The sequence below is a fragment of the Vicia villosa genome, linkage group LG5 (assembly GCF_029867415.1).
Source record: "Vicia villosa cultivar HV-30 ecotype Madison, WI linkage group LG5, Vvil1.0, whole genome shotgun sequence".
Taxonomy (NCBI): domain Eukaryota; kingdom Viridiplantae; phylum Streptophyta; class Magnoliopsida; order Fabales; family Fabaceae; genus Vicia; species Vicia villosa.
Genome location: NC_081184.1, coordinates 144556083 through 144694198, shown reverse-complemented (window position 1 = coordinate 144694198; position 138116 = coordinate 144556083). Strand labels below are relative to the sequence as shown.

At 32.4% G+C, this 138116-nt stretch overlaps 11 protein-coding genes across 13 annotated transcripts; 6 read left to right on the top strand and 5 right to left on the bottom strand.

Moving 5' to 3' along the window:
• Nucleotides 1-1293: 1293 nt before the first annotated feature.
• LOC131605662 (uncharacterized) lies at nt 1294-1995 on the top strand. The gene has a single exon (XM_058877995.1). The coding sequence runs from the start codon at nt 1294-1296 to the stop codon at nt 1993-1995; it is 702 nt and encodes a 233-aa protein (XP_058733978.1).
• Nucleotides 1996-17442: 15447 nt separating this feature from the next.
• Nucleotides 17443-24420, bottom strand: LOC131602945 (putative clathrin assembly protein At2g01600). Its single transcript, XM_058875172.1, has 15 exons — nt 24153-24420; nt 23992-24061; nt 23781-23878; nt 22371-22509; nt 22110-22237; nt 20711-20803; nt 20482-20532; nt 19594-19659; nt 19445-19510; nt 19272-19352; nt 19090-19170; nt 18787-18963; nt 18631-18712; nt 18411-18532; nt 17443-18028 (listed from the first exon to the last, which is right to left on the bottom strand). Exons 1-15 carry the CDS (start codon nt 24240-24242, stop codon nt 17678-17680), a joined length of 1695 nt encoding a protein of 564 aa, XP_058731155.1. The 5' UTR covers nt 24243-24420; the 3' UTR covers nt 17443-17677.
• Nucleotides 24421-27984: 3564 nt separating this feature from the next.
• Nucleotides 27985-28543, bottom strand: LOC131605661 (uncharacterized). Its single transcript, XM_058877994.1, has 2 exons — nt 28414-28543; nt 27985-28304 (listed from the first exon to the last, which is right to left on the bottom strand). The coding sequence occupies exons 1-2, from the start codon at nt 28541-28543 to the stop codon at nt 27985-27987; spliced, it is 450 nt and encodes a 149-aa protein (XP_058733977.1).
• Nucleotides 28544-38947: 10404 nt separating this feature from the next.
• On the top strand, nt 38948-40131 carry LOC131607657 (NAD(P)H-quinone oxidoreductase subunit L, chloroplastic). The gene is made up of 4 exons (XM_058879635.1): nt 38948-39280; nt 39365-39481; nt 39557-39651; nt 39737-40131. The coding sequence occupies exons 1-4, from the start codon at nt 39050-39052 to the stop codon at nt 39882-39884; spliced, it is 591 nt and encodes a 196-aa protein (XP_058735618.1). The 5' UTR covers nt 38948-39049; the 3' UTR covers nt 39885-40131.
• Nucleotides 40132-46680: 6549 nt separating this feature from the next.
• LOC131602944 (uncharacterized) lies at nt 46681-51986 on the bottom strand. Its single transcript, XM_058875171.1, has 10 exons — nt 51340-51986; nt 51042-51179; nt 49955-50143; nt 48612-48749; nt 48349-48467; nt 48129-48258; nt 47910-48039; nt 47728-47807; nt 47425-47559; nt 46681-47261 (listed from the first exon to the last, which is right to left on the bottom strand). Exons 1-10 carry the CDS (start codon nt 51802-51804, stop codon nt 47040-47042), a joined length of 1746 nt encoding a protein of 581 aa, XP_058731154.1. The 5' UTR covers nt 51805-51986; the 3' UTR covers nt 46681-47039.
• A 10320-nt stretch (nt 51987-62306) lies between these two features.
• Nucleotides 62307-65346, top strand: LOC131607656 (protein BCCIP homolog). 2 transcript variants are annotated; one of them, XM_058879633.1, is made up of 9 exons: nt 62307-62464; nt 62624-62854; nt 62994-63218; nt 63571-63783; nt 63897-63962; nt 64105-64194; nt 64268-64324; nt 64883-64994; nt 65098-65346. In XM_058879633.1, the coding sequence occupies exons 2-8, from the start codon at nt 62642-62644 to the stop codon at nt 64979-64981; spliced, it is 963 nt and encodes a 320-aa protein (XP_058735616.1). In that variant the 5' UTR covers nt 62307-62464; nt 62624-62641; the 3' UTR covers nt 64982-64994; nt 65098-65346. The 2 variants fall into 2 exon arrangements, with proteins under 2 accessions (XP_058735616.1, XP_058735617.1); XM_058879634.1 differs by having other exon boundaries at nt 62309-62464; nt 62632-62854.
• A 1346-nt stretch (nt 65347-66692) lies between these two features.
• LOC131605660 (histone H4-like) lies at nt 66693-69132 on the top strand. The gene is made up of 4 exons (XM_058877992.1): nt 66693-66727; nt 66873-66891; nt 67229-67336; nt 68550-69132. Exons 1-4 carry the CDS (start codon nt 66693-66695, stop codon nt 68973-68975), a joined length of 588 nt encoding a protein of 195 aa, XP_058733975.1. The 3' UTR covers nt 68976-69132.
• Nucleotides 69133-78487: 9355 nt separating this feature from the next.
• LOC131602943 (putative ubiquitin-conjugating enzyme E2 38) lies at nt 78488-82448 on the top strand. The gene is made up of 6 exons (XM_058875170.1): nt 78488-78660; nt 79414-79908; nt 79994-80057; nt 80401-80540; nt 80620-80931; nt 81894-82448. Exons 1-6 carry the CDS (start codon nt 78601-78603, stop codon nt 82230-82232), a joined length of 1410 nt encoding a protein of 469 aa, XP_058731153.1. The 5' UTR covers nt 78488-78600; the 3' UTR covers nt 82233-82448.
• Nucleotides 82449-86343: 3895 nt separating this feature from the next.
• LOC131602942 (uncharacterized) lies at nt 86344-89353 on the bottom strand. The gene is made up of 4 exons (XM_058875169.1): nt 89212-89353; nt 87456-87550; nt 87114-87174; nt 86344-86722 (listed from the first exon to the last, which is right to left on the bottom strand). Exons 1-4 carry the CDS (start codon nt 89295-89297, stop codon nt 86704-86706), a joined length of 261 nt encoding a protein of 86 aa, XP_058731152.1. The 5' UTR covers nt 89298-89353; the 3' UTR covers nt 86344-86703.
• A 4650-nt stretch (nt 89354-94003) lies between these two features.
• LOC131607655 (VQ motif-containing protein 31) lies at nt 94004-96012 on the top strand. 2 transcript variants are annotated; one of them, XM_058879632.1, is made up of 3 exons: nt 94004-94241; nt 94330-94362; nt 95283-96012. In XM_058879632.1, the coding sequence occupies exon 3, from the start codon at nt 95296-95298 to the stop codon at nt 95863-95865; it is 570 nt and encodes a 189-aa protein (XP_058735615.1). In that variant the 5' UTR covers nt 94004-94241; nt 94330-94362; nt 95283-95295; the 3' UTR covers nt 95866-96012. The 2 variants fall into 2 exon arrangements, with proteins under 2 accessions (XP_058735615.1, XP_058735614.1); XM_058879631.1 differs by having other exon boundaries at nt 94228-94362; nt 95283-96010.
• Nucleotides 96013-112204: 16192 nt separating this feature from the next.
• Nucleotides 112205-116048, bottom strand: LOC131602941 (calcium-dependent protein kinase SK5). The gene is made up of 7 exons (XM_058875168.1): nt 115361-116048; nt 114047-114190; nt 113776-113928; nt 113533-113648; nt 112833-113000; nt 112517-112741; nt 112205-112435 (listed from the first exon to the last, which is right to left on the bottom strand). Exons 1-7 carry the CDS (start codon nt 115905-115907, stop codon nt 112283-112285), a joined length of 1506 nt encoding a protein of 501 aa, XP_058731151.1. The 5' UTR covers nt 115908-116048; the 3' UTR covers nt 112205-112282.
• Nucleotides 116049-138116: the final 22068 nt, after the last annotated feature.

The following is a 138116-nucleotide window of genomic DNA, read 5'->3' as shown; positions in this document are numbered from 1 at the left end:
AAGTTTTTGTGTCTAGTTTGGCCCTACTAGAGTTGTTATAATTGAGGGGAGATACCTCCCACACTCACATATAATTAACCTATATTGGGTTGCTAATATCATCATTATTTAGTATACATATGCCAGCTCAAAAGAGATTAAAGAGAAATGTCGATGATCATGATGATGATATTTGAATACAAAAAGCATCTTAACATTCAAAAGTTACAAAATTTTCGATTCAAATTATGGTTTATTGTGCCGGAAAATAAGATGGTACCATTAGGTTTTTCTCCACTCACATGAGAAATAAGACTTCTATGCATTATAAAAAAACATAAATTACAAGTTGTATACAAGACACATAATTTACATTTAGAAGGAAAAAAATCAAGTGACATACACGAAAAATATGATTTTATAATTTAATTTAATTTTATATTTTTTATGAAGCATGCTAATTGTATGCGTCACATGTAACTTGCACTTCAATTTTTTTTCCTAAGCATACAAGTCATGTTTGGTGTATACGACTTGTAAATGTTATTTATTTATAAATTATAAACGTTATATATATATATATATATATATATATATATATATATATATATATATATATTCAGTATTTATTCTCTTTCAATTGTAACAGTCCAACGACTCTTTTTCTATTACTGGGTTAAGCCCACTTGTACTATGGCTATTATAAATAAGCCCTTATGTATGACCTGAGAAACCAATGGAATAATATACAGTTTTTCATTCAATATTTTTCTTTCCCATGATCCGCTGCCAAGTGTTAACATGGTATCAGAAGAAGTGAGATTCCTCTGATCTTTTTCAACCTTTCTCTTTTTTTCACGTGTCTTCACACCCTTATCTTCTTTGTTATCGCTGATTTTTTTCCCCTTCATTCCTTTGCTCTTGTTCCCGTTCTTTTCTTTCTTTCGTGCCATCTTCTTCTCTTCCTTGTCGTTTCTTGCGTTTTTTCTTCTTCTTCTTTTCTGTTACTCCATGGAATCCGATGGAGATTCATCCACTCCGAAACACTCTCCAATCAAAACTCCAAAGAACAACAATGGAGTCCCAACCAGAACCTACCAAACTGACATGCTCGATCCTTTCTTTATGCGCCCCAGTGATAACCCAGGTTTATCCCTTGTTTCTCCTGTTCTCAACAACAACAATTTTCATTCTTGGTCACGAGCCATCAAACTCGCTCTACGTTCGAAGAACAAGCTAGGTTTTATCGATGGCACTCTTCCTCGTCCCAAATCTTCAGACTCCAAATACCTCGCATGGGATCGATGAAACAACATGGTAATGGCATGGCTCACCAACTCAATTGATAAAGAAATCTCTGAAAGTGTGTTATGGATGGATTCGGCAAAGGAGATCTGGGATGAACTCCATGAACGCTATCATCAAGGTGATATCTTTCGTATTTCAAATCTTCAAGAAGAAATTTATGCACATAAACAAGGTGACCAAACCATTACACGGTATTTCACCACTCTAAAGAAACTATGGCAAGAATTTGACAATTTTCGCCCCATTCCCAGTTGTATCTGTGAACCTGTGTGCCACTGCTCCCTATCTTCCACCATTAAGACCTACCGCGATAACGATTACGTTATCCGTTTTCTCAAGGGGCTCAATGACTGCTACGCACAAGTTCGTGCTCAAATCATGCTCATGGATCTGCTACCTTCCGTTAACAAAGTCTTCTCCCTCCTAATTCAACAAGAACGACAAACCATTCAACCGCTAGGAAAAGACAAACTCCTTGCTTACATCAACAAATCCAATCAAAAAGGACCCTCATCTGACCAAACCTCCAAGAGTTCAGCATACCAGCAATCTAAAGGAGTCAAGATCTGCTCTTACTGCAACAAGCCAGGTCACACTATCGAAGTTTGCTTCAAAAAGAACGGTCTTCCCCCATATTTGAAGAAACCACATATTGCTCAAGTTTTGACAGAAGACTCCACAGCTGACAAACCAGATGACACGGATTAATGCTCTAATCAGTCCGTTCTGACAGCTGATCAACAACGTGCTCTTCTTGCCCTTCTTCAACAAAATGATTCTTCCAACTCTAATACAGTGCAACACCTTCAAACTTCACACTCTGGTATGATCCCTATCATTCTATCTAATACTAAAATAGGATTTTCTGACTGGTTATTAGATACGGGTGCCACAGATCATGTATGCCACTCCTTGTCCATGTTTAAAACCATAAATACTATTTCTCCCATAAACATTAAACTCCCTAATGGAGCTATTGTCACTACTAACAAATCTGGTTCTGTTTATTTTTCTGATGTTTTGCACATACACGATATTCTCTATATTCCTACCTTCTTTACTAATATCATTTCTGTCTCCAAGCTATGCCAGTCTTTAGATTGCACTCTTACTTTCACATCCACTGCTTGCATCATACAGGGGAACCTTACCCTAATGAAGATTGGTGCAGCTAGGATCCACCAAGGCCTTTACTCACTGATATTACCTGCTGCACACACCTCTATTCCCCAATATGATGTTCCCCATCCCCATATCAACATGTTAGATAGTTTTACTCTTTGGCATAACAGGCTTGGCCACCCATGTTTTGACACTCTGAAACATATCAATAAAATCATACCTTTACATAAATTGCCTAAATCTGATATTCCTTGTGATGCTTGTTTTCATGCTAAACAAAAACGAAATCCGTTTCCTGATAGCTATACTAGCAGTAGCAAATGTTTTGATCTTGTCCACATGGACATTTGGGGTCCCATCTCCACTATTTCCTTACTTTGACACAAATATTTCTTAACTGTCATTGATGACTATAGTAGATTCTGCTGGATTTTTCTAATGAAAAATAAATCTGAAACTTCCTTTTTAATACAATCCTTTATTAAAAAAATTCAAACCCAATTTCAATGCACCATTAAGACCTTAAGGTCTGACAATGGGCCTGAATTTCTCTTAAAACATTATTATGCCTCTCAAGGGATTCAACATCAGACTTCTTGTGTCTATACACCCCAGTAAAATGGGATTGTTGAAAGGAAACATCAACATCTCCTTGGGGTCACTCGTGCTATCCCGTTTCAATCACACACACCCAATATTTTTTTGTCTTATGCTCTTTCTTATGTTGTTCATATAATAAACAGATTACCTAGTAAACTTCTTAAATATGACTGCCCTTATAAATTACTTTACAATGTTATTCCTGATTATATGCACATGAAAATTTTTGGTTCTCTTGTTTATGCCTGTACCAAACCCGTTTCTAGAAGCAAACTAGATTCTAGATCCAGAAAATGTGTTTTTCTTGGATTTCAAAATGGTGTAAAAGGTTGCCTCCTATATGACTTAAAGAACAAAAACATTTTCATCTCTCGTGATGTGATCCACTTTGAAAACATCTTTCCTTTCACTACCCTTCAAAGCACTGAATCCAATTCACCTCAACCTATTTACCATTCTCCAAATACTGCTCACACTGACTACATAATAACAACCCCTAATACCTCATATATTCCCTCACCAACAAACCATTTCCCTACTGACAATGTTGTCCAAACTCCACCATCCCTTCAACCTCAATCTAATGCCACCACCTCTCCACCACCCTTACCTCCTCCACCTACTACAATAAGACAATCTTCTAGACCCTCTAAACCTCCCTCTTACCTTAGAGATTATCATTGTGCTCTTCTAATAGGTACTCCTTTTTCCAACTCTCATCTACAATCAGGTAATACTCCTTACCCTATATCTCATTTCATTGACTATACTAAATTATCACCATCTCACCGTATTTTTAATTTAAATATCTCCACTGTGACTGAACCAACCACATATGCCACTGCCATTCTTGACCCAAACTGGCAGCAAGCCATACAAAAAGAGTTACAGTCCTTAAAAGACACTAAGACTTGGGTTCTTACTCCTCTTCCACACAACAAAAAGGCTATCGGTTATAAGTGGATATTTAAACACAAATACAACCCTAATGGCACAATTGAGAGGTACAAAGCCCGCCTCGTTGCCAAAGGATTCAACCAAACCGAAGGATTAGATTATCTTGAAACCTTTAGTCCTGTCATTAAAATGACAACTATTAGGATTTTATTATCTATTGCCTCTTCCCTTAAATGGAATGTTCATCAACTTGACATAAATGCTGCTTTTTTACATGGTGATTTAACAGAAGAAGTTTACATGAAATGTCCTCCAGGTTTACCAGCTGCTAAGAACATGGTCTGCAAGTTAACAAAGTCCATTTATGGACTTAAACAAGCTAGCAGACAGTGGAATCATAAACTGACCACATCCTTAGTAAACCTTGGCTTCACTCAATCAAAAGCTGACTATTCATTATTTACATACAAATCTGCCACTAACTTCACTGTTGTACTTGCATATGTAGATGATTTAATACTTGCAGGAACGAGCCTACGACATATTTCGCAAATTAAACAGGCCCTTCATCACCAATTCAGCATTAAAGACTTGGGATATCTCCGTTATTTTCTTGGATTCGAGATTGCTCGTTCCTCGAAAGGGATCACTCTCTGCCAACGGAAGTACTGCCTAGACCTGCTGGAATGTACAAGCTTGTTAGGGGCCAAACCAGCCTCCACACCAATGGATCCTTCCCACAAACTTGACAGCCCCAATGATCCCCTACTACACGACCCAACTCAATTTAGAGTCCTCATTGGTAAGCTTCTCTACCTCACTCACTCACGGCCTGACATTGTTTATTCTGTTTGCAGACTGAGCCAACACATGGCTGCTCCAAAGGAATGCCACCTGCAGGCTGCACACAGAATCATCAGATATCTGAAAAATGCTCCCTTCATGGGACTGTTTTTTAGTTCCAAGTCATCTCTCATTATCACAGGCTTCACGGATTCAGATTGGGGGGCTTGTCCACTAACCAGAAGATCCACAACAGGCTTCACATTCTTCCTCGGCGACAACCTCATCAGCTGGAAATCAAAGAAACAACTCGTCGTATCACGCTCATCATCAGAGGCAGAATATCGCGCCTTGGCCAACACATCTTGTGAAGCTCAATGGCTTCTCTTTCTCCTCCATGATTTCTCCATCCCTCATCCATCACCAATCAACATATATTGCGACAACCAAAGCGCCATCCACATAGCAACCAATCTCGTTTTCCACGAACGAACCAAGCATATCGAAATGGACTGTCACCTCGTCCGCGACAAAATTCAAGCCAAAACCATCCACCTCATGCCTATCAATTCTGAGAACCAAGTTGCCGACTTATTCACCAAACCTCTTCACTCGGGCATCTTTCAATCTCTGTTATCAAAACTAGGAATGTTGAACATACATTCCAGTTTTAGGGGGGGTGTTAAATAATAATATATTCAGTATTTATATTCTCTTTCAATTGTAACAGCCCAACGACTCTTTTTCTATTACTGGGTTAAGCCCACTTGTACTATGGCTATTATAAATAAGCCCTTATGTATGACCTGAGAAACCAATGGAATAATATACAGTTTTTCATTCAATATTTTTCTTTCCCATGATCCGCTGCCAAGTGTTAACAATTTTTTATACTCTTTTAACTTGTTGTAAAAATTTATTAAAAAAAAACTCGTTTATGGTGAAGTTGAATTCACGGTGAATTATGGTTATTGAAAGTTTTCGAAGTGGTAAAATAAAGATTAACTTACAAGAATATCACTCTAATGCTTGACTTAGTAAGAAAGTGAACATATCTCTCGGATTAACTTATGAAGCAACCTTATCAACCACAATCTCATTTAAATCAATCATGGCTCTAATGAAGGGAAAATAGATTTCAATTTTATTTTTTCTCTCATGATACATTTGATAATTAACATAATGAGTTTCACTTTGACTATCACAATGTATCTTCACACATATTTGAATAATTTCAAACAAGGTAAACACAACACTCGACAAAGATTTTTTAGTATCCACATTTCCCGCAAAGTTAGAATCCACATGTCCCCCAAAGATTCTTTATCTTAAGCTTTCAAAGCAACATTCAATCGGTTAACACAATTCAACCCTCTTCCCTTTTTGTTTTTTTTTTTTGTTTTTTTCTCACACCTTCTGTTGGTAACAGAACTCTGGTCTCTTATTTAAACATTTAAATGTGTAAGGATAAGAGATATTTTAAATAAAATTGGTTAGAAGTTTAAATAATAACAATGAAGAAACCGACACTTCTTACTTACTGAATTTTATATGTTTGATGGAAAAAGACTAGAGTACTAAAAAGTCATGTAAGGCTATTAGTAACAAAAATACGGTTTTGTCCTCTTTGGTGAAACAAGGAGAAATAAAATTTATGAAATAAAGTTGTTTGACCTAGAAAAATAAGAGGTGAATGTTTTAGGTCAGTGAACAAAGAGCAATGGTTCTGGCGTGAACAATTAGGACATTATAGCTTGAGATTAATCTCTAAGAAGAACAATCTTATGCTCGTAAGGGGAAGGCCTAATCTAATATATCAACCAGATGCTCTTTATGAGCTATGTTAAAAGGAAAATTTGTGAAAAATCCTTTCATTCTAAAAAAAATTAATTTCTCTTCTTGACCACTAGAGCTCTTATATATTGATTTGTTTAGGTCAGTTAAAATTGCATTAATTAATGGTAAAAAAATTATTGATTATTTATATTCAATGAATATAGCGGACTGACATGGATAAAATTTCAAAGACACGAGGATGGGTCTCATTTCGTGTTCACAATGTTCTAAAAACAAGTACAAGTTGAAAAATACTTACAAATAGTAACTACTAGAAGTGATAATGGTGGAGAATTTGAAAACAAGCCTTATGAAAAAAAATTGTGAAAAAATTAACTTTCCCATAATATCTAATGTCACAGAAATCCACACAAAAATGGAGTTGTGAAAATAAAAAATAGATCTCCCAAAGATATGGCTAGAACCATCATCAATGAGAAAAATGTTGCATAACACTTATGAGAAAAATTAATGTTTGGAAAATTACAGTTGTAATCCTTAATTAAGTGCCAGCCATAAATCTCACTAAAAAAGAAAAGCATTTAGGGCACAGGAAATTACGGGCATAACACCCAATGACGAGCTGCCCATATTTTCTCAGGTTTTTGGGTTTTTTAAGGCTGGGATTACGTCCGTAACTACCAATTACAGGTAGGTCGTATTTTCCTCTATATTTTTTGTTGTAGTTTGATCTTTTTTTGTCCTTTGTTTTGGTTTCAAAGTTAGTTGGTTTGTCATTAATTTATATTCTCATTCCTTTAATTCTCTGCCTATTTGGGCTATGATTACATACACCTCTTTGTGTATATTGGTGATCTCCTTTATTTTCCTACAAAAAATACGGAAAAAATTAAATAAAAAATACTATGGATTTTCTCCCACGCAACGCTTGTTTAGAGTCGTTTCCTCAACTTTACTTCTGTGAATCCCTCAAGGGGGTTCTTTTCACCAATCACATAATTCTTTAGTCTCTTTCTATTCACCATGAACGGACCAATGGATTTTCTCTATACCTCAACCGCTCCATACTACGTCATCTTCTTTACTTTGAAGGGTGAAGACAACCGTGAGTGCAATTTTCCAGGAAATAATTTCATAACTGAATTGAATAGGAAGACAAGTTTCCCTCTTTGAAATTCCATTTTAGGATTCGCTTGTCATTTCATCTCTTGGTCCTTTAAAATTGTTTTGTGATGAAATGGGATCCATTATCGCTTAAGACCAATCTCGGTACCCTAAACCTTGGGAATATTATCTATTTGAACAGCTTGATAACTACTTATGTATTATTTGTAGGAGAGGAAATAGCCTTAATCCATTTTGAAACATACTTGACCGCTATATGTATATATTATTCTCGAAATGAGGAAGAAAAGGGTTCTATGAAGTAAAATATCCATATATCAGATATCTTTGCCTATAAGATGTTATTCAATTCCATCTCACTCCTTTTAGAAATATTTCTAGTGTGTTGGCACTAGTCACACTTCTCAATAAACAAGTGCACATCTTTAAATAGTTTTGGCCAGTAAAGGCCGGCTTAAAGGATTTTTGAAATTCTCTTAGATGTACTTGCATGTCCACCATAAGTAGAAGCGTGATAGTGGGTTATGACGCTTTCTAGTTCTTCTTTATGGACATACCTCTAGAATATTCTGTAAGCACCTCTATTAAAAAGCAGAAGTTTTTTCCAATAATAGTGTTTAATTTGTAAAAAGAACATTTTCTTTTGATGATAGCTTATATTTGAAGGTAAGACTCTACCTACAAGGTAGTTGACAAAATCAGCGTACCAAGGCATTTCATTATGAATTAGCGCGAACAATTTGTCGTTTGGAAAAGTCATATAAGGTCAACTTTTCCTTCTTTATATCAATATATATATATAGTTCACAACCATACTTTTGTACCCTTCTTATCCCTAATCTCTAGATAAAACTTCTATTAACGAATTAGACTAGGTTTAGCATCTTTCATACTCAGAAGATACTTAATGATCGCATGATCGATGTAGAAATTTATCATCACTAAAATAAATAACGCTTTTCATGAAGAAAATTTCACGTCATCCAGAAAAAAATCGAGATTTTTTTTCAAGGCGCGCCATATATATTTATATATAATAACAACTTGTTACCTCAATTTTTATAAAAACCAAGGTTATATACCATTCAAGACATGCTTTGAATCCCAACTAATGTAATTTATGTTTTTATTTGTTAACAACTATAAAATAAATGATTTAACCCTTCGGGTTTTTATAAAACACTCTGTCATACCACAAAATTTGCCCTCATATATTTGCAAATGTTATTTTATTTTGAATAATTGACATAGCATAGTTGGTAAGGATTTGAGGTTAAAAGGTACAAGAGGGAGAGGTCCCGGGCTCGAATCCCACTTCTAACATTTTCCCTTTTACTTGCTTTTTAATTTTAGTCCTAACTTTATTTCCATTTATTCAAAAATCACAAAAATTGCATTTTTTTATCATTTTAATTTTAATTTTCGTACTAATTAAATAGACATTTTTTAAAGTAGTCAATTTTTACTTTTATGTATTTTTTAGTCAAAAAATTATCAAAAATCATAAAATATTAAAAAAAATCAAAAATAGTATTTTTTTTCATCATTTAATTATTATTTTCGTATTTGTTTATTAGGCATTTTTAAATTATTATTTTTTTCATTAAAATCTTTATTTTTACTAATTTTAGTCCAAAAATCATTAAAAAAAATATTTGCAAAGATTTTGTTCATATTTTTTAATATTGCATAATTGTATAGTTTAGGAAAGAATCAACATAATTAGTTAAATATTTCAGAAATCAAAATCAAATTATATTTGGTTTAGAGTTATGATTTATTAATTAATTGATTGATTCTTTTACTAACCTAATTTTATGTATAAATAGCACTAGGTTCTACACTTTGAAAGGACCAACAACTTTCTAGCTCTCATTCTAACAATTATCAACAATTCTCATCCTCTCCCAACCAACTATTTTCTAAAATTTTCTCCATCAACAATTTTCTAAAGATCAACAATTTTCACAAACCTTGTCACAAACCTTTTCAACTTTTTTTATATCTTTTCAAAAGCTTTCAATATCTCTTATTTTGACCAATGATGACACCTGAGGCACAAACCCTGTCACAAACCTTTTCAACTTTTTTTATATCTTTTCAAAAGCTTTCAATATCTCTTATTTTGGCCAATGATGACACCTGAGGCCTTCCTTTTTTCAAAAGATTTGACTATATTCAAGAAGACTTCGGTTTGTGGTTTTTGGCCAATGATAACACTTGAGGCCACCTTTTATCAAAATTACTATGTTTTTTTTTACCTCCTCTTTATTTTTTGAAACACTTTCTTTCAACCCTTTTTAAAAACCTCTTTCAAATACTTTGTCTAGAATTACAATATTTTTGGCCAATGATGATACCTGAGGCCTGCTTTTTTAAAAATCATTGTTTTGGCCATTGTTAGTACGTTTTAGTTTAAATTTATGTTTTTACAATCATAATTTTTTTTTAAAATCCTTGGGGATTTTTGCCCTTTTAGCCCTGATGTAACTTTCTGAACCTTTCTTTATTTCTTAGTGAAATTATAGATTATATGAGGTCAAACCCTTTTTATAATATTTTTATTATTATAACTATTATCATTACTAAACTTTTTTTTATTATAATTATTATTATTATTAGTAATATTTTTGTTAATTGCTTCTATTATTATTTTTATTATTATTATTATATTTTTATTATATTATTATTATTACTATTATTATTCTTATTCTTATTATTATCCTATTTTTGCAGGTACTTTCTTTGGCTAAAGAGGAGCGGTGCAGGAATATGAGTTTACCATTGTTAGGGCATAAAGCTTTTGCCTCTTCGAAAATCCCATTGGCATCCCATGGACCTCCAGCCACACCATATCGTTTATTGTTTTATTATTTAAATTTTCACTAAAACCTTAATCTTTTTTTCTCAAACCATAAAATTCATGTTATTTTCATAAATCACTCTAAAATATTTTTTTATAAAATTAATTAATTTTTTTATTTAAATTAATAATTTGGAGTAATATTTATTTTTAGGTTTAAATAATTAATTTTTTAAATTTAGGTTAATTCAACAATAACATTTTTAGACTTAGGTTAATTTAATCAAATTAGGATTTTTAGGTTAATTTATTTTTAGGTTTTCTAACCCTGATTTTATTTTTTGGCTAACTATTTTTCATCATGACTATTAATCACTGTTTTCCCTAACCCTTTTAATTTTTGATCTGTTACCTTATAATTGTTGAGGTTTTTTATGCGCGAATTCTTTCCTCACCCCATACTCTGTGATTGTCAAATGCCTTCTGTTAAATATTTTGCCCCTTTTAATTTTGTCTTTTATTTCTGCCTTTTTATTTTATTATCTGCCTTTATTTCAATTATTTAATTTTGTCTTTTATTTCTGCCTTTTTATTTTATTATCTGCCTTTATTTCAATTATTTAATTTTCTGTCTTTTAAATATTAGAAAATATGTATAGGTCGCAGTAAGTTTTCTTGTAGGTTTTATTTCCTGCCTTTATTTTTCTGCCCTACAGGTGTTTATTGTAATAGCGTAGGAACTTTTAATTCTGCCTTTATTTTAGTTGCGTGCTTAGTAATCTTAGGGAGTGCAAGCCTTGTTAAAATGAATTAGCCCACTTATCTACAAGATAAATATCTGAATTTAACCACATGATTGTGTCACACACACACCTTTAGGGTAACCCTTCTTATGCTGTCTGTTTCCTTTTAATTACGATTCTAAAATAGTCAAGTCCCTCGAATACGAGGATACCTAAACAAAACAAATGTTACTCTCAGTTCATCATCATAAGATCATAGTCCCTTCGAAGTTGCCTTAACAGTAAATGATCTTGTCCCTCGATGTTGCCTCGGTAATGATAATTGTCCCAATTGCTAAGGTATCCTCGTCGGTTGCCTAAAGATTAAATGATTGTTCTATCCTTCCCTGAGACTACCTACCCTCTATATGGTAGGGACAGTTTTATGGCGAACGATAATTTCTGATGACCCTTAACATCCAATGAAAGGACTTCATACCCTCTCATGGTATGGATAGCCTTTTCAAACCGAAAAGCTAAAAGAATAATTTTTCTAACTTAGGATAAGTGCTCCTGATTGCTTACTCTTTTCAAATTCAAAACTCTTTTTCCCATTCATTTTCAAATACTTTCAAAAACAAGGTTACGCTTATTTACAAGCTAAAGTCCTTAACAAAGTTTTTCAATTCACACACGACACTTTTCAAACAATTCAAACAAACAAGTGAGCTAAGCAATTAAGAGCCCATGGATAATCATGGATACAAATAGGGGTGGCAAAACGGGCCGCCTGCTCCGCCCGCCGCCCGCACCGCCTTAAGCCCACCAAAAAACGAGTGGGGCGGGCATGCCCGCCAAGTGAAATGGGCACAAAAATCATGCCCGCCCCGCCAAAATGGCGGGTTGGCGGACGGCAGGCTTGCCCGCCTATTTTTATTTATTTATTTATTTCATTTTTTTAATAGATTAATAGGTTTTTTTTTACATTTTAATTAAATTTTTCACTTATTTTTTTAAACAATTTTTTAATTAAATTTTTCACTTATTTTTTAAAACAATTTTTTATAAAAACAACTTTTTAATAAATTTTACTTAAAAAAATATTACATATATTTATAAATAAATATATAAAATAAACCATCATTACTAGAATTTACTAAAAAAGAGGAAATTTTGGAGGAGTGGCGGGCGGCGGGTATTGACTGGGCGGACTATGGCGGGCGGCGGGTTTTGGCGGGACAAACTTTGGCGAACGGCCGACCTAAAATCCCAACCCAATCCGCAATTTTTTGGCGGGTGCGCGGGCCAATGCCCGTTTTGCCACCCCTAGTTGTAACCCATAATTACGGAAAAATAGTAATTTTTTTTGGACTCAATAGAAATCCCCTTCATGAGAAAATTAAGGCCATAACACTTTAAGGTGCTTGAAATATAGCCAAAATAGAGAAATTTAATAGCAAAATGAACAAAACAAGAAAAACAAAAAAAAAAAACTATTAGATATACTTAGTTAAAAACAATTAAAAAACTGTTGATCATGAGAGAACTTGACGTAATTCTAAATTTAGAGGATTAACCAAGATAAATTTTGAATATTATACTCTATTCCTTTATCCGGTTTATTAATTTAAATTTCAATTAAAACAACAAAAGGTAGTCCTCAAAATAAGTCTTTAATACCAAAAAATTTCTTATTTTATTTTTTAAAAAAAGTGGATTTTTAAACTAAACGAGAGCCGAAAAAACATCAATGTCTCATAATTAGAATTTAGAACACATGACACGCTTTACAATATTTGATGAAATGAATTTAATTAAAAAACAATGAATTAGAATTTATAATATTATGCAAGGGATTAGGTTAATATCGGTCCACTAATTGTTAAAAGTCTAGTTTGTGGGACAAATAAAAGCATTATTGAAAATTTCAAACTTGGCAACTTTCCGCTCAAATTAAAGTGCATTTGTTTGAATGGCTTGCGTGGGTAGAAAGACATCAACCAACAAAATTTAAATCATAAGTTATTAATAATATTAAATTAATGTAAAAGTTTTTTTTCCTTAATCTTTCACATTAATCATACAAAAAGATCTTTCCATTTCTAATGATAACTATAATTAAAACCTTATTCTAAGCTATATCATCAAAATAGAGTCTTTTAATTAAATTTTACGTCTGCTTTTTATTGTTGGGGAGAAGGTGGGTTGCAGAAATATAATTTTAATAAAATACATGGTACAGTGTAAGTGCTTTAATTAGTATTTAATATATATGATAAATCATAATGTCCTTGTCCTATTATATAGATGAGATAAACATGTGTGTTGTGTTGGTTAGAATGTCAAAATCTATGATTCAACAAGAATGAAGAAACTATGGGTTTCGCCCTCTTTATTAGAAGGAAAAAAAAACGAAGAAAAATATTTTTTGAAGAAAAATATTTTTTAAAGAAAAAGTTAATTAATAAATAAAATTGATCATATTTAATTTTACTATAAAAAATAGTTTTATATTTAGCCCCTCAAATATGTAGAAAATGACACGAATTAAGATTTGGAATTATTTAGTATTAAAAAAAAGTGTAACTTGTTTTACAAAGGATTTAAAGATGGTTTGGTAGTTGCAATGAATAGTGAAAGAATGAAGTGATAAGAAGATCAAATATTTGATCTTCACCCAACATTAGACCTAATAATATTAATGTTTGATTGATTATGCCTTTGAAAAAAATACTAACATTTACCATTTTAAAAAATCTTAGTTTTTAAAAATTATTTTTATTAAGTAATATAAAAAAGAAAATCAAATTAATTTAAAAAGAGAGAATAATAAATTATTGATTAGAAAGCATCCTAAATAATTAGAAAAGCAAAATTTCGTTCTCTAATCGATTAGAACTTATGTCTTATAGATTAATAAGCAAATTCATTGCATAATCGATTAGAAATTCTTTTAATCAATTAGAAAGCAAACCTAATTAAATTGTTTTCATATTTGATACTCTAATCGATTAGCATTAGCTAATTGATTAGTTAGTGCTAATCGGTTAGAGAGCGACGTCAATCCATGTTTTTTTTCTTTTTTAAATCAAAATTTTCTCCTATATAAATGAGCATGTACATTCTTTCAATCGAAATTTTTTGTTCTGATTTACTATGCATCTTTCTCAATCATTCTCCGCATAGAAAGTCTTTATATACACAAATTATTATCTTAGTTATGAGAGAGCAAAAAGCTTAAAGTAAGAGATGGATAATTTATTGTTTTGATCTGATTTTGATGTAATTGTAATTCAAAAGTTTAGTTCTTTTGTAACGTTGTACGTGATATAAATAATTTAAATTGAATCTATGTAAAAATTTGGTATAAGGAGGTTGTGAGCCGAATCCGGTGTAAAAATTTAAAGTTCACTACTACGAAAATCACATATGACTATGGTTGAAAAAATAATTTCATCACTGTTGGAGGTCTGTGGTACCGAATAGTGTGATAATACTGTCTTACTTTCCACCACGGGTTAGTGTCCATTCTAAAAAATAGGATAACACGCCACATTTCATCACAATTATTTTGTTCAAACATAGTGAAAAGTAGAATGGTCATGGATTCAATATCCAACGATGGTATTTTGACATTTAAAATGGCACATCACTACATCCAACCAAGTTATTGAATTCCTAAATGACAATATATGAAAAATAAATAGATAAATACTTTTACTCTTATTCAATTATTGATGTTTAACATCTTTAAACGAAAAATACTTTAATTTAATATATTTGTCTTTTATTTATATTTTAATTTTGTTTAGGAGTCCGGTGAGCGAGACTTAGAAGTGTCAATGAGCCAAACGTTGTAGATCTAAGAGACTTTGACGTCACATATTCGTCTAAAATCTTAAAGTAATGGAGTATGCGTCACCTCTCTTATAAATCCAACATTTCCTCTATTTTTAGTCGATGTGGGACTTTAACACTTTTTCACTTGAAAATCCAACAATCTCCCTCACAAATGTGAGTCACCTACATCACTAATTTTGATTCATACTATGATTCACTTTCGCTCCACCACCGAGGGAACCTAACTATGATACTATTTGTTAGGAAGTCAAACATTATGGATCCAAAAAACATTGACGTCATATATTCATTTTAAATTTAAGGCAATAGAAGTACTGATCACCTCTTTTATAAACCTAACATTTTCTTCTTTTTCTAATTGATATGAGATTTTAGTCCTCTCACACTTGAAAACTCGATAATTTTTTATGTTAATGTTATTTTGAATCTTTCGTAAAATTGTATATAACTTTTATGAATTTGTATTATGATTGTTTAAATTGTACAAGTCGCCCTTTTTTAATATTTTTAGAATGATGTGACATTTAGTGCAAATTTAAAAACAATTTTGAATATTGTAAAATAATTATTAAAGTAAGGCTGTAAGTGTAAAAAAAATAATTAATGAAAGCAAAATAGTTTTAAAAAATAAAGAAATGAAAAATTTCTAACATTTTTTTATGTTAAAAATAAAAATAACCTCACTTGTCAAATGAAAAGCAAGTTTGATTATTTAAACTAGAAACAATCCACCTAATATTTCAAATCATAATGAAATGTTCACATAGAGGAAGAACCTGTAACAACCAATATACAATGAAACCTTAATTGGAATTTTTTATATATTTATTTTCTTTAGATTCATTTATTTTTTATTTTGGCCATAGAGTATTATGGAATTATATGATGTCGACATAATGTCTATACAATATTTCGAAGAATGAAAAGACATTCAATAGAAATGAAGACTTCCTTCAGCAATGTGCCATGTATTTCTAATTTGATTTGATATTAACTTAACTTTTTTAAAACATAGATGGAGAATAAAGTCACATCATTTAGAATTAGATGGGACAAAATTGTCAAAACCAAATGAAAATATATAGTCGGTTTTCAATTTTTTGATGAAGGCAAAATATAGGTGTTCAATGAAAATATGCATACACACGAAAAACATAATTTAGTTGATGTCTTTCTAAAATACAAACTGGACTTTTAAACCAATATGTCATTTTTCCTTGTGTGCTAAGCCACACTGCAAAAATCAAATTCGCCAATAGAAATAAAAGCTGAATTCTTTGAAAGACATGTGGTAGAAGCTAATACGAGATTAGCAGTAATAGCAGATCACACTTACATGATGGATGACATTTGGCTGGGTAAGTCATCTCGATATGGAGACTGTTTTTCTGATGAAAATTTATCCGATCGGAATATGTCCCCCTCTCATGAATCCATTTTCAAAGACTAAATGGACAGGTGTCCATTAAAGATCACAATAAATGGACAAGTGTCCTTCAAAAATCTCTAACATATTCATGAATAGTAACTTTTGTCTTTTTGTGTAATAAGACTACAATAATGTAATCCATAAAGGATAAGTGTGTCGTAAAATGCATTCATTTAATTTAGATGGCAGTATTCATTTAATTTAGAATGTCATGTTTGTGAATAGTGTTGTTTTTGTTCTATTTGCCCCTCTTTGACTATAAAAGGAGAACTCTTGTAACATATTTTCATGAAGCAATCACCAATAAATTCTCTTGTGTGCTTAAAAACAAACATGTTTTAAAAATCTCTTCTTTCTCCCTCAAAGCTTTAGTTATTGTATTCATATCATAATTCTTCCGTAGATGGAAGTATGCTCTACACCTGTCTCTTAATGAGGATCTTGTGTATTAGAAAAGACCATTGATCCATACTACGGTCTTTGCTGTTATGGAAGTTCAGTTTTAATTGTTAGTCTTTGTTATGCCTATGGTTGACTTTAGACGAAACAGTTAAGGCTGGGTTTCATGATATGTAAGGCTCCCGAACAGTATGCACTCGAAAAGTTACACAAGTTACACTCACTCATAACTTCATTTCAATTATATATTTTTTTAAATCGACGTTGAATTAAAACATAATATCAAATAATTCATACCTACAAAATTTTAGATTAATCTATTATGTAGATAATGGGTGTAATTTGATCTTAGGATTTTATATATTTATTAAATTAAACCGTGTTTTTTATTTGCAACAGTAATCAGGGTAGAACGTTGCATTTTTATATTTTAGTACGCCATAGCCCTTCCTCCATGTCTATAGTATAAAAAGTCAAAACTGACACACTCTGAGTCCATGACAGTGTTCGAGTGCTCTTATAGAATCTGAACCATTGACAATGACAATTTAATATTACCATGTAAAACCAACAAAGCAGAAATAAAAAATTATCTGTACATTCACACAATATAAACATGTGTTAAATCATAAAATGATGATATTTAAAGAAAGCGATCCCACCATTATGCATGTATCATAAAAGATGAAATACATCTTTGATTTTACAAGGCACCTTCCATTCCCAAATATGGGTATCTAGCAACAGATGAGTAAACTCGTGTAACAACAATTTACTCACTTCTAAATTTACAACAAAAAAAAACAACTGCATTAAATACATGACATTTCCAAAAAGGGGCATCCTTATTTCTTACAGCAAGCCTGTGCTTCCAAATGGATTGTTATTCTGAGGGTGAGAAACGGGATTTGCATGAAAAGCCCCAAATCCTGAATCAGCAAAGGGATTTGCTGGGTCCATCAACATATGTTGCTGCTGATGAGGCTGAGGCGGAAACTGTTGATAGGGACCAAATGGATTTGCTTGCTGTTGCATTGCTGCCATTTGGACTGCGGCCGGGGGAGCGACGCTGCTTGATACAGCAAATGGATCATGAACTTCAAATGGATTTGGAGCTGGTGCTCCATAAACGGGTTGCTGTGCAGCTCTATACGCTCCTTCATCATATAAGCTGTTAAGAGTGAGAGAGTCCAGTCCACCAGCCTGATATTCCATGGCAAAAAAATAGAATGATAAACAAAGCTGAAGCTATAATCAATCACTAGACAATCTACACTTATATTTGTCAGACATGGTGATATTAACACGTAGACCCTTTTGGTATCAGAAAAAGAAACTGTTCACAGATCAAATGACTTGAAAAAAGAAAGATTCGGGAAAAAGTTTATGCATGCAATATCCCAGAATCTTGTGCATTATGAACTTATGCCATCAAATAGTTTCTAGAACAATGTAATATTTGTTGTTTATGCATGCCACAATAAATTAATATTTGCCAGCATAAAAATATTTTACTATAGAAATCATATGGTGCAGTAATTTATGATTATAAGAACGATCTATAAAGGTTGCATGAAGGTCCTACCAATTGTCTATCATTGACTGAAGAAATATCTGTACTTGGAGTGCTAACCAGGGCAAGCTCCCATCCAGTAGGGTCAAAATTTTTTGTTTGGGCAGCACTAGAGTTAAAAGCTGATGCAGTGCCTATATTCACAACAGTCATATTTCATTGGTGATAAAAACAATCCATTAAACCTTGTTAAGTAGCAAAGTTTGTGAAGAAAACTAAAAACAAAGCTCACCATTTTCAGTGGAGACTATGGCAAGCGCCAGAGCATTTCTTTCCTCTATGGATGATGCATTAGGTTCCGGGTCATTCAATCCCTACATTAAGGAAATGAATTAGATAAGTCCTAAAAAAATATTAACTGTGGATATGTATGGATCAAGTAATTTACCAGCAAGTCTCCAGTGTCAAAATTATTGTGAGATGGTGGTGGAGGAGGAGGAGCAGGCTCAGAATTGGGGACAACAACATTATTATCAATAGGTTCAGGTTCTGATGGCATCTGTTCTTCAGACTCTTTGGTGTATTCAATAGCAAGAACTTCGTCTGGTCTGTAAGTCAACTGAAGCTGTTGATACAGACAAACAAATTACTGGTGTAGAAGTCAAATTTAAAATTAATACTCCAAGGGAAAGTGTATATTGATTTCTAGGAAGCAATGTTCTATGTAGAACACAATAAATGATGTACTAACCATTGGCTCGCTTGGAACTGAAACCACTCGGGGTGCCTCCTTAATGTACTCTTCCATAGTTGTAAGAAAAGATTGTGGGGGCTAAAAGGAAAAACAATAGAGCAATGGGAACTCTATAATAAAAATGAAATAGGAGGAACTCGGTAAATCAACGCATGAAACTGAAATAACTACAAACTTACCTCTCTTAAGACAGGAAACTGAAAATTCCTAGCAAGTTCCAATCCTTTGCAAACCTCGTAGAAATCAGAAAGGCTTGCTGCCTGGCAATAATTTAGGTATTTTACAAGTACTGTGACATTAAAAATGTAAGAGCCTAGTGGTTAACCGAAAGAGATAAGAAAGAAATTATCACCTGTTGTCCCGCGCGTTTATAGGCTTCAAGGGCTTTAATAGCTTCATGTCTTGGCATCTCAAAAAACTACAGGGAAATTCACTTTCCAACATAAAACATCTTTTATTTCAACTTAATTTCATCACATAGATAAGGATCAGTCAATTTACCTTGTCAACAAGATTGATAATGCCATCATTAATAGCACAATAAATCTTAAAGCTCTCTTTCAGTACCTAGAATGAGCCAAAGCCAGATCAATAACAAAAAAAAAAGTGATTAAGATGCATCTAACTACAACAAATTTTAAAATTATATACCTCTGATACAAGTTATACTAGTTAATATTTACAAATGCAACATATAGATATGTATTGGAAAAACCAAGATAACTCGGGTCACCCTTATATAGAGTGGCACCCTTCACCTTACAAGTCGGTTATGTAAGGATGAGTTAGGTCAAACTCTAATTCTATCATGGCATCACGAGCCTATCGATCCAGGCCACCCACCGTTTATATGCGCACCAAGCCTAATAATGTTGGGCGCAAGGGGGTATATAGGAAAAACCAAGATAATTCGGGCCACCCTATATAGAGTGGCACCCCTCACCTTACAAGCCAGTTATGTAAGGATGAGTTAGGCAAAACTCTAATTCTATCAATATGAAACTTAAAATGCCTCATTAATCAAAAAGGTGATCATAACCTCAACACCAAATTCATAACTTAAGCAAGGGAAGGGATCATCTAACTTCTCTCCCTATCCTAAACAGATTTTTAGATGGAAATATCTAGAAACCAATAATATGGAGGATATTTGTAGTCCCACATAAACGGAAAAATGTATATAAATGGTCACTGGTTCGACGTCTAGTCCAGTTTCTAAAACATTGATTGGAAGATAAACTAATAAAGTTTCAGTCAAACACGGAATCCCCTAATACTCCTGCCACACCTATATACATGTATATGTATACTCTCACCAATCTATCTGTAATTTCAGAATGACTATCCTAATACAAAAGTGTCTTTAGATAAACAGACTAGAAGACATACCAGAGCCAGCGCATATTGTATCACATAATTGCTAACAGCTGCTCCTTCTGGCTGTAGAATGCATAGCATAACATACGATCAGTTTCTTTCTGTCATCTACAATAAAATACTCAAAAAGAAAGTGGTAGTACAAAATAAAATTTATATAACCAAATTGATGTGTACAGTACTGATCAGATTATAAACAGTAAACAAAGATAATAAATAGCCCCATGTTACACATTATTACCCGACAGCCAACAAGTCGATATAGTAGCTGTTGCAAAGCAGGCAACTGCTCCAATAGCTCCTCGCTATCTAAATCCCTGGTCTTGCTGTGTCCCTGCTTAAAAACAAAATAAACATCAAGACTTTTTGAAAACGAAAAATAGTACTCCCTCCATTTTTATTACAAGTGACCTTAGAAAAATAAACCATACTAAATTATAAGTCGTTTTCCAATACCTATGAATCATTAATGTAACTCTTCCAACTATACCCTTAATTATTCATTATTCTCTTCTTTCCATTATTTTAATTTATCTTTTCCATACCATTAATAAAGACTAATTTCTCTTTTTTATACAACAATAACTATAACTATATTTCTTAATGTGTTAAATGGTCAAAACGACTTATGCCAAAAAAAAGAGTTAGTAAACAATAAGGAAGCAACATGCAACCAAAATGAAGATAGACAATAACCCACAGTTAATCATTTAGAAACTTTTAAGAGTGTCAATTAGCAATGCTGACCAATTTAAATAAGAAATATAGCCCTTTCCAATAATGTTAAATAAAAGTATCAAGTGTAATTTCTTCCTTGGTTCCTACCTAATCAATTTATTTCCTACAGTACCTACAAACACAGTTATACCAGTCTTACTCCTACCAGTAACTGGTGAAATTTTGAATTGAAGAGTTCAAGTTAAATCCATAGATTTAGATCACTAAATGATTTTAACTTTTTTCTATAATTTCAAAAGTATTTAAAAATATGTTAGCTATTAGAGCGTCAGATCACCATGGCGGGAGGAGTGACCCAACTTATTATTTTTGTTGCATATAGAGACCAAATTACAAATTATAAATTCTAATGGGGTCCTTTCAGGACTTCTCTGGGGTGAAAGAAAAAGTCAAAAAAAAAATTTGAAGGGAGAAAAAAGACTATCAAGTCGTTTACAGTATTGATAAGTATAACACCATTACACTAAAGAAGATACAAAAAACTTGCACACATCCCATACCAACAGACACACACAAAGGGCTGTCTTCCTGCTAAAACAATTAAATGGGGAAAGATATGCAAAATGTTCACCATGATGCCTAACATGTGAAGGACCATTTAAACAGTTATAGTTGATCATCTAAATAATTAATATTCAAAAAGTAAGCAGAGTACTGTGCAAAAATTGTCAAAAGGAGTTCATTGTAAGATGGAAGGGAAAAAACAGGATGTGCAAATAGATAATTGAAACGCCAACATTTTCACTAGAAATTGGATGAGTGAAGCCATGGGAGGGGCAAATGTAGTACTCAACTTAGGCTTAGTATTCATTTTCGTACAGCCACTCTTCAATTCACAAAAAACAATATCATATATGCTACATACTGGAAACTAGACCTACAGTAACTGGTTATTGAATTACCTTTTCCTGTCCTTGGGAAGCTTTGGGCAGACGCTCAGCTTCAATATCATACTTAAGAATCCGAAAGCATTCGAGTCTTTCTTCCAAAAATAATGCATAGGTACGTACCCAGGCAGAACAATCCCAGGCTGCAAGCAAATAAAATCATTCAAGCAGACAAACTATACATGTTAATTTAAAGAATAACTGTTGAAAACCCCAAATTGAGCCCAAGTAACAGTAAAAAACAACTTATAAAGATTATAAGGCCAAAAAATTAACCGATTGGACTAGAATCATCCTTAAAATTTGAAAGTTGGAGAATCCGTCCCCTCTGTGAGAAATTCACAATTTCCTCTCTAAGAGTTGGATCTCCCTCCCTTAGTAACCTATGGATGACTATCAGTGTTTTTAATGCCACCTGCAAACAATACAAAGGAAGGCTGGACATTAAACAACGCTTGATCCTCTAATATATTATATTTGAGGGGAAAAAACAGAAGATGAAAGCACCATAACAAGTTTGAAATTAGTAAATTAAAATACAATGCATACATTTAACAGAATGAGAATGCAACAAAAATGCGGCTTTTTTTAATAGTAAGATGAACTGGAATTATCAAATAAGTGGACGATCCACTAAACATCCTTCATCAAAACTGGTCTGAATCCTTGATACAGAATTCCTTCCACCATTTGGTGTCATCTAGGCCAAATGTTACCAATAACTATATTTTGTCGCTCTGAAACTAAATTTATAGAAGTTTAATATACTAATTACCACAACAACTATATTTGGCGATAAACAATATGGTATGTTTCAAAGGCTCAAATTAAGTTGCCCAAATGACACAACTAAGGTCTATCATAATACATTCAATTAAAAACTACGTGTTGCAGCCATATGTTCTTTTATGTGATTTAGATTTAACAGAGATACATGCCTACATATACTTAAATATTTTAGTACGGCCACTAAAAAGCGTATTAAAGCTATCACAAACCAAATGCTCAGAAAAAAAGCCTAAATTGCAAACTACCTACTTGTAAATCAAAAAACTATCAAACTCACATTCATCTAATAATACAATATCTACATGTCTAACACTAATTTACATTGAATTTGATAGTAAGAAACTATTCTTTGAAATGAAATGCCACAAACCCAACATATCACTGCATCAAGTTAAAAAGTGAATTTTAGAAAACATAGTGCCTGTATACTTCAAGTGTTTCCTATTTTCATTTTCACTGATAGAATAAACATCGGAGACGGCCTTATGGAAGTTTCTGAAAATTTATATTAAAAATAGACTGAATTTCATTTTCATTGACAAAATAAACATTGGAAACCGCATTATGGAAGTTTCTGATCATTTATTTTTAAAATACATTGATTATTTATGAAAATTATTAAAAAATTCAAGTTAATTGTTTTCCGTGTTTTCGCAAATGCACTCTCTCTAGTTAACTTTCATCCTCTCTCTATCACATTCAGAAATGAAAATCCATAATCAAATGCCGGTTCAGCCACCATAACACACATTCAAAGTAAAATAAACAATGAAATTCCAAAATATTGTTAGAATTAGAAAATAAACAACCCTAAGATTCCCATTCATTTGAAACAAGAAATGTAGAAAATCAAATCAAACTGTAAGATGCAATTGATCACATAATTAAAGTAAGTACCGTCCAATTTCGCGTCTTGGCAAGGCGTCGAGAAAGTGCGTGAATGCAATAAGCAACATCAGCCCTAGGTCGAACAGCAGAAGTTGCAAACAGAATTTCTACCAAAAAAAAAAAACAGAAATCAAATTTCACGATCCATTAATCACAAAAATCTCAAAATCCAATACATAGAATTCGGATCTGAAAAATAAGAATCCCAAGAATCACTCACTTCTTAGGTGTCTCTCTTTGGGTGGAACCTCAACGTGATTAGTGGCTTTGACTATAGCAACATCCAAATCCTAATAATAGAAATCAATTTCAAATCAAAAACTGATTTCATCCATTGATTCAATCATCAAAATACAAAAAAAGAATCAAAAAAATTGGTACCGCGTAATCGCTATTGACGTGGGCGAGACCAACTTTGGTAGTGTCTTTGATGGCGCCGTAAGCTCTTCGCCATGACTGAAGAGTACCCATTGGAGCGACGATCTCTCGGAATTTTCGCTTTCTCTCTCTACACGGTGTTTGGTTGCGATTAAGAGAGAGAAAGTGGAGTTTCTTTGATTTGATCAACCCAACAATAACTGAATTCAATTTTCAGATACCCTTTCCTTTTACTTTAGCAACGCTGTGCGTGCTCCATCATCATTACAATTTTTTTTTTCTCATTTTTCTTTAAAATTAATAAAAGTTTCTAATTATTTCCAAAATTAAATATATTTTATTACAATGATTGTTTATTTGTTTTAGGTATGTAAAATGTAATCTTTTGAATCTATTATCTATTATTAATATATAAAAACAAAAGTACCTGGAAATTACACTAAAAGCCTTCTGAAAAAACTACTAAAACTTTTCTTATTCCATGGATAGAAAAGACTTTTAACAAAATAACTCAATATTATTGATTTGACATTAATTACGGGTGATGTGTCACCCTCTTAATTTTTGTTGGTATTTTATATTTATTTTTATTTTCTAAAATATATATTACAAAACCCTATTAGCTATTAAATGTTAATGTTGCTATTAAATGTTAATGTTCAATACATATACTTTTTCCATGATTTTGATCAACCGTTCTTACGTTCTTCGTTGAAAACATAAAATCCTCTTTTACCGAAAAATACAATAACTTTTGGTCTTCCAAATTTCTATACATTTCTTAGGTTATATATCTACTACTAAACCAATGAAAATCCACTCTTCACTCCATTTTTTTTCAGGTTCTCATTCTTCTGCCTATCTGTTTTACAAGATGTACAATTTTTATTTTTGGTTTTGATTTTGATTTAAAAAAAAGTGAATTTTGTTTTGTTCTTGCAGCCAAAAGCAACTGTATCACTTCTTCATATCTGAAAATCTGTTTTTTGTTGCTGCAATTTTTTTGTAATTCCAAAATTGAATTTGTTCCCTCTTCCATCTCTTCGCGTGACTCACTAATGAGTTCTTTGTTTTTTTTTTCAATTTTAATCTATTGGTTGTTCGTTTTACAATTTTTTTTTCTAAATCTATTGATTTTGTTATTTGTTTTAGGGTTTGAAGCTCTAAACTCCCAAAATTGGAGAGAGAAAGGTGAAGGATGGGAAACTCCCAAAATTGGAGAGAGAAAGGTGAAGGATGGGAAACTCCCAAAATTGGAGATTATTTTGGAGATTTTCTCTACGCGAGTTTTATTGGGGTGAATGGGATAATTGGATTATAGTTTTTTCTAATTTTTTTATTTGTGTTTTTATTTTTTATTATTTTAATTCCTAAAATGTAGGCTGAAGTACGAGTTTTTATTATAATTGGATTTGCTATATTTTCAGATCATTGAGGTGACAAGCTACTATAAGGCTACTATGAGTAGGATAATTATCAGAAATTGCAGTTTGTCTATAATCTGCGATCTGCGGTTTCATTTCTTCTATCACAGCTGAGAACATTTTGAGGTTTATGAAATTATAATTTTTTTATTTGTTTATTTTGAGGTTTATGAAATTATAATTTTTGATTTGGTTTTTTGGCATTTAGTTGTTGATTAGAAGGAAGTTCCATTCTCAAACACTACTACAACGAACCAATAAATCCTACAAACAAATGCACTACAATGAACCGATAAATCCTACAAACAAATGCACTACAATAAATCCTACAAACAAATGCACTACAATAAATCCTACAAACAAATGCACTACAATGAACCGATAAATCCTACCAACAAATGCATTTGTAGATAATATCATAATATATTGTCTATTCTTATGCTGTGTTGTACTTGTAATATCATAATATATCACTATATTGTCTACTCCTATGCAGTGTTAATCAATTTATTTTATTTTATTTCTCATTAATGAATTGTGGTAGTAATAAATACATAAAATCAAAATTAATAAATATAGTTTACATAAATAATAGTTTACCAAATATAACTTTTAGAGTGAAGACCCATTTTGGTCCCTCACGAGTCAAATTAGTCCCTCACAAAAAAATTGACCCAACTTAATCCCTTACAAAATTTAACCGGATCATATTAGTCCTTCTGCTAATATTTTTCTCAAATCGGTTTTTTCCTACTTCTAAACTGGTTCTTTTCATACTTTTAAACCATGACTGGACTGACACGTTGGATTTTTTTTATTTTTTATTTTTTAAATACTAAATTAATTTTTATTTTTAATTTCATTTTTAAACAGTTATCAACGAATAATATCAAAAAAGCCAAAATTATTTTTTATAAAATAATTTTTAAATAAGTAATTTTCATGATTTCTACTAATATTAACATATTTTATACATAAATTTTTACCTATGAGGTCTCAAATCCAAGTCCCTTCAAGTTAAATGATTTTCACTTTACAACTAGACAAATCAATTTCTATCGTTAATAAAGTGACTGTCATTTACAACTAAAAAAAATCAATTTCTATTATTAGTAAAGTGACTATTATTTACAACAAGACAAATCAATTTCTATTGTTAGTAAAGTGATTATCATTTACAACTAGATAAATCAATTTCTATTGTTAATAAAGTGATTATCATTTACAACTAGACAAATCAATTTCTACGGTTAGTAAAGTGACTATCAAGAACAACTAGACAAATCAATTTCTATTATTAGTAAAGTGACTATCATTTACAAATAGACAAATCAATTTCTATTTTATTAAATTGAATGTCATTTAATCTGAAGAGACTTAGGTTCGAGACCATATTGATACAAAATTTGTATTTTTTATTTTAAATTTTTTTCAGTTACCTGCGAATTTGGTGTTACCTGTGGATTTATCTGCGAATTCACCTGCGGAAATATTTAATGATTGTTCTACAGGTAACACCAAATCTGCGGGTAAATCCGCATGTAATTGGATTTTTTTTTTTTAAAAAGGAAGTGTCATCCCATATGGCGACTACGTGGAAAAAACACCAAACATGGTTGGTTGGGTAATTTTTTTGAAATATTAACTCGTTTGGTATTTTATTTTTAAAACTTGGTTATTTTAAAAAAATCTTCATAATAAATATATATTGTGAGACAGAGAGAGTATTAGTTAAACAATTTTCCACCGTATGTATATTATAAATAATCAATAATAATAATAATAATAATTGTTATTCCATAAAATTCGTATAAACTACTATTAATTTACTTGTCTAATGTTATATTTAGCCTAATCTACATGCCACCCCCCCCCCCTCAGTTATACATGTCACTCTCCTAAGGGGTACGTTTTTACGACACAACACTTATAAAATACCGGATTTTTTAAATTTTCTGGTTCCATATCGGACATTTCATAAGGGTACCGGATATTTGGTTGGATTTACCATTTACTGCACCTGATGATCCTTGCCGGAAATTTGGAATTTCTGGTACCAGATATTTGAAAGATCTGTTACGTTACGTATCACCAATTAATGTTAATACCCAAAGTTGAGAATATCCGGTACTAGAAAATATACCAGATATTTCAAATTTCTGGTGTGTCTGCAGTCTAAAAAATACCATAAATTTACGGATAGTTCAAATTTTCAGTAATAGTGAAACTTAATTTTTTTTTCTAAAATTTGAATAACATATAATAAATGTCGGTAAAATAATGAACCGTCTGAATATGTAAATAGAATAAAATTCATACATATCATTACTCAATCACAACAGTTTTTGCATCTTTAGAACTTTTCCCAAACAATTCTTCCTACGTCTGAACCGACCCGCATATGCTGATTCCTAAGATTTTGCATCATTAGAACAATTCTTCCTCCAATGAGCAGTGACAGGAGGCAGTGGACAATCGGGTCTCAACTTTATCTGAACCCAATGATTACGGTTGACAAAACCAACAGCAATGATGGCATGTCGACTCGTGTATGAGGGTGGAGCTATGAGAAGCGGGAAAAATGTTGTGTTCATTGCCATGGAAAGAGAAACAAATACAACACTGTATCTAGAAGCAATAGAGTAACCCATATCCGGGATTGACATCCATTTCTCCATATCCTGATCACCCAAGTGTGTTACGACTAATGAACTACTAACATCAGAGACAGCTTCATAGAACAACTTGGAAAACAAATATGCGTATTGCTGAATTTGAGTATTTAACTGTCTCTAAATATCATAACATGCATCTTCCCCATCCTAATGCAGATGAAATACAACGGTAACCATAATTTCCATCTGATTCAACATCAACAATGTCATTGATGTATGGATGAAAGAAAGAAGGAAACTGAGACAAGTACTTCTCTTTTGCAGATTTGGTAGAAGGTTGCTTACCAATCGGCATGGATGATGATTGACTCCCACTAGGTTGTGTGCATGATCACTTCGTAGTCTGAATCCCTTGCGAAGCATCGGCATATTTCCACTGACTTAGATCACGATGAACATCACTTTCTTCCCCTTTTCTACTCTTCTTAACTCCTCTCTTTGGTATGTATTTCACCGGTGGTGGATACATTGAAGATGTGCTTGGATAGACAATACCACAAATTTTTTCTTCAACGCTTTTTACCCCACAATATCCATAGTACTGAATTGTCGCTTCAACTCTTCGCACTCCTCTTCTAAATCCCACTTGCTCTCGTCAGGACTCATATTCTGAAATTTTCAATTTTGTCCAAAACACATGAATAGATTCCAAAGGTATAGGTATGTCTAGAATCTGGTAACCGGCGAGCTGACACGCACACGGTAACTCATGTGTATTTCTAATGTAACAACCACACCTCTGCTTGCTCGCATCAACAAATTTGACTCTTTCTAGTTCCTTTCCAATGATTTGTATACACTTCCTTAAAATAAAATTGTGCAATTTAGAATAAAATAGAGTGTTATACCGATGCTCAATATTGACGATACTTTTTTGAAACGACACTCTTATGGAACCTAGCTGCAACTTCAACATTGTGTTCACAACCTCCCATCTTGCACATAAATCACCACGACTTGTCGTCAACACGTTTTTCAGTCTCTAATGTGCAGACTCCACCCTAAAAATCATAGACACACACATTAAATAAACGACTCATAGATTAACATAAATAACTTCCTGTTAGAAGAATATACATGTTTGTTGTTGTGTTCCTTAAATAAGTGACTTTGTTAGTCCACGCAGCAACAAATCTTTCTTTATATGGTGTTAACCATGATTCTTTCACATACTTGACAAATGATGGAATATCACCACATACACTATCGAAGTGGTTGAGATGTACATCAAATCCATATTCTGTATTTGAATACATCATGTTGTTCCATTGATCTATGACATGTTATTGTCTTTCTGATTTGACATACTCTTTACACTTCATGCTAACGTTTTTTGAAATATGAGAAGTACACAGTAGATGAGATGAATTTTGATACACAAATTCAATGGCATTCATTAATGCAAGTTTCCAGTCTGTCACCATGATATGGTAGCAACCTCATAATAGAACAACTCCTTGAGCCTCTATAGAGCCCATGTGAAGTTCTCCTCCATTTCGTATGCCATATATGCAAAAGCAACTGAAAACGTCAATTTAGTTGATGTAACACCAACAATCTCAAGCAGTGGTAGCCAGTACCTGCACGATTAAAAAAAGCATTCAAAAATCTCAACATATTTTTAATGGGAGAAATTAATATTAATATTCTTACCTATTTGTCTTGTACGTGAAATAAAAAATCATCACTAGAGGAAACAGAGTCAACAACTTGACAGAGTCAGAGTGTGTCCAGAAGATATCAGCCACAATACCTGAATTCTCCTTATTTCTATACCAATGTATTTATCTTGGTGAATAAGGCTTAATAACATTTGCATCTCTGTCAGTGCACCCCTCTTGCCCAATCTGTATTTTGATCTAGCTCGGTAATCTGGGTAATACTCGTGAGGTTTTTTGGGTCTTTGTCTCTCAAAGTAGACGTGATGTACCTTGGTGCTATATTGTATTTCGTCATGTCATTCACAAATTTGCTTTCATCATCTTTTAGACGGTCCAAGATGTTATGACCTAACATATCCTTATCTAGTATATGATTATGCATCCCATATTTAACCATCACTTTCCAACCAGTACCACTTAGAACAGATCTCAGTCTAAATGGGCATCTAAGCTTCATAGTATAATTGCCATCAGAAGCGGCCGCAACTTCATTTTTCTTTTTGTAGTTTCCTCCTTTGTCACAGCCTATAATCAATTAATCCATTAGCAGAATCGGACCGGATTGTAACAACAACAACACCATAACTTCTTCTAATAGCATGTGCCCATTCTAGAACCTTATCCTGTGATTCAAAAATTTGATAATCACAAAAACGTACAATTACATGACTGCATCCATTTATAAAAAACAAAACAAAAAGAGTATGAAGTGAGGTAAGCATATCGTATCTGTCACGAAGTATTGCGTCAGATCACTGCAAGAATCAGTAGAAAAAGCTGAAGCTGTCGGATCAGGACCTCAAAGATATAAAACTTCATCTGCCATATCAGAAATTTTAGATTTTAACGAAATTTTTGGTAGATACCGGAAGTTTGGAAATTCTGGTATTGGGTTAAATACCTGAAATTTGTGAAATTTCTGGTATGGGGGAATGAGTTCCGCAAAAGTACCAGAACTTTTAAAATTTCCGGTAAATCACACCGGAAATTTGAAATTTTCGGTTACTGGATACCAGAAATTTCGTAAAATCAAATAATTTTTGGTATCGCACAAAAACGGGTATCAGATATTTGCTAAAGGGTATCGAAAATTTATTTTAACTAACTAATATCCCACAGTAAATATTTTTTTAAAAATGATAAAAAAAATTGAGTTAATATTATCAGGGGTATTTTGAGAATACAACAAATTAGGGGGTGGCAGGTATAAAAAAGGGGGTGTCATGTAGATTTCTCATGTTATTTAGCTTATTTGAAAGGTAAAGTATAAAATATGGACTTTAGAAGTAAATTTAGAGTTGATTGATAATGGTTACTTTTTAAAATTTTGAAGATATTTTTAAGTTAAAAGTTAGTAAAATATACCTCCTTACGCCTAACATTTTTTTGGAGTTTGGTATGTGGATATAAATGGTGGGCGGCCTATAGTTCGATTGAGAGACTCTGATACCATATTAGAGTTTAACTTAACTCATTCATACAAAACCAGCTTGTTATAAGGTAATAAGTGTCACTCTATATAAACTCTTTTTAATGATCTATCTCTAACCAATGTGGAATTTATTGAGAAAATTCTAAAGTCTCACATTGGTCCTCACCTTACTAGCCAATTTTATAAGGATGTGTTAGATCAAAATATAATATGGTATTAGAGCAATTATTGGGAAAATCCCAAATTCCGTATTGGTTGGAGATAGGGCATTGTAATAGTTTATACAGAGTGACACTCCTCACCTTACAAGTCAATTTTGTAAGGATGAGTTATACCTAACTCTAATATGTTATCAGAGCCTATCAATTGGACCTTGTATTGTCCACCATTTAAATTCATTCACCAAGTCCAAAAGAGTGTTAGGCGTGAGCGGTGTATTAGAAAAATCTCAAGTTTCATATTGTTTAGAAATAGAGCATTGAAGGAGTTTATATTGAATGACACTCTTGCCTTACAAGTCGATTTTGTAAAGATAAGTTAGGTCAAACTCTATGTGAGAATCAATGTGGAACTTAGAATCTTCCTAATATTATGAATATTTCCAATTAATTTGTTTAATGCAATGAAGTAAGCATTTGATACTTAAATGTTTCAAGATCGATGAATACATATGTCCTTCACGAGAAGTGGATGCATTCTACATTTGAAGTAGATGCATTCTGAATCCAATTTTTTTTGTCTCTGAATTTACTATCAAAGTTTATATATGCATCATTGAACTTTTTTTTAGATAAATAAGGAAAAAATACCTTATTAATGTATTCAACTTTAATATTAGTTTTACATATTATGAGTTGGAATAATTAGTGGAAAAAGAATCGAAGTATGGTTACCAAGTGAATTAAGTAATTTGTACTACAAATATTCACATGCAATGCAGAGTTACTTGTAAATAGGTTCTAGAATATAGTCTGCCTTCAGGTACGGACTTCCCTCTCGTGAATTGCCAGCTGGTGCTGTTGGGCAACAATCACGCTCTATCTATTTGTAAAGTTGCAGGATTAACTTTTACAGGTCATCTTCTAAAGAAAACATTGACACTAACAAATGTCCTAAAAATTCACTAATTAGTAGAGACTAGTCACTAGAGAATGCAAAAGGAATAAAATTATGAGATCTAAAACTCAACCTCTCATAATCCAATAGCAACAAAAAAAGAAAGTTTTTGTCATTGCAGACAGCTCGTATACCCTTTAATATGTTGCTGTAAGATAAGATAATATAAACCAAATATTAATGCCCCGCCAAATCAAAATCTTTGTGATGAAATATTTCAAATTAAAATGCACTGAGTCAACCATGACATTAAAATTTAGATAAATGATCGGATCATGAGGTAATTTGAATAATGTAGTGTTAAGAAAAATAATGGATTAAAGGAGAGATCCAAGTGATATTGGCCATAAAATTTATAATTAATGACGAGCAATGATAATGGTTATTGTTTTCTGTATAGTTTTTACTATTTTTTATTTATTTTTAGCTTTTATTTTTAATAAGTTAATATTTATGTTAATAAATAAATAATTTTATTATTTGTTTGTTCATAACATTTTGAAAAATAGAGGACAATGGTAAGGTTCTTAGGGGAGTTTGGATCTCTGGGTATTGAGGTGTTAAAAACAAGATTCATGAAGTGAAGTTAACGTAGATTTGAATCACGCCCTCAAGAAAACCAGAAGACACACTTGAACTGGTATTGGCACAAACTTAAAATATGATCTATAAGCCAATTAGAGAAGAATAAGTTCACCCCGACGACCTATCGAAATATCATTTTCAGACAAGCCAGATACACTTATTTGGTATGGCCTCCTCATTAATTGGTGATCCTATAAAAATGAACTTATTATGGGTTTCTCGTAAGACCCACACCATTGAAAGCCAAATCATGATATGTCATTCTCTAATCCTAGCCAAAATCCCTAAGGAAGAAAAAAAATCTTAAACAGAGATATAATATCCCCTGGTAAGACAACTATCCTCCCCTACCACAGAAATATATTATACCACAGGTTCGTAGACACATTACAAGTGACAAATAAGTGGGAGACCGACTCTAAAGACCTAACACATAACCTGTAAGAAATACCAACAAAATCTAGAATGACCCGCCTGATATGCATATTCTCTCTAGTTAGAATCTTATTGTTGTAACAGAGTGCCGTCAAGAACAAACCAAAAATATGAGAAAGATTGATCACATAATTCCTTAAACGCATCTTTGTTTTGATTCATGTGTCAAGTGCAGCATGAATGCATAATCCATTCCTTGCTCGAATCTCCGCTAGAAACCACAAAAACATCAGATGATTCATAATCATCTTAAACAATGGTTGCATTTCCATTGTCGTTGCTTTCGTCATAACTCTTCAACCTTTCAGGACACACTTTTCTGGTGTGACCTTCCTTCTTACAGTGATTACACCTAATAGCATGAGCAACACCACTATAAGACTTTTGTAGACCTTTACCCTTCTTTTTCTCAAACTCATTATCCTTCTTCGAGAACGTTTCTTTTATGGACAATCCTTCACCAATATATGATGGTATTTGATTCTTTCTTTCATTCAAATCTTTCGAGTACAAGGTTTATTGAACTTTTTCAAAGGTCAGTGACTCCCTTCCATACAAGAGGTTTTATTTGAAGAAAGCATGAGATATTGGTAAATCACACAGCAACAACAACAACACATGATCTTCATCATTGATGGTAACCTCAATATTCTCTAGATCAAGAATCAGCTTATTGAACATGTCTAGTTGTTCACTCTAGAATTTGTCTTCACTAATCTTGAATGAATACAAAGCCTGCTTCAGGTAGAGGCAATTAATCAACAATTTGGTCATGTACAAATATTCAAGTTTCGTCTACACACTTGTTGTCGTCTTCTCTTCAAAACTTTTTGGAGAACCTTATCACCAAGGCTCAATACGATGGTGTTGTGACCTTTCTCTATCATCGTCGTCTTCCCCTTCTCCGTTAGGGCAACATCCTGTGAATACAAGATCACACTCACAAAGATGTTTTTGATTCATGGCAAACTCAACAAGCATTCAAGCAACAAGGTACAAGCAGAAGAACTCAAAGAAAAGCAAGCCTTGGTCTCTCATAACAGAGCAGGTCGACCTACTATGCACACAGGTCGACTCAACACAAGCAAAATAAGAGGAACTCAGAAAATCAGTAGTTAGGTCGACCTACTCCCAACACAGGTCGACCTAAAATGAAGAAATTTACATATCATTCTGTCAGGTCGACCTACACAACAACTAGGTCGACCTAATCTGAGAAAAATTCCCCAAAACGCATCTGAAGTGGATTCTGGTCGACCTACTTCTTTGACAGGTCGACCTAACTGGGAACAAATGACATCCAAAAGATATGCAGCTCTGTTAGGTCGACCCAGCCCTAAATTAGGTCGACCTATCTGATCAAAACTGACTTCCAAAGGATATGCAGCTCTGTTAGGTCGACCCAGCCCTAAATTAGGTCGACCTATCTGATCAAAAAAATGCCAGAATTTTTGGTTCTCTCTGCATCAACTGAAAAGCTCTCATATATATTGTCCAAGGTTCAATTATTGCAAACGACACCAAAGACTGAAAGATACACAAAGGCTTCTCGTCTTCGTTCTTCGTCATCTCCAACACAATTACACATAATCATTCTTGCGTTGAGGGTTAGTGATCGAGTTCGATAACGTCCATGGAACGGAATTGAAGATTCCTAGTGGGTGAAGATTTGTGGGGTTTTTGGTGAATAAAATCCGAGGGTTTTGTCCTCCAAGATAGGTGTTTCTTGGGGTTTTTTATCAAGAGGTTTCATCGAGGATCCATCTGAGTGTGAAGATTGAAGAACAAGGGTTCAAGGCAATTCAAGACACTGCAGAAAAGGGATCAAGTGAAGCTTTTGGATCACCTTGATCTGGTTCAAGATTAAGGGGGAAGAAGATTCAAAGGATCGACAAATTCGGTTTATTGTTTATCGCTTTGCTTTCTTCTTTGTATAAACTGCTTTCAACATTAATGGAAGATTTCCCAATTTCAATTTGGAATTGGGGGCAGACGTAGTCGTAGCGAGGACGATCGACAAACTGCCTAAACAAATATCGTGTTCTTGTCGCTTTTACTTTTTCATTTACGTTCTGTTCATATTTGGTCATAATAGCAAATTGATCAACGATTCGAGTGTTAAGATTGTGAATTAAAAACTCATATAAACATCACAATCCATCACACATTGAATCACCATCAATTTGATCATTATCACCAAGTGTTTGTGTTTTTGCTTCTTTCACTATCACTGCATTGCAAACGTCGTTCATCATATAAGAAGTTAATTGATTTTCAATAGAGCGACGTATTGATTCTATAGTGTAGTCTCTTATCGTTTATCTCATGGTGGTTAGTGGTTTTAACACATATATAATCGTTTCAATAGTGGTTCGGAATAGACGCGAGTCCATTCAGAATCACTTCCGCTTAAAGTTCAATTAATTCTGCAAAACTGTGTAAGATCTATTCACCCCCCTCTAGATCCTAAGGCCAGCGTCTAACACATCCATCTTCTCTGATCCTTTTAGTGCTTTTAATAAACCCTGTTGAACAAGAAGGGTTTCCATCTTCAAGCGCCATAGGCTGAAATCATTCACTCCGGTGAATTTCTCAATCTTTTATTTGTTGACAACGTCTTCTTCTCCATGCTCACCGCACCAGTTTGTTGTAACGGAGTACCGTCAAGAACAAACCAAAACTACAAGAATGATTGAGTTTCTTGAACAAACAGAAGAAACCCTATTAGGTTTTCACAAAAGAGAGAGAAAGGGGAAGAAGAAGAAGAAGAAAATCATGATTGGCTATAACTGTTTTACTATTCACTTACTCAATAAGAGAACTAGTCTATTTATAGACTACTAAGCTAACTTAAACAATTAGGTTAAACAAACAGACCCAATTCGATATGCTAATAATCCTAGCATTTTGACTACTGCATGCTTGAGCGTACTTTGACTACAGCATGGAGGACTTCAACATCATCATGTGAACAAACTTTGAAAACATGCTTAATCTCTATTTAACCAAGGAAATATCCTTGTCGAGACTAGAGTTCGATCCAAAATCTCACACTTATCTTGGAATAGTTTTCAAGAAAAGACCACCACTTTCAAGGAAGACCAACTACACTAATTAGAAAGAAGAGTAAAGTTCAAACTATAGGGAAAGGTATAAAGTTAAGAATGAGACTAAAAAAGGTTGTGTAATAGGCTGAGGCGACAATATTGGCATTATTTTCCCCTAGAGACCAACACTAACAATCACTCTTCAGCGAGATGGTAACTCTCTAAAATGTAAGTATAAGGTCATCCACCAAATCTTGTTCATAGCCAAAGAGACGTCTTCTCCAATAAAAATTCTTGACCATGACCCCATTTTCCCATGTACCAATATTATCCACCTTACTTCCTTTTTGCTCATTGATCGGGAAAACTCTATTAAAAGTAATTTTAATAGGAGTGGGATTCATCCAAGGATCATCCCAAAAAGACATTTGCGAACTCGGTTGGTCAATGGTCAGTGAGTTTACTGGTTAACAATTTGGTTGACCCATGGGTGACTTAAGTGATTCACGGGTATTAGGTTTGATCGTTTTGATTCGTGGGTCCATTCAGTAATGTTAAAATATTATAAATATTTGGGTTAGTAGCACTTTTACCTCTAACATATAGATGACTTCTGATTTACCCCTGTGTATAAAAAAAATTCAAATTACACCCTTTCCGTTTGAAGATTTTGTTCTTATAGACCTTTTAAAAATTTGACCAAGCAAAAACACCTATGTGCCACGCCGATTGGGTATATTTTATTTTTTAAAAAATGTATTTACTATATTAAGTTGACATAGCATTACACGTTTTATTTTACTTTTATCTTAAATTATTTTAAATTCCACATATTTTTTATTTTTACTTTTAATTGTTTTAAATTTATACAATTATTAAACGATAAAGAATTAATAAACAAAATATAATTTTAGTCTCAACAAGATTTGAACCATGGAATTTTGTTTAATTTTCTCACATATTATGTATTTATTAACACATATATTATTCTTTTTGACATATTGATAGAAATCTTGATACATTTTGAGAGAATTTCACAAGATTATTGACAATTTTGAGAATATTGGTAAAGATTGATGATGAGGTCAAGACTTTACTAAAGCTCATTATTCAGATCATTTGAACACTTTAAGGATACCTTAATTTATGGTAGGGAGAATAATATTACTTTGGATGAAGACCAGACAACTGTGAGATCCAAAGAATTGTCAAAGGTGAAATATTTGAAGATTGTGGATAATGGGGAGGACTTTAGTGTCACAAGAGGAGAAACTGAGTATATAGGAATATATTAATCAAGAGGTTTGACAAGTTAAAGGTAAAATACTTTACTTGTTAGAAAACTGACCACTTCATGAGAGATTGTTCCAAGAGGATGGGCAAAGATAATTCTATTAGATTAAAGTTGGCTAAAATAAGGATAATTATGAGAGTAAGGTATCCTTTGAGACTTTGAAGTTAGAGAAAGGTGGAGTAGTTCTTCTTGGTGACAACAAGGCTTCCAAGGTTTATGGTGTTGGTGCAGTCAAATTTAAAATACTCGATGATAGTGAGTTTCTTCTTCACACTGTAAGGTATGTTCTAGAGCTCAAGTGAGATTTGTTGTCCATAAGTATGTTTGATGATCTAGCCTATTACACTAGAGTTGAACATGGGTTGTTGAAATTTTCGCGTGGAGAAATGAGCATAGTTAAAGGGACTAGAATATGTGACTTATATATTTTAGAAGATTGTTCATTCATCGTTAGCTAGTGAAGATTTTTATGATAAGAACAAACTATAATATTTAAGGTCAGGGTATAGTGAATGCCTGAAAACTTTTTCAAAACACTTTAATAAATTTTACATACAAAAATGGATAAAAAATACATGTTACTGCTGAAATCTTATTGAGTTTCAAAGTCGGTGCTAAAGTGATTTATTAGGTTGGTTCATCTACAAGAATAATATCTCTTTTTTATTTTAAAAAAATAAACACATAAGAAATATTAAAACCACTGAACATTCTTTTAAACATCCATTCAAATAAAACTTAGATAAATCTTACATTATAAAAAAAATAGATTTCACACAAGATTCGGATATATTTTATTAAATTAAAAGAAAATAAATATTATAGAGAATATTTAATAATAAAAATGAAAAAGGTGTTTTTAGCCCATCTCATAGAAACATTATAATCTATATTTGATTTCATAATTTATTTTATCTTTGACATCAATTTAAATTTAAATTCCTTTTTTAACATTTCAAATCTAAACATTATTTTTAGACTTATTGTTCAACTCAAACCATACAATACATCACATAAAGTTTTTAGTATTACTCTATTTCCAAACTTTTTTTTTATCAATCTCTACTTCCAAACTTGAATGAATGGACAATAAGCAATGGGAGTAGTGGTGGATGAGTCTCATTTCCACCTGTCATTATAAATTCTATCCTTCCCTCACTCACTCATTCCCATGGAAAACAAAACATGAAAAAGATAAGAAACCAATCTGAGAAAAAGCTCTAACCAAAAAATGAGCTGCTCCTTCAGCCTCCATGTTCCCAAAGCTCTACCTCCTCTTCCCTATTATTCATCATCACCTTCTCTCTTCATTGCTTCCAAACACAAACCATTCCACAACAACACTACCCCTCCTTCCAACCAATTGCAGATAGTAAAATGCAGCAGCCAAAAGCCAAATGATCATGTCACTCTAAAGAAACCAAACTTGGCACTGCCCATAGGAGCAGTACTCTTGGCCTTGGTGAGATTCAATCCTTGCTACTCTTTCAAATATATCGAGATTTTATATTGTGTTTCTAAATTTTGGTGATGATTATATAAACAGGCTGAGCATCCAGCAGCATCATTAGCAGTAACTGGAGCAAACAATCATCCACAAGAACTCTCATGGATTTTGATACAACTAGGGATTGTGTTCTTTTTCTACTTCCTAACTGCACCAGTAAGTTTTAATTAATTCCACACCTTATGAAGTTTGCACCAGTGAGAGCATAATAGCTGAATTATAATATTGCAGCCATTGATCTTGTTCTGGCTTTATAAAAGATGGTACAGAAGAAAGCTTGTTGAAATGTATTTCCAATTCATGTGTGTCTTCATTTTCTTCCCAGCGTAAGTGCTTTTTCTTTTATAAGTGATTATTAGTTAGTTAAAACAAGTTGCATGTGATTAATATTTGGTTTTGTTTGTAATGTAGGATCCTTGTTTGGGTACCGTTTCTAAACGTGAGGAAGTTTCCAAGGGATCCAGACATGCAGTATCCTTGGTCTGTACCTGAAGATCCTTCAAAGATAAGAACTGCATTCTATAAGTACCCTATTGCCGATCCTGAGGATTATGACTAGAGATGAAACTACCAAGAACAAATCATATGTATCATTTTATGCCTAAACTATACACTATTATTGATGAATAGGATTTGGTTATACCTTTTTTTGTGCTTTTGATCTTTGAATGGGTGTTCAGTTGTAATTTTTGTAAAAATTAAAGGAACCTTTAAATTCAAAGCTAACACTAGATTTTCACTTTTGGTGTTGAATAGTGTCATACTGTCAATTGGGTTCTGTTAAAGAAATCAACTTATCTTTTTGAAACTTGAGGGGGAGTTTCATTGGGTTGGACCAAAACATTAGGTTAAAAGCAATCATATAAAGTCTTTTTTTTTAATCATATAAAGTCATTTGACAATTTTCATATAAAATTTTGAGATACTAGATATATCAATCTTCTCTTTATACAAGATTTCACATCCAATGTGGAACTTTAATTTAACTCACACTTAACATATCACAGATCTCTCCATCAACAGTAAGATTTTTTGCGTTCTTGACTCAACACTAAAAATCTCTTTCATTCCTCCACAAAGTTTACCTGAACTCGAACTCTTATACCATCGTTGGATCATATGTGGAATCGTGGGAGATCGTCCATATTGGACTAAATGTATTTAGTCAAAGATGTGATTGACGTCTCCTTCTCTTGCACTTTTAGAGAATTTGACATGTTGTTCTCAACTTTTTTGGATTTCTCGATATGTGGCATCAGAGTCCTAATTAGGTTCGGTGGATGAGCAGGAGTTGAATCATGTGTTGGTTTCGGTTATAGGATGTGGAAGACTCGAACTTGTGGAGGAGTTTGTTGGGTTCAAGTATGAGTGATTAAGTCTCACGTTGCTTATAAATGAGTAAAATGTTATATTTATAAGAGAGTTGGCTTGTATAACTAATGTTTTTATGTTTTGGTGGAAATGTGGTGCATCTCGGAATAAAAGTGCTATTATAGGTCTTGGGGTAATATATTTAATAGTGTTTTACAAACAGCAGCTACAAAATATAGGTTATTATAAATCAAATATGTACTGGTGTCCTCTCTTGCGATTTTGGAGCATTAGACTTATTTTTCTTGACTTTCCGAGACTCCCCTGAAAAGTAATGATTCTATATGTTGTGCATGTTAATGTATTCTAAAGATTTTGATGATGACAATTGAACAAGAATGAATATATCACAAGCATCATGAGTCAAGAAATAAACACAAGAAAAAATGTTCACAGTTCCAGTTGAATGAGTTAAACAAAGTTAAATTAAGTAATCAAATGGAACTGAAGTTATGAAATCTCACCTGATCTTGCGCTTAATGTTTTACCTTATAGTTTGATCAGTTAAATGTAAATGAAGCAAGAGTAAGTCTTGCAGTATTAAGGCGATGCACACATATATACAAAAGTATTTCAAATTTCTCATCCTTTTATTTAAAAATTTTAAAATCAATTGGCAAATACCTAATCAACTAAGAAGCCTTCTAATTAATTAGAAAAATAAAACTTAATTGCCTAATTAATGAGGCCTTTCTTCTAATCGGTTAAAGTAAAATTAACGCCTCCTAATGGATTAGATAGGCTTGTTAATCGATTAAATGACACAAAAAATTAGGGTTTCTTTTTCTCGCTTAACCTAATCGATTAGATATGTGTTCTAATCAATTAGGAAACACTAAAGCCGTGGATTGTTACATTTTTGAGCCAAATTTTTTCCTATATAAAGAAAAACTTTCACTACTAGAAAATTCACTTTTAGTGACCGAATTAGAGACCAAAAAAGCTTTAAAATCGATCACTAAAACGTTTATAGACCGATTTAGCGACCATTACTTTTCGGTTGAAAAAGTGCTAGTCGCTAAGCTTTTGCGACAAATTTAGTGACCTAAATTTAAAGACCGAATTTGTGACCGAATTCAGTGACCGATTTTAGAGACCGATTTTAGTGTTCTTTTTCATAAAATAAAATTAAAAATTGTGATACCTAGAAATCAAACTTGTGATCTTCGTGTATTTTAATAACAACTTGCCACTACACCACTTAACAACTATTGTTATATTCTATATTTAAACATATATACATATAAATTTTTATAAATATATTATATGTTAAAACAATAAAAATATGAAAATTTTACTAAAAATTTAAATTTGAAATAGAATTAAAATCTTTAAAAAAAATGGAAAGGAAATAGTAAAATAATAAAGCGGATTAAAAATAGAAAAAGAAAACAAAAAATATTAGTGACCGAAATTTCGGTCTCTAATTTATATATAAAAATTAAATTGTATATAAAAATAATTTTCGTGACTGATTTAGTGACCACTTAAAATTGGCTCATAAATATTAAATTTTGGTGGCTAATTCGGTCACTATAGTGACCAAAATTTTGGTCACAAAATATTGGTCTCTAAATTGGTGGCTGATTTATTTTAGTGACCTCTTAAAATTTGCTCATGAATATAAAATTTTGGTGGCTAATTCGGTCACTACAGTGACCAAAATTTTTCGGTCACTAAATCGGTCACTTAAAGCGAATTTTTTAGTAGTGTTTCCTCACTTCTAAAACACTAATTTTTTTTTAATAATCATCTTTTCTATCTCTTATATCTCACATATTCTCATTTTTTTAAAATAAGTTATATTCATTAATCATTGTCTTACTTTCGAGAGAGTGAAAAGCTTCATCTAACAATCGTGGATAGTTCTCTTGTGGTCTTGTAATATATTTAAAGGTTTCAAATTAAACCTATAAAAGCTTAATTTAAGGTTGTTGGGTTGAACTTGTGTAAAATTTCAAATTGTTTGTGTAAGGTTGTTTGGCCGATCTTGTGCAAAAGCTCAAGTTGTTTAAGATTGTCATGTTGAACCTGTATAAAAGCTCAAGTTATTTATGTAAGGTTGTTGGGCTGATCATGTACAAAAGTTCAAGTTGTTTACGTTTAATGGGTTGAACCAATGTAAAAGCTTAAGTAGTTGTTTAGTTTAAATCTAAGGAGGAAACTTTTGAGAATTGGAGTAGGTCGCGTGATTTATGATCGGACCAGAATAATCTCTTGTGTAATATTTCTTACTTTATCTCCTTATATTTTTTTATCTTTTTCGCTGTTTAATCTCTAATTATATCTGATTCTAATATAAATCATTTAAATCAATAATTTTAGTGAAAAAGCTTTTGAAATCCGAATAACAAAGTGAAAACAAGTGATTATGCTTAGAAGAGAGAAATAGGAGTTGGACCATGTGTTGGGTCATGATATAAATGGTATGAACTCACACTTATGGGGAAGATTGTTGAATTTAAGTGTGATTGGTTGAGTCTTAAATCATATATTAATGTGTAAAATGTTATATATAAAAGATATATGGTTCCTATACTTAACGTCTTAAGGTTTTTGGTTGAGAATGGAGATGAAGTGTGTCTCTCGCTTGTGTTGATGTAACATTAATTTCGTTGTTGCTCTGGACATCTCCGGACTCTCCAACAAGTGGTATCATAATCCTAGTTTGTCTTGATGGAGGAGCATGAGTTTAATCTTTTTATAGGATGTAGAAGATTCATTTTTAAGGAATATTGTTGGTCTTAAGTGTGAGTAGATAGTTCTCATATCGACTATGAATAAATAAAATTTTAGATTTATAAGAGAGGTGACTCATATACCTAATTTTTTAATATATCTAATTTCTTAAGGTTTTGGTTTTGGTTTTAGATGTGGTATTAAAGTCTCTTAGGAGTTTTTGATGACTAGTCCATTGTTACTCTTGTCGCTCTCGAAACGCCTCAGCTAGTGGTATTAGATTCAGACTCGGCTTGGTGAGAAATCCAGTGTGAGATCCTATTGTAGTTTAAGTCTAGTTATATAGGTGACTCCCATTTAAAAAGGAGATTGTTAAACTTCAAGTATAAGTAGTTAGGTCAATTATATTAAAAATACAGAAAGTATTAGATATATAAGGGGGTGACTCATATATTTTATTGAGAATTATTTTCAAACACCAAAAGTGCAATCTGAGACCCCAAAAGCCGACAACAACAAAAAAACACATAAATAAAGATGGTCAGCTATGATATGCGAGGTAGCTCCAAATTGTAAAAAACTCATGGCGACTTTGGAAGTGAACGAATGGTTGCCAACATTGATAGTGTAAGAGTGGCTATACGAGAGAGGTACATGCATTAATGTTAAGTTTGAGATGTGACAACCTTAACAATCTTTCAATTTTTTAGTGATACTGGCTTTGGTAGCGGCCACAACAACGAAAATAGAGACTTACTTGTAGTTTATGATGGAGAAAAGGAGTTGAGATCCTCTCCATTTCTTCAAAGAAATGGAGAGTGTCATTACTAAAGTTTGGGAGTATAAAGCATTTATATTATTGAAAAATGTGATATATTTCACATATTTTGACTTTTATACATGAAAACATTAGTAATGACATTCTCCATTTTTTTAAGAAATGGAGAAGATCTCAACTCAAAGAAAGGTAGTATCTTATAAATGAGTTAGTTCCGATAAAAATATAAAGATAAATTTGTATGAAGAAGTATTGCTCTCAAAACAAGAAGATTTTACAACCACAAAGTGGGGAAAAAGAGCCACCTTAGATAGGAGACAGACAGACACCAAATTCTAAAGGGCTAGGAATATTTTTCTAAAAAGGAGGGAGATCATTTTTCTATGTAATCTTTTCCTTTTGAAAAAAAAAATCACATGGAATAAGACCACATTGGTAAAAAAGAATAGAGACGACACTAGACAACAAAACTCTTTTTCTTTGGTTAATTTTAAGACAAGACAATAAAACTCTTTTTCTTTGGTAATTAATTTTAAGACAAGACGCCTTGCAAAATAAATAAATAGATATTATTTTTTCCATTATGACAATTCTAACGAACTGCAACACATGAGTCCGTGCAAAGTGCAAACGCATGAGTAAGTTATTAATTTTTATTCATATTACTAAACTCTCTTATTTTTAGAATACTCAAATTGTATTAAAGAAAAAGTTTGGAGAATTTTAAAATGTTTAAATAAATTTTTCAAATATAATTTATATTATGATAATATTTTAAAAATTAAAAATATATTAATAAATATTTATTTATCATTTCATATAAAAACATTATCTCAAAAAAAGATATTAATTTTTTTTCTATATTTTCATCAAATTTAATTTCTCCAATACTTTTTTTTTTCCTCCCCTCTAAACTCAACTCGCAAACAAAGAAGTTTGGAAGCAAGAGGAAGTGAAAATTTTCGAAAGACATATTTGAATAAAAAAATTGAAAAATCTTTAATATTTTTTGTAAGAATAATTTACATAACATAGACTATGATTGAAGAATTTATACAAGTCCTCAAAATCCCTCCTCCAATACAATTCCTAAAATTTCTTAAATTTAGAGGATTTTGTATTAGGAATAAAATGACCCCAAACTCTTTCCACCAATCATTCAATTGTTTTTACTTTATTCTTCCAATTTTTTCATATATCTCCTCTTCCTTCCAAACTCTCAAATAAAACCTAAATGTTAAATGAGAGCAACATCAGACACCTCCCAAGCTCTTAAAGCTCAAAACTCAAACAAGATAAAAAACTTCCCCTGGAGATATTAGTCAAGAATATCATGCCAACAAAATAGAACGTAGGTAAAAATAAGCATTCCTATAAACTTGACATGCACCTTCTAATGCATTGTCAACCAACCCTTTAGACTTGGTTCTCTTGCTAGCTGGGTACCTTCCAGCCAAAACCCAGTCAACTAGCTCAACTTGCTCTACCATTGGCTCTATTGTGGAGATACGGATACCTTAGCAACCCAATTGTTTTGCTCATTGTTTTGGAAGATTTGGGATGCAAAAACTGTTTTAAGTCCGTTATTTTTGCAAGAACAGCTTACCAGGTGATTTGTGAGTTTAATGTAGAACAAATTAAGTGAAGTGAAAGTGAAAGTGAATGTGGATGCAGGATGTTTTCACATTGGCTACCTAGCTAGAACCTGATAAATATCTCACGCAAGTACTGTCAACTTGTTTCTATGCAAAAGAGAGAAGCATCTGAGCTCCACCATATCCGGTCTGCATTCTAGATAAGGCTAGTAAGGCAAGTATTTACAACAGAGAACGTTTGTTCAGAATGTCCTCTCTTTCAGTAGAAGTAGATTTAATGTAACCTATGAGCTAGTACTTGTCTTACTGATCCTTCAGATTTACTCTATCTAAGAGCTACTTCTACTCATCAAATAAAACATACTAACACAATTCAATGTGTGACTTTTACGACAAAAATTTCTAAGCCAAGCAAAAAACACCTCTCATTTATGAAATTGATTGTGCAAAGCCAGTTTGTAAGACTTCTAAACAAAAATGGATAATTGTCAAACGGTCCAGCATCATGATAAAATTTCAAGAGCCTTAAAAAATACTCCTACTAGTAGAGTTTAATGATTAATGAATGGACTAACATTATAAAAAGTGTTACACTATTAATCAAATAGATGTTTAGTGACAATTTTCAAAAAAATAATAATACTGTAACAAATTAGCACAATAGTAAATCAAGAGACAGAATACGATCAATACATATCCATTTAACTCTAGAAAGTAATGGCCTATCAACGTGATGTATACTACCGAAAGTAATCATCAACTTCTTCTTTCTCTCACTGAAAGCAATCATATATCATGTCCTTTATCGACCATTGGACAAACTCAAAAATGTTGTTCAATTAAAATGGGGAAAACGGTGAACCCAGAAAAGAAGGTTGAAAGGACACAAGCCAATGCAAATAGTGCAGGAGCTATAAAAAAACTTAGCAGTGTACCATCAAAACTCCTTTGATTCAACTAAATTAACTTCATAATACAGGTGTAGTTGCCTCATTGGCATTTTGCCAGCATGGTGATGTAAAGACATAGGATACTGAAATTTCAAGACTCAACAAGCAAAAACATAAAATAAATTATAAAATGGTCAAACTAAAGTAAACCTCAAAGTAGCATTGACCTCAACTATTCTGTGACATCTGAACAGGTTTTGAGCTAAGTGTACAACCTCCCGCATTATGCACTTTATTACGAGCCAATTGTTTGCTGTACTCATTGTGGATGATGTGAGCTGAAGAGAAAATCGCTATTTGATGCAACCAACGGCCAGTAATGCAGAACATTCTCCAAGTGCTCAGAACTGGGAGTTGAGAAGTACAGAGAGTTTACTGAAATCCACAGATTCCATGTTGGGGTACAAAACGGCAGCACCGACAGCCAAAGCAAGAACAACAAAGGTCAAACAAGCCTTGCCCCCGTGACCTTGAGAAACTCTTCCCGAAATTATCTTACAGTATTTATCTGCATCCTTGAAGAATCGAGCAGCATCGGTCTCAGATGCCAATGCTTTCTCATTCTGCAGCCAAAACAGTTAAATCATCATATATACCAAGTTCTAACATTCTGCGCTACTCAATACAATAAAAACAATTCAATCAGTCCATGTCAAGGTGGACTGGTAAGTGACCCAGATGCAATAAACAGATATAAATCAAGTAGACAGATGGCTGAAAAACTACCTTTTGCCTAAAATTCTTTATAATCTCCCTAAGTGACTCATAAGGAGACAATTTTGTAGCTTGCACCTTCCAATCATCAGAAAGCTTCTTCAAAACTGCAACGCTTGCGACAATGTTGTCCAGATAAACTTTTTCCTGCCCATATCCAATAAAGAATAAGAGTAAATAATTGTAGATTTTCATGATTGCTGTGTATAAATAAATAAATAACTTTTCTTTGTAATAAATTTTCATGCTCTTCATAAAATAGGTTTACAAGAAACTAGCAAGATCTTAAATATGCTTTTCGATGGAACAACTCACCCATTGCTTGTAGCACTCAGTGCTTTGGCTAAAACACCAAATTGAAATACCAGCTGCTTCTTTAGATAACTCAGGATTGTCTGAAAAATACAAAATTGTTTCAAAATAACTTCTAAAACACTTTGTCCATCAAAGACAAGAAAAGAGAACAGAAGTCAAACAATAAAGTCAGACTTTCATACCTTCTCCTGCTGCTTTGATAGCAAAATTGAATATCTGCTGGGAGACTTGTTTCATTGCTTTACTTCCAGTAGAACCACCAAGAGCCACCTCTCTCAGAGTGGGATATATGGCCTCAAATCTTTCTGTAGCCTGTATAAAGCAACATGTTAACATAAATTTGAAAGCTTTAGAGCTATAATACATTTAAATGCAAAATAACAGAGGCAGCTGAGCATCACCTTCAGTCTAGCTGAAGACGGGAAAGTAACACGCAGCAAAGTCTCAAATGCTGGAGGAGGAATTAATCGTTCCCCTTTTCTTACAGCACCATTAACCAAAACAGGCCGTGCTTTGGGGGCAGACAAAATTCTGCAAATAAATTTAAAAAATAAAATAATGGTGAAGATGTCAACGGCAATAGTGAGAGGGGTGGAAAGGATATCACAAATATTTACATACTTTTCCACAAGCTGCAAAACTAAATCCCTGGATTGCGGGTTGCCACTTTTGCTAACAACTATAGGAAGGAGGTTCCGCGACCAAGCATACAAACCTACTGAGAGATCTCCTACTGAAGCCTACATAGAATGTTTTAATACTAAGCATTAGCAAGATGAACGGGTAAAAAGCTATAGTTATCCTTTCGAAAGAATAAAAAAGAATTCCTTTTTCTATTTCTAATTTCTAACCAGCACTTAGTTGATTTGGCATCTACTCCTTACCTGAGCAACCATCCATACAATCACTGGAAGTTTATCTTGTCCTTGATATTTTGTATTATCCCTCAATGTGGGCAATACAGCAATAAGAGCATCGGGCTTTCGGCGCAATACAATCGCTAAACCAACAAATATTGCAACCTGCAGGTCATGTGAATACAATCTCAATCTACATCTGAAAAACAGGAGAAGAAAAACATATTTGCATTTTGAAAGGCCAATATAAATAATCATATAAAATCCAGGGACCAAAAGTCACAAAAATCTTATCTGTTTTTTTTACAAGCCCTTGTTAAATAAAATTCCCGTTGTTTGAAGTCTAAAAACAGGGAAACAACAATGCACAGTGCAACTGTAAATCAAATTTAACCTACTGGAGTCTAGCGATGGAAGCATTTGTTTTTGTTTCTGCTACTTTTCATTTCCTAGTACTATCAACTTTCAGGGAAAAACACCATGTGAACTGAATACTCAAAGTCAAACAGGCTACATTACTTTGCCAACTGTTCACAACTACCCAAAGGTGGATAAAGCACATGCATATTGGACCTCCAAAGTCACTAAATGCCATCACAACCAACAACAGCCACCAAGACTTATCCCACTAGATTGGGTTGGCTACATGGATTAAATGCCCCTCCAAAAGGGGAAAAATATTTCAAAAAATTATAAATGGATATGATGCTTTTTTTTTCAGTCATAAAAGCACTCCTGAATTGACTGCCTATCCAATAGGACTTGCCAGAAGAAGTTCCTTTATCTGCCTTGGTGACCATTCAGTCATATTGAATGAACAAGCCAATGGAGATCCAATAGAAAAGGAGATGAGAAAAAAATCTAACTAAAATTAATCAACATCAGGCCACCTCCCAGCCTCTCAAAATTTAACACCAACCAGAGCCACTAGAACAGTTAAAATGAGATGTTTATCACAAGACCTTACGACTTATCCCAAACATATATCAAAATATCAAATTGCACTGCCACTGTGGCACATGTTAGAGAATATCAAAATCATTCACTAATCCAGTATCCATATTGAGTGTGACATTTTGGTTGGAAAGAAATATTTGGACTTATAAAGGAAAATGCTATAGTTATACATTTAATCATTCTTTGGGACAAGATTATTTGCTAGGCCTATCTTTGGTGTTAGGGGCATGGGTTCTTCCAAAGTGTGCACTGGCCCTTAATCGTGAACAGAAAACCATACTGCTCTGCCTTGCTTTTATATGGTTTTTGTTGCTGGGTGACATTACTATTAGATTTCACATAGGAGAAAAAAGAAATTAAAAATAAAAGAATACAACCATAATTTCATGGCAAATAACACTGGTATAAGTTACCTGAGATTTTGAAGTTACTGGTTGCACAGCCTTTTTGGAACCCTTGGTCACAGTTTGCTGGCTACCCAAGTCAGCAAGAATACTATCCAAAGACCAAAGAAGAAAGAAACTGAGTGCCTCAGGAGATCGATGATTTATCCAGTCAGCTGATGTCTTATATACAGCATCAGATATGTGAGAAAGTGGCACCTGATAAGATATAAATATTTAGTAATAAGTAATAAAATTCACATAGGGAAAATCAGAAAATAGAACCGATATTATGATAAACGACGTTATGATAAGAAGTAGAATGCATAAATATTTTTCAAACATCAATTTACCAAAACATAGAAATAGATTTGGCATTATTAGCTAAACAGTAGATGCAGAATCATATAAATACTTCATCCCTGTAGTATGGGCGAGTACGAAAGCATTAAAAATTAAAATATTGAATACCATGAGAAGCTAATATTTTAACTTCGTAGAAAAAGGCATAATAAGATCAACAATTCATGTGTGAGAAGCGTGTACCGTACAATGAAAAGAACTACATAAACTTGCATTGTAAAGGATTCAAACATTGAGAAGTAATAGTAGAAAAGGCATAATAAGATCAATAATTCATGTATGAGAAGCGTGTACCATACAATGAAAAGAACTACATAAGCTTGCATTGTAAAGGATTCAAACAGTGACTGTGAGAAGTAATACAGAAGTTCATACAACAATTCTATTTGAAGTTGCACTTTTTTCCTTTTTGAGGACCAAGGACTTTTGCCATTCAAATTTGTAGAAAGGGCCATATAAGTATGAATTCTTATATAAACCCACATCATATGGGGTTTCCCAATGCAAAGATGAAATTTTTAATACAGCTTAATCACAAATCATGTAGCAGAAATTGGGCAAAGCATTGAATTGTAATCCAGCTAATAATAATCAGTGATTCATCCAAAAACAACATAACATACATCACAATTACACACAAAAATTAACCAGCATCATTCTCATAATAACAGTAAAATCTTTCAATTCCATGACTTCTCATCACATTGTTAAAATCAACATGGAAAAACGACAAAATAAAGAATTTTAAACTCACATCAACGATCTTAGCTACAGCTGACTCCCTGAACAATTTCACCCAGGGAAACTGAGAAGCGCTCACGGAAGAAAAAGCACGTCCAAAATAATCCGCAAACCGCATCATCTGTATATCCTCCTTCTGCTCGAAGGATGCCTATTACAAAAACAAACATGCATAAGTTCAAACAAGATCAAACACAATGCACGATCTCTCGATCAAGCTTCTCCTCTAACGCAATCCAACAGATCAAATCCAAACACAAAACCTAATCACGCGTGTTCAAATTCAAAATTAACCAAATCAAACACCATACCGATATCTCAACGAGAAAAGCCTCCAGATCAGCCGCATCAATCTTCGCCGCAGCCTCAGCCACCGTCACCTTAGGCTTCTTCGGCTTCTTCTCCTTCTTCACCTTCTTCGCCTCCTCCACTTTCCCGTTCTCCGCTGATCGATCCACATCCTCATCATCCTCATCATAGTCATCATCATCTCGACGTGATCTCTGCTTCGATCTAACCGGAGCGTCGTCAAAATCCGCATCCGCCGCAGACTGCGCCTCGAGAATGCGTCGACGCCGATCCTCGGAGTGCAGCTCGAGCGACCGGAAGGCCGCATCGTTGCCGTTAAACGTCAGTTTGTTAGAACCGGCGACGCCGTTAGCTTCCTTCTTCTTATGTTTCTTAGCGTAGGTAACCTTCTGCCAGCCGTGATCGGCGGTGCGAGTTACTCCGTTGGATTCGGCGGCGGACTCGAAGGGAGCGTAGGTTTCATCCATGGCGGTAGGTGGAAACTCGATTAATAGAGAAAATCAAAATCAAAATCAAAACGAAAATCGAAATGAAAATGAATGTGAAATTGATTGAAAGGCAGAGAGAAAGTGAGAAACGAAATTGGAAGAAGAAGGTGAAAGGGAAATTTAGATGTTACTAATACAAAGAGTTGACTTGTTGGAATTGACCTCACTCTCACAACGAAATTACCGCAATGCCAAGGGGTAGTTGTGTTGAAATGATCACGTGTTATATCCAATAGCTTCTCAACACCTGTAGAATTCAGATCTGCGCGCAACACGTGTTTGATTAAAAAAGCTGAAAATCAAAACAATTATTAATTGCCCCTTTCAAAGAAAAAACAATTTTGAGATAAGGAAAGAAACAATACTGGTACTTATTTATCATTACTCTCCCTTGATTGGGTTTTTGTATTTTGATGACTCATGCATCTAAATCCGACCAATTGTAAATGGATATACTAATAATTATTATTTATCAATTCGAAGTTATCTACACAAAATATATTGTCATTTCATGATACTAGTGATGTCATACAAAAATACTGTATTTTTTTTTTCATGGAAAAAATTATTTTATTTATATTAATTAAATAGACAATGTATATATATTTTTTATTATTCAATACAAATATAAAAAGTAAAGGATTTTTTTATGAAAATCAAATGGGGTATTAATTTGAAGAGTGAAAAGGTATTTTAAAAATAAATTATATCTACCTCTATATAATGTATATAAGCAACGTATGAAATTAAAATGTAAATGTGCGTTTGTTTTAAGTATTAAAATTTTTATTTTGAAAACGTTATTCTATGGAACATTATCATTAGAAACTTTATTCCAATCTTTATGTTTGATAAATATAATAAGTTCTCTTAAATATTTATAAAATATATTTTATTTAAAATTTTAAAATAAATGAAATAAATATATAGTTGTGGTAAATTATTGGAGGTTACCTTTATTTTCATGAAAATATAAGATTCTTATCCTATTACATGAGAATGAAAAATAAAAAATCAAGAGCAAATAAAACTTCCAAAATAAAAAATTCTAAGGCATAATTTATAAATACTTGAAACAAACATGAAAATGCAAAAAATAAGTCACATTTATAAATTAAAATATTAAATGAGAAAGAGAGTAAAAAAAATGATATTTTAATGTTTTTTTTATAATTTGTGTTTGGGACAAAAAATTGTCTCAATCTTTAATGGGGGACAATAATTCATGGTTTTGTCCGGTTCATTGTCATATATTGTGTCTAGTACCATGAATAATTTCTACAACAAACATGTTACAAAAAAGTTGTCATGTTCAGTACCTAATTAATTAGCAAATCAAAGGCATCTATAGAATACATAACCAACTAATGAAACCAAATTGTAACATCATTATCCAATTTGTTTAAAATAATAATAAAATATTAATAAAATTTATAATGATATACTGTTGGTGATCTTTGAAATTATTTTGATTAAAAATGTGTAATTAAAATTTATAACATTTTGTCTCATCAAAATAGTTTAGTTACCAACTGGACATATATACGATTGCAGATTAAAAAATCTGAAACTCTCAATTTATTCACTTTTAAGAGATAGAATTATAGTTAAACATGATGACAATTCACATGTAAAATTTCATGAAAAAGAAAAAGTGAACAACTAACACAACTTAATTAGTAAAAGGCTCCTTAAATGTTTATAGATCAATCACTCAAAAGTATATTACATGTACAAGGAACAAAGCTATTGGGGTGAGAAATACATCAAATTAAGTTTTTGACATATGAGTAATTGACTCAATTCTTGTTCTTAATACAAGATATAATATATGGTCCTATTAGTATCAATCATATACTTCAATAACCTTCCACAGACATTAAATAAGAATTTAACATGTGTGTTAGCACATAACATAATAGTTCTATAAGATTTAGTAGTTTGTCATAATATGTGAGTCATATAAATAGAGTAGAGAATGCAATAGATGAGTTTGTGGACATAATACATGAGTGATGTGTGTTTGACCCGACCCATATTTTCTTACATGTGTCTTCATAATATTTACTTATCAACGTGATAATACCCAATATTGTGAATAAGTAATGTACATTTTGACACTTGAATATGATAGGATTAATGCATGACCATAACGTATGGAAAACATTATAATATAATGGAAAATATGCAATAGAACTCGTAACGCATCTTGTCAAATTTGCCTAGTGAATTGGTAGGTCCCTTAACGAATTTATCGAGTTCAGGAAACCCAAAATTCAAACATAAGCCTTTAAATCATACATCCCTAACACAATTATGACATGTAATACTCAATTAAAACGGACTAACCTAATAAACTCATGAGTCAATGCATGCAATATAATAACTCAGCTCACTTAACAAAATCTTGAATTTTAACTAAAACTCTAAATCTCTAATTCAACTTAAGTAACTTATGCAAGTGACAAAATGAATGGAGATTCACCTCAATTCCGAATCTAATCAATTTTAGAAGTTGCAGATGAAAGATGTGATGATGGTGATGAATGATGGAGGTGTTTGCTCCTTAGCCTTTTTATTTCAATCCTTGTCAGCTTCTTCTATTTTCTTGTCTTCCTCTTTTCCCTAGCATTTTCTCTACCTTTTTTTTATTTCTTCTCCTTTTTTTATTTTGTGTGTGTGGGTCGATGTGTATTTTGTTGGCTATGTCACTAATAATATTAGTCTATGATAGTCGTTAAATCAAAACTCATCCATTTTCTTAGTATTTCGGACTAGTAGATCAAATGTTTATAACATCACTACTACAAAAAAAACCCTTTTTACCACCATTGGGTGAAGGGTTTTACCATGATTAGAGGTACATGGTAACGAATGGGGTGGTAGTAAGTGTCATTTTTACCACTACAATAACCGCAACTTTTCTCCACGGTTGAAAAAACCATTCACAGTAAAAGGTGGAATGGTCATTGGTTTGATACCCAACTCCAACATTTTGGGTGATTTAAACATTTGACCATGATAGTAAGTTTCAACTGTAGTGAAACAAATAGAGCATAAAATTTCATTATGGTTTTAGATTCTAATTGTCGTGATATACACATTTGAGTTTAATATAAATTATAGTGTTATATTTGTATGGGTCCTAAAATAGGCCTTCCTTGCCTAATAATTCTATCGCCCAGGAGGAATATGTGAGACTCGCCCATAGGCATCCACAACGTGGGAGTCAAGGAAGAGAAAGTCTCAACTAACTTCTAGAAGTAGGGTGGTCGATAACTTCCCCTAGTAAGAAAGGAGCGGTTAACACCACGAAAGGGGTCAAAATCCCAGGCTCAAATAGGCTATAAATATCTCTTCCCCAAGGGAGAAGACAGACTCTAAGTCATACCCTCTCTCTACAACTTAAAGAGCATTACATTCATCTTAGTCTTAACACATGATTGACTTAACCGCTCGCCTGCAACCAAACATCGTCGACCTTCAATAAGGATTCTTACCTATCAAAACACTAGCATATAGGGCTTCACGTCGTCGTGAGTAAGCCTTCACCACCAAAACGTGTTATACACCTGTTAAGACCTCTGAGTCTACATGCCCTTGCATGGGGAACAAGCACACATGTACTTTTTTACCAGTACTATGGCACCCAACGTGGGGTATCGATAAAATTAACTTGGGCCACATCCCTTTTCAGTCACCCTCACTTTTCCCATTGTACCCTTAATTCATGCACCTAGCCATTTTCAACTATGATCAACAAGAGAGCTTCATCCTTTACGCCAAAGGGTACAGGCGATGCTGAGGAAATAGTGGAGATGCATGCCGCCATGGAAGAACTACGACGCCATAACCGAAAGTTGGAAGATGACATTCACAAAATCATACAAAGCCAATAGGAGGATAATCCCTATGAATAGGTGAAACTACTGGATCCTCAGCCATTCTCAAACGAGATACGATAAGTGTCAGTTACTGAAGGTTTCAAACCTTCCTCCTTAGCCATGTTTGATGGATGTAGCCTCCATCAACATGCAGATGACCATCATAAGAGTGACATCAACATGCAGATACCCATCATAGGAGCGCCAGACTTTCTGAAATGCAAGTTGTTATTTGGTACCTTTAGAGATGTTGCCATCAGATTGTACATGGGTCTTCCCCGCGTGTCTATTAATAGCTATTAATAAGTGATAAGGAAGCTGGTACATTAGTTCTCCGTCAATCGCTATAGGAAGATGTCCACCACCAGTCTGTTTAATATTCGCCAGGGTCCATCAGAATCATTAAGGGATTACCTTGCCCGTTTTAACAACGCAACCATCAGGGTCATCCATCCTAACTAATAAATGTTTCTGGGGCGTTCCAAAATGGACTTAAGGCAGAGCACTTCAATGAGTCCATCGCCCAAAAGTCGGCACTCACGTTGGCAGAGGTGGTCACTAGAGCGGAGTTCTACATTAAAAGCGAGGAAAGCAGCGCTGAAAAAAAAGCTTGTGACATCAAATAACGCGTCCCCAAAGTCGAAAGTTCACAACCCGAGGAAAAAAATTACACCTTGTCCATGAAGGACAAGTCAACGTTCAAAAGAAAAGGGAAGTCGACAAAAATTTCACATCACTGAATACTCGTCGTGAACAGATCTGACGCAGGGTACTCTGCATGCAGAACATCATACACTGTCTGCTCCAAAAGTCGAGGTGATTGGATCTAAACTAAGAAGATAATGCAATTTACATAGATCTTCGATGTACATTATACAAAGGATTGTTACCATCTCAGGAAGGAGATAGAAAATCTATTACAAGATGGGCACCTCAAGAGGTATGTGAAGGGCGACTATTCCAACCCGACAGAGAAACATAGTTTAAACAACGAAGTTAAGCATCACTAAAATAAATGATACAAATTTAAATTCACAGAGACAAGGCTGCAAGATTCGATACATTGCACTAGTTAATCATATTGTGCTTTAACTAACATAAACCATACTTATTTGCCTTCACTAAATGTAATATTCAATATATAAGCCAAATCCACTAGATCCATATTTATCTCTCTTCAAACGTGTATTTAGAGTCTCATTCTCACTAGAAAACAAGCCTAAGTGGCCAACGAGGTAATTTATTATAGAATTATTTTACATTCTTACTATTTATCAGTTGTATTTGAGAACAACTTACGAGTTGACTCAATAGGTGATTGTTGAATATCAAAGCATACCTTTTGCTCCACACTAAGCATGCTCATTCAAATCCAAAAACATATTCCACTAAAAATACATCAGCCAAGTTCAAGAAATAAATAAAACCAATATCTTATATTGATTAAAAGTGTGTCTCATGTTCGTCATATGTGAGCTTCAACACCCACACATTAAAGATAAAATAACCATTAGAAATAAAAATAGATAACAAAGCAAAAAACTCAAATAAATACAATAAAAATTTGTTAAAGCAGCGGAGAAATTAAATCATCATTTGTATTTAACTCAATCTTATAGCTTAGTTCATTTGTCTATCTTTTCTCTGGTTTAGTTTTATGACTGGATAGTTAAATGTAAGTTTGTAGTACTCTTTTTTCAAATAACATTTTTTCAAGTAAATTGTCATGGCATTCCATAGAGTTAATGATCAAAAATATTTTTTAAGCAATCTATCTTCCGTATCTACATACTAAAAGGCAAATAATGTGGTTTAAAATTGATTCTAATAGAGCTCAACATGATAGCCCTTATAGTGGAGCTTAACATGCAATGAAGAACAATTGAAGTCCCACCTCGAATATTAAACAAAAAAGTTAAGTGTTTATATAGCTCTTTCACACCATGTTTAATGTAAGCTTGAGTATTAAACTATTTTCAATAAGAAAAATGGTTTTTATGCCCAATTATTATTTTTAAAATTTATAATAATTAATTTCTAAAATGATTTTCTAAAGTATTTAATTAATAAAAATGTTAAGAAAATAGGATAATATTAAATTATAAAAATTATTAAAATAGTATTATTTTAAATGGATTAATTTAACATAAAAATTTCTTTGATCAACTTGAAATTGACAAGTGATCATTAATAGTATCACCTCGTTAAATATTAGGCTCAAATTAAAAAGGGATTAAAATCCAAAAAATAACTTAAAAATGAGAATAAAACTCTAATTTTTAAAAGGAAGACCAAAATAAATAAATAAATGTGACTCACACTATTTTTCATCACAAATTTAATACTACATAATAAACTTAGTGACATTCATTAACACTCGTTAATTTTTGATATTATCCACAACTTTATAATAAGCTTAAATGCAACTTTAGTCCTTCTATTTAGATTTTTTATTTATTTTGATCCCCACTTTTCAAAATCACCATTTTAGTCCATATTTTAAGTTTGTTGCTTGAAATTAGTCTCTCAATCAATTTGGTGCACAATTTTAGTGACGTGGCGTGATTCTTGCTTATGTGTCAATGCCAAGTCATTTGAATATTAATTAAAATTATTTTTTATTTCATATTTATTTTAATGTTTTTATAATTATATAGAAATATTTTTTTTCACATTTTTAGTGTAAATTTTTTCCCAGAAAACCCTAAATATCCCCCCTATAATAGAGCCTTCAAAGCCTCATTCTCTTTAGGTTTTCTTCCTTCTGTTTTCTTCTACAACCTAGTCGCAACCCAGTCGGTTCTTCACCAATCTATCAAACCCATCGTCTTCTTCGCCAATCTTTTCTTCTCTCTATACTTCGTAAGATTTTTGTATTACCCCCAAAATATTCGAAACAAATTTCTCATTTGCCTCATCAAATTTATCCGGTGCTAGAAGAAAAGGTGGTAGATGTTGGTGTGGGCTTGAATCTCCATTGATTACTTTATGGACTTACGAGAATCCAGGAAGAAGATTTCATGGTTGTGGTAATTACAAGGTGATGAAGAAAAAAGGTTGTAACTATTTTCAAAGAATTATTAATTGCCCCTTTCAAGGAAAAAACAATTTTGAGATAAGGAAAAAAATAATACTGGTACTTATTTATCATTACTCTCCCTTGATTGGGTTTTTGTATTTTGATGACTCATGCATCTAAATTCGACCAATTCACTATGCCATAAAAGACCTACGACATCGCTTTTTTGGGCTTTAAAAGCGCTAAAAAGTGTTGTTGTAGGTGGCGCTGCTATAGGTTTTAGCAGCGCTTTTGGTTTAGGCAAAAGCGCTGGCGTAGGTAGGCCTAAGGCAACGCTTTTCCTGAAAAGCGCTTTCGTTGGTGTTTTTAATAAACCTATTATTTTATAATTTCTAATATTTTGACATATCTCAAATTCTCACTAATATTTTGAAAAATACATTTATTATATTAAACAAATAAAGATTTAAAAAAACACATTTAATATGAAACATTTTATGAATTAGTATTGCATATATTTATTATCAAAATACAAATAAAATATCCCTAATTTTATAAGTGCTCTAGAAGCTAAGTTTACAATCAAATTCTCAAAACACAAAATACAATATATATATATATATATATATATATATATATATATATATATATATATATATATATATATATATATATATATATATATATATATATATATATATATATATATATATATATATATATATATATATATATATATATATATATATATATATATATATATATACTGATTCGTCTTGCTTCGCCCCGTTTTTTTGCGGGATTTTATGAAACAGACATGTCCGTTTGCAGGGCCGGTCCCGACTTTTTAGAGGCCCCAGGGCAAATAAATAAATGAACCCATAATAAAAAACACATGTTTAACTCGCCTCCAAAATGAAGAATTTCGTAAGGATTAAAAATATAAAGTCTTGGTTGTTTCGAACAATAAAAAAAATTTAAATGCAGATAAGTAGTTATATGCAAATCATTAAGAATTCAAAATCGAAATATAATTAACTGAATTAAGAATGAGAATATTTTAATTACCTTAATTGTCCTATTTTCTAGGCAACATCCACCATCTCAAAGAAATGAAATTGACGTTTTCTCGTTTTAATTGTGGAAAGTCAAATCATATGGCTAGAAAATGTAAGAGCAGGGGTAAACCATGTCCTGACCCTAATAGGCAGGTTTACGTGATTGGTAAAAAGTTTATTTCTATGACAAAAAAGTAATAAATCAAAGCACAAGTGATAATAAATTTAATTTTATCAAAAAAATCTATAATAAATTAGATAATTATATGACAAATTTTTAAATATTTAATTATAATATATAAATAATTTCTAAAATTTATACTAATTAAACTTTAATAGATTATATACAAGTTATTTTGTAATTAAAATTAGAAGTGCTAATTAGATAAATTGAGAGAGTTATGGCATAATTAATTAAATTTGTCTTTTTAAAATGATAGTTTTAATTGTCATGTTTATTTACTGTACTAAAAAATTCAACATAAAAGCCAACGAGATCGGAGTTTCCATGGCACAAGTCGGGTACCCCTAAGCTTAGGCTTTGTCATTAAGGGGTCTTGGTTTGGTCCCCCCTTGTGTATCTGGTTCTCTTTTCTTTTATGATATTTGAGTTTTTTTTTTATTAAAAAAAAAACTGTACTAAAAAATTGAAGTTTCAAGGAAGGATCGATCGCACAACTCCTTATCTGCAAAGCATTGCTAAATCCACTGGGCCACAATTTAAATGTTGCATATTAATTTCGCTAACCGATATATAATATAATATTTCGATATATAATATAATATTATAGAACTTGAACATATTAAGCTGATGTTTGGCGATTATAGATTCTATAATAAAAATAAAAGAATTTCAATCTAAAGTATATAAATCAGTGATTGGAAAGATAATTAACTTCTCACACTCATCAACATTTTACGCTTGATTCCATGAATAGAATTTGAATATCTATTTTACAACACGTTTATACAAAATCCAAATCAATTTAAATATTCCAATTTAAACCAATTTTACACCAACCCTGTATTCTAAATATGGTTTTGGATATGGATACAACTTCAATAATAAAATGAGTTATTTTACACGAGTGAAAAATAAAGTATAAGAGAGAATTCGATCAGTGTGATTGAATTTTGTTCATCATAATTGATTCAGAATTCTCCATAGATTTGATGAAGTTCCAACTAAAACAAGTCCGAGTGGGCAATGAGATAATTTCTTACATAATTATTTTGCATTCTTCTTACAAATCTGCTGTATTTGAGCACAACTTACGAGGTTACTCAGTATGTGATTGTTGAACGTCAGATCATGTATTTTGCTGCACACTAGGCATGCTCATTCAAATCAATAACATAATCCACTGAAAACATATCAACCAAGTTCAAGAAATAAATAAAACTATTATCCTAAGTAGATTAAAAATGTATCTCATGTTCGTCATATGTGAGTTTCAACACCCACACATTCAGGATAAAATAACCACTAGAATATAAATAGATAATAAAGCAAGTATTATCAATAAATATAATAAAAAATTGTTGAAGTACCCAACAAATTGAATCATTATTTGTATTTAACTCAATCTTATAACTTTGTCCATTTGTCCATTTTTCTCCTTAGTTTAGTTTTATAACTAGTAGTTATATGTCAAGTTGTAGTACTTTTTTTTCAAATAGCATAGAAATTAAATTGTCATAGCATTGTAAACAGTTAATGATCAGAAATATTTTTTCAAGCAATCTATTCCTTGTGTCTACAAACAAAGGCAAATAATATGGTTTAAAATTGATTCTGATTGAGCTCAAAATGATAGCCCTTATAGTAGAGCTTGACATGCAATGAAGAACAGGTGAAGTCCCATATTGAATATACAACAAAACAAATTCAATATTTACATAACTCTTTTACACTACACTACGCTTAACATAATCTTATGCTTAACATAATCTTGAGTATTGGACTCTTTTCTATAAAGAAAATGAATTTTAAGTCCAGTTATTTACATTATAAAAATGTGACTCACTATTTTTCATCACAAGTTTATATTACATAATTAACTTACTCACACTTTTAAATTTTAATATTTTCACAACTTTATTATTCGTAGGAGTAATTAATTTATCCATCGTTTTTCATAAATATTTTGAACATTCAAATTATAGAATTCAAATATATTAAGTTGTATTTTGAACATTCAAATTATAGAATTCAAATATATTAAGTTGATGTTTTACGAGTATAAATTCTATAATAAGAATAAAAGAATTTTAATTAAAAGAATATAAATAAATGATTGGAAATATAATCAACTTCATACACTCATCAACCTTTGACATGTTTGATAATTGATTCCAATGAATAGGATTTATCTATTTTACGACAGGTTTGTACAAAATCCAAATCCATTTAAATAACCCAATTTAAACCAGTTTTACACAAACCCTAATTTTAAAAAATATGGTTTTGGATATGGATACAAACTTCAATCATAAAACCAGTTATTTTACACAATCCTTAAAAGCGTGACCCAAAACAATTGGAACCGGATTACCCGCCGCTCATTTGCCTCAGTCCCCAAAACAAGTCAGACCGCCGTCGCCAACCGCTCCTCGCCAGAAAATCGCCGCTTGTAACCGTACGCCGCCGCAGTTAACTGTTGTAGACGCCACCGCAGGTATTTCCTGTAGTAACTTCCTCTGTTTTGTACTTTCTTTACTCAGCACCACCACAACTCTGGTTATTTCCATTCCATGTATATCACATTTTTCAGGAAGCTTTATTAAATTTCTTAAGACCATAGCGTTTTGATGAATTGATGCAATTGTATATTTAGGGTTTCAGTGTGACAGTAATGCCTCGAAAGCCTAGAAGGCATCAACAACTCAAATCTTGGCCGATTACATTTTCCCCTTTTGCTCGTGCTCTTGCTCATACTGTTTCTATGCCGAAGCATCGTTCCAAATCCGTCGAGGACCCTACCCCTTCCTCTGCTAGTAATGGATCTACCAAGCATCCTTTAGAAGAGAGATTGGAAGGATCGGAGTCATCTGATGGGGAGTTTGATGTAAAATCTCTTATGCTCTATGATTTCATAATGATTTTTGTGATTGCTAGTGTTATTTTATTTTGAATTGTTTAAATTTGAAAATTGTATCATTGAACGAGTGAAATTGAGTAATTTGAGGTTTCTGCTACTGTTTAAGGGAGTTGTCCAAGCGGATTTTGCGTTTTTTGATCCTAAATCCAATGATTTCCATGGAGTTAAGACTTTGCTGCAAACTTATTTGGATGTTGAAGAATGGGATTTGAGCGGCTTTGTAGACTTGATTTTGGAACAGACCACTGTAGGGACTGTTGTGAAGGTTGAGGATGACGAGGACGAAGGGGTTTTCGCTCTTGCTACCGCTCTTAATCTATGGAGGTATAGGGTAAGTCACATATGATGCTTTGCCTGATCTGTTTTCCTCTTTTCTCTCACTGTTTTGGTGCATTGGGTGTAATTATATAATCATTGCTTTTACTGTGTAATTGTGTGGTTACCCTGATATCGCACCGATTTACTTTTCTTCTTCTTTGTGTTTGTTCCTCTCATTCTTTGATGAGCAGCTTATTCCTATTTCAATCTACCCGTCAACCTTTTTAGAAGCTTTTTATCTAATAATTTACTTACACATTTAAATTTATGAAGTTTTTTTTGGTGGTAAGTTTGGATCCAAATGCACACTTATATTTGAGAAACTCCTAGAAGCTTATCTAAATTGTGCCTAATAATTTTGCTAGGAGCATAAATGTATTGTCCAACTCAAGGAATTTCTCCTCCTTAAAGTATGCAAAGAGAAACGCATTGCTGATCAGCTGAGATTACTTTTGGGGGAACAAGCACGTCATGTCGGTCTCCTGGTATCACAGCGTGTGGTGAACCTTCCACCTCAGCTTTTACCGCATCTCTATGATTCTCTTTTCAATGAAGTGTCGTGGGCCACAGAAGATGAGGTTAGTTGTTCATAATATCAGATGATTGAGGGTGTTAAAAACGTTTTTCTGTTCGACTCTTCGGGACTAATTCTCTATTTAGAACTTATATTGTCATGTTGCACACTTCACAGCCAACAAAGGACCTCCGAAATTCCTTCAAGTTTAAGCATTATATAATACTTGGCAAAATTTACGAGGTATTATGCTTCTGCAGTATCTCCTTCCTATTTATTATCCTCTTTAATTATATTCCTAGCTTTTATGGTTAAGATCATTTTCTTCTGCCCCACTTTTGTTGTTTTGTGATGTTTTATTTCATTCCTTGTTGTAAAAATATAGCTCAAGAATGCAGAACAAAAAAGAAAACAGAGCGATGACAGTGTTGAGGCGATAGTATATGTTAAGCCCGAGGATGAAATTTTTCACCAGGTAAGTATCCTGCGGCCATCATTTTGAATTATTTTGTCTCTGATTACTGATTACTGTCTAAAATAATTTCCAGCTATGTTCGTGGTCCTTCTGTTTTCCTTTGCGCACCCAGCAGCCCGCTCCCCACGAGGCAAGTTATATGATTCTTGCATATCAATATATCATTATCGTGATGTTTTTGTTAACCTGCTGAATTTTAATATGAAATGCAAAGATATATTCTCCTCTAGCCGTTTTATTTTTAACTTCTTAGTCAGTTATGTTGAACGGTTTTCATCAGTTGGCTGTGTGATATTTCTCCTCTACTGATTTATCTGCTCTATTCTCCCTTTAACCATGACTGCAAGAATAAAAGAATCAAAAGAAAACAACAAAACCGCATAGAGGAAGTTCCAGTGTCACTGAGATTTGAATTGAAATATAATAGAGAGCATTAAAAACATCATGTTAGATATAGATTTTCTGAACAAAATACGCCATCCACTTCTTTTCTACTTAATTTTGTAACTGCTTCATTTTATTTTAAACATACCTATATACCTATATGAAATGTGAAGAAATAGATTAATGTTTTTCTCTCTACAACAATTATTGAAGTTATAGTTTCTTGCTTAAATTTTATTGTGTAGAAGAGTAATAATCTCTCAACACCAATGATTCTGAACCATACAATTTCTTTCTATTACAGCTAAAGAATTACAGATCAATGGGATTAATCATGGCCGTTGAGGCAGACAAAATGCCAGCATTTCGTCAAGAATTAGGTTCTTTAATAAATGAAAGCTGAAGGCAACCATAAGGTAGTGTTTCTCAACAATTCATTAACATAACCTCATAACTTTCTGAAGCTATATGTGTTATCTGTGTTTTTAACTTCGTTTGATTTGATTTTATTTCTTGCAGGTGTTCGGGATGCCAAATTTTGGGATTTTTTAAATTAATTTTTTGTATGGTCTTTTCTGTTCTGCAATGACAATTGACAAGATATTGAAAATCACCTTTCCCGTCATTAAGTTTCTCAATTGTTAGATCCTTATTAAACATGTCGAATAGTTTATACTTCGATGAAACTCTTTGAACTTTAGAAATTGTAAAATGATTTTGTCTTATTTTTGAAGTAGTAGTGGCAGCAGTATCATTGGCAGGTCCATACATTATGGCCTTCATACCTTTTCATTCATAGCCTAGGTGTCTAAGATCATTCAATACAGGGACGGGGCAAAAATTGGTTGTGCCATCAAGGCTTTCAGTAAGTGTAAGCCTCTTTCAGTTACACAGTCCTCCCGTCATTCCTTTCTGTGCTCAGCTTTTTTGCCATTGTTAACTTTTTGTTTAAGTTTATTTTTGCAATAATTATGTCTAAGTCTGACTAGTATTGAATCATGTTGATTTGAGTTTCCCTCAAAGTATGTATAAGGGTGTAAAAGGAAAAACTCCAAAGTTCAGAGGGAAGGTTAACATGGTGTAAAAAGGGCACGACCTGTTTCTACGATGTGTCCGTGTCTTCTCTAAGCTGTTCCATTTACTTCTGGTGAGTTAAGGGGTGTGGATAGGTGGGGTAATGCATGTTTTGCCTGGAAAGGTTTGAGTTTCATGTATTCACCACCATTGTCTGAGAAGAGGGAAATAATTGTTAAATTGAAATATTTTTCAACAATTGACTTGAATTGAAGAAAGAAGGAAAATACACCTGACTTATTCTTCATGGCATAAAACCGTACATATTTTGTAAAATAATCAACAAAAACTAGATAATACAAGTAACCATCTAAAGATCTAATTGGGGTTAGGTCTACTGCAAGTGAGACGATGATTTGAAAAAGGCAACTTGTGGCTTGTAGCACAATGACATGAGGTACCTTCAAGAGATGTTTGGGGCCTTATTGGGATATGATGACTTACAGCCAGATGTTGTACTCCCTCCGTCCCACAATGAGTGACCCAGTCCACCATTTCACACATATTAAGAAAAGTGGTTAAAAGTAAGAGAGATAATAGTATTTTTACTACACTACCCTTATTATGTCTTGGAAATGATGAAACTTTTATTAGTTAGAGGGTAAAATTGGAAAAAGTGTATTGAAAATTGAAATGGGTCATTCATTTTGGGACACCATTTTATTCCAAATGGGTCACTCATTGTGGGACGGAGGGAGTATTATTTTAGAGGAAGGATGATCAAGCTTGTGATGCCACGTGGAGATGGATTGGATGTTGGTGGTGAATGCATGAGGTGGTGTGGGGGTGGCAGGTGAAATTAGTAGATGGTAAAGATCCTGCTAAATTGGTCCTTGCAGCAAAGCCTGACTCAAGTTCAAGTCCTTTGAGGAAAAAATTCAACTGAAGAATGGTTGGCTTGACATAATTTTGACACAGATAGTAAATTAGTTTTAATGTGTGGAACTCTTAGTATTTTAGTAAGATGAAGGGGTTTAGTGTCTATGTCAAGAGATGTGTATCCAATGTGTGTGATTTTTAAACCTGGGCTGTCTCCTACGATGACTTTGTCCGACCTGAGTAAGGATTTTCAAAGGTGAGTTGTTTAAGATCTTGAGTGATGTGATGAGAAACACTAGTGTTGATCCAGCTGGTATTTTGCATGGTTGGTTGGTCAGTAGCATTGTTAGCAGAGGGTCTACCACCATTGCATTTTAGATAATCCTCTAATCTTGTACCAGTGTTGTGCAATATGACCTGGTTTGTTGTAGTATTGACACACTACTTTGTGCTCGGGGTGTGATGTAGATGATTGAGAATGTGTAGAGGGCTTAGGTTGGTAGTGTCCTTTATTCTTGGCAGTTGTGTTTGCTGTTGAAATGAGAGAATCGTTGCTAGTTGGTTCATTTCTATGCATGATGATGTCAAAGTCCACAAGTTTTTCATGGAGTTTAACAAAGTTGATGAAATTTTTTTAATGCATAGAGCCGTTGAGATCACACGATAGTCGTTGCTCAGACAATTTAAGCTGTGAATCACTAAATTAGTATCATATAGAGGGTGTTCAATGATAGAGTTCATCTGAGATACCTTGAAGGTATTCAACCATGTGTTGCTTGAGAGCCATGATGCAGACTCTAGATTTGCTGGCATATATGGTTTTAAGTATTTCCCAGGCTTGTTTGGAACTTTTGACAGTGGCAAGGTGAGTCACCACTGTTATTGCTGCATAAGAGATAATTCCATGGAGCATCAATTGATCTTGTCTGATCTAGTGAGTGTATTATGTATTTATAGAGGATTGATCATTTGTCAAATGTTTTGATGAGTATGTTGTAGTGCCATCTACATAGCCCAAGAGGTCGAATCTAGTAAGTAGAGCCATGAATTGGATACACCATGTCGAGTAGTTGTCTCCATCAAGCTTGATGTATAGTTATGAGCCACTGTTGAAAACTACCCGTTTCTTGATATTCGATGAATTTGTGATGGTTTGTCTTGCGGTTCCACTAGTGATCTGGTGATTCAATCAATGAACCAGTGACCCAACATCCTTACTGGTTTGATGACCAATCCAATTTTCCAAACATCAGACGAACTATACATGACCTTATACTATTAGCCAAAGTGATAAAAACCGGATCGAACTGGATGGTTCGATTGATTAAATTGAAATTAAAATTGAAAATCGAACCTACATCCAGTCCAATTTCCATTTTCTCCATTTACTTTTTTTTCTTTTGTATATTATTTATGACATATAAAGTTAATTTTTATATAATTTTTACAAATTTTTTATATATTATCACTTATAAAAATTATTTTTTATTATAACTGTTTCAACTCCGATCAATATTAAAACACCTTCCAAATACAATTTTGATGTTGTCTATTTTTATTTCAGATATATTATTTTTGTTTGTTATTTTAACTTTTATTTTTTATTTTTTGCTTTTGCACCGGTTTCGACCTAGATTGACTGACCCGACTCGTACTACGGAGGCACGTGCACTGGTCAAATATTGTTTCTGTCTGGAATCGAACTCAATATTCTCCGAATGTCGTCCTTTACAAAGACTCTTTTGCCACTCGTAATAACAAATAGGAGTTTTGAATAAAAAATGGAGAGAACAAAAATATATATAATCCCAATAGAAGTTCAATATAAAAAAACCATACTCCAAAAAATAAAAAATAATGAATAGTACTACGTTGACAAGGAAATACAGCATCCACCAAAAACACAACAATATCACACAAGAGCGTTGATCCGCACAAGCGAAACAAAAATGAAATCGCACCGTTAAAATTTAGTTATCGACGTTCAATATTATTTTGCGCAGAACGCACGGATCGCAAATTAAAACCATTGATTAAATTGAATCCAACGACGAATATCAGTTCCCTCTCTCCTCTAGCTCCCACTTCTCCGATACATATACTCCGATCCCCATTTTAATTCCCACTCAAATTCAAATCCAAATCCAAACCCTAAATCTCAATTTCCTTCGATTTCAAAATTTCTCGCGAAAATGTCAGGGCGTGGTAAGGGTGGTAAGGGACTCGGAAAGGGAGGTGCAAAGAGGCACAGGAAGGTTCTCCGTGATAACATCCAAGGTATCACGAAACCAGCTATTCGCCGATTGGCTAGAAGAGGCGGTGTGAAGAGGATCAGTGGTTTGATCTATGAAGAAACCAGAGGAGTTCTCAAGATCTTCTTGGAAAACGTGATTCGCGATGCTGTTACGTACACTGAGCATGCTAGGAGGAAGACTGTTACCGCCATGGATGTTGTTTATGCACTCAAGAGACAGGGAAGGACCTTGTATGGATTCGGTGGTTGATGAAGAAGTTTTCGTTTGTTAATTTTATTAGATTTAGGGATGTAATTGGAGTGTGTGATTGTAGTTCTGGATGCTGGTGATGATGATGAATGTTAGTAATTGTTTTCTTGGTTGAACTCGAAATCTAATGAAAACCAGTAATTTTTTTTTGTGGTAATATGTGATTCTAATTTATATTTCTATTAATTTCCTATTTGCATCAAATATTCAAGAATCTGAGTTTTTCATTACATTTATGCTTTGTTTGGATATCAATGGAACGGATTTTTTGTTGTTGAGAATTCTTTGTTCTTAGATCTGGAGTTGGATCACCTAGAAGAATTCTTTGTTTTTACACAAGAATATCTACCTGCATTAGGCTTAATGTGTTTTAATTTTTTCTCCTCAAGTGATTTAATACATAGTGTCATACATAATTAAAATCTTTCAAATCTTACTTAACAAACTATAAATCCAAGTCCGTGCCAACGCATTGTTCATATAAATCTTACTGAATATTAGTATCTGTCAATTGTCAAAAAGTAAAGTGTAAAAAGGAATGTAAAAAATGAACCTAGTATAATTTTATCTACACAGTTTTTTGAATTTTAATAAAACAACTAGTAACAAACATGCACGGGTTCTGGTCTGATACGTATATTTGTTTATATAATATATTTATTTTAAATAAAAATTATAAAAAAATTAGCTCAATAATAGAATTTTTTCACGTCTATAATTTTTTAATAACAAATATTTGGATCATAAATATCATTTTTTATATATAAAAAATATTTAGATTAATAATAGTTTTTTTCCTGTATATAAATGTTATTTTTGTTTAGGTATAGATTATAAAAATATCTATATCAATAGTAAATTTTCGTATATAAAAATATTTAGATCAATAATATTTTTTCCCGTATATCTTTTTTTAATCATAAATACCATTTTTTGTATATAAAAATATTTAGATTAATAATAAATTTTTTCCATATATAAATATTATTTATGTTTAGGTATCATTTACAAAAATAACTGATCAATAGAAAATTTTCGTATATAAAAATATTTAGATTAATAATATATTTTTTTATACCATTTTTTGGATCATAAATACTATCTTTCGTATATAAAAATATTCAGATTAATAATAGATTTTTCTCGTATATAAATATTATTTATGTTTAGGTATCATTTACAAAAATATCTGGATAAATAGTAAATTTTCATATATAAAAATATTTAAATAATTAATATATTTTTTCCCGTATACCATTGTTAGACTAAAAATATTTGAATCATAAATATTATTTTTTTCATATATAATAATATATAGATTAAACATAGATTTATCCTGGATACAAATATTATTTTTGTTGACAAATCCTATACAAAAATATATTGCTTAAATAAATTTTCATATATAATAATATTTAAATTAATAATTTTTTTTCATGTTGTATATGTAAACATAACTTATAACATAACAAATATATTTATTTCTCAAAATCATTTATAAAAATAATTGTTTCATACAAATCTTAGTAGAAGGTGATTTATAATTTCACTCTAAAGTTTGAAGTGTTAGTAGTTGACTCACTTTGAGAGTGAGACCCATTATTTCATAAAATGTATTTTAACCCGTAAAAGTATTATTTATTAATTTGTAATACATATGAAATATATTTATTTGAATTTAAATGATAAGTGACATAGTATTTGTAATTTAATACACTTTTCTTTCACACACATATATCATTTTACTGCTTGAACTATAGCTAATTATGTAAAGAGGTTACATCTCTTGAACTATAGATTTCATCATATCCACACTTGAGAGAAGTTGAGTGAAAAGGAAGACCAATAAAAAAGGCACAACAGCTGAACTTGTCCCGATACCACCCTCTTGCTTGTATTTGAACAATAAAATCAATAATATACCATGGGGACAATGGTATTAGTATAGTCTAAGTTTCTTGTCTTCAACCAAACCTCAATAGAAGCAATAGCATAAGCAACAAAAGTAATTATTACTCTTAAAAAAAAAATCTGAATAAAGTTTATAGATAAGTATAAGTATTTAATCAAAAATAAATAAAGTTTACAGATAAACTTAAGTAAGTCTCATACTCCATACATGTTTACACAATAGCCTCCCAAGGACATCTAACCTCCCGATTGAGTTTTTTCCAAAAATTTGAACATGTAGTATGGAGAGAGAGCTTGGTAAACACGACAGGTATGAAAAGAGATCCAATATGATGAGTACCGTAATGTTGAAGCGCAAATAAAAGCAACATTATTATACGGAGCAACCGAAACCTTCACATCTGCATAACCAAATTACATCCAGTGTTAGCAGTGGAAACAAAAGTAAGTGTACAATTTAATGAAGCACTTTTGGCATTTAAGTTCATCACATCACCAACTCCATTGATTTTGGAATCTGATCCACAGATGGTTCCAGATATATCTCCTTTCAATGCATTTACAACAGCCAATAACACAAACGGAATTGTTACATGTGCAATATTATTCTAAATTTCACTTTGTTGCAACAGCCATGCTAGCCAAAAAATGTTGCATCAGAACAGTTATTGAAAAAAGACTAAAGGCATAAAAGGAGTATTTTTATCAACATCCATTTCAGATGTTTTTTTTGTCACAATCAAGAATTGCTAGACCTTCAATATTGTTCTTCAGATACATATTATAATCGAAATTTGAAATACTTTTTAATGGACTGGCTAATCAGTTCATGATACTCATAACGACCCACTAATCAGTACACTATCACTGAAATCTCCTAATTTCACGCATAAAGTTTTCATTACAAAAACCACCTTATATAATTGATTTGCAACATCAACAAAAGTAACAAAAGCATACGACAAATTAGTTGAAAGAAAAGAACTTTTAATACTGTAAGCCACACAACACTATCCACAACAACTTGTACAAATTATATAAGACTTGTAATACTGTAAATCGTAAATACATAAGTTGTTCAAACCTGTTCACAATACAGAAGCTGTAAAACAACTCGAGCGGGAAGTCGTTCGTTTCATGCTGCGTTTGGTGACGCTTCTGCAGTTAATTTCTTGAGATTCATTAGACAACACCTAGCAAAATAGACTTCCAACTCACACACTTAGTAGTCTAAAGGGAACAAAGGGAACATGAAGGCTGTCTAAAGGAGCCATGAGGGTATTCACCACTGTCAATAGAAATTTAGAAATTCATAAATGTTAATCACAATGAATCATAATAACTTTTAATATTTTTTGCTTCACACAAATCTCAACAGACAATCAAGATAATATAATAGGCAATCGATTCAACGCATAATTCATAATAATACATAAGATAGATTCAAAGAATAAGTAAATTATTAGATCTTACTGCATTGGTAGTGACATATGTCATGGTACCATCTTCCCCGTGTCGATTCAAAACACTCGAATCATGGTAAAATCTATAAACCCGATCCAGATTTACTGAATCACCTTGGCCTAATTGAAAAATGGATTTGTGTTGGATGCAAGTTGGCATGGTATCAAAGAACTTTCTTCTTCAATACTCATTATGTCAACTGGAATAGATCCAACCAACAATGTTCTCAACCATCTGTAGAAATTAAAGAAAGATTAAATTTGAATCGTTTGTAGAAATCAAAGATAGATTAATTTGAATCATTTGTAGAAATTAGAGATAGATTAAATTTAAATCACCTGTAGAAATTAGAGATATATTAAATTTAATTTAATTAACAAAAAAACATTGAAAACAAAATATATCCTGTCAGGTAAGTTTGAATTAACAACAGGGTTACCCTCTCCAGCGACGTCAATATTTTTAAGATCATCGACTGATTTGCCAGATATACGTTTGGCTTATTTTGAAAGTGAAGATGAATGTTTCATGCCTTTAAACCTTTTTGGTCTATAAGTCAACAATAAAATCCAATATTTAAGGGCTAATAACAGCAAGACATTATTAAAACTATCAGTATACCAACCAAAATCATTCATGTTATTCATAATACAGTATACCTGAGGAAAACTCCCTACACATAAGAAATCATCTACTTCTTGAACCTCCACATGATTCACTATTTCATCACCATTTCCATAATAATCTGCCTTTTATATGATTCACCATTTCATCACCATTTCTATAACAACCTGCGTTTATCTTCCATAATGTTCATCAGCCTCATCCACGATACTTCATAACCTTCAAATAACAACAACATCAACAAAATCAACAACAGAAACATACTCAACACAACATTAACAAAGTTGTCTGACTAACCAAATCCAGAAGAATGAAACATATGAAAGAGGAGAATGAGTCAAGAAAACTGAAAACATTTCACTTTATTGATACATGGTTGAACCAAAAACATTAGCAGGAGCATCAAACCTTTATTTCATGAAACATCAAGAGGAAAAATATTGGTATACGATTCAAAAGGCGCAGAATGAATGCACCTACTGGTATATGATTCAAGATTCAGTCCATATCACCATCCTCTTATGCTTCACTCTATTGGAAAACTTATCCTACTCTTTTCCTCCAAACAGATCTAATAATTTGCAAAAAAAAAAAACAATCATAGAAAAAACCCTAATATAATAATCTGCAAAAATAAACCCTAATAAAAAACAACTGCATTTTCATGAGTTTTAACATATCAACCCCACTTGATGTTGTCTCTGTCGTGTTTCTTTTCACCGCAAACTAATTCGCATCCCATTCTTTTCCAGAACCATAACGTCAACTCATCCTTCTCAGACACAAATTCACGATTGTGATGGAAAGGCGCTTAGTTTTAGAGAAGAAATACAGATAAAAATTGAGTGAGAGAAAGATATGAAATGTTTAGAGATGAAGCAGAAAGGGAAAAAGAGAGAGAGTTAAAAACTTGTGAAGAAGAGGAACAACGGAGGAAGACAGAGAAATGAGGAAAAGTTTATGGAAGAAGAAAGAGAAAATAGCTAGAAAAATTCAAAAGTGATATGATGAGACATTGGTATATGTGAAAAAGCAGAAAATTTTGTTTGGATTGATTGGTTTGGAACCAAATAGAACAAAATGACATCAGCATTTGGTTCAATCATGGAAACCAAAGACATAATTCATTAAGCATGTAGTTATAATGGAACTGAGTGACATCTTTGGTTGCATAAAATAATTTTTGGACACAAAATACCTCCGTTTTGATGAGGTGGAGGACAAAGACAAAAGGTTAAATTGGTATTTTCCAGAGCCATTAATTTTCTTATATTATAGATAGAAGTCTTATGATACTATAAAATAGAACACCTAATAGGCAAATGATACATATTAAGTTAAGCTCTATGATTATACTTCAAAGTCTAAACCATATTTGAACTAGTGTGTACAAAATGAGAAAACATTGAATGCAGACATAGTACCTGCCAAATTAATTATCAGATCAATTTTCTAAGACCCAGATATATAGGTATTTCAACAAGTCATTGGTATAGTTCGATGCATCTTTGTAAATATCACAATGTTATTAGCTGGTAGAAAAACTTTCCAAGCATAACAAATGAAATAATTTTTTATATTTGTCATGATAAACTTGATATGAAACTGAAATAAATGTTACTTTCCAATCATAATTTTAGTATGCTTATATACTCCGACCGTTCTAAATTATAAGACGTTTAGAACTCCCACCGTTCTAAATTCTCCCACCGTTCTAAATTATAAGACGTTTAGAAAAAAATTTGTTTCAAATTATGTTATTTTATAATTTCAATATTATATTAATATAATTTTTTCCAATATACCCTCTATTATTTATTACTCTTCATTTTTTATTCTCTTTTAATTTTGCTTTTCAATGTAATTATTGAAAGATATTTTTATAAAGTTATACTCCATTTGGTCCCATTTATAAGAAAAAATTCTTTTTTAGATACATTGAATAAATAATGTATGTGGACAACATATTGTTCAGGTACATTATTTATTCAATGTATCTAAAAAGATAATCTTTTCTTATAAATGGGACCGGAGGTAGTACATCATTTTACCTCAAAGGGAGTACGAGGGATCACTCACTCATAAATTGGCTTTATTTGTCAAGTGAATTTATCTCAATATTCAAACAATGTCTTGATCTTTTTCAAGGTTTTCAAACTAGTTAATATAATTAACACATAATGAATCAAGATAATATCAAATCATGCAACAATAGTTTCCCAAAATTTTAAAATAAATAGTGAAAACTCATATAACTTCATCAAACTAACTTGCAGATCAAATGAATAGTCAATTAATTTGATAGAATTAACATTCTTTTTCATAGTCAGACTTGTACTCAAGAATAATCATAAAATTATTCGTATAGTAAAACCTAAGTCATGGATCATGTTTTTTAAAAATATTGAAACCAAATATTTGTAACATCAATAGGAGTTTACCAGAAAAACCAAGACAAAACTAAAAAAAAATAAATACTAAACTATAACTAAGTTAAGTAATATAACTTAATTATGCATGGAAATATGAATTATGAAAATATGAATAAATAGAAAATTATAATATTAAAACAATGAATAAAATAATTAACAGAGCAACATAACTTTTAAAACAAATAAATGATTGAATTAAAAAGTCTGAAATTAAGTATAGCTTGTTTTTAAGATTTTCATTAATTATTCTAATTTTTTTTTATCTTATCAGTAGATCAGAATCAGAAAGTAAGCCAGCGTCTCTGAGCACAATGTTGGTGATGAGAAGTAGGGGGTGTACCTGCAAGACACTCCGACGATCAAGTAAGTAGGAGCACACATACGTTTTAGTGTTTTAGGGTTTGAAAATTATGTTACATTGTCCTCTTAGATGATAGGGTTTTTATATTGCCCCCAGCGTTTGGCCATTAGTCCACATATTGGGCTGAATCGAGGACCTAGGCCCAAAATGGATGATTGTCAAGATTACAGGAGTATGTTTAGGAATTCCGGGAGATTGTCCAAAACTAGCCGTTGATCGGGCAAAGAGGTACTTCTAGGTGGCATAAGTGCCTGGCACAAATAGGGTTCTGGCCGAGGGCAGCGATGATATGTTGTCCCTAGGCCATATGGAGGAGTGTCCTCAACAGAGGGCCAGACTGACATGGGCTTCCTTTGTCCTTAGGTGATTGGGTCAAGGCTATTGGCCTATCTTCGGAGCAAAAGTGGATTGGGCCATGCCTAGCCATTGGGCCAGTCTAGAACACTTTTGTATCCTCGACTATCTCTTCGCCGCTTTCATTTGGAATGGTTGGAAGATCAATATGATTTGGAATGTCTTCTGGCTAGTAGGTTGAGAGACCAGATCCCGAGGAGTCAAAATAGTGGGAGAAGTCACAAAGATTGGATTGATTCCTCCTATCGTAGGATGCGGGGCTTCTCTTGCGAGATCAAGAGCATTAATCGTCACTTCAAAAATAATATTGGTGTTACGTTGAGCGGTGATTCAAGCAGACTTGAATGCAACCATAGTTAGTACAAAGTTGACTATAGATTAAAAGTGATTTTTGTGAAAATTCACGGGATTCAAAATCCTCACAGTCAAAGTCAATGTCTTGGTTATGAAACCATAGATTTTTCAGATGAAGGGAGAAAGTCCTTTTGGTACAGTGGCAAGAATCTCCGATGCTATGGATCAAGATGAATCGTCTAATCAAATATGAAATGCATTGATAACTTAGATTAGGTGTCGTGCTCTCTAACGAGGTTCCACTTGTTCGTAGACCTTTTGTGATAACACTTTAGATTGAGTCTATCTTATTGGATATTTGGTCGACACAAAACAATTTTAATTAAAAATAAGTTGAGCATAAAATCATTTATATTTAAATTTAATAAAAATGAGTTGAATAGTAATAGTTATTATAATTAATTTAAAGACAAAACGTTAAACATTATTTCTTGGGTGGCACGCCAATAGCCTAAAGCAAGTCGAGTTTCCATTGTACGTGTGTTTCGGTCCAATTAATATTTTTTTAGTCATGCTGTCTAATAATAATAGACATGTTTTTTATGGTAACAAAAAATAATTTTTTTTTGACTCGTTATAAACAAATACCTAAGAAGAGGAGGAGTATTGACTATTGAGTGAAAAAAGAGGAGTGAATTTGTCCAAGAGTAATTCTAAGAATAATTTGTGATATAAAATTAATGATCAAATATTTTATTTATCATCTTATAAAAAAAAGAGTAGGTGTAATTTAGTAAGAGTAGTTATTATAGTTGTAGTAAGGGTAGCAAACAAATATTTCCGCTAGATTTAGGTCCATTTTGTAGAACTCTGTGAAAAAAATGAAACGGGCCAAAACAAACATATTTAAGGGTGAGAGTTTAAAATTTTGACCCACCTTACAAAAAAGTGAGGACGGGAGAGACCAACAGACATTTAACATTTTATTTCTTAAAAATTATAAAATTATATAAAAGAATACATGTCTGAAGAAAATAGAGCGAGACGAAACAAACACATTAAATAATACAAGCCTAAAACTTTGATCGTCTTGAAAAATAATTGGAGCAAAACAAGCATGTCTGGAGCGTTGGCCCATTTTGTCATCCCAATTCTGAATGTTGGCCCATCCTTTTATGTTAAAATATAAATAAATATAATTTAATTTATATATAATGTTTAAAATAATGATAATGACCGAGTCAAAAAAATATTGCTAGAATTGGGGTGACAAAACGGGCCAACGCTCCAAACATGCTTGTTTTGCTCCAATTATTTTTCAGGACGATCAAAGTTTTAGCCTCGTATTATTTAATGTGTTTGTTTCGTCTCGCTCTATTTTCTTCAGACATGTATTTTTTTTATATGATTTTATAATTTTTAAGAAATAAAATGTTAAATGTCTGTTGGTCTCTCCCGTCCTCACTTTTTTGTAAGGTGAGCCCGCCACAATCCATTTAGTAAAATTAGCTTTTTTTAATGAAAATATTATTTTTTTCCAAAATCAAATTATATTATAAATAATAAAATAAAACAATCTCAAAAAATTTCACACATATATTTCAAATATCTTAAATAATAAATAAGAAATCATATTATCAAAACATTAGCCACATATTTAATAATATAAATTATCAAATACAAATAATAATATATATAATGAAATAAACGGGACGGGTTCGGGTGGGTATTAGTATCCCATTACGCGACCCATCCCCATATTTTGTAATCGGGAAAAACTCAAACCCGAACCCAAACCCAGTCAAAGCGGGTTTTCCCCGTGAACTTCGGGTGGATACCCGCGGGTATGAATTTTATTGCCATGTCTATATCTGATGAAATAATATTTATGTCATTTATTTATTTATTTTTATTTTAAAATAAATTAAAATTTTAAAATAATTTCACTAAAGGGAAACAGAGGTCTAAGGGTACCAAAGAAATTTCCTTAAATTAATCCCAATTTTAATCCGAATTATTTTAGGTTAAAAAACAATAAGGTGTATTTAGAGGTATTATATATAATAGTAATAAGATACCTAACAAGTGATTTAAGGAGTAATAATTTGTGTGTGATTATTATGCTCTGAAGAATTGGGAGTGGAAGAGTCTCTGTGTATTTGGGTTCATTCTCTGCTTCCTTCCTATGGATCTTCATGCCGACGCTCCCAATTCCGGGGTGAAGAAACGAAAACAAGAGGAACAGGTAACCCTTCTTTCCCTTTCGTTTTTATTTTTCTGATTTCGTAACTGCTTTTCTCTCAATCACGATTTTTCAGGGTTTTATGATCGGTCAATTTCCCTGCTTTCATGCTTTGTTTGTTTGATTTTCATCTCTTCGTGTTTTGATATCTTGATCGTTTCAATTTCGTTAACTTGTGTGTTTTCTTCTTACCTTTTGAAGAATTGGCTTGTTTTACTGGTTTGATTCTTATGATTTAGTTTTCGTGTTTTAGGGTTAGGGTTAGGGTTATTAATATTATGCATAATTTAAGGGGCATTTTTATATATTATAATATGTTTGGTTCATGAATAATTGCAGAGCAGTATTTTATGCACAATTCTTAAAATGTTACTAAAATTCTATCTTGGCATTTTATGATGAAAATTAGAAACACAATTTTTGTTATCAAAACAGTGGAAATTGATATTGTACATTTATTCAGCTGAGTTACTTCAAGGAATAGGGATCGTCGATTTTTAAACTTATGTTATTAGTGATAGTATAATTTCCAATGTCACCAAACTTCAAATTTAGTAAGCCATTGTTTGGATATAGCGAATAATATATTAGGAAAGGGTGCCATTCAATGAATAAGTTGAAATAAGGTCAGAGTGTAGAAGTAAAAAACTACTAAGTTATCATGATTTTTCAGTGCAGAATGAATTCATATGCTTAACATGATCTTGAAAGCTTTACGAGGGTCTTGACTTTTTTTTATCTGTTTTATTTTGCCAGGATGCTTTGGTCAGTGATCATGGAAATTCCATGAGTGTAGGGGAATCATCTGGTAGTGGTGACCCCTTCAAGAGTTTGACCTCGATATCACTGAATAAGAATTCAAATGGTTCCGGTTCTGATATTTCATGTCATGACGATGATGAGGATATGATTGATGATGATGATGCACTTGAAGATCCTGATTATGGATCTGATTTTTATGATGATGATGACATCTATGAAGATGACTATTCACTCATGCAGGATCAATTCGACAATGTGGATTTGCCTCCTGGGGTAGAAGCTTCACTACCTTGGTTGAAGGATATTTCTTCTAGCGAATGCAAGCCGGCTGTTGCTCATGTCCATTCAGAGTCCAGTTCGAAAGAAAAAGTAGATGAATCCACGGATACTGTCATGCAAAAATTTCGTCAATTTAAGTCATTTGATACTGTTGATTCTTTTCCAGATCATCACTATGATAAGGATGGTGCTTCAGTCTCAGATGCGCAGGTGAGATACATATATGTTGAAAAAAAATTTCTTAGTTGCATCTGCAACACAGATTTTCAAGCCCTTGATTATATGTTACTTACAGCGACCAAAGAATTGGGCAAAAAAAATCCAGGAAGAATGGAAAATTTTAGAGGAAAATTTGCCAGGTAAACTATCTCTTATCTCTCCTTCCCCCAAGAGACATTATGATTATAGCTAATCTACACGTTATTATGTGTTACTGACATGGTTTTTTCCAGACATATTTTGGAAGTGTCTTCTCATTCGCCTTATATTTTTTTAGTTTTAATATTGAAGAATCAATAATTGCATTCTTTAAAATCTTTTTGGGAGAAGTTAAATTAAATCATCATTCAACATCTTTTTTTAAGATCCAACATTTACCACTGTCTGTAGTGAAACATGATATTTGACCTTATGGCAATTTAGTTTCATTTTCTATTATCTTTGCTGGAGTATGTATCTCATATTTTACTTTTTGTTGTACAGAAACAATCTTTGTGAGAGTTTGTGAATCTAAAATGGAGCTTCTTAGGGCTGTCATCGTTGGACCTCAAGGCACTCCATACCATGACGGTCTTTTCTTTTTCGACTGCTTCTTTCCTTCTGGCTACCCTGCAGGTCCACCGGTATGTATCATTAATGTTCCATGTGTTCTTAGACGTGTCTTGTGCTGTGTATAATATAAAGTCAACGTATTTTCTGCAGAAAGTTTACTATCACTCAGGTGGCCTAAGGCTAAATCCAAATTTGTATCAATGTGGAAAAGTGTGTCTTAGTCTCTTGGGAACTTGGCACGGTAAGAATAGCGAAAACTGGATTCCGGATAAATCAACCATGCTACAAGTCTTGGTTTCGATACAAGCTCTTATTCTGAATGAGAAACCTTTTTTTAATGAGCCTGGATATGCTAATTCCTTTCAAAGTGAGGAGGGGCAAAGGAGATCTAAGGATTACAATGATAATACATTTATTTTATCCTTGAAGACAATGATGTATACCCTGCGCAAACCGCCAAAGGTCTGTCCCTTAAAACAATATCTATGTCTGTAGAGAGTTTTCTTTTAATAGTTTTACTTTCATTTCTTAAAAATTACTCTCCATCCCTTTTTATAAGTTTATTTGATGCTTTTCACATATACTAAGAAGAAATGTTGGTTTGATTAATATGTGCATTTTTTTCACGAGTATTACTAAATTGCTGTTTGTGTATAGATGTATTAAATGTTGACTTTTTATTGGCCTTAAGATTGGGACTGGCTTCTATTGGCCTTCTTGTAGCTAGGAAGGAGAAACATTAGTTTGTTGGAGAACGAAATAAGATTGTACATTTATAGGGAACTTACTGATGTTCATTGTCACTAGGATGTCATAGAGTATTTTGTAGAAACTTTTATTCCACCCGATTAGCCTTGAAGCAACTCATATAACAAATCAATTGCTTTCTTTAGAATTATTAAATCATTATGTGAGCATGTGACCTCCATTAAGATTCAAACACTTTTTCCTTGTATTGGATTGAGACCATTGATTTGCTTCTCCATATTTATTAATGTCATAATTTTAACCCTGTAAAGTCATTGATTGAACAAGGGAGTCAAGAAACGTTGTTGGCGATTAGTTTTTCATCGCGTGGGGATTTGAATGAGAGAATGGTTTAAGACTTTACCAATGAATGATAGGGTTAAGATTATGATATTAATAAATATGGTCCGGGCCAACCCAACTCATAGAGGTTACTTGAGGATCTGAATACACAATGGGAGTAGCACTGGATGGGCTCGCGGCAGGCGGACCTACGCGAAGGACAAAAACCACGGGCTCGTGGCGAGATAGAATTAATTGTTTACTCTCGTGACTTTTGGTTTGTGAGCTTGGTTGTTGAATCTAGGTTTCATGTTTTCTGATCACAAAGAAATGTCTTAACTTATATTATATGTTGTATATATTTATAAATATCTAATCATTTCCTTCATAAGCAGCACTTTGAGGACTTTGTTGCGGGGCATTTCCGTCAAAGGGGCGTGGACATACTGAAAGCATGTAAGTCATATGCTGAGGGAGGACCAGTTGGATCAGTTTTACATAATGCTGCAGCATCAAATATTCGTGTTAGTGCTTCTGGCAAGACCCAAAAAGAATTTCAGTTAACTGTGAGTAGGATGATGAATACCCTTGTTGCATTTTTCAGCAAAAATGGCTCCACGAACTGCGAAGAGTATCGATCTCTAGAGATTTATAACTTATCTGCTGCTGCTACTGCTAACTTGGAAGTTTTCAAGATAGAATCTTCTGGCTCAACAACATTAACCCAGGTCTGAATGAAGGTCCCAGGTTTTTTACGGTGTGAATCAAGAAGTGTAGTGGATATCTTTTTGTTGATGTCTCACACCTAGATGGTTCAGTTTTCCTCATCTATATCTTTTATCTTGTATAGCTTTTCTAGAACATTTTTTATGACATGAAACTCCGTGTATAGGATTGGCTAATATGCATCTTATAATAATATAATTTATATAGTTTCTATTTCTATAATCCACTCAGAATGGTATTAGTGTTTGGTGGCAGTAGCTTGAGAAATTAACCTGCCCACACAGCCACACTTATACCTGACCCCAATGATGGTGCTGTTACTTTTATGCTCCTACCTTTCAAATTTGTTCATCTTTCAAATTTGTTCATGGACATTTTAATTTGAGGGATGGCACGAGAAATTTTGTCCTTGGTCACCTTCCAAATTTGTTCATGGACATTGTTGGAATAATGGAAAATGATAGGTATCAGGTAAAATTTGAGGGTGGCGGGTTAATTTCTTGTGTAGCTTCATCCCTTCATCCATTATTTTTAGTTAAATTCATTATTATATTTGTTTGTTTTGCGACAAACTTTTTTAAGAGGAGTCTTGTTGTTTCTGTTAAAAGAAAAGAGAATTTCTTTTTTCATCCATATGTCTTCTTAGAGATCTCTGGCGAAATACTAAAATACCCCCAACTTTGGATGTGTACATTCGAACACACATTTTATTGAAAAAAAAGGTGATTTCGCATGTGCACTTTCGAAGACACCCTTTTTTCCAAGAAAAGGTAACTTCGCATGTGCACATTCGAATGAACCTTTTTTTTTTCAAGAAAAGGTGCTTTCGCGTGTGCACTTTCGAAGACACATTTTTTTCTCAATAAAAGGTTATTTCGGATGTGCATATCCAAAAAGATGTGTGAGACAACATTAACAGATATCTTATAACCAAAACAACAAAGCATAGATTCATTCATAAATAATCGAAATTATATAAATAATTCAATAGAAGTTTAACATTACATATTGTTATAAATGGGTAGTTGAGGATGTCGCAACATTTTGATAACATCTTCTCCTGATCTTTGAAGCTTCGCATCCATCTCGATCGAATTCTTTGAAGAATATTGTTGAAAAGTTGTCCACATAACCTCTAAATCTTCGTGGTTCTTGAGCTCAAATGGGGTGAACTTTACTTTTCTTTCGGTGTCAAGTGAAGGTGAACAATACTCAAGCTTGACCACCTTCCGATTTTTTGGATATTGCAAGAGAGAGTTCAATATCGGAATCAACTCGGCAAATGTGGTGTCATGCGAGAACCTAAATTGAAGCGGCATCGTCTAACCACTGCTGAAGTAGACAAAAGTAAGGTGGGGATAGGTTTGAGTCATTTCTGATTGTGGCTTGTGATGTTGAAGAAAAGATATAAAGACCATATTTATAGACTTTTTGGAGTAATATGCGGTTGATGTCAGAAACACGGTACCAACCACATTCATAAGGGCGTTATCTCGGTCGGTAACAATGACACTAGGCATATTTTGTGGATCAATCAACAAAGTCTTGCATATTCCCATTTCCCACATAACGTTATCTTCTTTCTCAGATTCCAGAAAACTGAATCCAACAAAATGTCTTGTCCGTAGAGGTGACACCAACAATTTCTAGAAGTGGAAGCCTATTCTTGTTGGTCTTGTACGTTGAATCAATCATAAGGACGGTTGGAAATGTGTTGAACAACTTGATACTTTATAGATGAGTCCAAAATATGTCACGAATAGTAACATTGTCCTCACAAGCTCTGTACCTTGAAACGTATTAGTTATCGTCTAAAAGTTTCAAAAATTATTGCATTTCCGTTCTCGGACCTTTTTTCACGATGCTTAGTTGATAACGTTCATTGTATATATTCCTGATATTTGAAACACTTTCTAGTCTTTTTTGTTTCAAATCGGAAAATTTGTTTCTCGGCTCAACTTTGATTATCGATAATTCTGAAATAGATTCCTTCTCTTCTGACTTAAGCTAACACACAATTGAATGCCCTTGTAGCTTGGTGTCCAATGCATGATTATGAATACCGCAAACGACACTAAATCGCCACAAACCATCAACCCTACAAGATACGCGCAATTTAAACGGACACACAGTTTCTCGATCCGGTGTCGTCATGTTTTAACATCCGAACTTTTGGAACATATTTCCCACCTCTCTCGCATGTCATCACAATAAATGGTTGCCTTCTACTAGTACCATTGTCGGACCTTGCTATCACAACGCCAATCCGAAGTTTGCTAGCTTCAATTCGGATCCATTCAAGCAAATGTTGACGAGAGGTGAAATTCCTTTCATTTGTAAATTGTTGTCGAACATTTATTGCTACGAAAATCGTTTTAACATCGTCTTTCACCTCATTTGGCTTAGCATCTTCATTGACCTTCTCTGGAACCTTGAAATTATCGTTGGGAATATTGTCGGAGTGCACCATACCTAACACGTGCAGAAAACATGAATTCTGTTAAAACATTTTTCTAAGTTCTGTAACAGACATATTTTCGGAAATGCACATCCAAAATAAGTTTGGTGGATTTCAGATGTGCATATCCGAAGTGACACAGTTTTCTTCTTCAACAAATCAGCACCAATGCAAGGAAATGAGAGATGAAATGAGGAGACTTTACCTCAAATTGCAGCTTTCTATGCTTTCCTTGCTATGATCAACCACTTGAAACTTGGTTTGGAGACGAAAAATGGATTGAAAATAGTTGAGGTTTTGGAGAGGGTTTTGGTTATGGAGTGGAAGAAAATGAATGAAATAATGATGGTGGTAACAATGTATAGAAAAAGTATTTTCGGATATACATATCCAAAAATACCTCAGACATTTTAAATCCAACGTTTAAATAATAAAACATTTGAAAAAGGTGATTTCGAATGTGCATATCCGAAACATCTTGAAAATGTGACACCCTATATGGATGGCTTAGGAATTTCCCAAAGAAAAAAAGGGAAATCTTTAATGTCAACATTAGAAACTTCATAGACCCAAAAAATTGTAAATTTTTTAGAAATTTCTTTTATTTAAAGATCATAAAAAACAAACTCACAAATTTCTGACTTCACCGATACTTGACAAAATAAAGTCATGTACACCCCACCACCACACACACGCTTCCCCTATTTAATGTCTTTTTTATTTTATCAAATGGAACAAAAAACTAATTATGTGTCTGTTTGTTGGTGTGTTTGGATTAAAAATGTTATTCTTGGAAATTTAATTTTCATCAATTTGTTTGACAAGTTATAAGTTTTTTAGAAATATTTTGAAATTTTATTTAATTTATAATTTAAAATTTTAAAATAAATAAAAAATGTTAAAATAATATATGACAATAGTTATAGTTTGTTATTTTTTATTTTCATTCATAGGAATGTAAGATTCTCACCATTAACATGAAAATAAATCTGTAAATCTTTAAAATTTTACAAGTAAATTTATATTCTAAGATATAAAAGAATACTTATGGTGTATTTGTCTTAAGCTTTACAATTATATTCCTAAGAATTATTATATTCATAGGATTAGATGACGCTTGAGTGTAAATCATATTAGATGGCGCATGAGTGTAAATCATATTAGATGGCGCATGAGTGTAAATTTGATTACACGGTTCAGTAGACTGGATACAGGTGGTGAAAAACAAAAAAAACAAAAAATTTAACTTGGTCTGTCTCTCTCAACACAAGAGAAAGATAACTTCTTCTGAGATTGCGAGCCAACAACTAAAGTGTATAAAAATGTAACATACAGATCTCAAAACTGCAACCTTGAGGTTATTAGCATACATGCGCGCGTGTATCAGTAGTGAATGTAACATCCCAAAATTATAAGGCAAAACATGACAACATTGAAGCTAATCAACTAACAGATAGCTGATTTCCACTCTCTGGAGACTCAAGTTAGCCATAGAATCAAGATAGTGATTGCAGATAATCTCAGCCAATAGGGCAGATACTCAAACAAAGTCCTCAAAATACCAATGCTTGGGAACAAAATGAAAGATGAAAGGGCCAGCATGGCAAAGTTGAAATAAATGAATAATTAAAGTAAAAGCATTAACTAAAGGAGTCATAATATTTAACATTAAATATACCAGACCCTTATCAGCACTTAGAAATGAACAACTCACATAAGTACAATGTAAAGAACGCCAACAGGCATAAACAAGCCTATAAGTACAAAAATGTTTAAATAAAGTTCATGACTAAGTATCACAGACTTTTAAGTACAGAAATGTTTAAATAAGATTCATGATTGTGTATCATAGAGGTGCGGTCGCTAATTTTTTTGGCATTTTTAAGAAGCACCAAGTAAGTCCATATCAAATTGCTACAAGTTATGTTCCCTAATCATCTATGCCAAACACCGGCTGCAACTAATTAAGTCTCCAAGTAAAGATCTACATTGGCTTCTTCAAATGAAAATGATTTTGCTCCTCACAACAAAAAGACATACCTGATATTTGAAGAGAAGACCGACTTTAGATAAGGGAAAGATAGGTGAAACTATCAATAATTTCTACAGCAATATACATATATTCTTTTGTAATTGCAGGATAACAAATAATAAATGAGTTATCCATTTGGATAAAGAGTTTCAGTTTTTATAGAATCTGTATATCGATCCATTGATGAAGATATGTCAACGTGTGATGTTTCCTATATGCATGTTATATATTCTCTGCAGTATTACATTTTTCTAATCAGCAAAAATAAATGCAATAAATATTGGCAGACTTAATAACTGTATACAACTATAACAATCCAGAAAACTTACATACATGTTAAGAAAAAGCCATTTATGTCGCTAATTAAAAAGACAGACGAGAAGGGCGAAAATGCACTACCTCTTGACGAACTGAGTAATGTACCGCACTACAAAACACATTAGTACAATCACCAAAATATCTGTGCAGTAGTTTAGGAACTCTTAAAACCAGTATCACAATAGACAAGATAGCATATGAATTCAAGAAATTAATTACTCAACATTTTTTGTCAAAAATATCTAACATGATTTGAAAGTATGTAACAAAGAGGTTTCTGGAAATTGATTAATCACAGTTTCACAGAAAGCCCGAAATAATTAACTACAAATGATCAAAACTTTGCATTGTAGGATAAATTGTAAAGCAAAAGAAATCAAAAGAAGTCAAAATCCATGTAGAATATAGTGCAATAAAGGATACTAAATGTACAACGCTCCCACCAATCCAGCATATAAAGCCCAAATGTCACATTGTAAAGGTGGATCTTTCGCTGAACCCAATTCATACTTCCACAACTGCAAAATGTTATTGTTGGGGTCATAATTTAAAATAAAGCTAAAAAAAATGCATCCTCAGCATAAAAGATCATTAATATTACTTTCATCAGACATCAGATTCAAAATAACCATAACTGCTTGTGTGCAATGTCTTTCTGTTTTGTGGGTGAATTGATTTCTACATATAGCCTAAAACAGTGCACTAATGTTGGACAAGGGTTTCAAACCCTAAAATATATTTAATGAATAAAAGTATCAAGTAAAATCTAACTAGTATCACTTTCTTACATTATCCATACTGATATTTAGCAATCACACATCACCAGCTGTATTGTTGACCCAATTCAGTTGCATTAAAAGCATGGACTCAAACGCACACCGAGTAAGGGATACTAAACATTAAATCATTTTTTTTTTTTACTTAAAATATTGAATACCTTATTTGCACAAAAGGGATTATGAGCTGTACACAATCGCTGGGAAAATATTTCCAGTGAGTGACAGTATCAGACTGCTAGCCATTAAACTCCTAGCTACCAACTTACAGTAGCAGCATCAAACTTACAATCTCACATATGCAGAAAGATTGGCATGTTTGGTGCATTTACTGTTTTTTCTTGTTCTTTATTGCATATATGTTCTTTTGGATCAAAACATCACTTGAATCAAAATATGCGTTCAAAAACATTTTTACACAACAACAACAATAACAACCAAGCCTTATCACTAAATAGGATCGGCTACATGAATCAACTTCTGCCATAATGTTTCATCCACGACCATGTTTCTCTCCAAGCCGTTAATCTCTAGATCTTTCTTAATAACTTCTTCTATAGTTTTTCTAGGTCTTTCTCTACCTCTAACTCTTTGACTCCTCTCCACCTGATTTACTCTCCTTACCACAGAATCTACATGTCTTTTCTCTACATGCCTAAACCACCTAAGTCTATTTTCCACCATCTTTTTTACTATAGGTTACTACCCCAACATTTTCTAATATTATCATTTCTAATCTTATCATGTCTAGTCTTACCACACATCCGGATAAAAGGAGAGAGTTGTTTTAGACTGTCGACAACCAAAGTAAAACTTTGTCAAATCTCTATGTCATGTATCAACTCAAAAACAGTTTTACACCACTACTAAAAAATATACTAGGTAGATAAATTTGTCATTCACAAATTTGATCATACATTAATACACAACCACAAAATAGAAGCTTGGCAACTATGATCACCAAGCTTCTATTGGATAACCAATAACTAGATGTGAACTATACTGCAGCCAATTTTGACTCATCCAAAGCACATTCATTCTTGCCATATGGATATCCCCTCATGGTACTAGTATTGCAAACTTGGTTCAACATATCTATTTTTCTTTTTCACTTGCTTCCTTCCTATTCTAATTTGTTATATCTATTTGTTGTGATATTAATTGGAATATATGCCATTGATTAAGCTTATTATCCAAATCCAAACAAGGCCATGCAATAAGCAAGGAAGGAGATTGAATACAAGTGATTAATTTTCTCACAAATTGTTGTATTTGATGGTGTTAACAGAAAAGAAATCGAAGGGAAGAGATGGAAACAGTGAAAGGCATATCGAATCTGAAAAAGGTTGGATAGACATTGAAATGATAGATCTGAAGCAACGAAGAGAGAGAAACGGTCTTACCTGGTGAGAGAGAGAGAGAGACGAAGAACCGTAAGCAGGAACGTTGAATGAAGTTGGGGATCAGCTTCTGCGAGGACTCGTTGCATATCATGGTCTACCAAAAATATGAGCCTCCGTGTACACGTGGTTTTCTACCGTTGGATTTAATGGATGAATAAGATTATTTAACCGTATAATACTGTTTTTTAACTGTAATAAAAAATTGAGAGTTGCTACACCATCTCAAATAAGGGTATAATCGGATCGGTTTGGACCGGTTTTTGGTAAAAAAAATGTCCGAACTGATGATATTTTTATCAGTTTGGTTTGGTTCGGTTTTCAATATTTTTCAAAAATAGAACCGAACCAAACTAACTGGTTTGGTTCGGTTTGGTTTGGGTTGAATGGTCGGTTTACAATATTTATTTTTTAAAACATTATATTCATTATTATATTCTCCACTATCGTGTTTTTTGGTATATTTTATGCTATTATTTTTTTAAATAATACATTTCATGTTATCTATTTTATGCTCTATTTTTTCAAACAAATTAGAAGTTGCTCTTAATCCATATGAAAAAGTTACATGATTTCTATTGCATCATGAAATGAGTTTACTGTCAAATATAAAAGTTAACAGTTGACATCAGAATGTTGGAAAGGGGTTTCAAAGCTTAAAAAATAGAACACAACAAAATACACATCAATTAACATGTTTCACACCTCAAACACGCATAAAAATTATTTTGTAACAAGACTAGAAGGAATTTTGTTGAAGAAGAAGAAACAAAAAAGGTAAAAAAAATGAAAATTAACGAATAGAATTTGGACACGAAGAAGACGATCATAACATATCAAAATGATGGTAGTCAGAGGAACAATGGTTGCAGGCAGCCAGAGCAACAGTTAAGTGAAAGCATATTTTTTGTGACTTATGGTTTCTACTTTCTATGTTTTAGAATTTGGTTCTAGCTACGTGTTTTGCTGAAAGGAAGTGTAAACAAAGATGGATAATAGTTGTACCAATAAAAAAATTGAGCTTAAGAATAAAATATTTAGAGCGTCATTATTTCTATTGGTTCGGTTCATTGGTTTGGCGGTTCATAAAAACTAAAACCGAAAACCGAATCAAACAATATCGGTTTTCATTGGTTTGGTTCGGTTTTAGAATTAAACCAATAACAATCAGTTTTATTTTAGTTTAGTTTGGTTTGGATTGTCGGTTTAATTAGATTTTTCTGATCCGCTTACACCCCTAATATCAAATACAAACGTCTCCTTGTATTTCTATATTTTTATATTTCTGTATTTGAAAAAAAGTGAAAAGAAATTATTAAATATATTAAAAAAACCAAAATCGTACCAAAATACAGTGTTAGTGGTCACTTTTTTGATGTAACAATATCATTTTTGTAAAAAGTTTATTCTCATATTAATCTCTTATGTCGTAATTTTCCCAAATGCGATACACGACAAAAAATTTATTTAATTATTTTATATAAATTAAGAAAAAGCTTATAAATAGAAGATTTCTTAACCCGTCCCATAGATATGAGGCGCACCATCAAATTGACAAGATTGTCCTCGTGTTTCCGTAGATGCATCTTCGGAAGTACTTTTTTTATTTAACGTTGTTTTGTTCCGTAGATGCACTTACGAAAGACTTCCGTAGATGCATCTACGAAATCAGCCTAGACCCAAAAAACCAGAACAGTAGCATTTTTAACCATAAAAGACCCATGCATTGATTCATTGATTAATCAACATTACAACGAAATTTCCAACAGAAAATTAAAAAAACTAAGAGATCTAAGAAATTACAACGGTTAAAACAATGTCATCTGATCCATGCATCATTTGAATGCAATCCATGTCGAATTTCACTTCATCCCACCAACGTTTCTTTTCTCCGGTCACAGAAGAGGTTCTTGTTCTAAGCCTCTGGATCCTTCTGATGACTTCGCCAGGTTTGTACTCCCCCTCTAAAAAAGACATGATAGTCCTCTTGAGTTGGTCGAACGAATGGATATTCCAAAACTTAACCGGCATGGGGATTTGACGGGAGAGAAAATGACATGCCCTTCCCTTATGCGATATTCCAGTTCAGGATCGGGACGCTTGGATGATGTTCGCTGCCATGATTCTAGCATTATGTGAGACATTTTGTGTTTGTGTTTAGGGTTTCTGTTTGTGTTTGTATGATGAAGATTCCATTTCGGTAAGATGAAGATTCCAATCCATGTTAGCACACTTTCACGATCATCAAAGTCTTGCTTGTTACTAAAGACACCTCTGACATCTACCACATTTGCGACTACCCCATCAATATTCGTACAAACATCGACTAAAGTAGCTAATTCTCCTGAAATATTATCGGGATGCACCATACCTATTTTGTCAAAATCACACAAAATTACAAAATACTGGAAAAAAAACTACAAGGATTATTCCGTAGATGCACCTACTAAAGTGTTCTTCCTCAACACGTTCTGTAGATGGATCTACGGAAGCTACGTAACCTTTTTACAGAAAAAATCATTGATAATGTGAACAATGTAGTGGTTGAAAGTTATTATTTACCTTAAATTCATACTCTTCTTGCTCCTTTTGATTTGTTGCACCAAAAAGTTTGAGTCTTGGAGTGAAATAGGGTATTGATGATGTAGGGTTTTTTGGGTGTGAAACATGAAGAGTCTGAAGAAATGAAACAATGAAGGGAGTGATCATGTTGGTTCAAACTATATCAGACACTTTCGTAGATGCATCTACGGAACAATGTGACGCTAAGCTATTCCGTAGATGCATCTACGGAACAATGTGGCGCTAAGCTATTCCGTAGATGCATCTACGAAACAATGTGGCGCTAAGCTATTCCGTAGATGCACCTACGGAAACGTCCCTGAACTGATTTTATGTGTATTAATTCCCCATATATACTAGTTTATTACGCTTCCGTAGAGGTATATGCGGAAGGAATCAAATTTTTTCAAAATATGGGGTGCTTCCGGATGTGCATCTACGGAAGTTGGGGGCAAAAATGAAATTTTGTGTGTTGTTTAAGATATCTATGGGGTTGATTGAGAAACTTTTTATAAATAAAACAGAAATTTTTATTTTTTTACACTTTTAGTGAATCACCAACCGTTGATAAATATAAAATATTTGACTCTTATTTTAATTTTTTAAAGTTATAAATTGATTAATTGAATGCTAGTGATGCAATGGTGTAAAAATTTGTATACTGTAATGGTTTTTTCAATATTAGTTATGAAGAGAAATTGGATTCGATCGTAGCCAAGTTATTTTCTAAGTGTTTTTTTTCTTCTTTGACTATTTAAATTATACTTATTTGAATCCCATCATCTGTTTCTCTCTTTGGATAATAAATTTTTTATAGTAGGATTTTTAGCTTCAAACTCCAACCTACTGCTATTGTGAAGTAAACAAAGAACTGCAATTTGAAAAAAGTATCTTCAATTTAAGTCCATTTTACAACCGTTGGCACCATTTTACAACTGCAAAATAAATGCAGTGCATACTTCAAACCTGCAAACTTTGTAAGCCCAACATACAAGCTTGGCAAAACATGACTTTGAACTCCTCAGACTTTAAACTGTTGCATTGTTAACAAGTGGTAAGATGGGTGGAACCTGAGCAAATTTTTTCCATATTTTATCTAAAAATTATTAATTTTGCCCCTGGTGTTGCCTAAAAATCGACTATTAGATAGAGAGTATACAACGGTAAACTGATTTTCACTAATGCTGTAATATGTGTTAATAATTACTCTCCTCTGTTAACTAATCATCATACCCTGCTATTGAATTGAGATTGGAATATGTTTCCATTATGAAAAGGAATCTAGTACTCGTGTATTTAGTCTTTTCGAGAATAATAAACAGGACTTATTCCTGTACTGTTTATGTGCACTCACTCCTGGTGAGATAGCTTAGAATGCTATGGTTTATTTAAAAAGGAGTGTTTTCAATAGTGCATTAGAAGAGCAACATATATTCTTGTATTAGTTTAGTAAATGAGGATTACTATTAGTACTACTGTTTTTGTTATTAAGTCTGATGCATAAGGTCACCATCGAAAGGCCCAATAGCAAGCATCGCACAGAAAGGTGCGCAAAACAGCCCAGTTGAGGTCACGGGATTCCGCCCTCCAACGCACTTTCGGTTGTTGGATTTGATCAAAAGGTCACGCGCATAAGACACTCGATCTCATGGAGATGGTTTTAACTGTCCGTCTTTCATAGTTGATTCTCACTTTTCGTTGCTATTCAAAAACTTGTTAATTTTTTTTCTTCAATGACTCCAATTCAGTTTGTCTTTTTGTTCTGATTAGTTCTTGTCAATTTATCATTATTTCTTAGTCACAATATTTTTTCCTAGTTAGTTTTTCTACCACTATTTATGATTGGTATGACTTCTATTTACATGTTTATCATCTCTAAAATTTGGTTTAATGGCTTTTCAGGTTAGGCTAGTTATCTTCTACACATGACTGTGTTTTATGACCACACGTTCAGTTTCATTATTTGTCAAATTCCTCATAATAAATGAAACAACAAATGTTCACACAACAAGACAACATATTTTTTTAATTAGATTCTGTTCACGCTGACCACAACCTTAATAATGGTCAATTTCCAATTTAATGTTAGAATTTTTAAATTACAGTTTGAAATTTAATGTTAGAATTTTTAATTTACCTTTTTGAAAGTGAATTACTGCTGGTGATAACTGATTCAAGATAGACAGTGGTTATTATTATCTTAAAAAAAGGAAAAAATGTGCTTAATTTGTTATTGTCTTAATTTAGAATAAATGATTCTCTTTGAATGAGTTAAGCAAATCTTTATTTGGCAGTAACTGGAAGGAAAGTGCTGTGTGGTCCATTTTCCCTTTACAACAGGTAGTTGATGTGGCAAAGGTAATGGTTGGACTGCTTTTTTGAGGTCAGAGATTCTTTGTCCTAACTGGCTCACAACCTTGTACCAGAAAACAATCTTTAACTATACTCACTTCCATTCTAATAGTTATAAGGTCTCTCTTTGTCTTTGAGTCTATTTATTCTTCATCTTCTTTTCCATTTCTTTCTCAACTTATTTTTCTTTCGATTATTTATATTCAGATACAAGAAAAAAGCAGCATCAAATCATCTTCGGTATGCACCAACTTTTTCCTTTCATTTTAGTTTATGTTTCTTAATTATGGTTTTTTTATTTTATTTTTATAAAGTTCATGTTTGTTTATTGTATCATATGGTTTGAATTCATCTTATTGTTTATTGTATCATATTGGTGTGAATTGTATGATTCATGTTGCTTATTTACTTGATTCCTCTAAATTTAATTGTTTAAATTTCTACATTTTGTTTGTTATCATGAGAGAAATGGAAGAAGAAGTCAAACATAGAAATAACATTACTAAATTTGGGATTTGGACTGCACGTAGTCGCTGAATCAAGATTAGATAGTACATAAAACATGTAGATTTTGATTTTTTTTTTTAAATTTAAAATATCAAATTTTAATTTTGGACCGTTTGATTTTGATCCAACAACCAATATCCTAGCTGCACGAATGCATAGATTTTACATGAAATTCTAATCCTTACATTTTTTAGTTACAAATTTAGTTAATTGAATGTGAAAGAAATAGAAAAAAAAAAAAAAAACAGAGTGACAAATCCAATTCTAAGACCTTAAGAGTCAAAGATTAACAGGTAATGGACAGTTAGGCAGAAAAGTGTTATGAGCTGCAAAATCTAATTAAGGAACATTCTATTATAAGATAAACATAATTTCCAGTCAACAAAATGCATACCCTTTTCCTAGAGCATCATATTATCGTAGGACACCATTACAGTTTCATGATTATAGAAACATCTCCAAAAAAACTCTTCTCCTTCCTAAATTGTTAAAACATACCCTGAATTGTTTGATAACGGATCTAAGATAGACTCTAATATCATATCACGTTTTGAGTATCTGTCTGACTCATTTTCATAAAAATCAACTTGTAAGATAAGAATTGTTTATAGACCTAATCTCTATCTAATTTGAGACTTTTTTTTTTCCAATAGAAACAATATTGTGATGAGAATGGAGAAGCCACCAATGCCCGGTACAACAACAGGCGATTGCAAACCACTAACAACATTTGTTCACACAAACACAAACGCATTTAGGGAAGTAGTGCAAAGATTAACAGGCCCCTCAGAAGCCAATGCAACAAAAGATCTAGATCAAGCAACAAAAATCACAACTACTACAAAAAGAACACCGCCAAAGCTTCACGAAAGAAGGAAATGCATGAAACCGAAACTCGAGATTGTTAAACCGAGTATTCAAAACTATAAACAATCTGGTGCATCACCCTCTTCCAAGTCAAGAACTTCTAGCTTTCCTTCAAGTCCTATATCAGGAAGTGGAAGTTCTAGTCTTCTGCCAAGTCCTACCACGCCTTCGACGCTGTTCTCTCGGTTAACCATTTTGGAAAATGAAAAGAAACTAGATGAAATGAATATTGAAGAAGAAGAGAAAGCTATCAAAGAGAGAAGATTTTATTTGCATCCGTCGCCAAGGTCTAAAGCAAGCGGTTTTAGTGAACCTGAGTTGCTCATTTTGTTTCCTTTGGCATCTCCTAATGCAAGTGAGAAAGTATAGTTTTGAGGATGCTATCAATGAGCTTCAAATTACATATATGAAGTTTACGGTGACAAATATCCTTAACGAGTGAAATAATGACGGTTTCGATAAATTTATTTGAGTTTATCTATTGACATAATCGTGAAATTCTGAGAAATCTAATGAAAATCGCATTTAACATGTTTATGAGATTTTTTAAATTTATTTTCATAATTCTATTTTATCTTGTTTCAAAAAGAAAAAGAAAAACTCATACATAAATGTTAAGGCTTAAATTTGTATCATTTGCTTTCGTCTTCCATTTATTTATTTATTTCTGTTTTGTTATGAAATTATTTGTTTCACACTAAAATTGTATGCATGTGTCTTTTATTAGTCATGGTTGAAATGATTAATATAGAAAATTGGTTTGGCAAATCAATACCGAATTAGAAAATAACGTAAATAATGCTTATAAATTATCTTATCTACAAAATAAACAAAAAGTTTAATATTTAATAAGATGCCGTCCGTGACTGATCTTAATGGAGAAAAAAAATACTAGTTAAGTATAGAATTTTAGGCGGTTAAATTTGATTTAAAATTAGTATTGTTAGTTTGACTTTTTTATTGAGAATTGATATTGGTACACTAGAATCTTACAATTACACCGTATATTATACGGTTTGGTTTTTTTTATTATGTTAAATAATTATTTTTTCCATCTTTTTCAATGTAAATAGATACATATATTCATTGTATTTTATATGGTGTAAGATAAGGTGTACACTTTTAGTGTATGCATAGCATTGCTCTTTTTTATTATTATTAAGTTTGGTCTTTAATACTAACCTCTTTTGTTAAATTATTAATTATTGGAAGATTTAAGATGGCATCCCGACACTCTCAATTTTTTTTATCGAATCACAATTTTAGTCCTCTATTTTGTTTTTTGTTTTTTCCTCATTTTTAAAACTATGATTTTGATCCCCTTTTGAGTTTTCTGATGAAAATAGACAAAATAGGGACTAATTTTACAATAAAAAATAAAATAGGGAAACGAAAATTGCACAGAAAACTTAAAAAAGAAACTAAAACAACAGTTTTTAAAATATAGGATCAAAATCAAGAAAAAGACAAAATAAGGTGACTAAAGTTGCAATTAAGCTTTTTTTTAACTCTCGAATTCTCGGTAAAATAAGGAACAAACATCACATGCTTCCTAAAATGTCTCAACATCCTATTTCATGAAACAAGTGTACAGCTGGAATAGAAACAGTTGCTCCAAAATTAATCCTTCTTGTACTGCAAAAATATGTGAGATAAAATAGCAAAATCTCATGTTTAAATAAACTAAATATTTCAAGAAGTAAAAATGCAGCTTGTTACGATGTTTGATCAACATGTCACGACATCATGTTCTACATCATGCTGTGATACATGTTTTAACAAAATTGGTGTCAATCATAAAATTACAGAACCAACAATCTTTCTTTTTGGCAAATTTTGGTTAAAACAACCTTTGCATAATATAGTTGGAGATAAGAAATAAAAACAACAGCAATCAACCACAAACACAAGATACATAAATCACATGCATACTTGGTATATCATCTAAAACATATCAGAGGCGCACACGCAGCAAAACTAAAGAGAGACTCAGCGTCACATACAAACAAACACACACAGAGAAATAAACTCTCACACACCATAATTCTTTTAGAGACAAGATGTCATGACATTTAGGAATGTCTATGGGACGGGGCAGACGGGGGGATACATTCCCATCATAATCCCTGCCCTCAAATCTATTTCTCATCTCCGCTGCGGGAGGATTTTGTCCCCCATCCCCGTCCCCGCGGATCCCTGCGGGTCCCCAAGGTTCATGCGGAGATCCATAAACATGATTTTTTTTATTTATTATTTTAAACCAAATTAACAGTAAAAGCTTCAAAACCCAACCACAAAAAATTTAGAAATTATTCCTTTATGATAAATATATTGTTTTAACAATATTTAATCTATAATATTGAATGTCATGACCACCAAAATTTCAAACTAAAAAAATTGAAATAATCATTTAGATCTCATTCTTTTACTAACAATCCTTATATATTTTAAAATTTTGTATAAAATTAATTATATGAAATGACAAATAAACTTACATAATAATTTAAGAAAATTTCTTTGCCAACCTCCCAACTCTCTAGCCCACCTCTGGTGAAAAATCCAAACTACCCCTGACTTCGGAAGTTCATTTCCGAACTGCAAGAAAAAGGTGTTTTCGGAGATGCATCTCCGAAAGCGCCTTTTTTTTTTTGAAAAAATTGTCTTATTTCGGAAGTTCATTTCCGAAAACAGCATTTCGGAAATGAACTTCCGAAATAATGCGCGTTCTGCAGATTTAACAAAACACTCCCCCTCCCCCATTCATTTACCCTAACTCAAATCAAAACACAACCCCTCTTCAAATTTTCTGCCAAAATCAAGTGTAAGATCAAAGAGCATTCCCAAGTCTTCTTCCAAACTCATCATCAAACACTAATTGGTAAGTTCTACATTGTTTTTTCAAGTTTTAGATCTATTTGAATAAACTCTAATAGGGTGTTTAGAAACTGAAAAAATCACATTAAGATAGGTTAGTACTGATATTAGGATGTTTAGTAGGCATAAAAGTAGTTTTGGTTTAGGTTTTTTGGGTCTGCCATTGAAGGTTGCAGAAAAGCTCTGCGCAGGGGTGTTTCGGAAGTTCATTTCCGAAAACACCTCCATCCCAGTTTCGGAAATGAACTTCCGAACTGTATCAGAAGTGCATTTTTTTTTTGTTTTTTCATTTGTCTCGCATATTAACCGATTTCGATTGTTTACAAGAACATGTCAGGCAACCAGCCAACACGCATCAGACAGGGCAGGGAGTCCCAGACTGCGTCGGCTAGACGCGAGCGGGCGGCGGCGCAGCTGGCGTCGACCCAGGGACGGGGCCGGGGACGCCGTGTGCGCGTTCCACAGGACTTGGTGGAGAGTTCATCTGCTTCAGGCTCTAGGAGTAGGCTGGCTCGGGTAACTTCTTCCCGCCAGCGAGAGGAGGAGGATGAGGATGAGGAGGAGGTGATACCGGATGTTGACCCTCCAGTCGGGGAGGAGGAGGAGCAGGAGGTGGATAGCTATCCGGGAGGGCCTTTTGACACTTCCCTGCTGATTCACTACCAGGATCACGTCGCTCGGCGGATCTGGGAGGGAGAGGTATTTTTTTTAATTTAGTCGTTTATTTGTCACCATTTTTTATAATTTTACCGTTTATTTCTCGCTTATGTGTTTTTTTTGTAACAGGAGAGAGAGCCATTGAAAATGGTGAACCACTCCAGGAAGATTTTCGGTCTGTTTAAACCATCAGCTCAGTGGTTTAACGACCATGTGCGAGGTTCAGGGCTTAGCGGGCTCTGCATGACCGGGTACACCACCATCAGCACCGGCATGCAGGGGGCATTTGTGGAGCGCTGGCACAAGGAGACGTCTTCTTTCCACTTGCCGGTGGGGGAGTTGACGATCACCTTGCATGACGTCCAGTGTCTTCTCCACCTGCCCATCAGGGGGCCGCTGTTGGACCACTCCAGGATCCAGAGGGTCGAGGCCATTGAGTGGATGATGCACTATTTGGGCATGCCGCACGAGGTTGCTCACCTGGAGTGCGTCTCAACTTCTGGGCCTCATGTCCGGTTCAACACACTGAGCCTCTATTTTGAGTTCCACCTGGACGCGGCGGTCGAGGCCGAGCAGGAGGGTAACGACCTATTCAGGGAGTACCACCGCGGCTGCGCTCTCCGGTGCTGGTACATGCATGTGGTAGGCGCTGCATGCTCTGTGGACAAGAGTGCCAGGTACGTCGACGTGGCCTACCTCCGCTATTTCATGGACCTGGATACCGTTCACCAGTGGAACTGGGGGTCAGCTACTCTGGCATATCTCTACCAGAAGCTGAATGAGGCCTCCAACTGGAGGACGAGGCAGTTGGTCGGATCCTGCACACTGCTTACGGTACGTTTTATTTTAATACATTATCGTATTTATTTATTTATATATGTTTCATATTTAATTTTAATACATTATCTTGTTTCTGTTTCAGAGCTGGATCATCTCCTACTTCTCCCGCATCCACGGCTACCACCTCGATCCTGCGTACGTGGACGCCTTGCCCAGGGCCGCCAGATACGATCTCCAGAGGGGGAACGATGCGGTGGGACCATACCGTGGATACCTGGACCGCACTCTGCACGACGACGTCACCTGGAGGCCGTTCATCGACTACGCTCAGATTGTCCCCTTTGACGGCATTGCACTTTATTCTGGCTGGTTGGCTTGCGGGACCGGCATCATGGTTCGATATCTCCCTAAGCGGTGCATGCGTCAGTTCGGATTCGTGCAGCGGATATCCAGGTCATCCTTTGAGGCTGCTCCCGACACTGTGACCCGAGTGCAGCTCACTGCCATATGGGAGCATCGGGAGGATCATGTGGTACCGCTGGAGTACCGTCTCACTCGGGTCATCCAGGACTGGCACAGTGAGGAGGGATACGTCACATGGTTCTACCGGGTGTCACATCCTCTTCTGAGACCCGACATTCCCGGCGCTCCTAGGCCAGCACACGAGGAGATCCTGGAGAACCAGCAGGCCGAGGATGATCACGCCATTGATCTCATGTCGATCTGCCAGCGGACATCGATGCTTGGGCGGGACGCGTTGGATCGAGGTATCGTGGAGCGGGGCGGTCCAGAGGCAGTCGCCGTGATGGAGATGATCGTCACTGATGCGGACCGTGCGGCGACATACAGGCGGCAAAGGAGGTCTCAGGGGGAGAGGTTTAGGCACACCCAGTAGTGGTCGGGTTTATATATTTTTTGTTATCGGATTGTATCTTTAGCACACTATTTTTATTTTGGCAAAATACCCTTTTTCGTCCCTTAACTTTACCTCGGGGTCCATTTTGGTCCTTTAATTTTTAAAAAGTTCAAATAGACCCCTTATCTATTCAAAAGGTGGCACGTTAGTCCTTTCCGTCTGTTTGATGCAAACGGACGTTAGACAGTGTATACGTGGCGTTTGACTTGTACATGTTTTATACACGTGGCGGGTTACGTGGCATAGGTTGTTACCAAGATCCAAAAAATATTTAAAAAATTTGTCTACACCATGGTTCGAACTGTTGAGATCATAGTAAAGGAAAAGCATGCTAAACCACTAGGCCAAGCTAATGTTTGTTGAACTTTATTCCTTCTGCAGCTATTTATTTAACCACTTCAGCAATAGTAATAATAGTAATAATAATAATAATAATAATAGTAATAATAGTAATAATAATAATAATAATAGTAATAATAATAATAATAATAATAATAATAATAATAATAGTAATAATAATAATAATAATAATAATAATAATAATAATAACAACAATAATAATAATAATAATAATAATAATAATAATAATAATGTAGCCATTTATTATTATTCCACAATTCTAATAATACTACCACTAACAATAATACTTATAACAATAATAATACTACTACTACTACTAATAATAATAATAATAATAATAATAATAATAATAATAATAATAATAATAATAATAGTAATAATAATAATAGTAATAATAATAATAGTAATAATAATAGTAATAATAATAGTAATAATAATAATAATAATAGTAATAATAATAATAGTAATAATAATAATAATATTAATAATAATAATAGTAATAATAATAATAGTAATAATAGTAATAATAATAATAATAGTAATAATAATAATAATAATAATAATAATAGTAATAATAATAATAATAGTAATAATAATAATAATAATAATAGTAATAATAGTAATAATAATAATAGTAATAATAATAATAATAATAATAGTAATAGTAATAATAGTAATAATAATAATAATAATAATAATAATATTAATAATAATAATAGTAATAATAACAGTAATAATAGTAATAATAATAATAGTAATAATAATAATAATAATAGTAATACTAATAATAATAATAGTAATACTAATAATAGTAATAATAATAATAATAATAATAATAATAATAATACTAATAATAATAATAATACTAATCTTAATAATAATTGTAATAATACTACTAATAATCATACAAGTAGTTACAGAAGGAAATAAAGTTCAACAAACATGAGCCTGGCCTAGTGGTTTTGCATGCTTTTCATTTACTATTATGTCAACAGTTCGAACCATGGTGTAGACAAAATTTTTGAATATTTTCTGGATCTTGGTAACAACCTATGCCACGTAACCCGCCACGTGTACAAAACATGTACGAGTCAAACGCCACGTATACACTGTCAAGGACTAACGTGCCACCTTTTGAATAGATAAGGGGTCTATTTGAACTTTTTAAAAATTAAAGGACCAAAATGGACCCCGAGGTAAAGTTAAGGGACGAAAAAGGGTATTTTGCCTTTTATTTTTTTCGGTTTGTATATATTATTTTCATCGGATTAGTATTTTTTTTTGTTTATTTATCATATTAGTATTTTCAGTTTATCTATTGCTTATTTTATTTGGTGTTTGCGTTTAATTAAAATGCGAGACTGTTATGAAAAAACATTAAAAAAAAACACAGTTTCTGCATAATTCGGAAGTTCATTTCCGAAGACACCCCCCATGAGGTGTTTTCGGAAGTTCATCTCCGAAGACACCCCCCATGGGGTATTTTCGGAGATGCACTTCCGAATTAAGGAAATTTTTTAAAATAAAAAAGCGCTTCGGAAGTTCATTTCCGAAGCAGGGGTATTTTGGGATTTTCGCTGGGGGTGACCCCCATAGGGAGGTGGCCAAAGAAAAAACCTAATTTAAAATGATCTATAAATTAAAGATAGTATGTAAATTTAGGCGGTACGGGGACTCCACGAAGCGGTGAATATTTACGCCACCCCGTTCTCGGATTAATGTCTTCGGAAGGACTTTATTCTCCATCCCGTCTCCGCGAGAGAAAATTCTCTGTCTTTGAGACTCTAAATAAAGAATCCTCACTGAAATCTCCGCTAACTAGGCAAGTTTACATCTCTAAAGACATTGTTGTGCGTCCTTTGTGAAACTTGAATTTGAAGATTGAAGTTTGAAGTTTGTAAAGAAACACGTGACTTTGTGATGGAAACGTGAGTTTTGTGATTTGGAATGTGTATGTCATTATGTTCATCTATGTGATATATGTATGTTGACTAGCTTGTTTTTATTTTGCAGCCAGTTGATGATGATATGTGAAGCATGTATGAGGACTTGGTGGTGATGATATATGGAGCATGTATCATGAAGTTGATGAAGCCTTGAATGCCACTTTTTGCTTTTCATTATTTTTTACGTTATTGATGCAATATCATAAAAGGAAAATACTTTCTTATGGCCAATTTTATCTTATTTGCTTATTTGTTTTTGGTATAATGTAAAAAGTGTAATAGTAATGTGTATAGTGCTTTTCTTTATTTTTCTCTACTTCTATTTATTTTATTTAACTCAAAATAAAATCTATGAAAACAAATTATTTAATTAAAAGATGCAAGTGGATAGCAAATGAACATTTGAATAATTGGATTTTTTGGATATTGGATAACAAAAAAAAAGGTTATTTGGATATTGAGGTGCAAATTGAAAAATAAATGGACAATTGGTTTTAAGGAAATTTGGATTGTGGGTAATTGAAACAATATGGACTATTTTTTGGGATTTTGGTGAACTAGTAGATGTAAGACTCTTTATGGGTTAATAGCAAAGAGTAAAATGAAACTCTACTTCTAAATTAACATCTAATATGCAATTTTAATTAGAAAGTTTCTTCACCCACCTCCTAACCTTCTTGGCCACCTCCGGTGAATTTACCAAAATACCCCTAGTTTCGGAAGTTCATTTCCGAAAACGTACTTTTTTTGAGAAAAAAGGTGTTTTCGGAAATGTATCTCCGAAAAGGTGTTTTTTTTAATATAAAATATTGATTTCGGAGATGCATCTCCGAAATAAAGTTACTTTTCAGAAAATTGGTGTATTCAGAAGTTCATCTCCGAATTCACCCCCTTGGAGGAATTCGGAAATGTACTTCCGAAATAATGTCTGGACAGAAGAAAAATAACAAACAAGAACGATTCGCTTTATTTAATCGGATGAAGATTACATCGATCACATTACATAAGATTAAAGTTACATATTGTTAAACACGGTAATTACACTTTCTTTACTTTTACTGTTTTTACATCGATTCACTTTCTTCACATCACTGAACCAAACCCAACCTTGTTCACCTACCTCCTCCTTTTCATATTCCCGGTAATTACACTTTCTTTACTTTTACTGTTTTTACCAAGACATGTAGAAATTGTTGCCCTTTTGTTAACATAGCTGTTATCATTTAAACATGTTGTAAAATATCTTGTAGGATACTGTATGAGTACAGTTAATGAGTACTAGTACATTCATATATATGAAGCGTGCTTTAGTCAAGTTTAACCCGATTGATTCTCATATATATGACGGAGGAGGTGGATGTCCGGAGGAAGAAGAACCGGAAGTTCATCTCCTTATACATTTTAACTAACTGGTTGATAATTTCTCTACACACTTTTTTTGAAGTAATTTCTGGCGAAATAGATACCTAATAACATTAATAACATTTATAAAAATTATCAGTCTCTTGATATTCATACCACATTGTATCAATATAATAAACACAAACAAAAACAAAAAATCAGAGTTCAAAAAAAATGTATCAGCATAATATACTAACATCATAGTGGTGTAGATCCTTATCAGCCACTCGCAACTGAAAATGATTAGCACGAACTTGAATTTTCCTTCCCAATTGACCGTAACCAGGTCGGTTAGGGAACCTAACCGCCATCTGAGACGACGGAGCCGACTCTAGAGTAGCCTTCTGTTTAACTTCGGCAGTCAGGCTCTCGATGGAAATCAGAGCCGAACTCAAGGAAGCAACCGGCGCAGCAACAGATGGAGTAATAACCGGCGGTGCAACAGATGGAACAAACAGCGCTGCAACAGGTGGACGAACAACCGAAGCTGCAACATATGGAGGAAAAATGGGTGAGAGAGCAGACTTTTAAGTAGGAAAGTGTTACCATATTTCTTAGAAGGTAACCGTCTGAAAGTGGTGGGGAGAAAGAAAAGGCACTTAGAAATTTCAAATCAGGTTGATTACAACTCATTTTTGCCCTGTAATGGTGAATAATTAAGATAAGAAAACGCACTTGTAAAATTTTTGAATTTTTTGAATTTTTTGGTGTTTCGGAGATTCATTTCCGAATTAAAAAAAAAATCAAAAAAAAAAAAACTTCGGAGATGCATCTCCGAAGCAGGGGTAATTTTGGAATTTCGCTGGGGGTGACCCCCAAAGGGAGGTGGCTAAAGAAATTTTCTTTTAATTATCCTATTCACCATGCATTGTAAATCTTCACTAATGAATGCCATATATGATAATTTGAGCCTAACTTTAATTTAATGAAATTTGATAGATCAAAATTCATAAGCTCAAATTATTTAAAGCGACTCATGAACAAGTGTATATGGATGTAGGTGCATGATAATGCAATGTGGTCGATCAAAGAATTAAACCTTTGACCTTTGTCTTTTTTTAATTTATTTTTATTGAGGTATGCAAATGAATGCTTATGGGCACCTATGACCAGATAATATTAATGGATTTAGCAAATGCACATTAGACCTAATGTTATCAATGAGATAGGGCGAAAATTGGAGTATGAAAATTGTGTGTAAAGTTATGTGTTTATATTTAATGAAGATTGACATTTGAAGTTTTGATGACAACAACACATGACAAATAGCTTATCAACATTGATAAAATCTAAAGCGTCATATAAGAGAACTCAAGATCAAGTGATTATACAAACAAATACTATTCAGTAAAAGCTTGAAGCCACTCTGGTAAAAAGTGTGAAAACTCGTCAGGTCATGTTCGTCTGTCAATCTGAGTGAACTGAGTACTGTAAAAATAAGGTAATAATTTAAGAGTACCAAGACAACTCACACACACACACATCAAAATATTTTCAAATGATTTTTATAAGCCAAACACGAGTCATCTAAAAGCTATCCAAAACCTTTTTTAACTATCTAATCGATTAGATACATGTGCCAATAGATTAGCAAAACTTTTTTTCATATATCTAACAAATTAGGACATATACACAATATATTAAAAGGCTGATAATCGTTTGAAAATAATCAAAGATAGCACATTTAATACTTGCAACAACTGTATATTCAAATCTTTCTAAATGGGCTTTACAATTGATTAAAATTGAGTTATCTAATCGATAGAGAAATTTAATAATTGATTAGATAATAAATTTGGACCATGGATTGTTTCATTTCTTGGCGTTTCCAACTACTATACAAGTGAGGATCTTCCTCACTTCAAATCACGCCTTTTTCCATCGATTTCATATTCTGTTGGAATTTATCTTTCTTCCTCTCCTTAAAAATTTTCTTATTTTACTTGTGGTTGCCTAAGTACTTTTGAGTAAAACTTTATTTGTGAGGATACTTTTTGTAAGTGGTTGTGCTGGTTGTTTAAATTCTTAAAGGTGCAATATCTATAAGAGATTGAGTTTTTGGTTCTTGAGATCAACTTGTGGTAAAATCTCTATTATTGGTTTGTTAAGCTTTGCCGGAAAAAGCTTTGTCTTGGTTAAAGAGATTAGACATAAATCTCTAATTGGTTCGATAGCATAGCCTGGGGTAAAAGTTTTCTTTTTGTTGGGAAAAAGCTTGTTAAAATCTCAAGATCATATTGTAATAAGGTTCATCGGCATAACCTTTTAAAATCTCAAAGTCTATAGTCGAACTCTTAAGAAGAACTCTTCGGGAGAGGACTAGGCCAACGCTCGATCAAACCTGTATAAACCGCTGGTGGGATCTCTCTAACTTTATCTCTTTATTTTCTACAATTTACTTTTCTAAATTTTGTTTCTGCTACAATTACCCACTTAAAAACTTACTAATACCATATTAATAAAAAAGGTTTAAATTAATCATAAATTTTGAATGCCACAATTCACCCACTCTTGTGCTTGAAGTCACTTGTCCAATAAGTAGCATTAGAACCTAACTTCCGTTAAGGGCTAATCGTCTCAGGAGGAAAATGACTTCAAGTTATTCACTAAACAAACGTCCATACTTCAATGGAGAAAGGTATGGGCTGTGGAAAGAGAAAATGAAAATTTTTATAAGGGAATTGATCGTGGTATTTGGAAGGTTGTGAAAGAAGGACCATTTGTCCCTACAGATGAAGTTGATGGTGTTGTAGTAGACAAACCTAAAAAGAATTGGTCCAAAGAAGATAAAGAGAATGCGCAACGTGATTTAAAAGCTAAGAACATCATCACCACCGATCTCGGCCTTGATGAATTCTTACGAGTTTCTCATTGCAAAATTGCTAAAGAAAAGTGGGACATCCACCAAATTACCCATGAAGGTATTACGAATGTAAAGAGGGCAAGGTTGGGTGAATTAAACCATGAGTATGAACTTTTCATAATGAAACCTAAAGAGAACATTAATCAAATGTAAACATGATTCACTCTTATCGTGAGTCATATGAGAACTCTAAGGAAAACATTATCAAATGAGGAATTAGTCATAAAAGTTCTTAGATGCTTAAACTGCAATTTGCAAACCAAACTCACTACAATTTGTGAATCAAAGGATATGGCGACTATGGACACACACTCAATTTGGAAAATTGCATTAATATGAAATTGAGCTAAAAAAACTAGCCATGGATGAATAAGAAAATAAGAAAACCAAAATTCTAGCACTCAAAGCAGAAGAATCCAACTCAGATGATAACATGCCCCTCATGGTAAATAACTTCAAGAGATTTACGAAGAAATAGATAAAGCAAGCAGAAGAACAAGAAAAGATAAAGAAAAGTAATTCATTCCAACATGTTATAATTTCTAAAAGAAATGACATATCGGACCATATTGTCCCCTACTCAAAAAATTAAAAAAATAAAAAATTCAGAAGGAATCAAAAGAAGAAAGCAAATGTCGCATGGAAGATAATGATATGGAATCCTCAGATGGAGAAGAAAAGGCCAACATCTCTCTAATGGAAAAACATCAAGATGATGAGGTAACCTCTCAATTTTCCTATAATGATTTATTCAGATTATGTAAGAAATTATCAAAAGAAATAACCAAACTAGATAACATTATTTCAACATCCAATGATAGGTTTCCGCATATGACGCGCATGCAAATACGTCAAAGACAGTCACAAAAATATTCCAGGCTGGCCGTTATTGGCCTAGCCTATTTAAGGATGTTCATCTACTCATTACAAAGTGAGACCAATGCCAGCGCACTTACAATATTTCAAGAAGAAATGAGATCTCATGGAATAACATCCTAGAGGTCGAAATCTTTGATGTATGGGGAGTTGACTTTATGGGACCTTTTTCCTTCCTCTATGGGGAATCATTATATACTTGTTGTTGTCGACTATGTGTCGAAATAGATTGAGGTGATCGCCTCTCCTACCAATTATACATGAGTTGAAATTAAGCTACTCAAGAAGATTATTTTCCCGAGGTTTTGAGTACCTATGGTTGTCATAAGCGATGGAGGATCTCACTTCATCTCGTGACAATTTGAAAATTTACTGAAGAAGTACATATTAAGGGATATAGTAGGAACTCCATACCATCCATAGACAAGAGGACAAGTCAAAGTTTCCACTAGTGAGATAAAGACAGTCTTGGAAAGTACAGTCTCCACTTCAAGAAAGGATTAGGCCGATAAGCTCGACGATGCATCATGGGCTTATAGAAATGCTTATAAGACCTCGATTAGGACCACTCTATTAAAGTTTGTCTATGGAAAGTCCTGGCATATGCCTGTGGAATTGGTGCATAAAGCTTATTGGGCCATCAAAGCCTTCAAAATCCATGGAAATGTAAAAGTTGTTCAAAATCCACCTTCCGGCAATTAAAACCCTTGAAAATCTTTTCTCTGAACACCCAAAATCTGAAAACTTTCCCCTCATTCCTTCCAACCACCAACTCAACTAAACTTCTTCCTCTCAAAAAACATAACCATCCAAATCAAAACTCCATAGCTGAAAACCTCCATTACTCCACAATTTCAAACTCCACAACCGCAATCCACCATCATTTTATGTACCGTCCACCAACACTTCCTCTCCAAAAACACAAAAATCACCACTTTTGCTCATAATCTCAAAGATGCCTCCAAGAAGACTTTTGAGGGGAGATTCATCAGAACATTACAAAGAGGGAAAATATGTGTTGTTGTATAGGAACGTTCAATGAGAATTGAATTCAGAGATGGAGATCAAAAAGCAAGGTTCAAAGTGCTTGTATAGTGGCGTATAACACCAAGAAGGTATATCTTTGAATCTTGTTTAGAAACTCTAGGCCTGCTGAATGATGTTATGTGGATGTTTGATCAAATAAGTTGGAGATATTTTTTGTCTCTAAAACATTCAACTTTTGAGAGGATTGCTCTTGAATACTTTAGTTCTTATGACTTTGAGTTAGGAAGAAGGGTTAGAAACCATTTTAGTGCAGTCTTCTATAGATTGTTTAACCAAGAGTATGCATTTAATTTTATTGAAATAGGGGAAATGTTCCACTTTCATTCGATGAGTTGGGAAAGGTCCTATGAGTGGTCCTGCTGCTTTTGATTTCTCTAAGAATTCAGATGCTGGTTGGCATGCCCATATTTGTGGAAAAAGTTCAACCTACTTCAATATGGTTTACCTCTGATATTTTTTCGATTTGATTGTCATTCACGAGTATAATTGGGGTCCACCTATTTGGTCTACCTGTACTCGAAGTCGGACGGGGGTTGTCTTTGGAAGGCAAAGCAGATGACAAGGAGCTGCATGCTACTTACGATATTTTCTGTTACTTATGCTTTCATAATTCATTTGTTACACTTGTTATTAATATTGTATCTGAAACATTTTCATTGATGGGTCATCTCCCACCTCCTTCGCATCACCGGGTGGAAAGTTGTGCCTACCTACACTGAGAATTGGCCACACATTGCCGCATTTACCATGTACAGAGGGTATAATCCGATCGAGCCATTCATAGTGCATATTAACCATCATGTACAAAGATGACATTTTCTTCTGCCTATACAGGGGTCACCATGAGACGCATCTGTAGGACATCATTTCCTTATACTTTAGATGGCTAGCATATGGGTCATCTCTTATGTATCCTTATTTTCCCGAGCGAGAGTGTTGTGGTAGTTTGGCTACTCGTAATGTATGTGTTTTTTTCATAATTGAGTACTATGTTTGAATTAAGTAATGTATGTGTTTTCCATCGGATTCATAGCCTAAAATCACCTAAAATATGTGTGCCTTAAATAATATCAAATTTAGGGAATAAAAACAAAACAATTGCGTACGGAGGGTATCTCGGAGATACATCTCTGAAGTCACGTAAATAATGTACAGAGATGCATCTCCGAATCATTTTTTTTTAAATGGGATGGATATCAGAAAGACGAAGATTTGTATGATTTTGAATGCGTTCAAAAATGCATCTCTAGACGCATTAAGTGCAATTTTGGATTTTCAGAAGTGTGACAAAACCCCTAAAAGTGAAGAGAGCATTCTCCTTATTAATAACAGTCGCGACCCTGGATTGACAAAAGCAGAAAATTCACTTAAATTTTCTGCTTACATTAGTTGTGATTTTTTCAAATCTAAAATTCTTTCGTTGATAGACTTCATAAATTTAATAGTAAATCGTCGTTTTTCGCTTCATAAAAACAAGTAATCAATTGTTAGTTAGTCTAGTGGTGATTGACATTGGAATTGGTAGGGAGGACTACGGTTAAATTCTCCGCAACTGCGATCGAGAGAGCGTTGAAACCACTTGATGGTAGATTTGACCCCTGAACTAAATTAGACAGTTTAGTGGGCCGGATACTGGCGGTGAAACCATAAAAAACTAAAAAAAAAAATTACAAATGGATTTCCAACTATGATTGAACATAAGCCTCTTCATTTCTCAAGGACTTCGTTTATGAAAGATAAATGTGATTTATAAGACCAATGTTTGAAAATAATTTCAAAAATAGATCCCACAAACTTTTCTTTTTGTATGTAACTTAAGGATGTTTATGTTTCAGTTTAAGGAGATAATTAGACCGAACTGAATTATAATAAAGATTTTTAAAATCAAATCAAACTGTTACTTTTTTTTAAATCGAACTGCTTCCATGAACTGTATACTAGTTTTAAATCTGAGAAATATTTATATGAAAACGAACATAAATTTATATTCTTAAGAAACCAATAAGGAGAGAGAAAATTTAAAATTTCTTTAAAATTTAATTTATGTTTTAATTGAAATTATGGGATAGTTTTGATAATGAATGAGAGCAAAAATGTTATTTTATTTTTTAATTAATAAAAGAATTGTGATTGGTTGTATGAAAATTCAAGTACTATGGTCATGTCTATCTAAGTATTCTTCTTTAAATCGAACTGAATTGTATTAAATATTTTGTATGATGAAGTAAATTGTGTATTTATTTTGATTTTATTTTTTGATAATTTTCTTACCATTTTTTTTTTGTTGATTACTATTTTTATATTTCAGACTAAAATAGAATTGATATTAAAATTGATTTTATGATAATACAATAGAGAAATATTATAAATTTTAATAAGCATTTGCATTTATAAAAAACATAAAAATACCAACAAAATAATATATTCTATGTGGTTTGATTTTAACCGGTTCGGTTTGGTTATTCACGGTTCAGTTTCGATTCACCAAAAACTGGTTGAATTCACAGTTCGGTTCGCGGTCGGTTTGACAGCTTGGTACGGTTCAGTGGTTTTTTTTAACACCCCTATTTAACTCATAAATATGGCATCTTAACCCTTATAATATAGGACCAGAGCATACAAACTAGTAAAGCACAGTGAAGACAGAAGATCCACACAAATCACATGATAGTGTTACTTCATGTCTTTTTTTTCTTCCTCAAAGCAAACAAATTCTTGATCCCATCATTACTTTGCTTTCTAGCAATAGCCTTTGTAAAAGGTTTAAAGTGAAATGGGTAAAAGAACAGGATATACTATGACAACCTAGCATAGATCTTGATTGAGATTCTACAATTTTAATGTGTGGGCCATTTCAATTTTCATGCAAATAAATACCAGAACAAATAATGCATGCACCAAGCTTGGTCTACCCCACATGGACCACATGATGAACAAGGAAAGAATATCTTTTTTGGAATGATGAATCTAATAAATAGATATGCATAGTTTGGTCAATCTGAAGATAATGTTAAAATTTATCAAATTTAATTATCTGTTCTCAATTTTTGTCTCCAAGTGATTTTACTAAAGATAACCATCAATAACTTGATTGGATCCATTGCCTACAAACCCCAAAGCATCTCTTAAATTTAGTGTGTTTCTCATTGTTCTCCTTCCTATCCCTCCATTACCCTTTCTCATCATGGCAGCAAATTCCCCATAATCTATTTGTCCATCCTGCACATCACAAAATTTTCACATTAAATGAGATATTTCTGTGATGAAAAGTAACAAAAGTGAGACAAAAAAAGTACTTACATTATCTTGATCAATCTCCTTGATCATTTCATCAATATGGATATCGTCTAAACCGAAGTCCTTACAAGCTTGTGAAATCTCATCAATGGTTATGTAACCACTAGCATCTTTGTCGAAATAGGAGAAGGCTGACAACAAGTTTTCCTCTCTCTCCAGCTTATTTAAATGAACTGTTGCAGCAATGAATTCACCATAATCAATTGTCCCGCTGTTATCGATATCCGCCTGTCACATGCCGAAAATAATATATGATCTTATAAACAATGAAGGGAAAGAAATAAGAATTATCCTCCCACAAAAAAAAAAAAATACTTACAGCATCCATAAGATCCTGGATTTCAGACTCCATAAGTTCAGATCCTACTCGCTTTAAGCCATCTTTTAACTCATCAAATGTTATGGTTCCACTGCTATCTGTGTCAATCATCTTGAATAACTCTTTCAAGCCACCAATTTCTTCCTCGGATAGCCGCTCCGCGATAACCTAGGATTAAGTGAGCAAAAATCTATAAATCCTGTTGTGATATTAAGATTTGCTATGTAGAAAAATTCAAAATAGATTAATAATTTACAAAGTATAGATACATAATGATGCTTGAGGTTCAGGCCAAAGGATGTGAGCAAAGCAACATTTCATCGCTTTTGTTGATTTATGTTAATTTATTAGCAAACTTAGCATAGCGACAATCACACAAAAAATGCACAACTTTAGTAAGAGAATGTAAAGAAAATTCTTTCAAATTTATTCATATTTGTTTTCCGACCTTGGTATTCCTTGCTTGAGCAACAAAAAGAACAATTCAAGTTCCTTTAAAACTGAACCTGTGCAATTTTCAGTTGCCAAAACTTAAACTGAACCTGTGCAAACCTTGTCTTTCAATTAATTTGAAACGGATGAAGTAACAGGAAGACATGCAGCTTAAAATCAGGAGAAAGAACTTATTTACTTCATGCCAAGTGTATCAGCACAGTACAAATAATTCTAGCTATAGCAGAAAGGGCTAAAGAAACCTTACACGCAAGGCCATCTTTTTCAGTTTATTCATAGCAGAAAATTGCTTCAGGCGTGATAAAACTGCAGAGTCAATAGGTTTATCAGGTGCGATGTTGTCATCAACAATCCATGGGTGGCCTGACACAGAAATACACACTTTAGTGCCATAACCTTGCAAAAATCTTACAGATGCTAAAACTGATTTAAGTACTGATCAGTAAGTTCAATTAAGCCAATTGCTCAAAATAAAATTTATTAGACTTACGGAGTACTTCATGTGCTGTAAGCCTTGTTCTTGGATTTTGATCGAGCATTTTCCGAATTAGATCCTTTGCGCTGTCTGAAATGCTAGGCCAAGGCTCAGACTGAAAGTCAATTTTTCCTAGTAAAATCTGTCGGAAGATCCCCGGTTCAGTTTCTGAAAAAGACAATTTTTCATATCAGTACTATCAACAAGGACCGATGGACATGAGTAAAATAGCGATAATGCTTACATCCTCAATTGATAATTTAACATATGAATAGGAAATAGCTACCTGCCCAAAATGGCGGCACCCCACTTAATAAGATGTACAAAATAACCCCGGCACTCCACACATCTGATTCAGGACCATATAGTTTACGCAAGACCTCTGGTGCAACATAGTATGGGCTCCCAACAACATCAGAAAAAGATTCACCTGAAATTTTATATCACTAGGTTAGGCACACAGGCAAACACAGCATGAAATCGGCGAAAGAAAGTTAGAACGAAAACAGGACTGCATGACTTCAACTCAAGACGTGTCAACTGTCAACCACAGTCCACAATGATGCAACTATAAAGACTACATTTCAACAAAGACGGTAACTTTTTCAACTACTCTACAAACTTTTCAAGCAAAACAAACATAAATATCACATGGCAATTTCAACAGTATATTCAGTAGCAATCACAAAGCCAAAAAGTTAATGCGTTAAGGGACCAAAATAGCTGGAGCAGAAAATGACTAAGTGCCCTTATCCCCCATTTGAACACCCTTTACCATTTTGCCCCTTTGATAGCATAGCACATCGCTTTCTAGCATCATCACCTCTGGCCTCCAATATAAAAGAAAATCATTTTATTCTCAACACTCAAACATGGCAATTGCTTTTCAATAATGAAATACATATATAACTAAAAACCTTATCCGTTCACATGACACAAAATTCCAACACTGAATGACAGGGATTCCAATTTACAACCTAACAAAATAGACCGGATTCTATTTTTGGAGCAAATACACCATACATCTACCACAACATATAATATCAATAAATTAACCTGAAAACACTACATAAACTTAATGAATTTCCATTTACAGTACATACTCCTATCAAACACACCAACTAGTACTTTTAATTTTATCATAATGCAAACAAAAGACGAGTTCCATTCCAGGACAGAAAGAAAAAGAAAACAATACAGATTCACATGAAAAGATGCAATCAAGCACTACAACGTACAAACAAGCAAGTCATGGATCCAGATTAAAACAACACCAACACCTCATGATCAAATAAAGAAATCCAAAATAAATATCACAGACTTAGTTTAAGGCACCAAATAACCCCTAAATTCCATCCAGTAATCAAGGATCAAAATTCAAAATCAAGTCAAAAGAGCATAGATTCAAACCAAAAACCTCAGCAAATGAAGCAATTACTCACATCCAACAACATAATAAGCAGATCCTTAAAACCAGTAAACCCTAATCAAGCAAATTCAGCAAAAAAAAAAATAATTGAACAAAGAATCCAGCTCCAATTAGATCAATAAATATTCAAATCACCACAGATACTAAATCTAGAACAAAGAAATTACCCACCAGGTTTATAAAAAACAGACAAACCAAAATCAGTAGCTTTAAGCTTAGCATCTTCCTCAACAGTATCAAAGAGAAAATTCTCCGGTTTAAGATCCCTATGCATAACACCAAGCGAGTGACAAGCCTCCACAACCTCAACAATAGTCTTAATCAAAGTCGCAGCTTGTCTCTCACTATAATGACCCTTCTGAACAATCCTATCAAAAAGTTCACCTCCTTCACAAAGCTCCATAACAATATGAACAGCCGTAGAATCCTCATAAGTCCCTTCGATTCTAACAACATGCGAATGTTCAGACAAATGATGCATTATCTGAATCTCTCTCCAAACATCCTCGTAATCTTCTTTGCAAAACAGCTTCCGTTTTGGGATTGACTTGCACGCATACCTTCTGTTTGATGATTTGTGTGTGCAGAGATAGGTTGTGCCGAATTGACCTTGACCGAGTTTTCTACCCATACGGTATATCTCTGTTATCCTCTCGGTTCTGTAGGGGAGAACCCATGCTACTGGTTTCAATGTTATGGTTGGGTTTTCTTTAGCCATTTCAACAATGAAAAGAGAGAGAAGAAAGAAAAAACCTGAAATGGTGAATAATTGAAGTTATGTTATTTATTGCAGAATGGTGAGCACGTTATGTTGGAGAGGAAAAGTGAGTGATTAAATTAAGGTGGTCGTGTTTTTCGGCATCCTATATTTTCTGTCACTTTTTTGTTTTTATTAAGATTAAATAAATCTAAGGGCTCGGTCTTTCCTACTCATTCAACTTTCAACTTGATCTCATGGATTTACTTTTCTTATTTTTTTTTTTTTGTAAAGGTTTGCTTTTTATTAGTAGTATTTAGTAATACTAGTAGTCATAATGTAAGAAAAAAAATTAATAGTCATAAATACAAGTGGGGACTTCTCTACCTAATTAAATTTTGAGTGTACTTTTCCATTTTTAATAAAAATATATGAAAGTCTAATTAATAATTAATGTATTTATCTTAATATGGATATATTTAAATGTATATAAACTATCATTTGATTATGTGCACTCTTTCTTTCTTAATCATGTTATTCTAAAGCGTATACTTGTTATTATAAACTAGAAACAAAGTCATCTATAGTTTACTACGCGCATTTGTTTATTTAATATATTTATTTTAAATAAAAAATTAAAAAATATTTAAATCAATAATAAATTTTTTCTTATATAAAAATATTCAAATCAATATTAATTTTTTTCCCGTATATCATTTTTGAATCATAAATATTTGGATCATAAATACTACCTATTGTATATAAAAATATTTAAATCAATAATAATTTTTTTCACAGTATATAAATATTATTTATGTTTAGGTATCATTTACAGAAAAATTTGTATCAATAGTAAATTTTCGTATATAAAAATATTTAAATCAATAATAGATTTTGTTTCCATATACCATTTTGAATCAAAATTTTGTGGATCATATATCATTTTTTGTATATAAAAATATTTAGATTAATAATAGATTTTTCCCGTATACAAATATTATATATGTTTAGATATCATTTACAAAAATAATTGGATCAATAGTAAATTTTCGTATATAAAAATATTTAGATCAATAATAAACTTTTTTCAGTATACTATTTTTTCACCACCGGTATAGTCTGATTCGGGGGTCAGTTCTGGTATCAAGTGGTTTCAGCCTCCACCCGATCATAGTTGCGGGAGATCGAACTGTGGTCCTCCCTACCAAATCTAGCACCAATCATCACTAGATCAACTAACAATTGGTTTCCGTATACCATTTTTGAATCATAAATATTTGGATCGTAAATATTATCTTTCGTATATAAAAATATTTAGATTAATAATAGCTTTTTTCCGTATACAAATATTATTTATGTTTAGGTATCATTTACAAAAATATTTGGATTCATAGTAAACTTGTGTATATAAAAATATTAAGATCAATAATAAAAAAAATTTGTATATAAAAATAACATTGTTTAAAAAAATACATGAATCAAATACATTTTACTCCGTACACAAATATTATTTTTTGTAGGCATCATTTATAAAAATATTTAGATTAATAATATAATTAGACTTTAACCCATAACAAACATTTGACACATAATTTGACTAATAACATATATTTTAGAAACTAATTTACTTGTGAATTAAAAAAGAGAATAATAATCATGCACCGAAAGTGTATAATTATTTTGCATATGCAAAAAGTAAATTTTGGACACAAAATACTCTCAAAATGGTACAATTTAGTTGCAAAAGTATAATTTAGAACTAAAAGTGCAATTTAGTTGCAAAAAGTAAAATTTAGACACAAAATACCTCCAAAATAATAAGGTGCAGACAAAAATAAAAAGGTTAAAATGGTATTTTCCAGAAGATCTTTTTTTTGCAAGACATTTGAAAGCTCGTTTGTGATACCAAACAACTTTAACATTAACTTCAAAATAAAAGGAAATTGAAAGCTCTCCATTTTTTCTATCAAACTCGTTGCTTGAGATGGTCCACGTCTATCTTCATCAACCATACTAAGCATCTTTAACACGGATGACCACATTTGATGCCAACGAATCAATGTAGTATGATGTGAACCCCATCTAGTATCCTCGGGTCTAGTGAGACTAGATGATTGGTGCAAGACCCTTCCTCTATATATCTCACCCTTCTCAGGGATATTTAAAATATCTTGGTGTTGTGCCTCCGTCAAAGCATTCATCCTGTTACAAGATGCACTTGTTGTGGTTACAATCAAACAGATATACTTAAATAAATCGAATGGATGAGCAACTACTAACAACAGACACAACAACCAATTGCAAATGGTGAAGATAACAATGGACATAGAAAGCATAAAGGTTTTCATCTAGAATCTTTCTTTGTAAACCATTAAATTCACCTATCATATTTGAAGCTCCACATATTCTTTCCCTCGTATCCTTGAAAAAGAGAACGTCTACTTAACAATAATATAATAAAGAGCACCCTTTAATGACTCAGATGTAGTATCTTTGACATGATGTATAGCAATAAATCATTCCACAACATTCCCTTTCTCGTTCAAAAACCTAAAACAAATTCAACAAGTTTACTTGGAGGCATAGAGAATAATAGGTAATGAAAATTGGAACTTGGATAATACAACTACTAACCTCAACATCACCGCCATTTACTCTATGATGGATATACCACGTGACTCATCAATAAGCATGGAGAATTGTATATCACAAAGATTTTCCATAATCACCTTGTTAACTTCATGTGCACAACACGTTGCAAGCTCCTTTTGAATGTCACTGGAAGTTACTGTGCAATTTTTTTCACTACGGTTAAAAGCATCGATCACTTATTCATTCTTAGCTTTTACCCAATATACCATCTCTCTATAATTGCCCTTATTTAGAGAACTATAGGATTCATCATGGCCACAAAAATCCATGCATTGTGCAATGAGATATCTTAAACAATCTGCAGAACAAGTGAAACGAATATTATACAATCCTTTTGATTCTTTGGTTACTTTAACAAACTTACTTGCCACACTTTGTCTTTTATTATTATAATTATCGTAGTGCTTGACACATGAGTTGTGCAAACTATCATGACTACCAACATGATCTTTAAAGACTTGAGATGAATGTTTCCAAGATTTATATCTGCTTTTAGTGAAGACTTCAAAACAAAAGTCCTCGGCCCTCCCGAGTTTCTTAAAGAAAAAGCAATAAAAACAAAAAGTTGAATCCTTGATCTCATTGTATTCTAACCATGTATAATTCTTGTTCTGGACTGGGTCGGCGTCTGGCCCAATTGGACTAAGGCCCAAATCTTTCTCAGCCCATGGGACATTCATCCTCGGCACGTGACCGTAAGCACGTCAGTTGGACTAAATTGCCCGTCAGATAGGCGTAAGCACGCGGCCTTCAGTCAATCGACTCCACTAACCCTTGGTCGGGCAGGATAGAACCTGAGCAACGCCACCTGCCCGACCTCGTGCAGGCACTCCCTGGTAACACCTCTGTCCACTCCTTCAGCCGAGGACCCTCATCCTCATAGGGTTCCTTCACTCTCAATCCTCCGAATTAAGCAGAGTCCACGCACTCCCTGAAAGACCGTGTCTCCCTCGTATTTCTCACTACAATAATTAACGCTTTTTATAACAAAACTTATACCTCGAACAATGAAAATACGAGGGTATAGGTCCTGGGAGCGCTATATTTTATTATTTTTTTCTAATAAAAAATTTTAGCCCTTGGTTATTTAGTAAAACAGAGGTAAGTTTGCAATAAGGGATCTCGCTTCGACACCCAGTTGTTGCATTTTTTTCAATTGCTTGATAGGTATTTTTCACTTGACGCCTTTCCAATGAAGTTTTTATTTTTTTTTATTTTTTTCAATTGTTCCAACTGAGAGGTAAAATATTTTGAATTAACAATTTTATAATACTAATTTCAAAATCTTATTTTAATACCTTATTTGATATACTTAAACCCCTCGATTTTTTGAAATAATTGACGTGGTATTTATTTTAAATGAATTCCCAGAATATAATGCTATGAAGTTTTTTTTTTATATTTCATATTTTTAATAATCGATTTTGTGTAAAACCGATACGACACTTATTTTGCATGAAATACTTCAGAGTACTATATTTAGTTTCTAACTTTTCATTTACCTATCAACACTCAAATGTCAGTTCGTCATTTCGCAAAAACCCTAGGAAATTTTAAAGCTAATATTCATCAAAACTCTTCGAAAAGATATTCATCAAACATTATTTTCGCAAGTAGGTTTGTTCTTCACTGAAGCGTTATTTTGTATATTCATCATTTTGTTTTTATTGAAATAGTCTCTTGATCATGTTATTTATGGTTTTGTCGTTAGTTTGTCTATTGATCATTTTGTTTTAATTGAAACGTTACTGTTTGATTCATCTTGATAGTCATGGCCGATTCGACTAGCACCTCCCATACAACATCTGCTAGAAACTCTGTTAATACACGTGAAAGATAAACTAGAGGTGCCACGATGTATACAAAGATGAAAAAAGCCAACAAAATTGGTATTCAATACCCTGTTAGAGTTGATGCCTAAACCGACAAGGCTTTTTGTGAACATGCTAATGACTTTTTGGGTTACGTTGCCTTACAAGGTAGGAGTAAAGTGATTATTTTGATAGATAGTTGGCATGCTATTGATGAAGAATTTAAAGAAGACATATGGAACGATATTACGGTATTTATTTCTGTATTCTATCATTTGTTTTACAAGTATATTTTTTGTGCAATACTGATAAAATTTCTATTGTGTAAACATAAAATGTATTCATTGTTACTCCAAATAATAAGTACGTGAAAAAGAAAATGCTTGCTTATTGTGGTGAGTGTTTGAGGAGGTTGAAGACACAACTCACCCATGATTATATTACAAATAAAGAAAATTAAAAACAACCCCCATATGATGTATATTCATTTATTGATAAAGCTGCTTGGGAAAAATTTGTAGAGTCTCACAACACTCCCAAGTTCTTGGAAAAGAGCCAAAAAGGAAAGGAAAATCGTGCCAGAAATATCTATCCATATAGGTTGTCTCGTGGAGGATATCAAAGACTTGAAAAATTTTTGATTGAAGAAAAAATAAAATAAATGGAGGAAGAGTTTGGAGGTTCTATAAGTTTTGATCGCACTCCATCTCCACCATTATAACACAAGAAAGGGAAGAGGGCACGCCAAAGAAAAGACAGTGAGTACACATCAGATGCTACGCGCGAAGTGGATCAAAGGATTGCAAGTAGGATGATCTTGCTGAACAAAGCAAGGCCGGTTTCTTCACTTCACAAGGTCGTCATGACATCTTGGTAGAAGCGATTGGAATAGAGGAGCATCCTGGGCGTGTCTATGGTCTTGGTAGAGGCGTTGGCTTCAAGGTACATTTTGGACACTCTCAATAATCTAGAGAGAAAATTTGTAAGATAGAGGTTGAAGAGATTGTTGTTGTTGAGTTGGGGAAAGAAAGGGAGAAGTGGAATTAGGAGCAGGCATCGAGGGAGAGGTACTTGGAAGAGGAAAGGGAGAGATTGTTGCATACGGTGCAAGAGAAGTTCTTGGAGGAGGAGAGGAAGAAGATGTTGCATACGGTGCAAGAGAAGTTCTTGGAGGACGTTAGGGAGAAGTTGTTGAAACTGGTGTAGGGGAGTGTCTAAAAGTAGAAAGAAGAGAGAGAGAGAGAGAGAGAGAGAGAGAGAGAGAGAGAGAGAGAGAGAGAGAGAGAGAGAGAGGATAAATGAGGAGAATATGCCCGAGAAGTGTACCCGCGATGTTCTTGAGGTATAATTTGTATGTTGTTGTTATTATTGTTTGCGTATTTCAATGTTGGATTGCATTATGTTATTTTTATGATGCAGAAATTGAGTTTGTTGGGTATATTCAGCCACACAAATTCAAATCAGTTGGAAATTCAAGAGAATATGATTGAGAAAGTTACGGGTGGTACAAGTGCGACACATAGTTTTTCTGCCAACTAGGGCAGTGTTGAACCCTCGCCGCCAAATTAGACTAGAGATGATGATGGCAAGTATTAATGAAGATCCAATCTTGGGTATTCCATTAAGACATGATCTAGAGCAGTTATTCGTACTTTCTAATCTCTCTATACATAAATTTTGGAATGATAATGAGTGGCTAGACAATTTCGTATTACAATTGTGGTGCTCGTAAGTATAATTTTTACGTTGATTTCTATTTATATTCATACTTTTTTGCACTTTAACATAAATATTTGCCCTTGTAGGCACATCCATGAGTTATGTGTTGAAAGGAAGCTTCTAAACAAGTATTGTATCTTGGATGCTACAAAAATTGCTCTTACTCGCGATTCTCCAGGACCTCAAATAAAGAATTACTTACAAGACAAGTTGGTGGAGAAAGGGAACACCAAAGATTGTTATTTGGCCCCGTTTTACCACGAGTAAGTATATATTAATTTGTATTTTAATTTATAAATCAATTTTATCCATATTATTAATTGTTTTGAATGTTTATGCAGGTGACTCTGGACTGTTCGATGTTGTGATTAACGCTTTGAATGGGTAAATGGTATTATTTTAAATACTCATATTTAAATTCAGAATAGAACAGTTTTTATTCATGTTTAATTTTAACCTATATGTGTATAACGATGGAGGAATTTAATGCGCGCGAAAAGATTCTTATTAGTTAAAAGCCACGCTATGTTAAACCAAAAGTAAGTATATTCTTGTGGTTTTTGACATTATATTATTTGTGTGTATTAGTGTGACATAAATAAATTAAAATTATTTGTAGTGGTGAAGAATAATGTATTAGCTTAATCCATATACACACACATATGTATATTTATAAGTTAATATTATTGTTTTTAGCTTATACTACTTTAAATTTTGTTCTAATTATAGGAGCTTAGCAACCAGCCACCATACTCGAAAGATGAAATTAATGACATTCGATCATGTTGGGTGAGTTTATTCTTATCTTGTTATGAAGGTTTACAACAACAATAGTTTTTCTTGGTTCCTGTAATCTTAATTTGTATATGAACAGAGGTTTTGTCATTTTGATGTGCAAATATGTAAATGTCAAATATGTGTATTCTATCTTGCTGATGATAACATGTAAATTTGTACATTTTGTTTAAAATGATATGATATATTTCAATTGTGTTACATTTTTTGTAGTTTTTGTGTAAAAAATTATACATGCAGGTTAATAGATTTATAATGATATGATACAGGCCAGTGAAAATGACTCAGGCAACAAAAAATAAACACCAATGAAATTGGTATAAATACAGCAAAAGAAAATATTAAACCCCTCAATTATCAAATAAACCTGAGGTAAAAGAATAACTTATTACCTCAGATATTAAATAAAAACGAAAGGTTTATAACGAGCGTGACAAAATTTAGAAAATAAAAATATGCAGTTCCTTGGGATCGAACCCATGATCTTTTAACACTTTAATCTCGATGTTTAAAACACCGAGGTGTTAAGTGATAGCTTTTCATGACGCTCTTTCGTTACCTCGCCTGAGTAGCCGAGGTCAAACGCATTTTGCGTCCGACGTTACAAGCGTTATTTGTAGTAGTCTTTCTGAATAAAAATATTCTTCTATAATTCTTTCTCTCATTCTTCTTTAAATTTATTTTTACTCAAGTTGTCATAGTGCCACGAGAGTAAAAATTTCATTTGAGACTTGTGGTGTATTAAAGCTATCCTGAAAGTGTTTATTCAAAAGCATAGTTCTCTTATAATTTTTTTAATATTATTTCAAGGTTGCAAACTAAACTTGAAAAAGTTTTGGGTGAAGGTTATTGAGTTGAGACTGTGTAAAAGCTCTGGTTGTTGTTATAAGGTTTCTGGGTTGATCATGTGCAAAAGCTCAAGTTGTTGTGAAAAGTTATTTGGAATTATCATGTAAAAAACTCAAGATTTTTTTAGTGGAAATGTCAATGGGAAACTATTGGGGAATGAAGTAGGTCAAGTGGTTTAGGTCGAACAATGATAACTTTCTAATGTGATATTTCTATCTCTATTCTTTTTTTTTTTACTTTCAGTTATTTATTTTATTCCGCCGCTTCTTCTCAATTTTATTCTATCTCTAACATAAACATTTTTGAAATCAAATTATTATAAGTCAACTTTTCAAGGAATTTCAAATATCGCAATCCACCCTTCCTTAATTGTTTAAAGTCACTTGATTTGCAAAGATCTTAAATCCAAGGAAGGGAAAAAGATCAAACTAATTGTAGTTTGGAAAATTTTCTTGGAGGTGTGGAAAAATATATTGGAGTCTGATTTATAGGGGTCACATCTTATCCCTTTGATTGTTCAAAATTGTGTGTGCAAACTCTCCCAAAATTTGGAATGTATGAAAGGTTATATATTGGGACAGGCGAAAGATAAAGTAGTTAGAGTTTGGTTTGACAATGTGATGCATATTGTAAATATAATGACACAAAAAGTCGATTATACGTACAGTAGGTTAAAATAGTTATTAGTGAATAATGTAGATGATGTTATATCATTTGAACAACTGACTTCAAGTTTCCTAGTCATAAAATATATTACATCATTAATCATACTCAATGTCAACATCAATGATTCAGAGTTAGAATTGGAAATTTCTTGGGCCATGTTTATCTTTTCTTAATTTTTCTAAGTCTTCTTCTTTTTTCCTAACTAACACACATTAACCCAATGCCTAAACTTAGAGACAACAACAATAATGTATGGAAATAAACAAGCAACAAAGTTCATCTTAGTCAACAGTGAAGACAAATAGTATGAATAATACTAACACAGGCCCTCAGAGCTTCGTTTTCATATTCTATATGTTTTTGGATTCAAAATGGGATTGAAGTGAGGGAGTGAAGTTGCAAGATGTCATAAAGGTGGCATGGTGATGGGGACAAAAGTTGAAAAGAAACAAGCTTCTCAAATATTGTTTCAACTCTATCGACAAAGGTGTCTGGATTAGGGTTTAAGAAGATAGTGTGAACATTATACTAGTAGCCAACAATAGAGAAAATACCGTTGGAATGAGATATGAGTGTGTGGATGAAGTTAACGAGATGGAATCTGATGTCAATGGTTGACTAAACTTTAAAGAAGTAGAAGAATTCGGGTGTTGATAGTATACATTATTAGATATATTATTGGGTTAATACCCATTTTATCGCTATCATATAGGGCGAGTTGGAAAAACGTTAAAAAAATTTATACTCCCTCGGCCTTTTTAAATTCTTTTATTTTGACCCCTTGATAAATTTGGTCACATAATGGCGTTGTTGTGTTGGCTTTCTTTTTAAATTTTTATTAATTTTTAATTTTTTTAAATGATAAATTAGTTTTCTTTTTTATTTTCATTTTTTTAAACCATACAAAATTTAAGAACATTAAAAAAAAAAACTCGCATTGAGGTTGAAACACATGGTAACAAGGATATATGTGCACACCTTTACCACTAGGATATCAATCTCTATTTGAAAAAATTCCTACCACCACATTATATTCTTATTATAAACTTCTTAAAATATTTAAAAACAAAACACTTTAAATGGTTAAAAAAATTATATTTATGTGAAAAATGTTTTTAAAACATACAAATAAAAGTATATTTATTTGAAATATGTATGATTTAAAGATTTTATTTATTTAAAATATTATTTGATATATTATTTGTATACATGTAATCTTATTTAAATATTCTTTTTATTTAAAACATAATTACATATGGAATATTATTTATTTATTTATTAAATAAAAATATGTAAATTAATATATAATAAATGGTATATTTCTTTATTATATATATAATAAGTATATAATATTATTTTAAATAAAATGAATATGTAAATTAATATATTCATGTCATAACTATAGAATATATTCATAAATAGTATTTCAATTATTTTAAGAAATTCACAACCCCATTCAACTATTTTAAGAAGTGCATACCATATTAAATACATATTTTTGAAAATGTTTAAAAATAGTGAAATAAAATGGAGGGGCTTGCCCACTAGAGCATTCAACTCTATTGTCAATTGAATACCATGTAAGCTATTTAATTTCCCCCCTTATTTTAACCAACTAAACTATTAAGTATATATTAATGAGTTAATAGTAGATACCTAGTATATCTACTTAATATAAATCTAAGGTTGTCATGATGACAATCTTAGACCACAACCCTAACCATAATTCTTATGTGGCATCATATTAGAATCCTATTGCTTACGTGGCATCATACTAAAATTTAGAATTTTTATCATTTTTATTTTAATTCTTTATACCAACTCCAATTCAATACCACAATTAATAATAATATTAAAAATAGATAATAATAATAATAATAATATAATAACATTAAACCATCACTAATAATAATAATAAAATAATATCTAACTAATAATAATAATAAAATAGTAATATAATAATAATAATAATATAATAACCGACCACCATAATTATAAATAATAATAATATAAATGAAAATAAGATTATAATAATATAATAACCGACCACCATAATTATAAATATTAGTTTTGCATTTTATAATAAATATATACAAATATATGCTCATAAAAATATAAATAAAAATAAAATAAAATTTAAATTTCGGAATTTTTAAATTTTAATATTATTTCTAATAAGTAGTTTTTAATTTTTTAATATATTAATTAAAATATATACTCATAGATTATTATTATTTTTGTTTGACAATTTTTACACCTCTCTTAGAATTCTCATAACATTACATTAATAATTGTTACTTAAAATTATTTTTTCAGTCTTTGAAAAATTAATTAAAAAAATATAATAGTTTTCTATTCTTAGAATTCTCTTATCCCTTTAATTTTGTAAATCATATATCGTGTAACTTCTCTGTCCCTTTAATATTGTGTAACTCTCATATCTCTTATTATTATTTATACATCATTAGTGAATAATCAATTTTCAATTTTGTAACCACTTTTCTTTTAATTTTAATATCCTTTATTAATATAACTCTTTTTCAAACAATATTACTAGCATTTATATACCACTTTTTTCTAGAAATATTATTAAACCATCTTTCTATAATATTATCTATTTTTTTTTCAATTCTTTGAAAAATTAATAAAAATATATAATAGGAATAGAATAAAAATTAAAATAAAATATAAATTTAAAATTTTGAAATAATTTATTATAGAAATATTAATTTAATAAATTATTCATTTACAATTAGTCAATTACTCTATTATTTATAGTTTTGCATAATGACACATTATTGCAAAATATATTGTATTTAATTACAATTTATTTTTGAAAGACAAATCAGTTACAATTTTCTAATTAGATTAATTTTTAATTATTGAAAAAATTAATGTTTAGAAAATAAAGTGTTATATAAAACGTTTCATTCAATAAAATTTAAATTATAAATTTAATATAAATTAAATTTTGTAGTTTGTGTTGCTATTATAAATTCAATCAACATATATGTGATTTTTGATTTCTTACCATTCTATCATTTTATTATTTTATTTTATTATTCTGAATGAGATCAATTTGTGTCACTCTCATCCTTAAATAGATAAACTCCTTTCATTTCTTCCTCACACCATCCTTTAATTTCTTACTATCCTTTCATTTGATGCAAGCATGGGATGAATGGGTGAACTATTCTACACCATTAAAAAATAGGATAAATTTTTCTATCTTTATCTAATCCAAAAGCTCTTTGAAGGTTCACTCTTTTTATTTTACATCTATTCAAATCTATTTCATGTCCATATTTTTTCGTATAGATTTTATTTTATTACTTTTGATCATATTCAAATTTATTTTATAAGTGTTATTTTGTTCATATTCAACTTTACTTCATACTCATATGATTCATATTGTGTAATATAATTTCTTATTATTTTTCAGGTTTTGCAATTTGAATGAGTCTAATCAGCCAAGCTCCTACAAACAACAATTTTAGAACGAAAATTGAAATATATGTCTCTTACAATCATCTAGATCATTTAAATTCTAAAAGATGTAATACATATGCTTATGTTAATAAATTTTTATTTTTTATTGATTTTTAATTTTTTTGGTTTAATTTCCTTCCTCTTTCTTCACAATTCTAGAATAGTGTTACACTGCTACTAAGTTTTCTTTTGTAAATAAATTCTTATCTTTTATAGTATAAATTTTAAATATTATTTTAATCATTACGAATAACAACCTTAGAATGAGTATTGAAATATACGAATTTTGCAATAATTTAGATCATCAAATTTCTAGAACTATAATACACATGCATTCGTCGAAATACAGTCATATAAATTAGAATATTATTATTTGTTTAATTTCCTTCTTCCCCTTATGATTTCTTTCAAATATAACCATATCAATAATATTTAATTTCCATTTAATTGTTAGGAAGTTTTTTTTTGTTTTAATTTCCGTTATCTCAATTTGAAAATGTTTTTATGGTTTAACATTATGGAATGATTGTAATCAAGATTCTTACACTATAATTAGTGCATGTTGATAATATTTAATTTTTATTTTAATTGTTATAAAGTTTTGTGTTTTATTTCTTTTTTAATTGTAATAATCTATGAATTTACATTCTATTTCAACCATTAATTAGTTATTAAAAATAATAAAATATATTTCTCACTATTTATGATATTTATCAATCCAAACTGTAACTCTTAAAAAATTGAAACTCCATTTTACTATATTAAAATGATGTTATCTGCTAATAAATTTTTTAACATTGCACTTAGTACCAAATTTTGATATTTCTCACTATTATAAATTTTAAAATTATAATTTTTACTAATTATTGATGGAAATTTTAACTGTTTAAATGACAACCAATCAAACTGTTATTTTATATATTATTTACTTATTAAAATTATTAAATTTTTAAGATACAATCTAATTAAGAAAATTTAATGTAATTCCTATATTACTTACAATTACATCTATCTTTTTTATTATTCCATAAAATACATATTCTCAAATATTATAATAAACTCATATATAATAATTGTTCAAATTAAATTATTAGAAAAAAAATTCTATAAACATAACCAATTAATCCTCTATATTATACTTAAAATTCATAAAACAACATATAATTACTCAAATAAAATCATTTAAGAAATACTCCATAAACAAAACAATAATTTAAAGTTTAAAATTTCATATACAATATATTACAGTCAACCATCTGAGACCTTGAGAGGAGCACACTTTCAAGACTCAAGCATTTTACCACTAGACCACACACACGCACACTACAAAATGGTCTTTTAAGGACCACCTAACATGTTGTTTCACACCAACTAGCATCTTTATTAGTAGATAATCAAATAATATTGTTCTTCCTCTCTTCTACTATCTACATATTACTAAGAAATTGACCAAACAGACAAAATTACCCTTCTTACTAAAAAATATTACACTACAAATTGGACAAAATAGTAATTAACAAAATCACCCTATCACTTTTCTATTGTCCAATGAAATGAAAGACTTTTGCCACATGTCAATTGCAATATTTAACATTCAACTTCTTCTCCCCAACACACATCTTCTCTCTCTTATTTCAAATTTCAAATTTTTTTCACATTTCATTTTCCCACACTTTTTTTACTTTCATTTTAATTTTTCTCCATTTACTTATTATCACAAAAATTATAATCTACTTTTTAATTTTAATAAAATTAAATATTTATTTATCTTACGGGTCACAGTCAACACAATATTTAATTTATTTTAATTGATCATTACACACTTTCTCTATCTTAATTAAAATTTAAAATTTATCTCACATTTTTTCACATTTTCTTACTTTCTTTTTTATTTTTTTCTCTATTTATTTATTACTCCTAAAAAAATCTATTTTTTAATTTTAATAAAATTAAAAATTTTGTTTTATCACGGGTCACTATCAACACAATATCTATTTTATTTTAATCAATCATTTTCTTTATTTGAGTGATAATATCCTTTTTTTTTTTAATTTTCTCCATCTCAAATTTTTTTATGATTATTTAATGCAATTAAATTTATATGGTTATTGTTCATTTTATATTTGTATTTAAATATATTTTATATTACATCAAATATTTTTTTTTATTTCACGGGTCATTATCAATACAATATCTATTTTATTTTAATCAACAACTACTATTAATTGAGAGATAATTTTTATTTTTAAATGTTAAAATTTCATTTTTTTTCTCCAACTTACAATTTTTTATATATAATTATTTAATATAATTGAATTTATTTGATATTTTTCATTTATAATTAAACAAATTCATTTTAAATTTATACGTATCTAATTAAATTTTATACAATATCAAATAAATTTCCGCACGGGTATCTTACTAGTATTACAAAGATATTTTAAGACTAAGATTTTCAGCGGTACAAATTTAAGAGAGAATGTTCAAATTTCACATTCCATTTTACATTGTAATATGATCTCAATCATCAATATATGACCGAATGATCCAAATTCGTTACATCATGTAACAATGGGAAATCCTAATATTATAACTCATTGCTAGTCAATCTACTATTTTAACCAGACCTTTTTAAATACTTTGATTAAAAAATTGACCTCGTTTAATAAAAAAGAGCAAAAAGCAAAACGAATTGTTGACGCAATGAGACTGAATAGGGGTGTGATTCAATTTTGACGTGTTCAAACCTTTTGAAAAGCCATCATATATCCGAATATTCTTAGTTAACTCCTGCATAGTCGCATATGACTAGCCATAGCCAATGGCCATTATAAGTGTTTATCTTGTTTTCTCTCTCTCACTAAAAACATAAAGAGCTTTCTTTGCTGGGCAAGTTTTGTTTTTTCTATTTTGGCTAAGTTAAACTTTAATATCTTTCTTTCCCATGTTATTTTATTCTAAAAAATTATTCCAATTTATACATGATTTTACAATATTAATATAGTATTATTGCTGTTTTATCCATGCGCTTTCTTGCTATTTAATATTAATTAATTAATCTCTCAGTTTCTTTCTATTTTTTAAAAAACTAATTATATATTTTATTAATAAAATATAATTTCATAATAAATAATTTATAATTGTACTCTTTTAAAGATGTAACATAATTAAAAATATATGAGTAAAGAAATAATTTTTTTAAGTTAGGAAAATATTAAAGGAGTACAAGGGGTACTCTAACCCAAATACAAAAATAGGTCAAAATGTGAATAATTCAAAGATATTACAAATCAATAGAAACTTTACCTAAGAAAATCAAAGGATGTTTGCATAAAGAATAAAAGTTACTTTTTGTGTTAAGTAATATTGTCTTGGATAGAAACAGATTGTGTTCTTGTTGTTAAGGCGTTCTCTAATTCTAACCTCGTCCCGTGGAAAATTAAGTCTCGTTGGCTCAAGCGTTGTGCGTACACTTTGGATATGGATTTCATGATAACACATCTATCGTAAAGTCAATTTTTGTGTCGATTTTATGGCTAACCTTGGTCTGCAATCCATTATTTTCGCTAGGTCTCCTTCTTTACATTATGATTTGACTAGGACTTTTTAGTTGGCACCCCTAGAATTAGGCTTTGTAACTAAGGGGTCTCCTTTTTGATTCTTTTTGTAACCTCTTTTTGTTTATTATATCACCTTTTGGCTAAAAAAAAATCACCTACCGTAGACCATTTTCAAGCAAAGAACTTAATGTTCCAAACTAAATCAAAAATATTGCAGATTTCGCTTTTAAAGATAGCAACATTTCTAGTTAGCCATATACTCCAACAAACCATCAACCAAATCTACCCTCTTTGCCTTCTCTTACTTTATTCTTCCTAAAATAATCAACCTAAGAAGAAAAGCTACTACTCATGGTAGCGCCATGAATATCGCCTATAGCCCTATACCAAACCACCTCCCCACCTCACTCTATACTTTTTTCGCAAAAGAACAAGAGAAAAAAAATATGCTCTAAAGATTCGTCGATACAAGAACAAAAACAACACGAAATAATTAATACTCTTTAAAGAGACACTTATAAAACAAAATAAAGAAAAACTCAAGAGGCTTTTATATTTAGAAATGAATATAGTAATCATATTTAAAGGGTGAGGCTTAGACTGCCCTTGATAAATTGGGGGTAAAATACTCCCGATGACATGACAACAATATATGAACTTTTAAACTTTAATATGTAAGTTGTTGTTTTTTACCTTTTTGTAACTTTTAAACTTTATTAATTAATTATATTTTAGGATTTTAATTTTATAAATTTTGCATTTTAGACATTTTATTTTTAGAGTGTTGAGTTTAGTCAAAATTATGATTGTGAGAGACTGTTACAATTATTCTTCTTTTTTATATTTTTTTTCTTCTCGTTGGATCCATTCTTTCGTTCTCTTTGAAATCTTTCGTAATTCAACAACAATTTTTTTTTAAAAATTGTTTAGGTTTTTCATTTGATGACTTTTTATTTTTCATTGTCAATATCAATTTTTCATGGACCGTCACAATTTTCATTTAATTTTTCATGACTTTTTATTTGTTGTGTAATTTTTCTTTTTTGTGGCTTTTGCCTAGACCTTCTCTTGTAATCTTGCTTTGATCTTTGATCTATCTCAATACAACTTGATTACAAAAAAATAAATTACTTTTATTCTCCTTCAATTATGATTTCTATCTTTTTATTTTGTGTGAATGACTTTTTCTTTTCATTGACTTACAAATTTTTCAACTCCCACATGTGATCCGTTTGTCTTCTCACACTTTAATAATCACTATTTTTCTCTTTTTAAGTTTTAATTCTTTGTTCATTTTGATTAATTTCAAATTATTTTGTTCAATTTGAAAATTTAAGGGTTCTCATATCAATTTATTTATTTTTTGATCTAATATCTCTTTTTGCTTTTTGAAATAGTATTGGGGCACTTTTCATACAAGTTAGAGACACATTTATAAGACTTATTTTTTTTACTATAGTTATTATATTCGTGCCTATGAATTATAGATTTTGTCTTGGTAAATGGGTAATATGATATTTGAATGGAGAATTAAACCGTAAATCAATTCAAGAAGATATATTAATTGAAAAAATAGCTGAAATTATTTGTTTAATGCAAACTATTGTAATTTTATAAAAGGTTTAATATGTTTTTGTCCCTATAAATATTTCAATTTTGGCTTTTAGTCACTATAAAAAATATATTGACTTTTAGTCCTATAAAATTACTTTTGCACTCACTTTTGATCATTCTACAAGGATTAAAACTGAGTGCAAAAGTAATTTTATAAGGACTAAAAGTCAATATTTTTTTTATAAGGACTAAAAGCCATTTTAAATAATTTTATAGGAACTAAAAATATATTTAACCCTTATATAAATATTATCATATTGCTTCTCCTTTTTATAATATCCATTTTGGATTCTTACATTGTTGTTGAAATTTTAGCAATAACAACTCTAATTTTGCAGGTAACTTTATAGAAACATACAACATGTAAGATGATTAATTTCAAGAGTGTAAATGAACTATGATTTTTTTTATTACTTTACATTATCTTTTTATTATGTTATTAATTAATAAAAATTTATAAATTTTAATTTCAAAAACTTTTTTTTTGGAATTAATAAACTTCATATAATGATAACAAAAAAATAATAATACAATCAAAGCAATCGTTCTGATCTAGCTAAACAAGAGGACCTACAACCTAGGCCAGACCAACAAAATTCTTATGTGGAGTAGAAAGAGTGCTCAAATTTGAATGTTGGTAATTCAAGGAATTGATTGCGTTGGAACTTCAAGAAGTCTTGATACTCTTGGGGAGTGAGTTTACGCTCCGACCAACAAATATCGTCTGCCTAGGTGTAGAGAGACGTTGGTATCATTTGGCTCAAACCAAATTGTCTTGCCACCAAATTTGATTAATAATTGGTGAAACCTAAACCAGGGTTTCCTGGTTCGATTTCGGTGGATAGGAGTGTTGGAGTCAGAAAGGCTGCCCAAATAGTAGTCAACTTAGCAACAATAGAGGTAACACCGGGGAACTTGTTTCTAAACCAAGTCGGGCCGACAGATCGATCCACAAAGGGAGTCATGGCCGAAAAGAAAACGTTTGTTTCAAGAAACTGGTTAATGTATCTCATGAAGATGATATCACTGTAGTTGTCTCTGGGTGTGACTAAGGCAAGCCTACTACCTTCGATATACCGAGCTTGTGTTTCCAATACAAGTTCTTGTGATATGGTAACATGCAGGCTTGGTTCGAAGGCGGAGTTTAGCCAAAGTTGTAACAACCATAAAGGATCATAAAAAAGGTATTTATTTTTTTACCTTAGGAAAATGTTTCAACTTGTGGGAGGCATTACCTAATGACAAGTACAGATCCGCTAGTAGCAGTTTACTTAGGGATACTTTTCGATCCTTATGAAGCTGAATTGATAGAGGAATGTAACCCTTTGATATTTGCAAAGAGCTTGAGCAAAAACAAAAGGAAGAAAGCCAAAGGGTCAAAAAGGCGACATGTTCTATGTCAGAAACTTCTTTGTTGACTTTGTCATGGTGATCGATAATGTATTATTTAAAACCAGGATTGTCAAAGTGAAATTCTAGATTGATTTCTAGAGTGGGATCAAAGACTTCTTTTAAGGGTGAGAGTCGAATTATGGTTGCCACGTCAAAAAGAGTCGACGTGATCATTTCACAAGGGAGCTAGAATGTGTTTGTCGATATTTTCCAAAAGAAGATCGAAGCAATTAACATACATGGGCTATACCTAGGGCCAATCCTAGAAAGTTAGATTAGGTAAAAAATTCCTAACTTTTCCCATTGTTTATATTTGTCGAGCCACGTGCAATGTACTCTTTATTGTTAAGCGTGGGGGTTGATCGAAAAACACGCTCAGAAGGGTCTAAAAATTTAAAACCTAACATGCGTTGTTCGGAAGTATAAGGCATTATGGGGAGATAACATGGAAAGAATTCCTTCACTTTTTCAGGGCGTGATTTTGGGGTATGATATGGACCTAGAAAAGCTAGTAGTTTATATAAATGGAAAAGGATATGAGTACCTGAGATTTCCAGATAGAGATTTTATCTTTATCTTGAAAAGGTTCTATAATGAAGCTTTCGATTGTGTCTTCTTCCGATAACAAAGGCTAAGGGGTTCTTGCTGGTGTCTGTCTTTGAGCTGGAAGCAGAAGTTGTCATTGTTGAAGGAAAAGTTAAATGAAGAGTTTTCTGAGGGCAAGAGCGTGTTTAGGAGACGCGAATGGAAGAAGAATAAAAAAGATTTATGGAGTGAGTATTTATAAGTGAGTTAGCCCTCAAAGTAACTGACAAATGGTATGCGCGTGACACTTGGAGACAGTTCATGAGCAAGAAGTGGAAGAGTTGGCAGAAGTTTAAAAAATTTGCAGACCCACGATCTCCTAGAAAATAGGAAGTAATGATGAGATTTTCTGTAGAAATTCATCAGAAGAGACATCATGTGTAAAGTTGCAATGATAACGCTGCGTCACCAGAAAGAACGCTGTGAATCAGTGTTTTAAAAACCGAACCGGACCGGCCAGTCGGACCAGTCGAACCGGCTAGGTAACCAGTCTGGTTCATTTATTGGATCGGATTTATCGTTGAACCTATATGAATCGGTCAAAACCAGTGTAAATTGGTAAAACCGACAAAACTGGCGGTTTAAATGCATTTTTATTTTTTAAAAAAATTAAAACGACGTCGTTTTGATTATTTTAATAAAAAATAAAAATAAAGAAGTTGCAGATGCAGTTGATTTTATTGCAGATGATTTTGATATTGAAGAAGGAGATCACAACATTGAAACAATTTTTCCTTCCTTGAAATTAAATTTAGTAGATAATGGAGTTATTTTATTACAAATTATTCAATTAGATTATGTTGCAATTAAATTTTGTTTGCAAATATACTTTGTAATTTTGTATTATTTTGTTATGTGTGATACCTATGTTTAAAATTTGAATTTAAATTATGAACTTGTGAATTTATTTATGATTTGATATTTTAAAATAATTTAAGTGTTAGTTATATTTTGTAGACACTGAATCATCCGGCTCAACATGTTTTATGCCTATATAGTTTTGTTATAACGACAGGTCTATTCAACCGAGTTATCCGGTTTAAACCGCTTTAGTCATGCGGTTCGACCAGTGACCCAATACCCTCACCAGATTGATGCCCGATCTGATTTTTAAAAAGCTGTTGTGAATAATGTCGAAAATAGTTCAAAAATTTCATTTTCTCCTGTTTTGATGAAATTTCAGTCAAAAATGGCATTTTGGGGGGTAATTTGTTTTCTCATATTTTTGACACAACGCTTCAAGGTTCCGAGATTATAGTCGATTTTGAGAAATAAGTCGATCTTCAAATTGAAATGGCCATTCTTGGCCATTTTCATTATTTGTCCCGTCGAACAAGGCTAGAATGGATAAGATCAGACAGTTATTCAAAAACACGTGTAAAATTGGCAGAAATCAATTTGCATGGCTTTGGGAACGTGGTGAAGTTTGCTAAGTCAACCGTTGTAGACGGTTATATTAGGACTAGTACATATGCAATGTTTGTTTATGTTTTTATGGTCCTCAATTTTACATAAACTTTAGAAACTCAAAGTATCAGTGTTGAGAGAAACGAGTGATCTACAATGTATGTGTTTGCGCTCCATTTTATGACTTAAGTTCTTTATTTTCAGTAATTTATTGCATTTAAGTTTCTTTATTGCATTTAAGTACCTTTTTTTACTATCTTTTATATTTTTCGACTTTAATGTCAAGAATGTTCAAATCTACAAAATTTGCATAGTATGTCCGAGACCTTTTCGAGTTTAATCCATTAAGTAAATTGAAACTTATCTTTGCTTACCAAAATTTCCAAGTAAACAGGTGTACTCATCTGTGAATAAAGGGGTTCCCAATGCATTTTCAATCTTACCCAGGCTTTTGGCCTCCTACAGAAAGAGAGGGGGGTTAGGGAGTTTAACCCACACAGGAATCGTTCGAATTATATCCCTCTTGAAGTTGAACATAAGGCTTCATTCCTTCAAAATCGTTAGCATGTTCTGAATAATATATGGACCTCGTGTAAGGACCATTTCCATTTCTACGTGAGAATGAAAGTTCATCAAGAAATAAACCTCCTCATGGTAGAATAAATCTGAAAGTTGAACAAAGTTCCAAGCTCTCAGCATGTATTGCTTAACCACATTCATGCTTAAATCCTTTCCAAGGACATACATGATGAGCGAAGACTCCCAAAACTTAATTTTAGATTCTATATCAATTTCATTAATCTCTACTTCAATTTCCCCTTCAACAATTTTGGGAGCAGAAAATTCATTTAGCATACCATTCTCAGGTATACATTTTCCACAGATAATATCGAACCACGATTTCTGACCTGGATCCTTAGCTACACTTGTGTTGTGCTTCATTACCATATCCAAATTATCTTTCAGGGTTTTAGCAATCATCTCCTCTTCAACACTAGCTTTCCTCAAACTCGTTTTCTTTGTTCTTTTTTTCTTTCATAGTTTTTAGTTTAATCATTCCACCTTAAAACACTTTCATAGAAACCAAGCCAATATTAACTAGAGGAAAGGCTCACAAAGCATAATATGGGTAGACCATTACGTGACTAGCGCGCCCAATGATTAGTCACCTCTCGATTATGTTGACTAAAATCTCGCCTGGCAAGAACAAGAATCTTGAACAGTATCAGAGGAGTACTGATTCTAACATAGCACAGTCCCCAAAAGACCTGCACTATTTACATGGTTAAAAGTCTGAAGTCAAAAGGTTAGTCCTATTATTTCATCATATTTTCAAAAAGAACTTGCATTATCATTGCCAAAGAAACTAAAACACCAAGTTCATCTTCTCCCCATCTTCATATTCAATTCAAAGGCTCAAGCAAGATATGTGAACTATTCATTCTTTCCTTAATTATATCCTTGAACATAGGAAATACCACTAACGATGAAATCCCTATTGCATGTTGATAAATCTTAGGTTGAAACCTCAAAAACATCACTTGCATGTTCTCTTGTACCATTCTTATACTAATCAATTAACCAAAAAAATTGTTTAAGGAAGGTTGTTGCGCTAGGCGAGCTATGACCCTTGCCTAGCGAGACCATGAAATCAAAATAGTATGCACAAGAGTAGAAATTTACCAGGTTTA

Bases quoted from the DNA above. Each gene is read 5' to 3' on its own strand.
- LOC131607657 (XM_058879635.1), top strand. From the start codon at position 39,050: ATGAGCTGCTCCTTCAGCCTCCATGTTCCCAAAGCTCTACCTCCTCTT. The intron at 39,281-39,364 runs GTGAGATTCAAT...TTATATAAACAG, and splicing joins GAGCAGTACTCTTGGCCTTG to GCTGAGCATCCAGCAGCATC. The intron at 39,652-39,736 runs GTAAGTGCTTTT...TTTGTAATGTAG, and splicing joins GTCTTCATTTTCTTCCCAGC to GATCCTTGTTTGGGTACCGT.
- LOC131602941 (XM_058875168.1), bottom strand. From the start codon at position 115,907: ATGGCTAAAGAAAACCCAACCATAACATTGAAACCAGTAGCATGGGTT. The intron at 114,191-115,360 runs GTGGGTAATTTC...ATAAAATTTCAG, and splicing joins GTCTGTTTTTTATAAACCTG to GTGAATCTTTTTCTGATGTT. The intron at 113,649-113,775 runs GTAAGTCTAATA...TTTCTGTGTCAG, and splicing joins TACAGCACATGAAGTACTCC to GCCACCCATGGATTGTTGAT.
- LOC131605660 (XM_058877992.1), top strand. From the start codon at position 66,693: ATGACTTTGTCCGACCTGAGTAAGGATTTTCAAAG. The intron at 67,337-68,549 runs GTGAGTCACCAC...TCTCTCCTCTAG, and splicing joins GAACTTTTGACAGTGGCAAG to CTCCCACTTCTCCGATACAT.
- LOC131607656 (XM_058879633.1), top strand. From the start codon at position 62,642: ATGCCTCGAAAGCCTAGAAGGCATCAACAACTCAAATCTTGGCCGATT. The intron at 63,219-63,570 runs GTAAGTCACATA...TAATTTTGCTAG, and splicing joins TTAATCTATGGAGGTATAGG to GAGCATAAATGTATTGTCCA. The intron at 64,195-64,267 runs GTAAGTATCCTG...AATAATTTCCAG, and splicing joins AGGATGAAATTTTTCACCAG to CTATGTTCGTGGTCCTTCTG.
- LOC131602945 (XM_058875172.1), bottom strand. From the start codon at position 24,242: ATGGGTACTCTTCAGTCATGGCGAAGAGCTTACGGCGCCATCAAAGAC. The intron at 24,062-24,152 runs GTACCAATTTTT...TTCTATTATTAG, and splicing joins ACGTCAATAGCGATTACGCG to GATTTGGATGTTGCTATAGT. The intron at 18,713-18,786 runs GTAAATTACTTG...TCCTTAATGTAG, and splicing joins TTGACACTGGAGACTTGCTG to GGATTGAATGACCCGGAACC.
- LOC131605661 (XM_058877994.1), bottom strand. From the start codon at position 28,543: ATGCCGATTGGTAAGCAACCTTCTACCAAATCTGCAAAAGAGAAGTAC. The intron at 28,305-28,413 runs GTATTTCATCTG...TGTTCTATGAAG, and splicing joins TGGAAATTATGGTTACCGTT to CTGTCTCTGATGTTAGTAGT.
- LOC131602943 (XM_058875170.1), top strand. From the start codon at position 78,601: ATGGATCTTCATGCCGACGCTCCCAATTCCGGGGTGAAGAAACGAAAA. The intron at 79,909-79,993 runs GTGAGATACATA...TGTTACTTACAG, and splicing joins CTTCAGTCTCAGATGCGCAG to CGACCAAAGAATTGGGCAAA. The intron at 80,541-80,619 runs GTATGTATCATT...TATTTTCTGCAG, and splicing joins GCTACCCTGCAGGTCCACCG to AAAGTTTACTATCACTCAGG.
- LOC131602944 (XM_058875171.1), bottom strand. From the start codon at position 51,804: ATGGATGAAACCTACGCTCCCTTCGAGTCCGCCGCCGAATCCAACGGA. The intron at 48,750-49,954 runs GTAACTTATACC...CATGACCTGCAG, and splicing joins CAGTAACTTCAAAATCTCAG to GTTGCAATATTTGTTGGTTT. The intron at 47,808-47,909 runs GTATGAAAGTCT...TGTATTTTTCAG, and splicing joins TATCAAAGCAGCAGGAGAAG to ACAATCCTGAGTTATCTAAA.
- LOC131602942 (XM_058875169.1), bottom strand. From the start codon at position 89,297: ATGCAACGAGTCCTCGCAGAAGCTGATCCCCAACTTCATTCAACGTTC. The intron at 87,551-89,211 runs GTAAGACCGTTT...AACATTTTGCAG, and splicing joins CTCTCTCTCTCTCTCACCAG to TTGTGGAAGTATGAATTGGG. The intron at 87,175-87,455 runs GTATCCTTTATT...ACTACTGCACAG, and splicing joins GTGGGAGCGTTGTACATTTA to ATATTTTGGTGATTGTACTA.
- LOC131607655 (XM_058879632.1), top strand. From the start codon at position 95,296: ATGAGAATGGAGAAGCCACCAATGCCCGGTACAACAACAGGCGATTGC.
- LOC131605662 (XM_058877995.1), top strand. From the start codon at position 1,294: ATGGTAATGGCATGGCTCACCAACTCAATTGATAAAGAAATCTCTGAA.